At 37.7% G+C, this 144,179-nt stretch overlaps 2 protein-coding genes across 5 annotated transcripts; both read left to right on the top strand.

Moving 5' to 3' along the window:
• Positions 6,225–8,999, top strand: CER1 (cerberus 1, DAN family BMP antagonist). Its single transcript, XM_005683674.2, has 2 exons — positions 6,225–6,772; positions 8,677–8,999. Exons 1-2 carry the CDS (start codon positions 6,266–6,268, stop codon positions 8,989–8,991), a joined length of 822 nt encoding a protein of 273 aa, XP_005683731.1. The 5' UTR covers positions 6,225–6,265; the 3' UTR covers positions 8,992–8,999.
• On the top strand, positions 26,323–95,551 carry ZDHHC21 (zinc finger DHHC-type containing 21). Of its 4 annotated transcripts, XM_018051948.1 has the most exons (10): positions 26,323–26,558; positions 35,060–35,191; positions 38,830–38,978; positions 41,435–41,632; positions 42,478–42,576; positions 49,128–49,239; positions 52,283–52,421; positions 75,324–75,440; positions 90,094–90,137; positions 90,688–95,551. In XM_018051948.1, the coding sequence occupies exons 4-10, from the start codon at positions 41,479–41,481 to the stop codon at positions 90,818–90,820; spliced, it is 798 nt and encodes a 265-aa protein (XP_017907437.1). In that variant the 5' UTR covers positions 26,323–26,558; positions 35,060–35,191; positions 38,830–38,978; positions 41,435–41,478; the 3' UTR covers positions 90,821–95,551. The 4 variants fall into 4 exon arrangements, with proteins under 4 accessions (XP_017907437.1, XP_017907436.1, XP_017907438.1 ...); XM_018051947.1 differs by lacking the exon at positions 38,830–38,978; XM_018051949.1 differs by lacking the exons at positions 35,060–35,191; positions 38,830–38,978.

Raw genomic sequence — 144,179 nt, forward strand, 5'->3', positions numbered from 1 at the left:
ACTTTTCAGATTTATAGGAGCCCTCTCTGCCATCTTGGTAGGTAGCTTATTTGTCAGATTTGGGTATTGTCCGTGACTTGTGCACGGTAATAGATACAGCCCCAGTAGCAAAAAATAAAATGCTTCCTCCATGGTGTGGGAGTGATTTGGACACAGAGCAGTAAGTTCGCTGAAACTGAATAATCTGACCTTAAAAGGCAATACTGGAATTAGTGCCTAAATGTGGGAATAGTGAAGTTTTATAATATGGTACACCATTTGGTATTTGTCCTCTTCTATTGGCTACATTTTTTTTTCTTCAAGTGGTGTCTTAGTTTGCCATTGCTGCCATCACTAAGTACCAGAGGCCTGGTGGCTTAAACGGTACAGATTTGTTTTTTCACAGTTTTGGAGGCGGGAAGTCCAAAGTCATCGTGTTTGTAAGATTGTTTCCTTCTTTCCTTGGCATGTAGACAGCTGTCTTGCTATGGCTTCACGTCGTCTTTCTTCTGCATGTGTCTTTGTCCCAATCTCTCTTTTTAATGAAGACATTGATCTTACTGGTTTAGGACCCACCATAGTGGCCTCACTTTAATTTAATTACCTCTTTAAGGGCCCTATTTTCAAAAACAGTCACATCTGAGGTGCTGGGGGTTATGACTTCAACATATGAATATGGGGCAGGGGGGATACAGGTAACACTTTTTTATAATTTAATCTAATATAATTTAATCTTTTTTCACTGATGCAAAGGTTTTTAATTAAAATTTGACTTAAATTTCCACTTTCTCTGACGTCCATCAGTGGCTCTTTCACATTCAAGTATTTTAACTTAAAATTTTATGTATTTGTTTTATTTTAAAAGATTGACTATAAATAAGTTGACAACAGTGATGGCCACATGGCAGGACAGCAAGCCTGGGAGGTCAGAGGAAGGTTTACCTTTTATCATACAATTTTTTTTTTATGATCTCAATCTTGTTACTATACCTATGTATTACCTAATCAAAAATAAAATAAAATATTTGCATGACATGTACTGTACTACATTGTGCAATCTTTATTTTCAAATATTTATCAAATAAAATGAGCAGAAACACAATCCACTGTGCCTTTGGGATTAGTATCCACCTGAAAGTCCCCCATCAGTACTAGGAATGGTGTCTGCCTTGGTTTTCCTTGTGTAACTCGTTTTGAATAAACTCCCTCTAGATCGCAAACTTCACTAGGCTTGGACAAGGACACTCTTGCTAATTTATCCCCAGGACCTAGCACAAAGTTGGCACTCAGATATATTCTGTGTGAATGAGTGTAGTCATGAGTCCAGTAAGTGAAAGTCCCTCCTTTGGAGAAGAAGGACTTCCTTATGTTTTCTTTCTATAGAAAGTAGCAGGGAGGAGAGTGCAGGGGGAGAATTCTATGTTTTAAATAATTTACTAAACTAATTCATGATGATAAAGGGTTTAAGGAGAAATCACTTACTCTTAAACCTTAAGTTTGCTGCCTTCCTTGTTCTTTGGTAAAGGAAAGATTCTGCCTTCTTCTGAGTTCTTTTTAAATAATCTAAATTCTGATGGTCCTGTTGCTACTCTATGTTTTGAAAAGACAGATAGTTGTGAAGCAACGGCATGTGCTCTAAAAAGATTTCTTCCACAAATCCATCCCCCCAGATTCCCCTTTCTGTCTCTCTGTTTAGCTCTAATGCCTACATCCTGCCCCAATACTGCCTCTCACCTTTTGTTGATTTAGGTCTGGGGTTTTTAGAAAAGAACTGTTTTCCCTTGGAGAGCACTATACTGCTTTTAGCTTCTTTCTGAGAGTCTGGAAGAGGGATGGAAAACATGTCTGTTACTGTTCTCTCACAGACACACTGGGTGCTCCTGAAGACAGCCTAGTGCCCACACAAACAGGCCAAGTAGAATTCAGAGTTCAGGTCATGCCTAGTACAAGTTGAAAATAGTACAATTGCACTCTCTGGCTCACACACAGGCGTGAGGGTGGTCTCAGGAAGCAGACCCAGGCAGGCTTGGGCTCATGAGATCTCAGGCCTGCCTTCTGCTTTGGCATTTGCTACTAAGGACATCAACAAATTGTGGTTCTGTCGCCACACCACAGCTCCCTGCTGTGTCTGGAGACCCCTTCCACACCTACCTCCATTTGGTTTCATCCAAATTGGGAGATCACTATATGCCTATATCACCAAAGATCCACAGAGGCAGCATATTTTTTGCTGAAAACCTCCACAGTGTTTCTGTTTTGGAGAATAAACTGTAATGTATCACATACACAGATTTATCACCAAGGAAAGGGCACAGTGGTGAAAGGTGAATGCCTCCTGCCCTTAGCTGCAAAAGCCAGGGGTTGAAGACAAACTTCCATACTATTGTACTCATCACAGAAGGCTTTACTTCGCTAGGTTTGCCTTCAAGATACTTACACATTTCTCAACAGGAATAACAGAACAGCAAAAGCAAATCCTCCTTGAACAGTCTTTAAGTGACATTTATAAACACCAAAATTAATATCAGAAGAAGAGGAGTTTAGGACTAAATAAAGGTTAAGTATTGATAACTGACATTCCTACAGCTAATATAATAAAGTTATAAAATGAGTGAAACCACAAGACGACTTGAGGGCAGAAACTAAGGCTTCATCATTTTTTATCATCTTCTAGTGTCTAATATCAGAGAAGGCAATGGCACCCCACTCCAGTACTCTTGCCTGGAAGCTCCCATGGACAGAGGAGCGTGTTGGGCTGCAGTCCATGGGGTCGCTGAGAGTTGGACACACCTCACTGACTTCACTTTCATTTTTCACTTTCATGCATTGGAGAAGGAAATGGCAACTCACTCCAGTGTTCTTGCCTGGAGAATCCCAGGGACGGCGGAGCCTGGTGGGCTGCCGGTCTATGGGATCGCACAGAGTCGGACACGACTGAAGCGACTTAGCAGCAGTGTCTAATATGATGCCTGGCCCACCAAGTGACCCTTCTATAAATTTAAACTCAAAAGAAATTATTTTAACTGTATCCTATGTTCAGAGACAGGCAATCTGAGACTCCAAGGAGAATTTCTGGAATAGACGTTAGTCTGGAAGATGCTGGACACTGTGATTGATGGCAGTGGAACTTCAGGCACTGAAGAGTAAAATCTAAAAGGAATTAGGAAGCTAGCGGGATGGGAAGGATACTTAAGGGCAAGGCAGGGAATATGTATACATGTGGCTGACTCACTTTGTTGTACAGCAGAAACTAATGCACCATTGTAAAGCAATTATAGTCCAATAATAAAGATTTTTTTAAAAACTGAAAATAAAATAAAAGGAACCAGGAACATATCATAGTTAGCTCCCATAACATATTTATAATTAAATGGCCAGCTAATATGAATTATATAATTAGAGTGGCCAGTTCTGAGAGGTCTATTGCATTGGATGGCTGAAGGAAATTAAGAAATTCAAGCAGCAGGCAATTTTTAAAAAATACTCTTAAAAATGACAAATATTAACGTTTATTTAGTAGGGATCAACTGTACCTTAATTAATACTAGCACAGGTTCTCTGGGTATTTGGTACAAGTAAAATACATCTCATTAGATTTCTGGAAAAATGGTTCATTTTAAAAAATTCATTATTGTAGGTAAAAGGACTTATTTGAGGCTTTGTCTCTTAGAAAACTGTGGAAAATTCTGAAGGAGATGGGAATACCAGACCACCTGACCTGCCTCTTGAGAAACCAGGTCAGGAAGCAACAGTTAGAACTAGACATGGAACAATAGGCTGGTTCCAAATAGGAAAATGAGTACGTCAAGGCTGCATATTGTCACCCTGCTTATTTAACTTATATGCAGAGTACATCATGAGAAACGCTGGCCTGGAAGAAGCACAAGCTGGAATCAAGATTGCCGGGAGAAATATCAATAACCTCAGATATGCAGATGACACCACCCTTATGGCAGAAAGTGAAGAGGAACTAAAAAGCCTCTTGATGAAAGTGAAAGAGGAGAGTGAAAAAGTTGGCTTAAAGCTCAACATTCAGAAAACTAAGATCATGGGATCTGGTCCCATCATTTCATGGGAAATAGATGGGGAAACAGTGAAAACTGTGGCTGACTTTATTTTGAGGGGCTCCAAAATCACTGCAGGGTGATTGTAGCCATGAAATTAAAAGATGCTTACTCCTTGGAAGGAATGTTATGACCAACCTAGACAGTATATTAAAAAGCAAAAACATTAGTTTGTCAACAAATGTCCATCTAGTCGAGGCTATGGTTTTTCCAATAGTCATGTATGGGTGTGAGAGTTGGACTATAAAGAAAGCTGAGTGCTGAAGAATTGATGCTTTTGAACTGTGTTGTTGGAGAAGACTCTTGAGAGTCCCTTGGACTGCAAGGAGATCCAACCAGCCCATCCTAAAGGAAATCAGTCTTGGGTGTTCATTGGTAGGACTGATGTTGAAGCTGAAACTCCAATCCTTTGGCCACCTGATGCAAAGAGCTGACTCATTTGGAAAGACCCTGATGCTGGGAAAGATTGAGGGCAGGAGGAGAAGGGGATGACAGTGGATGAGATGGCTGGATGGCATCACGGACTCAATGGACATGGGTTTGGGTAGACTCTGGCAGTTGGTGATGGATAGGGAGGGCTGGCGTACTACGTTTCATGGGGTTGCAAAGAGTCAGACACGACTGAGCAACTGAACTGAACTGAACTCTTAGAAATCAGGCATTAAAAAAAAAAAAGAAATCAGGCATAACTATTAAGAAGAACAGTAGTTCTGGAAAAAATGTTCCAATGGGTCACGTCTTAGAAAAAAATTAATCATTACTGAAAAAAGGGGGTTATGTTCCAGGATTATGTGTGTTACTGAAAGCAAGAAACATGATGATTGAATTAAAAGGGGAGAAAGGCAAGCAGGTGTTAGGTTGATTCCCAGTGGACATACTGTTCAAATATTGTAGAGGGTTGTTGGAACTGAATTCTGAGGTTCATTTTTGTGGAAATGTTTCTTTCTTACGCCTTTGTCTGATTTATAATGTTTTAAAATGATAGTCATCTAACAAATTTTCCTTTGATCCCTGAATACTCATGTTTGCCTCCATCTTTATTTAACCTGGTCATCAATTATTGCAGTACAAAGAAAATGATGTGGGCCAGCCAGCTTCATGCCCCAGAGCTATCAAACCTGGTTCATAGAATCCACTTTTTCAAGTCTGGCTCTTTGTTTTGGGGAAAAAAGAAACAGTCAGTAGGGTGGCTTGAGGGAAAGACATTTCCCCCTCCTAACCGGGGGCTAATGAGCTGTCAGTCTATTACTTAGGGTCCTGTTGAGAGATTTGTGTGAACAATTGAGAAAGTTTATCTGATGATTAATCAGTTGTGAAATTTAGCACCAAGTATTTGATTCTTAAGGTGAGGGGATTACTTGGGAATTGTGAGTTTCCATGTGTGGAAAAGGAGACTATACTCCCTTCACTGTTACCGTGCAAAAATCGACAACCACAACCATATCTCAGTAATAGGAGCATCCTTTTCTCAATGAACGTTTAACACCCCTCTAATTCTTCCTTTCTCTTTCTTACAACTTTTATATATTTCTTTGGCTGCTCCTGTGCATGTGTGTGTGTGTGTGTGTAGAGCCTAACGGCCTGAACTTTGGTTAAATGTATACATTAATTTTTACCTGATACACTTCTCTCTTAAAGAGGAGAAGGAGGAGAAGGGGACGACAGAGGATGAGATGGCTGGATGGCATCACTGACTTGACGGACATGAGTTTGAGCAAACTTCGGGAGTTTTGGTGATGGAAAGGGAAGCTGGGTGTGCTGCAGTCCATGGGGTCACAAAGAGCTGGACATGACTGAGCAACTGAACTCTCTCTTAAAAACATGTCGGTTCTATCTCAGCACAAAGCAGATGGACCACAGATGTTAGCTTACTCTGGCCCTAATAACAGTGATGGGAAATCCAGGCAAAGACGTGTTGTTTTCACTAATACTGCTCCTTAAATCTCAGACGATAAAGTGTCAGCTAATTACCCCCTGGGTCCCCGGCTTTCACTGGAGCATTCTAAAATACACAAAACCAAAATGAAGGCAGAACACTATTAGCACTCCATAATTCAAGCAAACAAGAGATGTGTTTACTCTGCCTGGCTACTGACCACCTGCCTTCCCATCCCACAAGGCAGGTATCCATATATAGCATCTCCCTGGTCACAGTCCTGCAGGGAGTGAACCTCTTTCTGGGCCTCACAGTCTGTGAATCTGCAAGAAGCGGGCCCAACAGCATGCCTCTTCTCTTCCTTCAGCTTCTGGTGCTCCTGCCTCTAGGGGAGGCTGTACAGCGCGGTGATGGTCGCCAGAGGCATAGTACTGTCTCTCTCATGCTCCTAGAAAGGAATCGCAGAGAGCTCTCCGTGGGCACTCAGGAGGAAGCAGAGGAGAAGCCAGATCTGTTTGTGGCCGTGCCACACCTGATAGGTGCCAGCCCTGCAGAGGAGGGCCAGAGGCAGAGAGAAAAGATGCTGTCCAGGTTTGGGAGATTCTGGAAGAAGCCCGAGAGAGAGCTGCACCCATCCCAGGGCTTGGTCAGTGAGCAGATCTTCTCTAGGACTTGGGGCCTCACTCAGCCCAAGGATAGGATGCCAATGGAGAAATCTCCTCTCCGGGAAGAAGCCAAGAAATTCTGGCACCACTTCATGTTCAGAATGAGTCCAGCTTCTCAGGGGATCATCCTGCCTATCAAAAGCCACGAAGTACATCAGGAGACCTGTAGGACAGTGCCCTTCAGCCAGGTATTTGTTCTGGGTGGGGCGGGGATCCAGATGTTCAGGAGGGAGTGGACAGCTGGGATGGGTAAAAAGCAGGGGACGAATGTGCCAGGAGTCTGAGTCTCACCTAATTTCCAGATTTGGTGCCTGGACCTTCATCGTGAGATTTGGCAAAGTATGCTCATATTCCCTAAGTTTCTTTCTAACCTTGTAAATGCTGCAAATATGGTATGATGGTACTGCTAATGTTAGAAATCATTCGTATTGATCACACAGAGCTTTTTGTTTGTTTGGTTGGTTTATTTGTTTTTACACTGGTGTGGTTTATCTGGAGAAGTAATTGATTGTACCTCCAGGTACGAAACTGGGAACTTAGAGTGATCACCAAAACTCCCCCTAGCTGCATCTCTACACTCTGTTAGACACGGATGAGCAGGCGGGTTCCATCTGCAGATAAGTGGCATACGCTGGACTCCTCCTCAAACATGCATGTATGATGGTCTTAATCCCTGTATTTCACACCCAGCTACTTCATAGGTCTATCAACTATGTCCAGGTTGTTAGGCAGAAGTTGCCAGATTATTTCTAGTATTACCATAGCAAAAATGATTTAATACAACAGATTTTCTCATAAGCTTTCAAAAAGTAATCTTGATGTGAAATCACATTTCCTCCCCTTAGAAATGCCTGTCTCCCAATTCATGTTGTTTGGCTGATTTGTGGTTAGGATGATTGATTCCACACTATTAAGACCAGAGAGCATTCTACTATCTGCTTCCTCCAGTCAGTCTGGCAAAGCCCACGCTCCAAATGTTAGATTAAAATTGAGAAATTGCATCAGGTCCTTAAACACAGAGATACTGAACCAAAAGCAATGCAGGGCAGAGTAAAATTTTACAGTCCAGTAAAGCTACCCAATTAAGCAGGCAGTATTATAAGGTAATTGACTGTGCAAGGCAGTTAAGTATTCTGAAAAGACAAGGATACATAGCAATGACAAGTCAATGATCAAATAATAATGACTGCTTTGTTGGCCCATGTATAATTAGAAAATTGCTCCTAAGAACCAGGCAATCAAATTTCCTTTGAACTCTTATTTTGAATTCTATTGCTAATCAAATTAAGAGTAAGGTGTTTGGCTCATATATTTTGAAGGGCACATAAAGCTAGGTGTCTGGGGTTATGGGAGAGGCAGAGATGATGTCACACAACATGATTTAGAGGTTTAGGTGCTGCAAATTTAATAAATTTGAATGTACTACAAACACTGCAAAATAGGACAGAATTAAACTCTTGATGTTCTGATCTATTCTGTGAGCTATTGAACAAATATGTATTGAGAATTTATTATGCACAATGCACTGTGAAGAGTAGAAGGGTAAGACACATTACTGACAAGAAGCAAACCATTAGAAATTTTCAGACCAGTAACATCAAACTTAGAGTTTGGCATTCAAGTGTAGAGTAAACGTTTTCATATTACCTTAGGTATTTCCTACAGGTTAATTTATTCATTTACCCAATAAAAGAAATTTAGTTGAGGTAGCTCTATGCTGTTAAGATACCATCACTTGGATATTTAAAATGTATCCAACATTGGAAAGATTTTTAAATTTTAGTTTAAGTTATCCTCAGGCTTGGGAGGGCCTCCATGGTGGCTCAGATGGTAATGAATCTGCCTGTAATAGAGGAGAACCGGGTTCACTCCCTGGAATGGGAAGATCTCCTGGAGAAAGGAATGGCAACCCACTCCAGAATTTTGCCTGGAGAATTCCATGGACAGAGGAGACTGGTGGGCTACATACAGACCATGGGGTTACAGAGTCAGACACGACTGAGCAACTAACATCCTCAGAATTAATAGTCTGCATCACGTATGTTAAAGAAATGACTCAAGATAATTTAATGGAGATGTGTTTGCCTTTTAGACTATCACCCATGAAGACTGTGAGAAAGTGGTTGTACAGAACAACCTCTGCTTTGGAAAATGCGGGTCCCTTCCTTCTCCTGAAGCTGTGCAGCACCCCCACACATTCTGCTCCCACTGCCTGCCTGCCAAGTTCACCACGAGGCACTTAGAGCTCAACTGCACCGGCCTGGCCATGGTGGTCAAGGTGGTGATGCTGGTGGAGGAATGTCAGTGCATGGTGAAGACAGAGCATCAGCATGGCTACCCCGAACAGGCTGGCTTTCGGGCAGAATTTCATGTCCAAGACCCCTTTATCCCAGGATTTTCAACATAAAAAAAAAAAAAAAAGAAAAGCTATTTTACTATTATCAGGAAAATTACTGATTACTCAGTCTGAAATGTTAAGTGGGTATATAATATTTTAAGAGAAAGATGGTTTACAAAATAGTTGTGAAAATGAGTTAGAGGTCATGATATTTATTCATCCATTCATCAGTACACATTTGGGATCTAGTCTCGACTCTGCCACTAACTGGGTATAGCATGTTAACGAGCTGCAAAAGCTTTTTCTTCAAGCTTTTCATCTATAAAGGAGGGACGTGAACTAGACAATTACTAGGATCCTTTCCGCTACTATTATTACATGATCTATTTTCTACAAGTTTTGGTAAGAGGCCTCCATCTGAAGATGGAAAAGAAATAAACTAGACCATAAAATGGGTTTCTTTAATAGCTTGTCAAAGCATCAGCAAATATATGTATATAATTATACATATACATACATAGGCATCTGAGCCACAGTCAGCTCCAGGTCTTGTTTTTGCTGATTGTTTACAGCTTCTTCATCTTCAGCTACAAAGAATGTAACCAATTTGATTTTGGTATTGACCATTTGGTGATGTCCATGTGCAAAGTCATCTCTTGTGTTGTTGAAAAGGGGTATTTGTTATGACCAGTGCTTTCTCTTGGCAGAATTCAGTTAGCCTTGGGAAAGCTGGAGAAGACTGAGGGCAGAAGGAAAAAAGGGCATCAGAGGATGAGATGGCTGGATGGTATCACCAATGTAACAGGCATGAACTTGGGCAAACTCCAGCAGATGGTCAGGGACAGCGAGGCTGCAGTCCATGGGGTCGCAAAGAGTTGGACACGACTGGGTGACTGAGCAACATATGTATGCATGTATGTATACATATCTATGTGGTATTTGTAGACAAGATTCCTGATCCTTGTAGCTGTCTTTGCTCTCACGCCATGTTTTATTTGACTTCTATCAGATGATTAAGTAGGTCCATAGGTAGAAGGAGTTTGGTGTTTGGTTGCCTCATTACTTTTTATACTTCCCATATAAAATCCTTAATGTCAGGTCTCTAGCTTTGAAGAAAGAACACAGATGTTACTTTTAGTGGTTTACATAGGGATAAGGAACAATCAATTATCGGTAAACAAACTAGTACCTAAATTATGGGGAAGGAAAATATATGATCAATATCAGGTTTAAAGTTTAATCCAGAGATGTTGATGCAAATAACTAAGGAATTCCTATAGATGTGAAATAAACTGCAAATGATTTAAAATTTAAAAAACAATTTACAGGTGAAATCCTTTCCCTCGTGCATTTTGGTTTAGGTAGTTTAGTAATGGTTCTGTGTTCGTATGACTGTGTTTGTGCTACTGCATAAAAAAACTCTGTTACAAATTTTATTTTGTAAATGCCACAGTTGCAAACTCTGAAAAGATTCCAAATATTTTAATGTATTAAATTTTCATGTATGACGCATTCTGGGAAATACTATAGCATTCATTTGTCTTATATTTTGCCCTTATTTGTTTTTCCTCTCCCATAATTTAAAGGCACTATTGGAAGATTATCTAGTAAGAGTATTTCCAAAATGGCTTCATAGGCTAATGACACTGGTCCAGGTGTTTCTTTTAACACTGCAAACCACTTTCTGCTAAGGTCCTTCAATCACTGTCTGTCAGTCATTTCTCCTGTGTGTATTTATTTGTATGAAAAGCGTGCAGAACTGACTTTCCTTAACCGTATTTCTTTTTCTAAAATCATTCTTTAAAAATTCATCTTAAAAGTGATGTTATTTGAATCCCTTTACTTTCAGTGTACCCAAGAATGTATATCCTGGAATAATAGTTATTTTTCTAAAAAAGAAATTAATGTCTATTTTAATTCTATTCCTCTTTAGTCACACCATCTAACCTGGTGTTCTGAAGAAACAAATGCATTTATATTTAGTGTATACTCTACAACACATCAATGCAATAGAATATGTGCTGCAGAGATATACATGCAACATTTATATTAGAATATATTATACCCTTCTGTGGTCAAAGACAACCTAATTGGCCAAGATATGGTCATAAGGATAAAACTGTTAAGCATTAATGATATCCCAGCTGGTCAATATATTTTGGTGCCAAAAGCTATAGAGCAGCTGTCTAGTTTGCAATTGCCTCACCCTGATTATGTAAACCTATCTCTGCCAATTGACTATCTTTCTCCTCCTCACACACTTGCAAATCCCTTTTATCTATCCTTGCAAATAGACTCTCCAGCCCAAGCCCCAAACAATCATCAGTTTTATTCAAATTCTGCTCTGCCCTTTGTTCATGTGTGAATTCAAGATGAGATAGCTGATGGTTGTAGCAGAGGTCACATTCAAAGAGTAGCAGCATGAAACGCATGAAATTGCCCACATTCAATGATTTTTATTTACAAAAAAGGCATTCTCTAACTGTTTGACATAATACATGGCAGCATAAGAAACAGAGGAAACACAAATATTGAACAATCTATTAAGTGCCAGATACTGTCCTGAGTCTTTTATATAAATTGTATAATTTAAGTCATGTGTAAATGCATAACTAGTACAATGCTAACAAGAATCGGATGAGGTATGTAAATACCCTATTTTGTAGGAGAGGAAAATAAGCCAAAAAATTTTAAGCAACTTGACTAAGATCACGTGAGGCATATTTTCTACTTGTATTAAAATGTTTGCCTATTTGCTGTTTGTCAATTTAGATTTAACTCCTCTAGGTCTCTTGCCTATAGCTCTCAAAGCTAATTTCTTTTTACCTCTGGTCTACCCTCATGTTTGAAGGACAGTGATGTTATCTCTTGAAAGAGAAATCATCCCTAGCTTAGGTTCTCAGCCAAGCATTGCCTTGACTTAAGAGGTGGTCATGGCAAGCCCCCTTCCTCAATTTTGGTCTCATTTTCCTCCTGTATAAAATAAGGCTGGTAATAATTACTTCAGAATTACTGTGATGATCAGGTTTAGGTAACAGCACATCAGAGAGCTTTAGATCCTATAAAGCTAGGATAAATTCACTCTTCTCTATTCAGACTTAAAAAAAAAAACAAAACTGTTTTGAGACATTTAAAGGACATAGAAAAAGTACACAAAGCAATACAACAGACCCTCAATTTCCCACTACCAGAACACTTAACATTTCGTTGTCTTGTGCTTCTTGTCTATTTTCTTAAAAGTATGAACCACTTCACATATATGTCTTCTCTAACTACCATGCTGATGTATCCCCCAAGTCCCTGAGCACTCAGTACTTACCCCACTCCCAGTCTTGTTTACACTTCCAATACCTTTCATATTTTTGTAAAGGTACATACACATCCATAAATAATGCATACTATTTTTGTGTATATGTTCCTTTACTCAGCAGGTATTTATTTGTCCACCAGTTCTGTGCACGATAGAGCTGTAAGTCTATAGCTGTGTCCACAGCAAGGAAACAAGTCAGACAAGGCCCGTGGTCCTATAAAGTTCATGTTCTAGTGCAGGGAGACAAGCAACTGGAAAATCAATCAATTCATTAATTAATCAACTGAAAAGGAAAAAAATCAGATGGTTATAAGTCATAAAAAATAAAAGAGACACGTGTGCTGAGGTTAATTATGTTAGACTGAACAACCTGTGAAAGTGTGACAATAAAGCTGAGTTTTTAATTACTACGAACATGATATTCTATATAAATTGCTCCATGGTTACTCCTTTCTCCATACAGGATTCCAACTTGTTTTTACAACAGTTTCTAAAGGTGTTTTTGCTATACTATTTTATCTCTATCAGGAAGTATGACATTAAGTATTCCCTACAGGGATTGGTTAACTTAGCTTTGATAATTTATTTTTTTGGTGTGTATAGTCTCCTTAACCTGTCAGTTTAATTCTTAATTAAGAACATTATGTGTTCTCTGAATTTTCACTGATAATTTATGCTATACATGACATTATTCTGAGGACCCTCAGATAAGCAAACATAGATAAAACACATTTTCTCCCACCTTGTAGCTTATAATATAGTAGCAGAGATACTATATGCAAATTATAAAGCAATAATTGTGAGCAAGTCCTGTATATTATATATCTTTGTTAGTCTCCCATTTCTAAAGTTTTATATATTACATTATTTTAATATATTATTAGATATATTTCTTTTTATTTCTTACATAATAGTATTGGCCTTCCCTGGTGGCTCAGAGGTTAAAGTGTCTGCCTCCAATGCGGGAAACCTGGGTTCGATTCCTGGGTCAGGAAAATCCCTTGGAGAAGGAAATGGCAACCCCCTCCAGTATTCTTGCCTGGAGAATCCTATGGATGGAGGAGCTTGGTAGGCTACAGTCCACGGGGTTGCAAAGAGTCGGACATGACTAAGTGACTTCACTTTCACTATAATAGTATTATATATTTACATATTTTAAGATTTTTATATATTTGCATATATTTAGGAACATACACATATGCCTACAAAGTATAACTTTAATATTTTGTAAGGAATAAAAACTCAATACTTGTAAAGGTAAGTGAATGAATTTTGGGAACTACTCTTGAAAAGGTCTGTGGGGTACATAGGGTGGGGAACTTGGAATGGCAGACAACAAGTCTTAAAAATGTATTTGATAGACTGTGGGGAGTTTTTGAAGATTTCTGAGGAGATTAGATTGTATGGATTTACAAAGTAGATTCAGAGGGCCTCATGACCCCCTGAAATGTGCATAATTGTTGTGGTTATGGACACACTTCAGGGGAGATCATCTAGAATCTTCCCGAGCTTCTACAAGATTTCCATGAGCCAAAACTGTTAACAGTGGAGCCAGTCAGTTGGAATGGGGAGAAAGCATGGAGGCCAGAAGAGCTGGAAGAAAACTTGGAAATCATGTTCACAAACCTCTTCCGAGCAAATCTTGGGAAAGTCAAGTTTCCAGTTCAAGAGCGGAGGAGGAGTTTTAAATATACATCAGTGGGTCCTCTTCACCTTGCTTAATGTTCACTTTCAGGAGTTGGCAATGGTGAAATGGGTGAGTAATCATACCTTAAGCAAAGGAATGGACTTTCCTGTAATACGAGTTTTCCAAAGCCAGGCCCTAGTTATCCACCCACGTTTCCGGGAGAGAGCTCAGATTTTCATTTTATTGCCATGCTCCCTCCGTTTTTGTTTCATTCCTCGTCCTTTCCTCCAAAAGAAACAACCAGTGACCCATCTCTGGGTGTGGACTTGGGTTAATGTTTCTCAGGGAAATGGTCATAATTTCCTCTTGTCCACCAGCTAAGGGAGACACGCCTGTTTATGTTCAATATCCCAAGAATAAGAGTTTCCAGTACATGCCTCTTTATGTCACGGTTCCAGTAATCAAGCGAACCTGCATCCTGCCTAAACCCCAGACAAGAAATAGGTAAAAATTTAAATGAATGCACAGATTTCACCTCTTACGGCTGTTCAAATAAAACATGAAAAGGATGCCTCCATCAAGGGCCCTGGGATCCGTTGGATTTAGTAATCTATGAACATTAAAAAAAAATAATGTCCTGGAGCTTCTCAAGGCTATGAGAACACAGGGTGAAACTATCACTGAAGGGGCCTCCTCCCTGTGCAGAGATTGAAAAAAGAGTTTTCATGCCCCTCATTCCCCTGTGCTATGGCCGTGGCTCTGCTAAGTCACTTCAGTCATGCCCAGCTCTGTGCAACCCTATGGACTGTAGCCTGTCAGGCTCTTCTGTCCATGGGATTCTCCAGGCAAGAATACTGGCGTGGGTTACCATGCTCTCCACAAGGGGATCTTCCTGACCCAGGGACTGAACCCATTTCTCTTATGTGTCCTACATTGGCAGGCAAGTCCTTTACCACTAGTGCCACCTGGGAAGCCTCCTAATTCCCCTGGCCGTCTGCAAAGGTGACTATGAGTCCAGGCATAGCTCCAAGGAAAGTAGTTCCAAGCAGGTGGAATTTTCTTTGTGTCTACTTTTCCTCCTTTCTGCTTCACCCTTGAGCTCCCTTCCCTCTCTCACCTTGATTCTAAGATATTCAAATTGTCTACAGTTGCCCAGGGCTCCTAATTCATGTGCATTCATCTGTGTCGCTCATCCAGTTAACATCTATTCAGAATGAATTAAACATCAGGCACTGAGCTGACCCGCCGGGGTACCAAGATGGCTATGACAGCTTCCTGCCCTTGAGGATATAGAATTTACCAACCAGAGAGTTCAGATTTCATGGACAGGTAACTATTCCTTCACCTTGGCTGTGTGTTAGAATGGTCCATGAGCATTTAAAATACAGAAGTTCTGTTCCAATAATTAGAGGTAGGTGTTGGGGACACCAGGCAATTGTCAATATATTTTTAAAGCTCTGCTGGTGATCTTTCCACCAGGGCAGATAATGAGTAGGTGGGAGCTACTGCAGAATTCTGGTCACAGGAATTCTGAACACTTGCTCAGGTTTCTTCTTGAATTAGAATATCATGCTGTTCTCTCAGTCCTTCTTGATCCTCCAGTTTTGTTGTTCTCCAAAACTCTAAGTTCCTCAAATTTCATTTTCAGGCAGCTTATGAATAGCAGTATCCTTGCTCAGTTTTTGCCCAGAGGAAATAGAGGTGTTCAATTGAATTTTTTTCTCCCGCAAATCATTACCTCTTTTTCTTATATACCTATTACACGTACTCCTCTATTAGCATTTAGCCCTATAATTTATTAACTCTCATATTTTAGCATGCCTCAAACTTACTTCAGGTGCTCACAAGCAAGGCTTTTTTTGGGCTCCACACCCAAGGCATCTGATTCACTGGGTTTGAGATATGTTCTGGCATCTAAATTTTTTCCACTTCTTTATCATGAAGATTTTTCAAACATACAAAATAGTTGAGAAAAATTAGATCCCAGAGACTTCCGCAGCCTCCACTTCAGTTGAAGCGACTGTTATGTTTGCCATACTGACTTTATCTTTCCATCTGTGTGACAGTGTGTAGATGTATGTTCACTACATATTTTTATACTGCAGGCCCATTTGAAAGTAAATTGCAGATATCATGCCATTTCACCTTTAATTCTCTAATATGCATCGTCAAAGAATAAGGTTATTTTCCTCTGCAATTAAGGATGATAATATCATTATCACCCCTAAGAAAATTAATAATATTTCCAAAATGTCATTGAGTTATTTGCAGTGTAACAGTCACCATCTGGATCTTGCTCTCTCTCTCTCTCTCTCTCTCAAGTATAGAGCTGGAAATTTCAGACTTTATGATAGGCTCCAGGAGGAGATCTCAGGGGAACAAGCAGGACTTAAGAGACAGCCCCAATAAGTCTTGAGTTTTCTCTGAGTAGATTTCACAAATCAGGACAGAGATTCCCTGGAGTAGGAAATGGCAACCCACTCCAGTATTCTTGCCTGGAAAATTCCGTGGTCAGAGGAGCCTGGTGAGCTACAGTCCATGGGGCTGCAAAAGGTCAGATACAACTGAGCACATATAAACATAATGTCTGGCCAGAAGGCCCATTCCACTTGACACAAGGCCTAAGGGAAGCCAGACAGTCATACAACACCTAGGGTACACTCCCACATACTGGCTTGAGCTAGAAGGAAGGAGAAATGTTCTCTCTGGCCCTGGGAAACTTCAAAGAAAATCCTTCTGCCTTCAGGTTTACAGTAGAAGTCAGGTGACGAGTGCAGAGAAAGGCATCTACAATCATTCACTACATACCTAGTTTAAGGAATAAGATCAGCTTCCATGGAAATGATCAGTTGAATGATTCTTTGCTGTGATTAAAGCTGCTTGACATTGTGGCCCCGCGTCAGGCTTCAGGAGAGCTGTAAGAAACAGAGATGGTGGGAGTTGGAGTTTGATACTTCTGCACACTCTCTAATATTGCCTCCATAAAAATAGCATCAGCTGTTGCTGCACATGGTATAATATTAACATGCTCCTTTAATATCTACAGCATGCCCGTAAAAGACTTTGGTGATGACAGTTGGCGATTTCCATGGCAGTTAATGAATGACAGCACAGCGGTGATCAGAGTGCTTCAGGAAGAGTCTCTCAGAATGCTGGTATGCACAGATCCAGACCGCAGGATGAATCCTGGGTGCAGGACTTTCTAAACCTAAGGCTGACCCATTTCGTTGTTGCCTATATGGTTCTATAGGGTCGTATCTCTAGGTTCTCCCCAAACAGCAGAAGTGGACTGGGAAAAGGTGAAGGGAATAAGGGAGTCACTTGCTAGAATAGGTATGAACTTAGGGCAGACTTTTTGTTTTTGTGATGCAGTTACAGTGAAAGTATTTTTTCCTTGTTATTGTCTAGTTGCTAAGTTGTGTTTGACTCTTTTGTTACCCTGTGGACGGTAGCCTGCCAGGCTCCTGTACCCATGGAATTTTCCAGGGAAGAATATTGGAGTGGGCTGCCATTTCCTTCTCCAGGGGAATCTTCCTGACCCAGGGATCGAATCCTCATCTACATTGACGGGCAGATCCTTTACCATGGAGCCACCAGGGAAGCCCACAAGAAACTTACTGCTTGATTAAAAGAGCAAAGAACAAAGACGTGTGTGCATATGGTATGCATCTCTATCAGTGTGGCAGGCGTTGCTCTCCAAAGCAGCACAGGTATTTAATAAGCTGAAGATGTGGTCAGTGTATTCTAGCTGTTCATTAATCTTTCACCATCTCTTGCACTGAATTCCTCAATTATGCATTTGCTTGCTTCATGCTCTTCTCCATTGTAACACTCTAAACCTGCATTGCCTATGGAATTTTCCCTGGCATCTCTGCTATTCCACCCATGTCAGCTATATTTTTACCACTGAAGGCTGTGGCTCCCTGCTGTGGCATTGCAGGTGTCAAAAGGTGAAATATCAGGTGTCCTCTTTTTTTTTTTAAGCTATTAGATGTAGATTCCATGAACCCAAAGCAGGTCCGTTGAGTTAGTAGGCTTGGAAACCAACAAAAGTTAAGTCTCTAAAGTGTTTTACAGCCATAAATACGATTATGCACAACAGCTGAAAGTACTATTTTCATTACCTCTGGCACCTAGGTTTTCTTTGAAGGACTCAGTAATGATGTTCTTCTCCTAGTCAGCATTCTCGCCACATGAGGCACATGGGCCGTCCCTTTCGGTCTCCTCGTCACCATTCCTGGTGCTAAACAGTCTCATGTTTTCTCTTCCTTTCAGAGAGCCTAGCATCTCCTGGCTCCCTTGTGGCTCAGCTGGTAGAGAATCGCCTGCAATGTGGGAGACCTGGGTTTGATCCCTGGGTTGGGAAGATTCCCTGGAGAAGGGAAAGGCTACCCACTCCAGTATTCTGGCCTGGAGAATTCCGTGGACTGTATAGTCCATGGGGTTGCAAAGAGATGGACACAACTGAGGGACTTCACTTTCAGCACCTCCTGTTCTTGTTTCTACACAAAGATGGAAGCCATTCCGTTTTAACCCTTAGTTTTCCTCCTGTCCCCATCAAAATTTCCCGCTTGGTCATCCTTTGGCTCTTCTTTGCTTCTGACTGAGAATTAAGCAACTGTTTCTTTTCTAGCAAAGATAGCCCTCCTATTTGGACTCTTGATTTTCCTGGTCCTCTTGCCCTTCAATTTGTTCAAGTTTCCAATTCTGACTTGTATTCTGCTTCTCTGTTCTTATGGTCTTGTCAGTTTTCTCCATCTCTTTTTGCTATTTTCTTCACAATAACATCTCTCAAAGAACATCTCACTCAGTCTTTCTCCATCATGCAAAGAGGTCAGCATCATCAAAATTGCCCTATTTTTAATGTGTTCTTTGCATTGAATCAGGGCAGAACTTGCCATCATCTTTCTAGGCCCATTTTATTTCTGTCTTGGAACTCTGTTAATCCTGTTTACTTAGAATAAGCTGTTTTCTGAAATACCACTCACAAAAATAGTTTTTTAAAAGCAATAAAAAGCCTTCTACTTCAATCCATGTTTCTCCAAAGGCTCAGGCCAGGCTCTGCCCAAAGCATCGCTTCCTCCCATGTTGGAAGAATCCACGTAGGAAACCGCTGAGTCTGCTTGCTGAGGATGGCAGCTATTTTGCTGTGTCTTTGACACAAAAAGGGAGACCTCTCTCCTGAAGAATCTTGACTGTTGAGTCCTGACAACATGTGGCTTTCATAATCAAATGGGCTCTTAAAACTTACTCAGCCCAGAACTACCAGGAACAAGTCTGCAGCATAACAAAAGCAGATTTGTTGCCTTGGAAAAGGGAGAACACATCAGAGGAGTGCCTGCCACTAGGCGGGTGGGTGGAAGTAAGCATCTTTGTGAACTGGGCTTTTACTGATGGACTCTGAAGATGGTCTGAGGGAAGCAGCGGTCAGTTTCCCACTGGTGGTTGTTCTGCAGTACGATTTGAAAAAGAGGGAATTTACTAGGAATTGGGTGTTGTCAGCAAGTGAAGGTGTCAAGAAGACTGAGCAATTGGGTATCCCTAGTAAGAAATGAAAAGAGCACGTGGCATTATTGTAATTTCTAACTGCTGCATGACCTTGGCAGAAATAGTGTTTTCTATTAACGTTGCAGCTGCCTTCATCTGTGTCTGTCCTCCCAGCCTGATTAGTGGCAGGGCTTTTTTTTTTTTTTTCCTGTTTTCAATCCAAGTTAATTTTCGCTCTTTCAATTCCAAATAGATTTTAACTCTTTCAGCATCTTAGACTCTAAACTCACCTGATCATTCACTGGGATACATTTCCCCACCTAAACAGTTGTAAGCATTTTAGTTCATCTTGGTTTAAATTTGTAGGCACTTCTAGAGCAAACACCAAGCAACTTAAGAGCTTGAAGCAAAGTCATGTGGCTTCTCTCATAGGTTCCATTTTAGAATATTTAGAGCTTTTCCCAAAACCCCACACCTCCCCACAACTTTTGATAATGCTACTGCCCTCGCAAAAAGTCTTTCCAGAGTACAGCAGGTCTATTATTGTTGTTCAGTTGCTCAATTGTGTCCAACTCTTTGTAACCTCATGGACTGCATCATGCCAGGCTTCCCTGCCCTTCGCCATCTCTTGGAGTTTGCCCAAACGCATGTCCATTGAGTTGGTGATGCCATCCAACCATCTCGCCCTCTGCCGTTCCCTTCTCTTCCTGCCTTCTATCTTCCCCGGCATCAGGGTCTTTTCCAATGAGTCGGCTCTTCGCATCAGGTGGCTAAAGGATTGGAGCTTCAGCTTCAGCATCAGTCCTTCCAATGAATATTCAGGGTTGATTTCCTTTAGGATTGACTAGTTTGATCTCTTTGCAGTCCAAGGGACTCTCAAGAGTGTTCTCCAACAACACAGTTCAAAAACATCAAGTCTTTGGTACCCAGCCTTCTTTATGGTCCAACTCTCACATCCATACACGACTACTGGAAAAATCATAGCTTTGATTATACGGACCCTGTTGGCCGGTCTATTACTCTGGAAGCTTAATGACTCACTGGAAATCTCATTGTCTTTGAAGCTCACCATAATTGGGCTTTTTTCTACCTTTCCATTCTCCTCTCTGTCTTTCTCTGTGTTTTACATTTGAGCCACACCAGAGAAAGCAATGGCAACCCACTCCAGTACTCTTGCCTAGAAAATCCCATGGACAGAGGAGCCTGGAAGGCTGGAGTCCATGGGGTCGCTAAGAGTTGGACATGACTGAGTGACTTCGCTTTCACTTTTCACTTTCATGCATTGGAGAAGGAAATGTCAACCCACTCCAGTGTTCTTGCCTGGAGAATCCCAGGGATGGTGGAGCCTGGTGGGCTGCAGTCCATGGGGTTGCGAAGAGCTGACACAACTGAGCAGCTTCACTTTCACTTTTCACTTTCATGCATTGGAGAAGGAAATGGCAACCCACTCCAGTGTTCTTGCCTGGAGAATCCCAGGGACAGTGGAGCCTGGTGGGCTGCCGTCTATGGGGTCGCATAGAGTCGGACACGACTGAAGTGACTTAGCAGAGGGACCCTTGCACTTCTACACCTCCATACCTTTGCTTACACTTTCCCACATCCTGGAGGGAGCCTCTGTCTAATCAAAATCTTACTCTCACTTATCTGTTGGAAGAACTTTCTCTGTGAACCCACCCCGAATCATCTCGTTGACACTGTTAGCTGCTTCTTTAGCACTTCCCGTAGTAACTTGTCCATACCTCTGGTTAGCATTGCTTTTCTTCTGTCTCCTAAGAATGCAGTGTTTTTTGGAGTTATCATTAATATTTTTGGGGGGGAAAGAGTTATTTTACCTACTCTCTATTTCCTAGGGAAAGTTCTTAATGTGAAACTTATTAATTCTTTGTGGTTCTCTGGGAACACGGAAAGGTAGAGCATTTTGGGAAACTCTAGGTATAAATCTAAAGGTATAAAACATGTATGTACATGTTTATATACTTGTGTATTTTGTTAGGAAGAGAGTCTATGACTTTCTGCAGATGCTCAAAGAGATGCATAACCCCAAAGAGGTTAAGAACAACTATTCAAATATTAGACTGTTGTGGAATGGGCACTCTGCCACTCAAACAGATGGGGGAGATGACTATAAGCAACCAAGAAATCATGAATGTGCATCAAATGTGGGTGCTTAGGGCATGGTACCCAGCTGGGCAGGTGGAGAACGCTATCCATCCCAAGCTGCCAAGGGCTATTAGCCAGTACTGATTAAACTCTGGACTGCACTTGTTCTGACTTTGGGAAATTGCAGTGAAATTCTGTCCTCCCCAGTCAAGGCACAGAAGCACAGTCGTTGGCTGAGTTTATCCACATAAATGCCCTGACTGTGCCTTTGTTGAGAAGCCAAATTGGCAGTGGCAGCAGTGCTACTTGTCCTTTCTACTTTTTTCTATTCCCAGATAAATATTAGTTTGATTAATAATCATGGTTCAGTCAGTCACAGGCACCATGAAAACAAGAATTCTGGAGGGGAAAAAAATAGTGCATGGCATATGTCTTCTCTAAGAGTACGTTGAAAAGCTCCTCAAAAAGATTACATGATGCCATATCTTCCTATCCTCTCTGTATAACATGGTTTCTAAGTGTATATGTTGCAGCACAATATAGTCAATGTTTAGCGTGAATGATAAAATTATGACCTGACTTTCAGTGTAAGGGATAGGTCCTTGATGATACTTCTTAACTGCCCCTGCAAAAAAGAGAGAAAACGTTCATGATTTTGAGAATGTTTTTCCTGCCACTTATCTCCTTCCTTGCCTTCCTTAGAAAATTCTCTGTGGAACTGATTTGACTAATAATATTTTAAAGATGCGTGAATAGCAATACACTCCCATGTCATGTGCATTCACATGCTCATCAACTAAGTCTCATTTTGGCACCTGTTGAGATCATTTGCCACAAATTATTCTCTTTCGCAAGGGTATACTAAGAGACAGCCAAATAATATGCACTTCAGTACCAGGGTTTAAGGGGGGGGGGTAAAATGTCACATGTTTCCTCTTCCTCAAAGTGACTATCACTATGACCTCTTTCTTTTCAAACAAATCCAGTTATAAAAATCCTACTACATCAAAAGCATTATGATAAACAATGATAATTCTTCCAAAAGCAAAAGTGTGACAACCTTCAAACCTAGCTATTTGTGAATGAAGGAGCTTAGTTCTCCATCTGAAAAGCAAAAAACCTTGCATATAGCCAAATCAACTCCTATCAATGAGTTCCTTTGGGATTAACAGGTAATATTCCAACTCATTAATTTTCTATTTATTTACTTATTTATTTTTGGTTGTGCTGAGTCTTCATTTCTGCATGGGCTTGTCTCCAGTTGTGGCAAGCAGGGGCTACTCTCTAGTTGTGGTGTGCAGGCTTCTCATTGTGGTGGCTTCTCTTGTTGCAGAGCATGGGCTCTAGGGCATGCGGTTTCAATAGCTGTGGCTCTTGGCTCTGCAGCACAGGCTCAACAGTTGTGGCACAGTGGCTTTGTTGCTCCTCAGCATGTGCGATCTTCCAGATGAGGGATTGAACCCATGTCTCCTGCACTGCCAGGCAGATTCTTTACCAATGAGCCACCAGGGTAGCACTCCAACTTAGTCCTTTTAAAATGAGCATGCATTCAGTTCAGTTCAGTTCAGTCGCTCAGTTGTGTCCAACTCTGCCACCCCACGAATTGCAGCATGCCAGGGCTCCCTGTCCATCACCAACTCCGAGAGTTTACTCAAACTCATGTCCATTGAGTCGGTGGTGTCATCCAGCCATCTCATCCTCTGTCGTCCCCTTCTCCTCCTGCCCTCAATCCCTCCCAGCATCAGGGTCTTTTCCAGTGAGTTAACTCTTCACATGAGGTGGCCAAAGTATTGGAGTTTCAGCTTTAGCATCAGTCCTTCCAATGAACATGAAGGACTGATCTCCTTTAGAATGGACTGGTTGGATCTCCTTGCAGTCCAAGGGACTCTCAAAAGCCTTCTCCAACACCACAGTTCAAAAGTATCAATTCTTTGGCGCTCAGCTTTCTTCACAGTCCAACTCTCACTTCCATACATCACCACTGGAAAAACCATAGCCTTGACTAGATGGGCCTTTGTTGGCAAAGTAATGTCTCTGCTTTTGAATATGCTATCTAGGTTGGTCATAACTTTCCTTCCAAGGAGTAAGTGTCTTTTAATTTCATGGCTGCAATCACAATCTGCAGTGATTTTGGAGCCCCCAAAATAAAGTCTGACACTGTTTCCACTGTCTCCCCATCTATTTTCCATGAAGTGATTGGACCAGATACCATGATCTTCATTTTCTCAATGTTCAGTTTTAAGCCACCTTTTTCACTCTCCTCTTTCACTTTCATCAAGAGGCTTTTTAGTTCCTCTTCACTTTCTGCCATAAAGGTGGTGTCATCTGCATATCTGAGGTTATTGATATTTCTCCTGGCAATCTTGAGTCCAGCTTGTGGCTCTTCCAGCTGAGCAATTCTCATGATGTACTCTGCATAGAAGTTAAATAAGCAGGGTGACAATATGCAGCCTTGATGTACTCCTTTTCCTATTTGGAACCAGTTTGTTGTTCCATGTCCAGTTCTAACTGTTGCTTCCTGACCTGCATACAGGTTTCACAAGAGGCAGGTCAGGTGGTCTGGTATTCCCATCTCTTTCAGAATTTTCCACAGTGTATTGTGATCCACACACTCAAAGGCTTTGGCATAGTCAATAAAGCAGAAATAGATGTTTTTCTGGAACTCTCTTGCTTTTGCCATGATCCAGTGGATGTTGGCAATTTGATCTCTGGTTCCTCTGCCTTTTCTAAAACCAGCTTGAACATCTGGAAGTTCACGGTTCACGTATTGCTGAAGCCTGGCTTGGAGAATTTTGAGCATTACTTCACTAGCATGTGAGATGAGTGCAATTGTGAGGTAGTTTGAGCATTCTTTGGCATTGCCTTTCTTTGGGATTGGAATGAAATCTGTTCTTTTCCAGTTCTGTGGCCACTGCTGAGTTTTCCAAATTAGCTGGCATATTGAGTGCAGCAGTTTCACAGCATTATCTTTCGGGATTTGAAATAGCTCCACTGGAATTCCATCACCTCCACTAGCTTTGTTTGTAGTGATGCTTTCTAAGGCCTACTTGACTTCACATTCCAGGATGTCTGGCTCTAGGTGAGTGATCACACCATCATGTTTATCTTGATCATGAAGATCTTTTTTGTACAGTTCTTCTGTGTATTCTTGCCACCTCTTCTTAATACCTGCTTCTCTTAGGTCCATACCATTTCTGTCCTTTTTGAGCCCATCTTTGCATGAAATGTTCCCTTGGTATCTCTGATTTTCTTGAAGAGATCTCTAGTCTTTCCCAGATCTATTAAAACACCGATTGTTGGGCTTCTCCCCCAAAGTTTCTATGTCAGTAGGTCTGGGTACAGCTGGAGAACATGAATTTCTCATAAGTTCCAAGGTGATTCTGATGCTGCTGGTATGGGAACCACACTTTGATAACCACCAATGTAAGCCTTTAAGATTGCAAGGTCTTATATTTGTTACTAATTCAGAAAGCAGGACATAACACGTTTGAAAATACCTAGCAAAACAAGGTAACATAAGGGTCCAAACTAAACTACAATGTGTGTGATATTGAGAGAGAGGAACTCTGGGCTGGCAGGATTTGAGCTGAGTCCCAGGTCTGGATAGAATTAAGATCATGAGAGGAAGATGGAGGGCCTTTTAGGAAGGGTAGATTCAGAAGCAAGATAGGTAGAGATAAGACTGGAGGGAAAGGTAGGGACCAGTTTGTGAACAGCGTTCAATGCCATTCTGTAGAGTTCAGATTTTAGAGTTCAGCTGCTGCTGCTACTGCTAAGTTGCTTCAGTCGTGTCTGACTCTCTGCGACCCCATAGATGGCAGCCCACCAGGCTCTGCCTTCCCTGGGATTCTCCAGGCAAGAACACTGGAGTGGGTTGCCATTTCCCTCTCCAATGTATGAAAGTGAAAAGTGAAAGTGAAGTCACTGAGCCCTGTTCAACTCTCAGCGACCCCCTGGACTGCAGGCCACCAGGCTCCTCTGTCCATGGGATTTTCCAGGCAAGAGTACTGGAGTGGGGTGCATTGCCTTCTCCTTAGAGTTCAGCAAGTAGAATTTTTTTCCCCTCATTCCACACATTATTTCTCCTGTGGAAGACAGGCACAAGGATCCAGCATACTGAAAACTTTTTAACCTTCCCAAAGACCTGTTCAGCAGAGGTGAGGGAGAGAGTAAAGGTTTTATCTTTGGTGTTGGGCGAAGATACGAACTGAGATTGAGAGGTGGATTATTTGCAGTGTTGAATCAATGTGTTTTTCGTATGTTGCAGGGATGGGAAAGCCAGTAACTTTTGGATGACAAACACAAAGTAAAGCTTGTTTCACTGCGACTTTTGGTTGCCGACAGGAAAAAGAAAAATCTTGGCTGTCTTGGGCAACTTTGGCTCTTGGTACAGAGGGTCTGAAGTGGGCAAGACCGTTCACTAGAGTCCAGTGCTTTTCAATCTTCAAGGTGCACGTGTAGGCATCACTTGTAACCCTTCTTAAAATGCAGATACTCATTCAGCAGGCCTAAAATGGCGCGTTTCTAACACGTTTCCTGAGCATAATGATGCTGGGTACTGTAATTTGAGGCAAGGTACCAGGGGCCATCCAGTGTGAGGGGTAGAGAGGCACGCAGGACAGCCCTTTCGAAGGAAAGAGGATAAAGGCGATCTTTAAAGAAAGGCCCCTCTCCAGTCACTCAGGAGACTGGGGACGGTGTGTAAGGAGGAGGGCCTGGGCAAAGCTGGGAAGGTGGCAGCCAGGGAGGGCGGCGGCGCCGAGGTGCGTCAGGTGCTAGTGTTGGGTAGCGGCCGTCCGGGGGCACGTGGCCGCGGCGAGTCTCCGCCCGCCCCAAGCGCGATTTCTGGTCTTTGGGCCCTCGGCGGCTCCCATCGCGGCTCCCGGGCGCGCAGTGGGGACCACGGCAGCAACCGCAACCGGTCACTCCACCGCGCGGGCGGGTGCACCTATCCCGCCGGCCCGGCGCTCTGGCTCCGGAAGCGGAAGGGGAGCGCAAGCCCGGCTGGGCGGCGGCGGCGGGACTAGAGGAGAAGGAGGAGGCGGAGGTGAAGGGGGAAGAGCCGCCTGCAGCCGCGAGAGCAGTAGCGGGGAGAGCGAGCCCCCGGCGCCGGTGAGTGTGTGTGCAGGCGCGGGACGCCACGGCAGCCCGGCGCCCGCCCCAGCCCCGCGCCCTGCCCCGCACGCTCTCCCCTGCCCTCACCTGCCCTCACCCCCGCTCAGAGCCCCGGGTCTTCTCCGTGCCCTGCCCCCCTAGGGTCTGGCCTTTCTCCCAGCATCTTCAGCCAGGGAGCTGCAGCCACCCGCCAGCTGCCCCTCCCATTACTGGTTGTTTGGTGGTTTCCTGTTCCAGTCTAGTTGGTTTGGGGTAGTTTTTTGTTTGTGTGGTGTAAAAAATCTGTGCCCTGAGCTTCTCACGTATGAACTCTAGTTTCCCTTCTCTGTACCCACGCCCGGAGACCTGCTAGAGATCTGGGATTTGTTCCTGCCATCGCAGCTCTTCATTCATTCCCAGATCGCTGGGGTGAGGCTTCAGAGGATTTGCGAGAGGAGAAACAACTTGCTCCTTTGCTGACCTTCTTCCTCCCTCCCCCAGATCCAAGAGTGGTTTTGAGAAAATGGCTTATGGATGGCAGCAGTTTGCACTTGTTACCATTCACTATAATAGGCCACTGGATTTTAACCATTTAATGCTGTGGTCTTTTTCAAGCTGTATTTGGGTCATGTATTAAGATCCTTTGTGAGTCAGTGGAGGATGTCTGTACCTCTAGGGCGAAGGGAACCTGACTGGCTATTATTTGAAAATATTTCAGTATAGCCATCTATAAAAGTACAAGAGGAAAAAAAGTCAAGGTCGTTGTGGGCGGGTCATAAACCATAGTGTAAAGTTACACTATAAAATAAAGACCAGTAAGTATAATTAAGCACACAGATTAAAAGTATTTGTCAAATGGATCCAAGATCTGTTATGCTAATATGCGTACTTTAAATATTCACTACCTTCCTTGAAGTAAAAAGTAATAATAATTTTCATTTGATGTCTGTTCAGTACATGCCATTCCTTGACTAAAGGCTGTTGATGTAATGTCTTGTTAAATCCTTCCAACTCCTCAGATTTTTTTTTAAGAATAAAATCCAGAGAGTTGCTTTATTTTGCCATAGGTGTGCTGTGTTGTCATGGCAAAAACTATTTTTGAAAAGATAAGATGAGAAATCAGTTAGAAAGAAAGAACCAAATAATTTGGTGTTGTGGAAAGAAAAACTCGGTCACTATCTAGCTGTGGTTTCATGGGTAGGTCAGTGACCAATGGCATTTTTCATCTGTACAACCAGGTGAAGTGAAGTGAAGTCACTCAGTCGTGTCTGACTCTTTGCGACCCCCATGGACTGTAGCCTACCAGGCTACTCCATCTATTGGATTTTCCAGGCAAGAATACTGGAGTGGGTTGCCATTTCCTTCTCCAGAGAATCTTCCCTACGCAGGGATTGAACCTGGGTCTCCCTCATTACAGGCAGACTCCTTAACATCTGAGCAACCAGGAAGTTGGGCCAAACTCTTTAAGCCTTATTTTAGCTGTCCCATGCTTATTTGGAATATGCTAAGTTTGTAAATAATTTAAGACCCATTAACATGTTAAAGATACCTGAAGAAGTATTAGTAAAATTATATCAAAATAGAACCAAAAATGTATAAATCCATACTTTTAGCATAATATTTGCTGCTGCTGCTAAGTTGTTTCAGTCGTGTCTGACTCTGTGCGACCCCATAGAAGGCAGCCCACCAGGCTCCCCTATCCCTGGGATTCTCCAGGCAAGAACACTGGAGTGGGTTGCCATTTCCTTCTCCAATGCATGAAAGTGAAAAGTGAAAGTGAAGTTGCTCAGTGTCTGACTCTTTGCGACCCCCATGGACTACAGCCTACCAGGCTCCTCCGTCCATGGGATTTTCCAGGCAAGAGTACTGGAGTGGGGTGCCATTGCCTTCTCCAGCATAATATTTGGTGTAGTACTATTCCAGAATTCCTCATTTGGAGATCAAACAATAGGATTATATTAAGTCCTTTTAAACTGTTGTGATTTCTGTTTAATTTAACATACTTTTGAAGCCATAGTTGAAATAAATGAACTAGAGTGTATTTTAAATGAATTAATTACTGTGTCACATTGCCTACCTCTGGGGTGTTTTGCTTAATGAAAGAAATTTAAGCATTTAAAAATGCAAACATGGAACCATCAGCTTAACAGGTAGGTTCTTAAGAAGTAATCAGTGAATCATAAAATTTTGTACTTCTTTTTACTCACTGCCTGATTTCTCTAATTCATAGAGATGGATTCAGAGCCTGTGGAAAAGCACATGGGTAAAATAATGTCATGTATTAGTGAAGAAATGAATTGAGAAGTCTAGTAATGTCTCCATGGAGCTTTTTTTTCAGGAATTGTAATTGAATGTGAGTAAATAAAGTCTTTCTCAGTGTAGAAAACTACATAGTGATGTTATCAGTTCTACCAGACATAACAGGGAAGGCAAAGGAAGAGCTATTTGTATTACCAGCCAGTTGTCCTCTAAGCTCAGTTTTACTTTTGTATTAAGGAATGAAGGCATTTTATTTTACTGTAGTGGAACATTAGGACTCAGTTTCAGTTTCTCAAACACACTAAAAACAATGGCACTTTATCATCGAGAAAAATCAGCGCATTAATACGTCTTATTAAAGTCGAAAATGTTAAAAAATAGAGGTGAATGACAAGAAGCAATGGAAAAACACGTCTTTCTTATTATTAGAATATTGATTGTTTTTGGTTAAGAGTTTTTGGTAATTTTTTTTGGTAAGTAGAGTTTTCTGAATGTTGAGTTTTAAGCCAACTTTTTCACTTTCTTCTTTCACTTTCATTAAGAGGCTCTTTAGTTCTTCACTTTCTGCCATAAGGGTGGTGTCATCTGCATATCTGAGGTTATTGATATTTCTCCCGTTAATCTTGATTCCAGCTTGTGCTTCTTCCAGCCCAGCGTTTCTCATGATGTACTCTGCATATAAGTTAAATAAGCAGGGTGACAATATACAGCCTTGATGTACTCCTTTTCCTATTTGGAACCAGAAGTGAAGAAGAACTAAAGAGGCTCTTGATGAAAGTGAAAGAGGAGAGTGAAAAAGTTGGCATAAAGTTCAACATTCAGAAAACTAAGATCATGGCATCTGGTCCCATCACTTCATGGCAAATAGACGGAGAAACAGTGGAAACAGTGGCAGACTTTATTTTATGGGGCTCCAAAAATCACGCAGATGGTGACTGCAGCCATGAAATTAAAAGACACTTACTCCTTTGAAGGAGATCAGCCCTGGGATTTCTTTGGAAGGAATGATGCTAAAGCTGAAACTCCAATACTTTGGCCACCTCATGCAAAGAGTTGACTCATTGGAAAAGACTCTGATGCTGGGAAGGATTGGGGGCAGGAGGAGAAGGGGACGACAGAGGATGAGATGGCTGGATGGCATCACGGACTCGATGAACGTTGAGTCTGAGTGAACTCTTGGAGTTGGTGATGGACATGGAGGCCTGGTATGCTGCGATTCATGGGGTTGCAAGGGGTTGGACACGACTGAGTGACTGAACTGAACTGAAATTGAGTTAGCCTAGTTTGAAAAGCATATCTTAATAGATACAAAATAGCACTACTTGCATTGGTAGCTACCTGTCCCAACGTAGTTGGTAGTTTATTAGCTTATTTCCCTTTTTTGACGTACTCTGGCGAAAAAATGTGATATTTGTAAAGTTTGTCTTCTGCCTTTTAGACCCCTGTTTCCTGGTGCTTTTTACCCAAGTGGGTTAACTTTGTCTGTTTAAGAACTGAATAAGTTTCTGGTCTCTCTCTGTTGCTACCACTTCCACAAAAGGGCAGGTTAGGTAAAAATTAGTATTTTACTACTCACTGACTCATTTAATTTTAATTTTAACTTAACATGCTCCACTGTGGTTTCAACCTGACTTCTGATTTTAAGCCTTTTATCAGTAATTATGGAATAAATAACTTTTTTTTTTTTTTAACTGTTGTAGTATTTTCAGCTTCAGCAAGCAAGGAGAGTTTTTTTTTTTTTCTTTCAGTATTATTGTTTTTAAATCATGTCTGCTTTGGTAAAGCCTGGTGTGAAGGAAATCTAATTTAGCTTTTTTTTTTTTTTTCCCCCCCAGTCTGTTCTTGGTGCAGTGGATACTTGATAGGGATAAGTAGCTGACTTGCCTTTCCTCCTGGAAGAACATGCCTAATTCACATCCAGGAAATGCCAGAGCCTTACTTCTGGCTTTTCCTGTAGCTGAAGGTTTTCTCCTTGTGCTGTTTTTTGAGCAGAAGTTACCTGTGTTCAAAGGTAGCGAGCTTCTATCCCTACCCCGCATTTAATACCAGTTCTTTCCTGGCTGCCCTGTCCCTTTTCCTAAGTGAAGAGTCCCACATAGGCCGTTTGTACTGACTGAAACAATATTAGGTGGGCTTTAATTCATATCATCCCACACCTTTTGAGTTATTTTTGTTTTTTTGTTAGGAGGTTTGTTTTTTGTTAGAAGTTGCTGTATTGCAATACTTTTAATAATGGTGTTAATTTACTTTTTTTTTTTCACCTATGAAGCATATACACAGAAGAGCCTCAGCTTATGTTCAGTTCTGCCCAGAATATAGAGACTTAAAGACTTGTTCTAGGAAGTGGATTCTTGAAACCATCAGTGGTACAGGTTGGACACTTTGTTCCCCCACATTTTCATGGGGTCTTGCTGGAGACCTTAGCAGATGGGCCAGAATTCCCAACTATAATTCTGTATTTTTCCTTAGGTTTTGAAATCAGGTCCTGATTTTCTCCCATGCTTCATTCCTTAACTCACCAGGCCTTCTACTTTTACCTGAAAATGATTTAGCTCAGTCACTCTATTTTTAGATCAAATCTCTGTTTTTGGTTTTTCGCTTGAAGAGACCTCATGCATGCCTGCCTGGTGGAAATACAACCTCCCTACGTGCTTATAGTATGATGCGAGGGAAAAGGCTGTATACTGTCTGAGGTTTCACATCCCTTGACAAGTAGTTCTCAGATTCTGGTGTTGGAAAAAGTAGATAGCTGGGTATAGTTAAATTGTGCGTGCCTCTAAGTCACTTCAGTCGTGTCCGACTCTTTGCGACCCAATGGACTGTAGTCCGCCAGACTCCTCTGTCCATGGGATTTTCCAGGCAAGAATACTAAAGTGGGTTGCCATGCCCTCCTCCAGGGGATCTTCCCGACCCAGGGATTGAACTTGTGTCTCTTACCTGCCTCTAGCGCCACCTCAAATCACTGCTTTAATGATGGCAACCCAGAAACATTGTTTCATCTTGGAGTTTTTAAGACTAGATGTAAAATTCATCTTTAAGTCCTTCCTTCCCCTTATAAACTCCCATTTAAAATTACCATTGTTGGAGGTGTTTCTTATTTGCCAGGCAATTTCTCCTTTAGGTATGACAGTCACCTTGTGTGTTGATATTTTAATCACCATATTAGAGATGGTTAAACTGAAGCTTAAAAAGAAACTGAAGCTTAAAGAGCTAATAAAAGGCTCTGTCATAATTTGAATGTGACTCTCTTAAACGTTTAAGATTAATTTCCTACTCTGTTAAAATAAACTGAATACCTCTGTGATATTTTAAAAATTGCATGACCTATTTGGCTAATTATTAATGACATCTGTATCCGGATATTTTAGGTAGAATTACTTGACTAGTTTCTCAGAGTTGATAAAATTAGAAGTTAAATAGCTGTATAAATATATACAGTTATATATTTATGTTTTTGAGATTCATTTAAAGCTGCAGTTATAAGGTTTAAATTTTATATATTTGTATAATATGTTAACCATTTTATTTTGACACTGTGGGGGCGGGATTTTTTTTTTTTTTTTTGGTTTGCCCTGTAAATCATCAATTGCAGTCTTTCACACAGAGCGATGTTAAAAATAATTAACTTTTTGTAGTTATAGAACTTTGAGATATTCTTTGCTGTCACAAAATCTCTTGGGTTTTTAAGACTGGGATTGCTTTTGTATCACATGGGTGAGATTTGATTCTACAGTAATGGCCATGCTGAATAGATAAAATGCTTGTCTCATTTTCGGTGCTGTGGCTGTGATGTGTTCTAATAACTGTAAATTCGAAGTAGGATTTTTTTTCCCTTGATTTTAAGCTGGCGAATGCCTAGGATGGTTGACTTGTGCTGTTACCTAATGTTACTGACAGAAACTACTGTTTTGCTGGAAACGTTAAGAAGCCACCCTGAAGTCCTAGCCCGAACAGAATTACTGACTTTGGCCATGTTTCAGAGCACTTCCTTGTACCACACTTAATTCTGTTTGAGGTCTTTTCTAGAAGATGAGTTCATTCATTGCTGTTAGAGTAGCAGCTCCTTCGCTAAGTCATTCTGTATTTTGTCTCTGAAGCAAATGTGCAGGCCACGGAGACCACTTTAAATTAGCTTAGCAAGCTAGAGTAGAAACAAGTTACGTTTCACAATCGAGCAGTCATGATCCATAGAAAAAGTGACCTTGGGAAAAAAATGCGGTTAAAAAAAAGGAGTCTATAAAGGGAATGGAAATGCAGTGATCATAATTTTGATATTTTCTTCCACATCCTCTGTATGTAATAGGTTCCTATTGCTATGGTAAGCAGCATGCATAGCAAACTCACAACTTGGCTTTTATTTCCTTTCTTGGGGAATGGTACCACCATTCACCTAGACCCTAAGCCAAACACTTGGGAGTCATCATAGAATCTGCCCTATGTGTGATTGATCACCATGTCCTGCTAGTTTTACTCCTAAGTTCCTATTCTGCCCTTTTCCAGCATACCTCCTGTCTTGTAAGTTTTCCATCCTCACCCCTACTCCTTCCTACTTCCTTTAGAAACTACTGCTTTTGGGGTACTTACCATATGCCCTCATCTGTCAACTGAATAACCAGTGAAAGTGAAGTCGCTCAGTCATGTCCGACTCTTTGTGACCCCGTGGACTATAGCCCACCAGGCTCCTCCGTCCATGGGATTCTCCAGGCAAGAATACTGGAGTGGGTTGCCATTTCCTTCTCCAGGGGATCTTCCCGACCCAGGGATCGGACCCAGGGATCGAACCCAGGTCTCTCGCATTGCGGGCAGACGCTTTAACCTCTGAGCCAACCAGTAAACCTAGCTTATTTCATATAGTCAGTCTTGGAGCTTTATCCGTCCACCCAAGTTTGTTCTTCAGAGTGTTGCTCTTTCTAAAATGCACATTTCATCATGGCATTCTTTTGCCTATAATCCTTTAGTATTTTCTAAACTACTGTCTTCAGGGTGAAGTCCAAACTCATTGGCATGGTTTAACCGTGTTTTTCACTCTGTCTACTTGTAGGTCATGAAATCAGTGTAGTAGGCTGTGACCAACATTATATATTTTCATTAAAGTGAAATACAATAAAATAGTGAAGTATATATCACATATAGTCTGGATAAATATCACTTCATTAAAGTTTTTCAGTTATATATTTTATAGTTATGAAATATATACTCACATATCTCATGTATTTCTGTATATTTGCTACTAGATGTTCTGAACTGTATTTCTTAAAGATGATTGTTCTCGAAAGGTTTAACATGTTTTATGTGATTCTTGCGTATGAATGACTCATTTCAGTGTACTTAGATTTTCTTTGCCTCCCTTATACCTTTGCCTACTTTGCTGTCTGATTCAGAAGAGCCTCCGTTTGTCATCATTTCAAGGTTTCACTTGCTCCAGAAATCTGTTCTTGGTGGCAACACCAAAAGAAAATTTTCACCGCAGCCTGGTAGACCCATAAATATTCACATGACTGAAAAAAGTCCCATGAACCAGTACCTTTCCTCTACGAGACACATTATTGCCCCATTGCCGTCTATCTTACTTTGTCTTGGTTGGTGTTGATCATGTCTGTTTACGAGTTTGTCTCTGTTGAGAATAGGTCTGGTCTCTCTTTTCTCTTTTAAATCTATACGCAGTGCCAAGGCTTGGTATATAGACAATAAGAAGTGACTGAATTAGTGAAATTCTGGATCAGTATGTTTTCTAGAACTCTTTACAGTAACTCTTAAACTCTTACTGTTTAAGCCTGAACTGTAGAAATTAACTTTAATGATTTCATTATAGGAGGATAACTTTTTCCTTAAAACATTTGAATGAATATGTGCTTCTATTTTTAAGCCCTTTACATTTGTCAGTTGTGATTAGACAGTCCTAGCCTAACATCTTGATAGACATTACATTGCATTGTGTCAGATCAGTGACCTCAGGATCTACTGTTACTTTGTAATTTGTGGTCAGGAAGTTTGGTGAAGCTAAATACTGGACACATAACACTTAATTTGATTTTATGGGAACTGGGTAGTTTCATAAGAGAAAACTTTAATGTATAATGGCAGTCAGATAAAGATTTTTGGGGGCTGGCGGGATTAGATGTGAAGACAGAATTGAGTGGAGTCGGATCATTTTATTTCTAAATTTAAACTTTTGTAATTGGTGATTTTTCAGTTAGAATATTTAGTTGTTTACAGTTTGTATCATTGTTGTGAGATCATTTTTATTAAACCATTAATAGAGTCTCATGGAGAACTGCTATTGAGGAGAGATCCATTTGTTGGGATGCAATAAAAAAAAAAGAATAATCAAGATAAACTGCTAAATCCAAGTACCAGAAAAATTGCAACACATCTCAGTGAATTTGCAAGTGGTAAGTGCATTTAATTTTAATGGGAATATGTTTCTTAGTTCTGTGGCATAGTATCCTTAAAGTGTTACGTTTACATGAATTTTAACAATCTTTCATTTGCAAAAAAATATACTTTATGTAAAGTTTTTCATATTAAAATTTTAACCACATTTTGTTAAACAAGGCTTTTTCCACAGAGGGAAAAAAAAAAGAATAATAAATAAATAATATTGAAACATCTTCCTGAATTATATGTCTTATATGGCTTTATTGCTGATGCTTCTGTGCTGCATTTTTAAAGATACTAATTTGAAAAACATTCCATATAAAGATAATGCATAGTGATAAAGAGAGGCTAAAATGAAAATTTCTGGTGGGCATGGCAACTCGCTCCAGTATTCTTGCCTGAAGTGTCCCGTAGACAGAGGAGCCTGGTGAGCTATAGTCCATAGGGTTGCAAAGAGTTGAACATAGCTGAAGTGACTGAGCGCAAGCACACTTGTTTCTTAATAAGCTTAGACTTATACATAAATATACGTACAAAATGTGATGGCATTCCTTCTCTCCATCCTTTCCTTCCTCAGCCTAGTGATAACCACTGTTAACAGTTTGGTAGGTGTATTTTCTTCCACACATACAGAAATAACTACGCATTATTTTTTTTTCTAACAAAAAAAGAATCACATTGCATAAACGTTTCTGTAACTTTCCCCTCCAGCATTTAATTATGAAAGATTCTAAGCAGAAGAACTGAAAGAATTTCATACTATAATACCTTCATACCCATCACCATAATTCTGCAACTAATGTTTTACTGAACTACATCACATGCTCGTCCATCTCTGAGTCTATCCATTAATCCGTGGTTTTTGGGATCCATTTGAAAGTAAACTGCAGTCATCTGTGCGCTTCCTTCCCCCTCTCCCCAGTACTTCAGTGTACATATCATTAACTAGAGTTAAGCATTGGTTTAAAGAAATTTTTTTTTTAAGGTGAATTGACATACCATGAAATGCACCCATATTAGGTGCACATTTGCTGGGTTTCAACAAATTTATAACCTGTATATCTCAAATTTGTGTCAAGATAGAGATCTTTATCGGCACCCCAGAAAGTTCGCTTATACCTTTTCCTAGTTCACCTCTATGCTGCCCTCCTTTCAGGAAGATATCCACCCCCATAGATTTTGCCATATAACTTCATATAACTTCTTTTCACTCAACACTTATGTGGGTCAGTTCAGTTCAGTTCAGTCGCTCAGCCGTGTCCGACTCTTTGCGACCCCATGAATCTCAGCACGCCAGGCCTCCCTGTCCATCACCAACTCCCGGAGTTCACTCAGACTCACGTCCATCGAGTCAGTGATGCCATCCAGCCATCTCATCCTCTGTTGTCCCCTTCTCCTCCTACCCCCAATAAGCCATATGCACATTTTGATCAACTTGCTATCCTTCTTTAAAAATCGCAATAGCTTGGAAATAGTCTATGTTGTGGATGTATTGTGATTTACACTATATGACCATTTCTCTGTCTCTCTATGGGCATTTGTTGTTGTTTAGTTGCTAAGCTGTGTCCAGTGTTTTGTGACCCCATGGACTATAGTCCACCAGATGCCCAGGCAAGAATACTGGAGAAGGTTGCCATTTTCTCCTCCAGGGGACCTTCCAACTCAGGGATTGAACCCCTCACTTCTGCTTGGCAAGAGGATTCTTTATCACTGAGATCACCTGGGAAGCCCCTACCTGGGTATTTAGGTTGTGCCATATTTTTGTGATTATAAAAAGTGCTATATAGAACATCCTTATATGTAGATATACCTGTACGCTCTGGTGAATGATTTTATAGATATGACTAGAAATAAAACTGCTGGATCAGAGTGTTTGACATTTTAATAGATACTGCCAAATTGCCCTTCAAAGATAATTATATCAGTTTACATGCTTATCAGCAATGAATTGAAAGTGTCCTTTTCTCTGTGCCCTTTCAACATTGGGTGTCATCTGTTTTTCTAAAATTTTGTCAATACAAAGGATGAAAAATACAACTAGTGATTTCACGTTTTTCTAGTCAGCAGTGATTAACCGTTGGATTTTTTTTTGTCCTTTGTGAATTGCTTCTCCATGTATTTACTTTAATAACTCTTACTAGTAATATGATATATTCTATTTTCTAAGGATGCTTTGTCTTTTAATTTTGTTTCTGCTGTGTTTTGAGCTTCAGAAATTTTAATCTTTATGTGATCAAACATGGCTTATGGGGTCTTACTAAAAATCTTTCTCATTCTAAGATTAGAAAATCACTTACTATATATGTTCTTCTGTTAGTTTTTCTTTTTATTTGAAATTTTGAAGAGAAGGAGAAATTCGCTGTGAACTTAGGTGCCAGTAAAAAAAATTCATATGGAGAGTGAGATTCAAATTGACCTTGAAGTATGAGTTGAATTTGAATAGAGCAGACAAAATGGCAGGGACATTTTGGACAGAAGGAATGAGAGAGGTATATATATTCTTATTCATGGAACAATAATAAGACCCCCGGCTGACATGGTGAGTCATATAAAACTGTGAGTTTAGAGATACTCATTTGGCTCAATTTCTTGTTAATTATTTTGGCTCACTTTTATCATTTTCCAAAGTCTGCATTCTGGTGTTATAATTTTCCGTCCTAGTTTTCTGTCCCTTTTCATAGTGACTTCAATATTTTTCCTGAGGAAAATACATAGTAAAATTTAGTTGCCTGAAAAAGGCAGAAAAGGAAAGGTGGTTTCCTACCAGAGTAGGTTAACATTGTTATTATTTACATGGTCTAGTTTATTAGAGTTGAGTTATAATTTATTTGGAAAAAAAAAACACACATTGTGCTGTAGTAATTTATAGTATTAATGACATTGGTCACAGCACCCAAGTATAGTTACCAGACAGCAATCTTCAAAAATGTTGAAGTACCAGTGTGTCCACTCTTTACATCAAAGCGTTATGAGCTCATCACTTAATATACAAATTAATGCGTTGCGTTCTCTACCTGATGAAAGTGTTTACAGATGCCACCCTTAAAACCACGTAGCAACATAGTGTTCAATTTGGTTGTTGCTCAGGATGTGTAATAGTTTCTGTTCGGCCATGAGCCACGCCTGGTAGGTATTAACTGAGAGGCGCGATCCTGCAACCCTACCAGTTACATGTTTCCGGCTGTCGTCTGATTTGGAGCTCTTGGAAGGCTACTGCTTTTGTCTCTACAGTCCAGTTGTAAGGATTAAGTGGCACTAATTTTCACTGATCAGGTATTTTTAAAAAAAATATTCAGTGTCTTACTTGTTCATTCTTTCATATTTCTACCCTTAGCTCACTTTTCCTTGGGGATTCTTGTTCTTTTAGAGCTTATTAGTCTGTGTATGTTTATATCCAGGAAAAACAGACACATTTTGAACTGTGCTTTTCATTAATAGTTTCTGTTGTGAGGAATATGTTGCAATGATAAGAAAAAATTGTTATTCTCTGGTAGAGGAGAATGAAAATAGAGTTTAAAAGTGTTTGATAATTTTGCTACATGTTTTGCTGGGTTTTATGCATCTCTGTTTCTGATACTAATATATTTAGAAGTAAGTAGTGAAATTACTCTGATTTCTATATAATTATTGAAATTCATTGTCTGTTTTTTAGTCCTGAATGGAACTGAAACATTAAAAGAAGATACGTGAAGTTAATGATACTGATCATGTTGAGAGACAGACTTCTGTCATTTCTTTTAGCACTTGATAGTTGGCAAGATTGTAAAAATAAACATTCTTTTTAACGTTTCTCTTTTTTAGGTATGTTGATAGCTTATCATTTGCATTTGAGTTCATTGACTTTTTACCATAATGATGCCTAGAAAATTAAATAGCATGCTTTATCCTCTGTGGCTTTTCTTACTTTGATGATACTGATAGATCTTTTAATTTTCTAGTTAAAAAACGTTCAACCATTACTTTTTGAAAGGTCTAGGCATTATTTCAATTTTAAAATTCATGCATAAATACTGAGAGACCAAATCTGATTTAAAGAGTTGGGTGGTGTTGCATTTGAATTCTTGTCTTTTTTTTTTCCTGCATTTCCAGTGTTTCAGGGTTCTAGGGATAATAGGATAAGAGTGTTCTTTTAGAATTAAGTAATCCTTAATCTTTTTTTTTTCTTTTTCCTGGTAGCTTTGTAACTTTAAAGAACATTGGCAAGGCCTCTAAAGGGTAGTTCTGTGAGGCTCTTCAACTGATGGTAAATTATTCCTAGAATGCAGTAGTCTGATATATGTTAGAAATCTGGGAGATACCCTCCAAAAGCTTACTGGTTTGATTCTACAACTAATTTCTCCAAAACTAGTTTTGACTTTGGTCTTCTCTTAGCCTGAACGAATCGTTGTCTTTAATTTTGTCCTCCACACCAGAGCTTTAATAATTTATTTAAAGTATAAAGCTCACTATGTTACCCTGCCCCCCTGCTTTAGTAGCTTCCCAAGAAATTGTCTTTGAATGGCATCTTTGTCATGATATAGCCCCTTATTTCTTACCGCTTGCTCTCCCCTAAAAGTTTGTAAGTCTTAAATACCTCCAACACGTCCTTCTGTTTGCAGTCCTGTTGTCACTTTTCTTTGGTTGGATGGCTTTTACTCTTCTTTTAAGATTGAAGTCTGCTCCAGGGAGTCTTGTCCTGATTTAATTAGTCCCCATTTGTGCCCATAGTAATATATTGTCCACATCCCTGGAATGTATTATATCATATTAAACCCATTTTATGACTTTTTCGTCCATTAGACTGTTAGTTCCTTCAAGCCAAGATCATGTCCTATTCATCATTGTGTTTACAGTGTCTAGCAAGTGACTGGTGTATGGTGGAGGCTCATTGAATATTTGTTGAACTGAGTTCAACTCATTGCTCTACATCTGAAGTCATAGTGAAGCTCCTGGATTAGTTGTTCCTGGATACCAGTCAACTGTATCAGAGACACCTGGAGACCATTTTATCAGTAGAATATTTTAGTGGTTTTGGGGCATTACTCTGTAAAGTATTATGATTCACTAGATCTAGAATGAGGCCTGGGAATAAGTGTTTTTGATAAGCTCCTCAACTGATTCCTGTTTGCTTACAGGTTTGAGAAATATTGAACTAGTTTATTACTGTATTATTCCATTGTATTTTACGTAAAAACGTTGCCACCTAGACCTTATATGGTCAGTCGCTCAGTTGTGTCTGACTTTGCAACCCTATGGACTGTAGCATGCCAGGCTCCTCTGTCCATGAAATTTTCCAGGCAAAACTACTGGAGTTGGTTGCCATTTCTTACTCCAGGGGATCTTCCTGTTTCAGGGATCAAACCCACGTCTCCTGCATTACAGGCAGGTCTTTATCACTGTGTCACATGGGAAACCGAAGCCTTACATAGTAATTTATTATTGAGGGTTTATAAGTTGTATCTACTAAAGGACATATTTTAAGTCACTTTTTCATACCTGTGTAGAAATATCTTAACTTTAAGCATCTCATTGTGAGACGTATTAGCATTTTGTTAACACCGAACTGAAAAAACCCACATTTAAGCAGGACTCTTCTTGAATTGGTAGTATTAATAATATTAGTTGAGCTTCATTCCATGAACTTAAGTATTTCTGGCAATTTGTATTTACTTTTCATTTTTTATTATGATTTTTCAAAATGATTTTTAAGCATTTTATTATGATTTAAGAATTAAATTGAACAAATCTTAAGTGTATTGCTCAGTCAATTTTTACATATATACATACCATAAAGCAATAGGTTAACATATAGAACATTTCTAGCTCCTCAAAGTTTCCCCTGTGTCCTTTCCAGTCAGTAAACATGCTTCCCACCATGAGATGGGTACTCTTTACTTGGATGACCATCAGCTAGTCTTATGGACAAGATTTTTTTAGTAGTTTTAGTAATATCTTTTGGTGAATATATGCACTTATGTCCCTTGAGCTTATACATGGAATCGCTGAGCTAAAGACAGACTTGTGTTTAACTTCAGAAGGTAATGCCAGTTTACTCTATGATCTCAATCCATAATGGAAATTGAAGTTAAATTATTTGAAGCTTATGGTGAAATTTGAATAGCCTAAAACTTCCCTTTGTTTTCCAAAGGGTTTTATATTGTCAAAAATATATGTACAAAGAAAATTCGTGTCATTTTATAGTTGTCAATAAGGTAGTTTTGTTTCAGTCTGATAATTTTTCCCATGTAAGTAATTGTTTTCTGTTTCCCTTTCCCTAGGTTCGTCTTCGCTGTGGATTGGTAGGCAGTCATAGGGCTGCAGAATGGGTCTCCGGATTCACTTTGTTGTTGACCCACATGGTTGGTGCTGCATGGGTTTGATTGTCTTTGTCTGGTTATACAACTTTTTTTTAATTCCCAAAATTGTCCTCTTTCCTCACTATGAAGAAGGACATATTCCAGGCATATTAATAATAAGTAAGTTTCTAAATCTTTATTTTCTTGTATAATTAAAGATTTTTTCTCATTGTGAATATTTTTGGAATTTAATACCATTATATAGCCTTCCTTTTAATATTATTCAGTGCTATTAATATGAAATTATTTACTCATTTTAAAAGAATGAGCTCTATATATAATTTTGCAGGGTAAGGTAATTGGTATATCTTCATATCTAACTCTAGAAAATCTACAAATACAATTTTGTTTAAAGCTATGGTGGCACAATAGTTCTATTTATGTAGGTGTGTGTGTATTTTTAATGTTTCTGTTATACAATTTAAATTTAGATAATTAAAGTACATGTATAAATGTATATAGTTTAAGGTGTTATTAATTGTAAAATTCAAAAGTTTCTGCATTCTTTATTTTCAAATTAAGAATCTCAAGATCTATTGAAAAGAGCAATTGAACATCACTAATCCAATGTAATTTTGAAGCTAGCCAGTTAGAGTTAATGAAAAAGTTTAATTGTAGAATAGGTTTAAAAATGCTGCTTTGATTCTATCAAATAAAGTATATGTAGTAATTAAAAGGAATTAATTTCTGTTAATTAATATACCATTAATTTCTGTTAATAAAGAATCTCATTTACAACACATTTATCATTGTTATGCAAAATAGCTATTTAAAATTGGTGTATTTTAGAAAGTCCTCTTGGCAATATTATTTGATGAATGAAATGGGTTAATCATTTTTCCATCTTATCTCTGAGAATTTAGGCTGATGCTATTAATTAAAACATACTTTTAGCCTTTAAATATGCTTGTCAAAAAACATTTTGAAGGGTAAATACTGATTTTATTTATTTGTTTATTTTCAAGTATTCTATGGCATTGCCATGTTCTGTCTGGTTGCTTTAGTGAGGGCCTCAATAACTGATCCAGGAAGACTCCCTGAGAACCCAAAGATCCCACATGGAGGTAGGGTGCTCTTCAGATTCATCGGTTTTACTATGTCAGAACTATCACCTGTATTAATGTATGTTATTGCCTTTAGTATATTAATTACAGATGTCATCTAAGCCACTTCCGTGTCTCTTCTCAAGTGCCTTCTTTCCATATTTCTCAGTTTACAACCACAAATCCCAGCTTACTCCTCGGATCTGCCGTCTCTGGCTCCTTTTCAGTTTAGTTGCTTATTTGTCCCTCACTCCTCCCACTCTAGATCTGTATAACCTCTGTGAGGGTGTAGAGTTTTTGTTTTGTTTTCTTATTTGTTCAGTACTGTATCCTTAGGGCCTAAACAGTCTCTGTCACTTAGTAATAATTGCTGGGTAAATATTTGTTGAATGATATTATCTGAAAAATTACATTTTTATTTAGTAGAGGAGTTTTTGATGGTGCCACTTACCTCATGATGTATTTTAAGTATAATATTGCTTACAATGTATTTACAAATATTTACAAAATAAATATCTATTATATTATAATGCTATTGCTTGTATTTCTCCAAGTTGAAACAATTCAGTGAAAAATTTGAAAGCCTTTTGTTCTAGTGTCAATGGAAGTAATTTTTGGTCACATTATTGCATAGTAACCATTTAGATCACAGAAATAAATTAAAAATGTATTGCTTACCAGATACAGTAAACCTCCCTTATCCTCTTTCCTGAGTTTTGCTTTTGAACATTTGCTCTGTAATCTTTGAGAACCCTGTACTTTCTTCTAGGAAGAAATTTATATGTCTTTTTTATACATTATAGAGCCAGATAATTTTTATAGTAATTCAGTAGTTTCTGAACTTGCTATACATTAGAATCACCTAGGGAGCTTTAAAAAAACCTCAATGTCCAAATCACATCCCATATTAATTAAATCAGAATGTCTGGGGGTAAGAGCCCGGTATCCATGCTTTTGAAAGATCCCAGGTGAATCTAATGTGTAGAAGTTTGGAAAGCAATGTAGTCGTTCTTTCCAAAATTAGATTTAAGTGGCAAGTCACTTAGCCTCCTTTGAGTTTGTGATTGTTTTTTGAGATCCGTGATTTTGGGGCTTAATGGGCCTTGCACATTTAATGATTAAGTGGGAATGACACTGATATTTATGTAACTGTAGAAATTTCTGAAAATAATCTTGAGTATTTAGTTTTTATTAATTTGTAGAACAGTATCACTGTCACTTAACGGTTATTGTGTGTGTGTGTACGCCTGTGTTTGGGCAGGGAGGATGGCAGTCTGTAATTTGTATAGAATCTCTCTTCTCAACTAACCTAAAACAAATGACTGTCTAAAATATTGATACATGTATTTTTCTACTTCAACTCTGAAACCTGATGTTCCCAGAAAATCAAGGAAGCAGGGTTTTCCTAACTCAGGACTCATTTCTGATGAAAACTTCAGTTTGCTGTGGTCAAATATTCAAATGCCTACATCTGTCAGATAGTACAAATCAGTGAAAGGGGCCAGGGAGGAACTATTTCATCTTGAAAATCTATCTTATCGAAAGGAAGTGGCACTAATCAGCTACACTGAATTGTCATGCAGGACGGGTATTTTTGAAGAGAAAACATGAAATCTCAATTTTTATGAGACATTTTATGATTTTAAAAAATATTAGCAACTAATTCAAAGTTTTAAAAGCATTGTTTTTAAATGAATACCGAACAGATTATACCTGAGGGCCAGATTGAATCCACCTGAAGCTGCTGTGTTACCTTTAATTTATAGGTTCCAGTGATGAGGACACCATGGCATCTTGCCAACCTTTTGGTTATCTGCATTATATCTCTTCTCATTGACATTTGGGCTGTTTTTCTTCAGTGGAAAGTTCCCCTTTGCCCAACCAAAAAAAAAAATCCACGCACTCATTTATCACATCTGAATGCTTCCAGAGTCTTTTGGTATCTCCTGTCGTATGACCCTCATGGTGGTGGTATGAGGTGGGTAGACTGGGTAAATCAGGGGCGTAGATTGCCCTTCACAGGTCATACAGTAGGCTGTTACAGAGTTGCTGTGAAGCCCAGATTCTTGTCCCCATCCTCTTTTTTACCATGAATCCTCTTACAGAAGAATTATCTTACCTCTTTATTCATCTTTGCTTTGGTTTGAAGGAAATTAATTAAAGCTGTCGTGTGCTTTTTGCTCAGGTACTTGATGATTGTGTAGATATAGTTTTAACTTAGTTAAAAAAATAAAAAATTGTGAAAAATAATGACTAAAGTGTTGGGGTCTACAAAATAGTGACGTTTATTCAGCATTGTTTTAAGAGTGAGCAGTTTTATATAATTGAGCTCCTTAGAAAAGGAAACCTAAACCTTAAGACTTTTATTATTTTAGCTACTTTAAAAAATTTTTACATGCCCTTCTGAAATATTTTACATGCCTTTCTGTTTTTTTAAACATAGTAACTTTAGTTTCTATATGACCCACCAAGTATGAGGCAATTTGAGTATAGGAGAATGCTTCTGTGTGAAGATCCCAAGAATTCGATTTTATAAACTTTGGGGCATGTAGATGAAATAGTCAAATGAAACTATTAAATGTCTATTTAAACTACATGCATGTTTGAAATACAGAAATATTACTTTTTGTCATTTTTGAATTTTATGAAATGATTTTATTTAGTCTCAACTTTTAAAAAACAACTTTGAGTGTAATTCACACATCATATAATTCACCTATTTAAAGTGTACAATTTAGTGTCTTTTATATATACACAGATTTGTACAACCATTAGCACAGTCAGTCTTAGAACATTTTCATCATTAAGCTCTTAACTTGCATGTTAGAGTTCTGTTTTTGTCCTCACTAGTGCCACTTTGCTTTTATTTTTTTTGTTGTTGTATATGCCCCCTGTTGTACCTTGCATCCCTGTGGCTTATTTATTTTATGGCTGAAAATTTGTACTTCTTAGTCCCCTTCTCATATTTTGCCCCACTCCCACCCCTCTCCCTCTGGCAACCACTAGTTTGTTTTCTGTTTCTTGAGTCTGTTTCTGTTTTGTTTGTTCATTTATTTCTTGCATTGCCAACCAGTTCTGCCAGGAAACCTCGATTAAGACCCAATCCTTGTATTGATTTTCGTTAGTTTCAAGTTATATTTTTCTCCCCAAAACATTACTTTGTGATCTGAAATATAGTCATTGAAAAAAGTTCCCCTAATATGTGAATCTTTCAAAAGACTCAAATGGAAAGGTGATTTGTTCCTTTTTGAGGGATGAATGAAACCAAACCGTATCTGTCTTTATAGTCTTTCATGCAATTACAGCATTAAAAAGTTTCCCTGTTAAACAATATGATACTGTTTACCTTATATTAAAGAGGATCATTTATAGATTTTACCTTTTTTCTTTTGTTTTATGTGTTGATTTTTCTTTCCTTTAAAAAATGTTATCTTAATTTTTAACTTTCTGTATAGCTGCCATAAATTAGCAGGTAGATTCTGTCTCCCATAGGCTTTTATTTTATTTTGTTAGATGGGTAGTGCAAAAGTCTTATAGGTAATCATCAGACACCAGAATGTATCAGTCACCAAGATCCTGTTGCTACTGCTGCTGCTAAGTCTCTTCAGTCGTGTCCGACTCTGTGCGACCCCATAGACGGCAGCCCACCAGGCTCCCCCGTCCCTGGGGTTCTCCAGGCAAGAGCACTGGAGTGGGTTGCCATTTCCTTCTCCAATGCATGAAAGTGAAAAGTGAAAGTGAAGTCGCTCAGTCGTGCCTGACTCTCAGCGACCCCATGGACTGCAGTCTACCAGGCCCCTCCGTCCATGGGATTTTCTAGGCAAGAGTACTGGAGTGGGGTGCCATTGCCTTCTCCAAAATCCTATTAGGACCTGAATAAATCCTGAAGAAGAAAAAAGGGAGAAGACTAAGAAATGGTTTCTGGATACATAGGATAGGTTAAGATGGATGGCTTTTTTTCTTGTTTTGCAAAGCAAAAACATAGATGGTTTTAAATTTCTGAATTTTAAAAATAGTGATTTTTTTTTTCCTTTCTAAAAACAAATGTGTGTGTGCTTGTGTGTGCAAAATGTGCATCTTCATTTTAGATTTTTGTATCTTAAATTGAGCATTAAGTGACTCACACTCTTTGTTTGAAAAAATTTGTGGTCCAGACCATAGATCAGCAAATTCTACTGTAGCGTTGGTGCCAAATAGATGTTTTTAGCCTTATGAACCATATAGTCTCTGTCACAAGTCCTCCTCTCTGTCATGGTAGCCCCAAAGCCGACATACACAGCATGTAAATGAATGGGCATGGCTGTGTTTAAGTAGAGCTTTCTTTATGGACGTGGAATTTAAATTCCAAGATTTTTACTTACCACAAATTGTTATTATTATTTTCAATCATTTAAAATTGTTAAAAATACTTTTAGCTCACACGTGCATGCTAAGTCGCTTCAGTTGTGTCCGACTCTTTGTAGACTGTAGCCCTCCAGGCTGCTCTGTCCGTGGATTCTCTAGGCAAGAAGCTGGAGTGGGTTGTCATACCCTTCTCCAGGGGATCTTTCTGACCCAGTCATCTCTTACCTCTCTTACATTAGGCAGGTGGGTTCTTTACTACTAACGCCACCTGGGAAGCGCATGGATCACCCCCAAACAGGTGATGGCCTGGGTTTGCCTGTGGGCTGTAGTTTGCCAACCGTAGTTTACACCACAGAATGGATTACAGTCTTTCGCTGACTATAGCCAAATTCTCTCTTTTTTCCTGAGGGTACAGCATTTTAAGTATGAAATAAATGATTTATTCTTTGGAATATTTTATGCTGAAATTGCCAATAGTGAATACCCCATATTTATTTTTTTAAGGAGCTGGTTTAAGAACATAGTTTTCATGTTGTCTTTCAGTGAAAATGGGCTCACCTTCATGTATTCCTTGAAATATGTGAATTTAGAGTTTTAATATTGGGATATTTGGGAACATCTAGTTAAGTGGGGGAAAAAAGTGATATGTATGTGACATTGTATTATGCTACATATGAAATGAGTTTCTATTTCGCCAACAGTTAAATAACAGTAGTTTAATTGTACCTAAATTAAGCTTCAGTATTGTTGCTCTCTCATGTAATGTTTTCATTAAAATAAGACTTGTAAGTAAGAAATAGAAGAGAATTTTATTTTAAAATGAAATATTTTAAATATAAAAGATAATTTTTCAACTTTCATCAAGAGCAATTAATTTGTTACAGCTGTTATTCATGCTTTATTGATTTCTCCAGAGACGTTTGTAGCAGAATGTTTTTCCAACACTTTACTATGAAATTCCAGTATATTGATCTTCTGGTCATTATGGGGAGGGAGGTGGGAGGGGGGTTCATGTTTGGGAACGCATGTACACCCGTGGTGGATTCATGTCAATGTATGGCAAAACCAATACAGAATTGTACAGTAAAATAAAGTTAAAAAAATAATAAACTAGAAATAGTGGAATTAAAATCGGGTATCTTTTTAAAAAATTGAAAACTACCTACTCTTCTCTTTTGTTACTTATGTTTAGAATCTTTCATTAAAAAAAGATTAAACTTGTCATGTTTTAGCAAGGATTTAGTGACTATCTATGGTTTGCTCAGTCACACTTGGCATATACTAATGTTCACTTGGAGTATTGAAGTTAGGTTAATTTTACTATACCCATAATTTTAGTGAGATTAGGGTATAGTTTTCCATAAGTGATAAAAGTTTAAAAATTGTTATAAAACTCCATGTCAAGAAATATTAAGATTATATATTCTATATAACAGTTGTCTTGGTAGATAACAGTCCCGTAGAGTTTTTAATGGCTCTAGCTAGAGCAGTTCTTAATGGAAATAAATTACTTTTTCCTTAATTCCTGTAAACTTCATGTTTTTAGCACAAAGCCTAGTTGTGTGCTCATTCACAGCAGACTAGAGGAAACTTACTTGGTGGTAGGATAGAGTTTCGTAAAAGACTCCTTTATTTCCATTAAAGAGTAATTTTCTTGTAATCTTCTTCACTTCTGAAACTATTTTAGTATTTCTTAAATGCATCTGAACTGTTTCTCCATCCCTCTGTCATAAATATTCCCAAATAAATCCATTCAAAAAACGGTTTTGTGTGGGAAGATTGGGGAGATGCCGTCTCTGTTTATGCAGTTAATTTTGACTTACTAATCTATGAAACCAGTACTCAGCATTATCTCTTCTGTAGAACCATTAGATAATAAATTTCTAGAAATTAACTTGTTTCAATAAAATTCTGTTTTAATGTAATAATTTGATTCTAAATAAGAGTTTTGTCACTAAATTTTGCTTACAGCAATATACTTAAACCCAAATACACTGTTTTTTTATCCCTTAGTTTGACTATTAACAGTCTTATTTATAGTGTTTAAAATTAGAAATGTACAAAATAAAACATGCAGAGAATAGAGAAGCAACGTTTACGGCAAACATTTACAGTAGAGACTTAGGCACATATCTCAAAGAATTCCTATAACTCTTCTAAACACTTGTTTCTAAATTTCAACATTACTCATGTTCCTTTACTAAATGAATTTTAATTTCCTTCTCTAGAAAGGGAGTTCTGGGAATTGTGTAACAAGTGTAATTTGATGAGACCGAAGCGTTCCCATCACTGCAGCCGCTGCGGCCACTGTGTTAGGAGAATGGATCATCACTGTCCATGGTAAGAAATGAATAATTCACTTTTGGAAAAAAAATGTAGTAAAAAATAGATCTTGGTACTTAGCCAGTTTAAACAAAGGTTATATCAGAGTTATACAGTTTAAGAAAGCCTTTTTATAAGGAGACCTTTAATTGATCATATGCTTCTATCAGCTCCCAGGGTCATTTTTTCAGAGATCATAGATTTTTCTAACAAGGAGATATTTGAGCAGAAAACTAAAAATTAACATGCACCCAAATATACAAAAGAACTAAAGTGGTTTTATTAAATGAAGCAGTGTAGGTAAAGCATTTAGTATAGTATAAGACATATAGAGAGTACTTACATTTAAATATAGTAGCTGTTACTATTTCTAACTGTAATGTAAACCATATACATCTCATTGTTTGTATTTCCCTCCAATTTAATTAAAGAGTGACATTTCATATACCTTATACCTCATTTCACTTCCTTTCAGCCTTTTTTTTCAGTGTTATGTGTTGGATATAGCGTTTAATATTACATGCTAGCTAGAAGTGGAAAAAAAAAAGTGATAGTTGATTCTGCTGACTGCCAACATTTTTGGTCAGTAGGGGGCTCTCTTGTAATATTTAAAGAAAATGTTCAGTTGAGAAACAATTTTTGAAAACAAATGCTGTGAGAGTTCTGCATTGTATCTCATTTCAAAGCTGTCACAAAAATCTGTGAAAAGATATTGTATTTAATTCTGTTTTTCTAGCATGGGATCTCTGCATAAATATTTAAACTGGTATGGTGTAGCACTTTATAAATATATCTATGTACATATATATTTATGTTTATACACACATTGTATACAAAGTTAGCTACATAATAATCTTCATAAATTTATAACTGCATTTATCTGAGGTTGCCTCAAGGGTAGATTTTAGTTTTGTCTAGTAATGCTAATCATTTAGAGCTTCCTTTATTTTTGGTAGCACAAGTTATCAGCAAGCTTTTAGTGGGAATTTGGTTTTCACTATGAAATGATTATTTGACTAGAAGATAATTTCCTGAGATTCAGAAAAAATAAGAATACTGTGTTACTATGTAGAAAGTTTTAAAATTCTATCACAGAATAGTTTAGTATATAACATACAGTTGGTGTTTTAAAAATGTGCCTGGAATTTATTCAGATTAATTCTCAAATGATTTCATAAACCTCAGTGATCTGTTTACAGTTACAATAGTAATAGGGTTTGCTTTTTAAAACTGAAGCATGTATTCAGGTAAGTGATAATCACACTGAAAAACTCAATTTTGTATAATTTTTTGAGTAATATTTCTGATTAAAAATATAATAAATGTTCATGATGGTTGGATATCGATATTTCCTTTTAAGTGAATGCAGTAATTTAAGCTTAAAAAATCAACTATTTTATAACTTCTATATAGATTATATATAGATTAGTATATATAGATTATATAGATTAGTGATAGTATTTATTTATTTTCAAGGAATTAAGACTGACTTGGTGACCAAATAAAGTTCTTTTTAACCAAAATTCTAGGATTGGGGTGATCTCTCTGTTCCTAAGCCTTCTGTTTCCAGTTTTAGTCACCTTCTCAGAGCCCTGGTGAGAAGAAGAGTGGAAGTACAAAGAGCTGTAGATAGGAAAAGAGGGTAGATCAGGGGCGTGAATAGATATAGGGACTTATGTGCTTGAATTCCCTAATAAAGCATTGCTGAGCTCTTCAGAGAGTGAGGGAAATGTACAGTGTGCAGCAGAAGCAAGGAGAATTTTTGGTATTTTCAGAAACTGCATTATCTGAACTGCTTAACAGCTTTAGATTTAGCGGTCAGTTCTTTTGATGACCTCAAGATTTACTCTATTTGTGACTCTGATCACTCTTTCTAAGGAATTTGTTACCAAAACAGTTTCTACATGTAGATGATAGTAGTGTTTCTTACAGTTCTATTCTTAAGAAGAATGCAGTGTTCATAGCAGTTATATCTCAGATTTTGGGGGGACAGAAAGGGTGGGGCAAGGATAAAGCATCTTTTAAGCAGTAGCTATTGGAGAGTGTTTTTGAGTGCACACAGAAGTACTCTTCTCTGGTAGCCCCGCTTACAGATAACAAAACACAGAAGGTTTTCTTGTTTATTCAGCATGAATTTTTCAGTCTAAGAAATGCCTCTTTCAGGTTTTCTGTTCAGTTACATATCTGCTTTTAAAAAATTGACAGCACATCTTTAATACAATTTAAGTTAGGAATTTGGCCCTATTTATTATTTTTTTCAAACAGTGGCAGTATAATGCTATAGTATGTTGAAAATAAAACATTGTGAAAGATAATTTGTAGTTTTGAACTAGGATTTTCTGCTGGAATTGTGTTTAGAAAATTTAGATACAATAACTTTGGAACAATAAAATATTCAGCTTGCATTAATCTTGAATTTTTGGATTTCTAACATTAATCCTTTTTCCTAGTTTTGGTTCATTGTTGTATTGGTGGAAATGTAGCTCTAAGAATTTATACATACTTTTGAATATATGTTTATTTTCAGCCACCAAGGGTTAGACTGTAAAAGTAAGGAAAATTGTGAATGCTTTGCACTGTGTCAGAATGGCGGGTTTAAGTTACTTTGCTTCATATCATTCAGCTTGATCTCCACAGCTTGAATGCTGCAGTGAAAGAGCAGTGTACAGAAGAGGGTTCTTGTTCTCTTGACCACGGTCTCTCCTAACTGTACATCCTCTGGCAATTGTCCTAACCCCTCTGTTCCTTTTTTGTATCAGTGAAGCAAGGAGATTGCCATCTGTTCTTCCTGCCTCACTGGCTTGTTGTTGAGTTGAATGGGGAATCATATACAGGACTTCTTTGACAAGTAGAATGTGCTTTACAAATGTGAGGTGGCGTGTTTATGTCATATCTTTTCTTATATACTCTTTGCTTTTAGGTTTGAGTGGGTTGGGCTTATCTCTATGAACTGAAACACTTAAGAAGTTGTTTGTGCTTATTTCTAGTTTTACCATTCTAAAATTAACATCTTACTAAAGTTTGAAATATTTTTTCTTTTTCCTTTTTTTTTTTCCTTCAGGATTAACAATTGTGTTGGTGAAGATAACCATTGGCTTTTTCTGCAGTTGTGTTTCTACACTGAACTTCTTACTTGCTACGCACTGATGTTTTCTTTCTGCCACTATTATTACTTTCTTCCGCTAAAAAAGCGTAATTTGGTAAGAAATGTTTATATCCACTAATGCTAGAACAGCTGTAGTATATAGTTATTAACATGTGGTGCTTTTAAAAGTGTAGAAAATTGAAAACAAAAGTAATGAACATAAACCCTCAAATTGGTGCGTTTTAAAATGTATTGGAATTGAGAAAACGGACCTATTCTGATATTGGCTTTTAACCACGTCTATTTACGATTACTTGTTAGTGTCGAGTTCTTTAAAAAGTGACCTATCGCTCAATGTATACATATTTTCGTTTTAAATCTACAGTAATGAAAAGCAAAGTGAAAAAGGTTAGCTTCTTACTTCTTTTCAGGAGTAAAAATAGACTTGTTTAATTCTTAAAAGTTCTCAAAGGAACATTAAGTTCTTGAGAAAAGGATTCGTTCCCAAGAACCCCAACTCCCAACTTTTAACATTGGTGATAAGATGAATTTGCAGATGCTTTAAAAAGTTGTTGTTATATATCCATTTGAGGCAATGCTTTTCCCACTCTGTAGAGGAACTACAATATATGTTAATAAGATTTACCCAGAACCGTGGTGTTAAAGGTAGTAGTAGTAATAACATCAACCAGGAGTTTTAAGCCTTGACTATAATATCAGCAGTGTGCTATGGACATGTGATTTTAATTCTCACTTAAATGCACACCACAATCACATGAGGTGGGTATGATTTTTCCTCCATTTTTTTATAGATGAGGAAATAGACTAATAGAGGTTAAATAAATAGTTACTGAAGGCACAAAGCTAGGAAGTGATTATTCAACTGGTTTTAGTTGTAGACTGGGATTTGAACCTGGGTTTGTGTTTTCTGAATTGTATCTTTTGTGCTTTGTTTGTAGAATTTATATTTCAGCCTGATCCTGTGTGCCATTTTGACTTAGATTGTGTTTTTAGAATGCTCTGTGTATGTGTGTGTGTGAGAGAGAGAGAGAGAGAGAGAGAGAGGGTATGTGTACTTACAGGAAGCAAGATAGGGAAGGAGACAGGGAAGAGGAATAGAATTTCTGATGAAGAAGGGTGTTTTTTAATTCCCTATTTAAGTCCTTTTATACACTTTAAATCTTTTCTGTTAAAAATAACAAGCTTAGTGATGGCACATACAACTAAATTTTGTAATAATGGAACAGTTGAGAGAAGGTCTTTGAGTTCTGTGTATTTAGATCTTTTTGTACACGATCATTTTGTGTAATTAAAAGAGGGTATTTACTGTTGTTGCTTGGTTGCATATATTAGTGGGCCTTGTCAAGGTAATTCTACGTATTAAATGCAGAATGAGCAATTAAATTAGACGCAAACAACTCAAAAAAATTCAAGGGGGAGAACTGTAAATGTAGGTGTTCAACATTTATCACACTGAGAATTTAGTGCATCCTGATACTACAGTCTTAGAAATGTTTTATCTTACAGATGAATTTCTTTTTTATGCTTTCTTATATTTTGATTTTACTTTCTGATAAAACCAGGTACAAAAGAATGGTCACCCAAAGCATCCAGATCAGAAGCGCTGAAACAACAGCAGTTAATATTTAAAGAGTCATTTAGGGTCAGCAAAGTACTTTCTGCACATGTCATTTATTTTAATTCCCACACCATGTGAAGTGGCCTAGATGTGAGTGTGACTTTAAAGGCAGACTCCTTGGGTTTGAATCTCAACAATAGATTAATTTCTGATATATTTGGTATTGTAGTTAGAACATGTAAAAGGTTATATGTATTTTCCAAGTAACCTGTTTCAAATATGCAATAGATTGAGCCTAATTAGAAGAGCTTTAAAATAAAAATGTACCTGTAAGATTAAGATCAGAATATTTTTTAAGAATGGAGAGAGAGGTAGAATCTAGTGGTATTAATGAAAGGCTAGTAGAGTTTCTCTAGGAGGGAATGCACCGTGGCACTGTGGAGGGGTTGGTACACTAGGGGTGTTGGGATAAATTTGACCCGCTACCTGTTTTTATTAATAAAGTTTTGTTTGAAACATAGCTACTCTCATTTGTTAAGTTTTGTTTGCAGTTGCCTTTGTAATACAACAGTAAAATTAAGTAGCTGTGACAGAGGCCTATGTGCTGAAAAGCCTAAAAGATTCGGTATCGGGCTCTTTATCTTGCATTCACCAGCTTCTGGTAGTGGAAAGATCTTGATTTTATAAATAGACACACCTAGAATTAAGCCTGGCTTTTCTTGTTGTGAGTATAAGCTTTGACACATCCTTTAACCTTTCTGAATTGTAATATCCACTTGAAAAATGTGAATAGTAATGAGATTTAATGAGATAACGCATGTAAAAGTTCTTGGTAGATAAGAGATTTTCAATTTATGTTACATTTGATTTTGGTGAAAGCTCTCAGAAGGGAACAGTTTTTCTTTGCCCCTTCAATTTTTATGAACGTTTAACAGACTGTTTAACAATATTACTAGGAGATCAATGACAGAATAAAAAAGTTCCAACACTCAAATAAGAATATAATGGTGATAGTTAAATGAAGGATTAAGACATTACAAATTACAAACTGATTTGTCTCTCCAAACGAAAGGTAGAAACTCTGGAAAAATTACTATCACTTAGAGGAAAGAGCACTTTTTTAAATGGAAAAACTGATTACAGATGATACTAATATACTTAGAAACATATATATAGACGTGTATTTACATGCATACTGACAAAAGACTAGCAGCGTAGTAAAGGTTTATTAAGAAATGTAAAGTCCAGGATGAAAATATAAAAAGGCAGTACAGTTGGGTTTTAAAAATTCAAACCTGAGTTTCTTTAGAGCAATCACTTGTAGAAACAATACAGGTAATTCTAAAATTCTTAAAAATCATAATTATTGTTAGTAGGATTACCAGATGAAAATCAAATAATTAGCTCTATCATATTGGTTGTAATAAAGCTACTTTGGTAATAGCAGTAAATTACAGATAGTTCTAGGGACCTGACAGAGTTTTAGCTAGTAGTGCTGAGCAGGAATTGTTCAAGGTTTATAGTATCTTTGTTGTAGTAAGTAGGATGTTTTTATAATTACCTTCATGTTAGAGGTAATGAAATTGAAACCCAAAGGGTTTATGTTATGATATTTCTGAGAGCATTTGGCATCCTATTGAAAAATCCTTTGTGTTTTAACCCTGTTAATGGTGTATTTTCTGAATGAAGTGATTCATAATATTTTTAAGTTAGGTATATGGACAGGAGAATTTTACCATAGTGTTATCCAGTATAAGAAAAGACTATTATGTTTGACTAATACTGTTTTTATATAGTATGTTTATTACTGGTGTCTTTAACCTACTTAAACTTACTGGTGTGTTAGTTACTCAGTCGTCTCCGACTCTTTGCAATCCCATGGACTGTAGCCCACCATGCTGCTCTGTCCATGGGATTTCCTATGCAAGGATACTGGAGTGAGTTGCCATTTCTTTCTCCAGGGTATCTTCCTGACCCAGGGATTGAACTTTCCTTTAGATCCTTGAAATATATAGCCCTAAATATTCCAAGGATCTGAAGGAAAATGAATGTTCAATAGTACTTAGCATTCACTGAAATGAATTCTAATCATTTCATTGATTAAGATGTTGGTAATTTAAAGCTATGTTTCCAGGTACATAGGGCTTCCCAGGTGGCACTAGTGGTAAAGAACCTACCTGCAGGAGACCTAAAAGACTCAGGTTTGATCCCTGGGTCAGGAAGATCCCCTGGAGAAGGGTGTGGCAACCCACTCCAGTATTCTTGCCTGGAGAATCCCACAGGCAGAGGAAACTGGTGGGCTACAGTCCTTTGGGTTGCAACATGACTGAAGTGACACACTAGGTACATACAATCTTGGAATTCTAATACTGTTCTAATGAGTTTACTCTGGTATCATAAATTATACCTTTTCATCTGCAGTAATTATCTTGCCTTGTGTTTTCTGTTACTAATTTGGCTATATTATTCTTTTGGTTAGTATTTTCAACTTTTTACTTATAACCTTTATCAGTTGTCTTTGTGTCTTATAGACACCAAATATTTCTCTCGTTTTTGAAGTCTAGTTTGATAATCTTTGTCTTCTAATTGAAATGGTCTATTTCATTTATTTTGACTGATATTAATCCTATCATTCTACTAGTTATTTTTTACTTCACCCCTCTGTTCTTTGTTTCCATTTTTCTCCTTTTCTTATCTGCTTTGAAATTTTCAACTGAAAGAAATTTCCAACATATCCCTTCTGAGGCTTTTTCTCTTTTACTCTTTTAAAAATGGTTTTCCCAGAGATCAAAACATTCTTCCTTGGTTTTCTGAAATTTAATATAAATTGATACTTTAAACATTACCAAGATAATAAATGGAGTAGCCTTAGAACCCCTCCTATCATCATCATTTTTGGTATTGTAGGGGCATAAAATAGATGTAGAAATAAAACTCATAATGATAAGATTTAATTTTATAAATTATGCGTTATAATGTATATGTTATATAAAGTCAGTATTTGTTTAGAGTTACCCACATATTGATGCTTTATTGATCCTTCATGATTTCATAAGTTTCTAAGCTGCTTTCTGAGAATATTTTTTCCTGCCTTTTGGTGGAAGTGTACTGAAACAAATTTTGCCAGTTTTTGGTTCACCTGAAAATGTCTTTATTTCTCTTTTATTTTTGAATGATTTATTTGCTTGGCGTAGAATTATAGGTTTAGAGTTATTTTCAGATTTTAAAAGATATTATTTCCTTGTCTCCTGGTTTCCATGATTTCTGCTGTAAAGTCAGTTGTTAGTTTTATAGTTCATTCATTGAAGTAATGTGTCTTTCTCTCTAACTGCTTTTATGATTTAGTTATTTATATTATTTGGCTTTGTTGAGGCATAATTAATGAATAAATTTATAAGATAAATTGTGCATTATGATAATTTGATGTATGTATACAGTTTGAAGGGCTTCTCTGGTGGCTCAGCCAGTAAAGAATCTGCCTGCAATGCGGGAGACCTGGGTTTGATCCCTGGGTCGGGAAGATCCCCTGGAGGAGGGCATGGCAACCCACTCCAGTATTCTTGCCTGGAGAATCCCATGGACAGAGGAGCCTGGCAGGCTACTGTCCATGGGGTCGCCAAGAGTTGGACACGACTAAAGCAGCTTAGCACAGCACATATACTTTAAAAGGATTCCTGCATCTAGTTAACACAAATGTCGCCTTACATATTAATCTTTTTTATGAGAACATTTAAGTCTTCTCTCTCAGTTAATTTCAGTTGTGCAATATGGTGATAAAACAGTAGTTACCATGTTTTATATTAGGTCCTTTAGACCTTGTTCATCTTACACCTAAAATTTGTACCCTTTTACCTATCTCTCCCTTTTACCCCAACTCCAGCCCCTGGGAACTCTCCTACTTTCAGTTTCTAGAGTTAACTTATCCACAGGTAAGTGATACCATTTGGCTTATTTCACTTAGTGTAATGCCACCAAGGTATATCCATGTTATCAGAAATAGCAGGATCTCCTCCTTTCTCATGGCTGAATAGTATTCCATCGTGTGTGTGTGTGTGTGTGTGTGTGTGTGTGTGTGTGTGTAAAACATCTTTTTTATTCATTTGTCCATTAATGGATGCCTCGGTTGCTTCCATATCTTGGCTATTGTGAATAATGCTGCAGTGAACATGGGAGTGCAGATATCTCTTTGATATCCTGTTTTTATTTCCTTTGCATATATACCCAGAAGTAAAGTTGCAGGGTCATATGGTAGTTCTGGTTTTAATTTTTTGAGAGGTCTGCATACTGCTTTCCTTAGTGGCTATAGCTGTTTACATTCCCACCAACAGTGCAAAAGGGGTTCCCTTTCTCCACATCCTTGTTAACACTTACCTTTTACTTTTTGATGATAGCCATTCTAATCTAACAGGTGTGAGGTGATAATCTCATGGTTTTGATTTGGATTTCCCAGATGATTAGTGATATTGAGTACCTTTTCATTTCCCTGTTGGCTATCAGTATATTTTTGGAAAAGTGGCTATTCAGGTACTCGGCCATTTTTTTAATCATTTTTTTTTCTGTTGAGTTATATGAGTTTTTTATGTATTTTGAATATTAACCCCATATTAGAGAGATGATTTGCAAATAATTTTACACATCACATAGGTTGCCTTTTCATTTCGTTGGTGGTTTCCTATGCTGTGCAAAAGGTTTTTAGTTTGATGTAGCCACACACTAGTTTATTTTGCTTTGGTAACTTTGTTTTTGGTATCAAATCCAAAAAAATCATTGCCAAGACCAGTTTAATGGAGCTTACCCCAAACCCTTTCTTCTATGAGTTTTATGGTTTCAGGTTTTACATTCAAGTCTTTGAATCATTTTGAGCTGATTTTTGTGTATAGTATAAAGTAGGGATCCAGTTTCATTCTTTTGCATGTTACTGTCCAGTTTCTTGAGAACCGTTTATTGAAGGGACTGTCCTTTCCCCATTGACTCTTCCTGGCTTCTTCGTCATAAGTTAATTGACCACGTAAGAGTGTTTTTTGTTTTCTTTTTCTGAGCTGTCTGTTCAGTTCTATTGATCTCAGTGTCTTTTTATGTCAGTATCATACCGTTTTGATTGCCATAGCTTTGTAATGTATTTTCAAATCAGGAAATGAGATGCCTCCAGCTTGGATTTTCTTAAGATCACTTTGGTCATTTGAGATATTTTGTGGTTCTATACACAGAATTATTTGTTCTATTTCTGTGAAAAAATGAAGTCAAAATTGTGATAGGGATTGCGTTGAATCTGTAAACTGCTTGAGTACTATGGCCATTTTAAGAATATTTAATTTTTCCAACCTGTGAGCCTTGAAGAGCTTTCCATTTGTTAGTTGTCTTCAATTCAATTTCTTTCATAAGTTTCTTCACTGAACAGATCTTTCACCTTGTTGTTTAAATTTATTCCTAGGTATTTTATTCTTTTTGATACAGTTATCAATAGCATTATTTTCTTAACTTTCTGATAGTTTATTATTAGTTTATGGAAATGTGAATGATATTTGTATATTAATTTTGTATTCTGCAGGTTTATGGATTTATTTATTAGTTCTAACACTTTTTTTGGTGGTCTCTAGGTTTTCTATATGTAATACTATGTAATCTGCCAGTAATGTCAGTTTTACTTCTTCCTTTCTAAATGAATATCTTATTTCTTTTGCTTGCCTAATTGTTTTGATATCCAGTGTTGAATATTCATGATGAGAATGGTGGTTCTTGTCTCATTCTTGATCTTAGAGGAAAACCTTTCAGCTTTTTATTGAGCGTGATGTTTCTGTGGGCTTGTCATATATGGCCTTTATTATATTGAAATATGTTCACCCCTATACCTGGTTTGTTGAGTTTTTATCATGAATGGATGTTGAATTTTGTCAAGTACTTTTCTGTGTCCTTGGAGAAGATCATATATTTATCCTTCAGTTTATTAATGTAGTGTATTGATACAATCAATCACTGATTGATTTGCAGATGTTGAAGCATCTTTACATCCCTGGAATTAAATCCCACTTGATCATGGTGTGTGATCCTGTTAACGTATTGTTGAATCTGGCTTGCTAATATTTTGTTGGGGAATTTTACATCTTTGTTTGTCAGTATATGGTGTCTATACTTTTAGTGTTATTTGGTTTTTATATCTGGTTAATACTGGCTTTGTACAATATTTCTCACTGTTAGAATTTCCATTTTTTCATAGATCACTTCTCTGGTGAAATTCTTCATTTGTCATTAAATTTTGAACATTTTAATGCAAGTTCTTTTAATGTTTATGTCTGATATCTTCAGTGTTGAGATCCACTTGTGAATCTGTTTCTGCTGACTTTTTTCTTTTCTCTTTTAGTTTCAGATATTTGTTCTTTCTTCTGTTACATCTGATAAGTTTTGTTAGATACTAGGCATTTTATATGACAAATTTTAGAAGACCTGGTTGATGCTTTCTTTTTCAAGATACAATTTACTTGTCTTTGTGGACAGTCGATAAGAGAGGACTCATCTTGATCCAGCCAAAAATTTGTGTAATAAATATTTCTAAGGCTAAATAACAGAACATTGGTCTTAGTACAGCAGTTCTTTTGAAGATGAAATTTACTACGTTTGTTGAGACTTTGTAAGGGCTTACAATTTGGGTTTTGTCTTCGTGAAGAACTAGTTTCCGTTTCTCCTTTCTCTTATGTTGCAGCCCTTGCAGGGTTTTTCAGCTGGAAACTTCAGTGTGTACAGTGGCTTCGGCTGTGTTGTTTCCCCAGCTCTGGGGGACTGTAGAAGGCTCTGGGCCTCCACTTCTACTTGACCTTTCATGCAGTACTGTTTATGAGTTGACAGTTACCTCCAGGTGAAAAACAGTGTGGAATGTAGGACTCACCTTAGTGCATTTCTACCTTTCCTGGGATGTTGGTCATCTTTGGCCGCTTCTCAGTGTCTTCAGTCAGCTGCTTATTTACCAATTAATTGAGTTTTATCTGATTTTTAGTAGTGTTCTTATTGGTAGGGTTATTCTCATACAATCTCCTCTTTCATAAGTATCATTGGCATATAGTTTTGTTTAAAAATTTCTTCCCAGGTGATTTTTATCATTGCTTCCTAACTGCACAACTCCAGGAGACAGCACTCATATCTTAATCTATATAAACAGTATCCTTTGGAGTTGTACAGAAGAATGCTCCTGTAACTGTAAGGTTTGAGAGCTGTTGTCGTGCTGTAGAGAATTAAACTGGTGGTGGACTTTATAGTATCAATAGAGTTAAACCAGATGGAGAAACGAAGGAAATCGTTGCTGGACAATAGAATAACAAAAGGCTGAAAGGCTTGAGGCAGTTAATTGGAAATTGGTTTTAAGGTCACATTTGTTCTAAGATACTAATAAACTCTATAGAAAATTTTCTTAAGTCTAAATAATAGAAAACTCTCCTTACTATAGCAGGTTATTATTATTATTTTTTTTTTGGTAATGACATTTATCATATTTTCGATAAAGGCAGAAAATTGCCAGTAATTTCAGTACAAAAATCACTATTAGTGTTTTTTATACAGTAGTGTTTTATAGTGGAATATTCTTCAAACAATCCTACCCCATCCATTTTTTCCTAAGCCCTTGCGTGTCTCTCATTTTTCTCTAAAACAAAGAAAAAAAGTATATCCAGCTCTTTGTTTTGTATGTAAAGTTGTTTTGATAGTATCAGAAACCTTCATAAAACTTGCTGTTCTTTTCTGTTATTTGGGCTATGGTATAAAGATCCCCAGATATCCCTAATTATCTTTGGAGATTGTGTTACTGGTTACTGTCCTTCTTTCTTGTGGAGAAAAAGTACAATCAAAGTATGCTGTGGTCTCTGACCCTGTATTCTGTCAGCCAGAGGAAGTGAAAGCTTTAGTGTGTATTTCCTTTATGCCCCTTCAGGTAGGTAGATGGCAGCATATATCTTTTCTAGACCATCTTCAGTTCTAAAGCTGAGTGCTTATTCTCTAGGTGGGAAAAGAAAGTGTTAACAACTCTTGCTTAGGTTTTTGTTTCTTTTTTTCTTTTTCTTAAATTGTGAAAGTGTTCATTAAACAAGAGAAAAAGACTGACTTTTAAACTTGTGGTTATGTTACTTAACCAGTATTTAGGAGAAAACTGGTAGATTATTGGTTAAATGCACAAGAAACAAAGAATTGAGAGAAAGCAGGCCGGTTCACAAACTCTGGGAAGTAAAGGGTTTGGAACCTGATTTTCTTCCATTTCTCTCTTCTCTTGGCTTTGCCTTTTCAGGAAAGTACATTCTCTGCTGGATTGTTTTAATAGCTTTGTAATAACCCCTTTGTTTTTGAGAGTAACTTAATGCTTTTTAGATTTCTTCTTAATCTTTACTTTTAAAATATCCACCTATCATGGGCTTCCAAGGATTTATGTGTTTTTACTATGTGAAGTTTTAAGGAAATGCTTTAATATATCCCTTAGTTAGAGAAAGGGGTAATAAGAAGAAAGGAAGACAAGGAATTTATTCACCATGAATCAGTGCCCCAAATCAGGATTTATTTTTGTGTTGTAAATATTGATTTATAGCCTAAGTCTTATACTAAAGAAGGTATACAAACCCAAGAAGAATTAATATTACCATCTTCTTTGTGAATAGTAATTTTAAAAAATCTCTATAAATTCTCAGGTAATATTGAGACAAAAATTCATATTTAGAAAATTGCAGGAACATAAGTAATAGGTATCTTTCTAAATAAATGGGGATAAATAAAACATTTTCAGTTAGAATCACAGAATCCAAAATTAATAAAAATTATAAACTTGGATATATTTGTAGGAGTTTTTCAAATATTAGATGTCAGATTAATTCAACCATCATTTGTATTTATCATGCCACTATAATGTTATTTTTTATTTAAAATACTCTTGAAAATAATGTCTTCCTTTAAGCATGATTAGGATGAAAATCATCTTAAAAGATTTCAAAACTTGTAGGTTGGGGAGCAATTTGGCATTTTAAATTAATAAAACGGATAGATATTAAAGAAAATAAATTTTCTTTGGTCAGAGTCTCTGTTTGACTATTTTTTACATTTTAAATAAATTTTAAATGTTTATAAGCAAATATCTGGTCATTTGGCATCTTGTTAAATTGTAAAAATATAGTTTAATAATTAACAGAATAAGTTATAAAAATGTAGTTGATCTTATTGTATGCTAATTGTTTACCAAAACCATTATTAGAAAATTATAACATTTTAATTAAATATGAGGGAAGGTATCATTATAATTAGGGAGTATGCTTTCTATAGTTCACTATTTATTGATCCATGAATATTTCATTCATTTATTTCAGGAATTTTGCTTTATATTTTTCTTGATTTGTAATAGTTGAATTAGTGGAAAATGTCAACTCTCTTAAAATACCATGAGAGGATAAGTAGTGTGGTTCCCATTGCACAGAAAAGGTACTGAGATTTAGAGAGGTCCAGTAACTTGTCTAAGCAGAGAATTATCCCACCTGCCAGAGGTGTGTTTGGGTCCATTTCTGTCTATGCCTGAGTCAGTATGCTTTCTGTACTTATCAAGTTACTATTTGACTGTTTGCACTTTACCCTGAGGAAGATTTTTCAGCAGTTTAAAAAACAGTCAAACATCCACAAAATCTCCAGAGAAATCTTATTGGATCTCCTGATTGGTAAATTCATACTTGGCTGTTTTCATTTTTAATTGAATCAGCACATTTTTAGTAGTTAATCTAATGTAAAGATTGTCAAAATACATGTTATAAAAGCATCATAGAAAGTTAGAAATATTTTAGAAAGTATATACCTGCTGGCAATCACACACTGTAGGCAGTACTATCTCTACATTGTTTCTATGTGAGAAAATGAGAGATTATTTTCTTTCTTAAATAATCTGTAACTATTAGCATAGAGTTTATGCAACTAATCATTTGTGGCACAGTTCTGAAGTTACATCTTTTAAATTGTTTTTAGATGAAGTAGATTCAGGTAATTTTTAGTTGATTCTTTTGTATCTATTTTTATATGAAGGGGGAAAACTAATATATTAATTGCATTTAAGGCTACGGGGTAAGTTACAGAAGTGGGAAAGGATGGGAGAGAATTTCAATAAAGGACATATTGCCAGTATTCAGGAGAGGGAAATAAATAGTGTTTAGCAGTCCAGCCAACTCTTCTGCTAGGAAGATGCATTATTATTATTCCAATTAGCTCCTATCTAATAGTGTTGCTAGGGATTGATGTCAGATAGAACCTTGCCATGGAGTTATTTGCATAGATTTTTGGCTAACAAAGAATAGAAGTAGCTAGAGGACTTGGTTGCAGGTAGCTTTGAGTATTAATAAATCTCTTTATAGTTTAGTTTAATCTTCTTATATAATCAATCTTAAAGTATACTGAGTACTTCAATTATTTATTGCTATTTTAAAAAATGATTTAGGCTTTACGCTATATTTATATAGAGTCATTTATTGTGGACATTTTAGAATGAATAAAATTTCTGGCAATATGTATTTAGCTTATTTTTGGCAAGAATAGCCAAAAATAGTGTGAAATTGAGATAAATATGAAATGAAAGTTATTTCATTAATAAGTATAGAGATAATTTGTTTTGTCTCTTTCCTGAAATGCTGGTCGAAGTAGCATCTCTTGGTAAATTTTTCTTTCCTTTTTCTTTTTTTGCTTGAAAGGTATAGTGTCAGATGTATAATTAGTTAATATGTGTAAAAAAAAACTATATAAGAATACCCTACTGTTCTAACAATTGTCAGTTCTATATGTCGTATATCCTTGTGCTTTTACTGAGGTGGAACAAAGAAACTTTATACTAAATCTTGACCTTGCTTTGCAGTACCATGTCTCCTGAATGTATGTCCTCATTAAATTCTATATAGCTAATTATTTATGAATATTATTACACTTAGTGTAAAAACTTAGCATTTTAATTTCTCTGTGAGAATCTTTTAGTCACTGTGAGTTTAAGTGGTTAAATGCAATTTTATAATCTCACTCATCTCTCATTTTTTATCAGATGCATATAGCAAGAAAGTATAGTATCCTGCTTTCTTACCAATTTGCTCTAACTTTTCTAGAGTTTTTCCTGGTAAAAGATAGGAAGGCAGACAAAATTATTTTTCTGAGATATTTTACCTTCAGCCATGAACCTGGCAGTCAGGTGCCAGTGAAATTTGCTCCCTGAGAAAGCTGCATTTATATCTGTATCCAAATTTAATGTATAATTCTGATCACTCAGCAAGAGCCTTGAGTCAGGTATGAAGAGTGATTTTTTTTTCCATTCAGATATTAATTTCCACTAGGATTTAACAAAACTGAAAAGTACATTTTACTTGGAGACTGGAGGTGAGAGTACAATACAGTATAATCCTTTTTTTTTATATACAGTATAATCCTATAACTTCTTTTGTGATTCGATTGTAATAAAATTGAAGCTGAAGCCCATCCCAGAAAGTGCTGCTAACTGTACATATATGGTAGGATTTTACTTTATGCAAAAGCAAGTGCCACATGAACCTAACCTCAGCATGTGAAGTTGGTTATTTAGCCATTTTCAAAATTCAAATCTGTATATTTTAGATATCTTAGTTGTGATCTTAGCTATTTTCATTTTTGAAAAACAGAAAACAAACCCCTGCCAGGAGTACAGTGGGGGAAGAAGGCAGAGTTTGGTAAGGATATCTGGAGATACTTGTGATGGTCACAACTGGGAGAGTGCTGCGGGCATTTAGCAGGGCTGCTGCTAAATGTGCTGCAATGCATAGTGCCATCCCTTACAAAAGAGGATGGATTGGCACAAAGCGCAGTGATGTGGAGGCTGACAAACCCCTTCACAGTAGCAGAAAGATCACAAATACCTCTCATGTTAATTTTCAGGCTAGTCTCATAAAAACACAGAAAACGGGGACTTCTGTGGTGGTCCAGTGGTTAAGACTACGTGCTTCCACTGCAGGGGGCACAGGTTTGATCCTTGGTTGGGAAGCTAAGATCCCGCATCCCGGGCCAGCAAAAAAAAAAAAAGCCAGAAAGTAACTTAGAAATAATAGTTATGAATAAAATTGCTTTCTACTGATTAAGACTATTACCACTTTGGATGTAAAATTTTCTTTGTAAAACAGTTGTTTATTTTCAAAAATTTTGAAGAACACTCATGAATCAGTTAAAAAATAATTTGTCAAGCGTCTTCTCTGTGCACGGTGCCTCTTCTAGGCTCTGAAGATGCAGCAGAGACCACAGTAAAGTTCATGAATTAAGGAGCCTACATCCTAATTGGAGGAGCCAGGTGATAAGCAAATATATGGTATAAGGTTAGTATTATGAAATGTATAACAAAAGTGGGTAAGGGATAGAAAGTAATGCTGATACAGTCACAGGAGGCCTTTCTCATATTGACACTAGAGCAGAGATCTGAAACTCAAGCATGTCACTGATACTGGGAGGAAGAGCCTTCCAGAGAGAGGAAAGATCCCATGCCAAGAATGTGAGGTGGGAGCGTGCTTGATATTTTCAAGGTACAGTAAGGAGGCCAGTGTATCTTGAGTGGAAAGAGGTAGGGCAGCAGTAATAGGAGATAACTGAGAGCAGTGAGAGCTGGGATTGGAGGCGAGACTTTGTTTTGTCAGGAGGTTTAATTTAAAGATTGAGACTTTGGAATCTATTGAAGGATTTCTAGCAAAATTACACAAACTCATTTACATTTTTGAAGGAAAACTGATTGCTAGGAAGAATAAATTTAGGGACAATGATGGCAACAAAAAGATCAGTTACTAGACTATTAAAATACAGTCCCAACAAGATGGCAGTGGATAGGGGATAGTGGCCGTGTTGAAAAGTGGTGCCTTATAGTTTGAGAGCTAACAGGATTTGGAGATGATTTGGATGTGGGATATGAGATAGAAAGTGACAAGCTAAGTATGACTGCAAGGTTTTATATCCTGAACTGGAAGAATAGAGATACCATTTACTGAGAGGGAGGAACCTGGAGGAAGACTTAATTTTAGGAAAAAGTTAAAAAATTTTGTATCTGTTGAGGTACCAATTCAGTATCCAAGAACAGATGTTAAGTAGACATATAGATGTTAAGATATAGAAGTCTGGATTTCAATAGAGTGGTGTGAGCTAGGTATATTAGTTTGGGGCCTTTAGTATAAAGATGGCACTTAAAGCCATGGAACCTGATAGGAGATAATCTCGGGAGTGAGTATAGATGGACAAGAAAACAGATCTTAAGAGAAAGCCCTGTATGTGTTGGTTGCTCAGTCATGTCCGACTCCTTGCAGCCCCATGGACTGCAGCACGCCAGGCTTCCCCATCCTACACTAGCTCCTGCAGTTTGCTCAAACTCATGTCCATTAAGTCTGTGATGCCATCCAACCATCTCATCCTCTGTCATCCTTTTCTCTTCCTACCTTCAATCTTTTCAGTGAGGTGGCTCTTCACGTCAGGTGGCCATAGTATTGGAGCTTCAGCATCAGTCCTTCCAGCCAATATTCAGGGTTGATTTCCTTTAGTATTGACTGGTTTGATCTCCTTGCTGTCCAAGGGACTCTCGGAGAGTGTTTTGCGTTATGTTCTCCTCTAGGAGTTTTATAGTTTCTGGTCTTAAACGTTTAGATCTTTAATCCAGTTTGAGTTTATTTTTGTGTATGGTGTTAGAAAGTGCTCTAGTTTCAGTCTTCTCCAGCACCACAGTTTGAAAGCATCAATTCTTTAGCACTCGGCCTTCTTTATGGTCCAACTGTCACAGCCATATGTGACTACTGGAAGAACCGTAGCTTTGACTATACAGACCTTTGGCCAAGGGATAGCTCTGCTTTTTAATACACTGTCTAGTTTTGTCATAACTTTTCCTTCAAGGAGTGACCATCTTTTAATTTAGTGGTTGTAGTCATCAACAGTGATTTTGGAGCCCAAGAAAATAAAATTTGTCACTGTTTCCACTTTTTCCCCTTCTGTTTGCCATGAAGTGATGGGACTGGATGCCATGATCTTGTTTTTTTTTTAATATTGAGCCAGCTTTTTCACTCTCCTCTTTCACCCTCATCAAGAAACTCTTTAGTTCTTTGCTTTCTGCCTTTGGAGTGGTGTCATCTGCATATCTGAGATTGTTGATAGTTCTCCCTGCAATCTTGATTCTAGTTTGTGAGTCATCCAGCCCGGTCAAGTGATGTACTCTGCATGTAAATTAAATAAGCAGGGTGACAATATACAGCCTTGATGTACTCCTTTCCCAGTTTTCATCCAGTCCATTCATTGTTCCACGTCTGGTTCTAACTGTTGCTTCTTGACCTGCATACAGGTTTCTCAGGAGACAGGTAAGATGGTCTGGTATTCCCATCTCTTCAAGAATTTTGCACAGTTTGTTGTGATCCATGCAGTTAGAGGCTTTCACATAGTTAGTGAAGCCAAGCTAGATGTTTTCTTGGAATTACCTTGCTTTTTTCCTATGATCCAGTAGATGTTGGCAATTTGATCTCTGGTTCCTCTGCCTTTTCAAAATCCAGCTTGTACATCTGGAATTTCTCAGTTCATGTAATGTTAAAGCCTAGTTTGAAGGGTTTTGAGCATTCATTACCTTGCTAGCATGTGAAATGAGTACAATTGTATGATAGTTTTAACATTCTTTGGCATTGCCCTTCTTTGGGATTGGAATGAAAACTGACGTTTTCCAGCCCTGTGGACACTGCTGAGTTTTTCAAATTTGGTGGCATATTGAGTGCAGCACTTAACAGCATCATCTTTTAGGATTTGCAATAGCTCAGCTGGAATTCCATTACCTCCACTAGCTTTGTACTGATGTTTCCTAAGGCCCACTTAACTTCACAGTCTAGGATGTTTGGCTCTAGGTGAGTGATCAACCATCGTGGTTATCCAGGTCATTAAGATCTTTTTTGTAAAGTTCTTCTGTGTATTCTTGCCCCCTCTTGTTAATATCTTCTGCTTCTGTTGCTTCCATACTGTTTGTATCCTTTATTGTGCCCATCCTTGAATGAAAGGTTCTCTTGGTATCTGCAATTTTCTGGAAGAGATCTCTAGTCTTTCCCATTCTGTAGTTTTCCTCTATTTCTTTGCATTGTTCACTTGAGAAGGCTTTCTTTTCTCTCCTTGATTTCTCTAGAAGTCTTCATTCAGGGGGGTATATCTTTCCCTCTCTCCTTTGCCTTTCACTTCTCTTTTCTCAGCCATTTGTAAGGCCTCCTCAGAGAACCCCTTTGCCTTCTTGCATTTCTTTTTCTTGGGGATGGTTTTGGTCACCACCTCATGTACAATATCATGTGTTACAACTGTTTTTTTTTAGGGCTTTTTAAAATGCAAAGTAATCATTAATTTTCGGCTGCACCGGGTCTCTGTGGTTGTGCACAGGCTCCCTCTACTTGCGGTGAGCAGGGCACTCCTGCTGCTGGGTGTGGGCTTTTCGCCGCAGTGGCTTACCTTGTTGCAGAGCACAGGCTCCAAGAGCATGGCTTCAGTGGCAGTGGCTGTGGGCCCCGAGCAGGGCCTCTGGTGGTGGCACATTGGGCAGGTGCTCCCTGGCACATGGAGTCTTCCTGGGCCAGGGATGGAATCTGTGCCACCCGCTTTGGCAGGTGGATTCTTATCCAGTGCGCTACCAGGAAAATCCACAACTGTTGTTTTATAAGAAATCTTGTCATATAGTGTAGGAGTGTTTCTCAGCCTTTTTATTTCCATTATTTCTGTTCCCCTCAGGAGCCTTTTTAGACACTTGCTCCTCTTCTCTCTGTGAAGTTAAATACTAAAGGAATAAGATTTTATCAGGTAGGACTGATTTTGGACAGCCACAAATCACTGTAATAGCTAAGATTTTTTATCCTCCAGGAACCAATTTTCTCTCTTCTGGGGGCAGTACTGCCCCTACTGAGAAAGCATGCAGGAGAACAAATCCTCCCCTTGTGCTTTTTATATAGGAGTGCTGTGCTATCCTTTGCCTTTATTTTTCCAGTGAAATTTAGAAACCGCTTACTTGGCAGTTTACAAATCAAAAGAAAGTGAAAAACTCCTACCAGTAGGACTCTACTGGTGAGGGAATTTTATTGGGATTGTATTAATTCTATACATCAGTTTGGATAATTGACATCTCTGCATTACTGAGTTTCCTGATCCTAAACATAGTATAGCAGCAGGAAGAATCTGGAAACATGGGTAATATAATGATGATGAGTGAGTAGTTAAAACTTTTTCTGAAAAGAATATTCACATATTTACCAGTGAGTTCTAACTCTGTCATGTGTGAAAGGGAACAATAATTCCAGTCTTATGCAAACTTATTAAAATAATAGGTAAAGAGAAAACTCTTCCCAACTTATTTTATGTGTATAACATATGTTGGATATATAACCTATCAAAGATAATAAGAAAAAGAAGGAAAATGAGACTAGTCTGATTATGAACATAGATAAACAACCCCTAAACAAAATTTTAGCCAACTGTATCTGGTTATATATAACCAGCCTGGACAAGTTAAGTTTATCTTAGGAATGAAAGGTTATTTTTACACTAGAAAATCAATCAGTATACTTTATCACACTAACAGATTAGGGAAGATCCCCAGGTGTATGAAGACTACATATATCAATGTATGAAGACGAAGATACAATTCAACCTCCATTTATGTATAAACTCTTAGCAAACTAGAACTAGAGAGCTTTTTGAGTGAGATAAATGGTTCCAAAACAAACCAACAACCAAAAACCACACACAGAACACAACACAGCAGCTGTAGCTTGTTTAATGATAAAATGTTGACCTCCAAGTTGCGGGACAAGGTATTGATGCCTCTGTGCCCCCGTAACCATTGTTATGAAACACAGTGCTAGAAATTCTAGTCTATACAGTGAGGCAAGAAGGAGGAGGAAACAGTAAAACTGCTGAAATAAATAAGCCCATCATTACTCTTGTGTAAATATGTAAAAGTCATGATGTCATGATTGTGTAAATAATTTATTCAAAGATTCTTTGGGGTTTTAAAAGAAAGTTTAAGAAGTGTGACTCTAATAAAATATTTTTAAAAATCAGTTTTACTTCTAAATGGCAGCAAGCAATGCTTTAGACAGTGAAATTAATGGCAGAACTATTTATAACTGAATCAAGAAATAGGAAGTTCCTGAAGGAAATCTGACTAGAAGAAGCACAAGACCTCTAGGGGAAAATTGTGACTCTTAGTGGAGAGAATATGTCAGGTGTGTTTATGTCTGAGTGTGTATGTCATAACTTGAAATCTGATTTTAAAGTTATTATGGAAATATAAATTACAGTTGACCATTGAACAACACAGATTGGAACTATGCAGGACTGCTTACCTATGTGTATTTTCAGTAGTAACTACTCCAGCGGTTGGTTGAATCTCCTGATGCTGAGGAGCTGTGGGTATTGATTGCCTACTATGAATTATATACAGATTAACCCCTGTGTTGTTCAACGGTCAGCTGTATTTAGAATAACCAATAATTCCTTTTTTATTTATTTTTTTTTAATTAAATTTTTTTTTTAGTTTTTTATTTTTAAAATTTTAAAATCTTTAATTCTTACATGCGTTCCCAAACTCATTTACCATAATATCTTATTTTCAGATGTAACACACTAGTGATTCAATATGTTATAGATTATACTCCATTTAAATTTATAACAATACAAAGGCTGAATTTCCCTGTCCTGAACAATATATCCTTGTTGCTTATCTATTTAATACTTAGTAGTTTGTGTCTCTTAACGCCATAACAAGATATTCTTGAAAAAGAACAAGTTGGGATAATTTGGCCACCTAGATATGGAGAGTTAGTACAAAGCCATGGTAACAAAGATGTGCTCACTAGTATTGGGATAAACATATAAACCAAGAAAGCTGAATAGAAGAGCCCACATCAGACTCATTCATGTATGGAGACTTGACCTCTGATTACTGAGGAAAGGCCAGCTTTTTAAATAAACCATCCTGGGACTATTGAATATCCATACAATAAAAGTAAATTCAGAACTGTGTATTTCTCTGTGTACAAAAATGAGTTCCACGTGGACGAGTGACCCACATATGACAGGCAAAATTATAAAGCTTTTAAAAGCTTTAGGAGATGATATAGGAGAATGTCATTATTACCTCAGGATTGGGAAAGATTTCCGAAATACAAAACAAAAAAGCACTAAAAGAAAAGATTGATGAATTGGACTGCATTAAGAATGTGGGGTTATCAAAAGTTGCCGTAAAGAGAATGAAAAAGTAGACTCGGAGTATGAAAAGACATTGTAATAAGCAACAGAAGCGTAGCATCAGGAATGTCTGAAGGGCCAGTCAGCGACCTTTCCCTTAAGTCAGGGGTGAGGGGTTGGATGAGGGGAGAGATGCGCTGAGGGCGTCTGTGTGTGTTCTCAGATGCCCACGTTCTTTTCTCTAAGCTGAACCTGTGTTTTCTGTGCTCATCTATGTATAAACACATTTCTTAACAAAAATGGGAAGAAATGAAAACTATAAGCACAGTTACGTGTTATTAGTTTCCTAGGTTATAGTTCACCACAGACTGGGGGACACGAAGGACAGAAAGACGTTTTCTCATAGTTCCGGAGCCTGGGAGTCCAGGACTGGGACGTCTGCAGTTCTGGCTCCGCTGGAGGCCTTTCTGCAGGCGGCCCCTTGTTGCTGTACCCTCGCGTGGTCTCGCCTCTGCTGCAGCACGCACGGTGTCTCCCTGGGTTTCTCAGTTCCCTCTTAATAAGGGTACTCGTCAGGTTGGATTAGTGCCTGCCCTGAGCGTCCCATTTTAACTTCATCTGCTCTCTAAAGGCTTTTTCTCCAAATACAGTCACATTCTGAAGTACTGAAGATGAGGTGGGATGAGGACTTCAACATACAAGTTTTTGGAGAGCCATAATTCAGCCTTAACAGTGATTATGTAGTAAAGCTTTAAATAGCAAATGGGTACTTGTGATTTAGATAAAATTTCCCAAGCCAATTTTTGGATTCAAAAGTACTGTATCTAAAAAAAAAAAAAAAAAAAAGAAAAATCGAAGACAGAAGGAAAGATGTTGTGCTCTGGAGATGTGTGTTAAATGCCTCAAAGTATGGATTTAGTACTTATGTTAATTATGTGTGTATAAGATTGAAATACATTTTTTGAAAAAGAGTGATAAAAAGCAATTTCTGAATTATTTTACTATTTTACACAAATACTCTTAATAATAAATGTATATCTAAGTGGATAAATATAATTTTAAATAGATCTTTTATAGTCTCGTCTTCATCCCTAAGAGGTATAAATTCTAGTTGGCAGAGAATTTTTTAATCTTTTCACTGGGGAAAAAGAGGATGAATTTTATTTGGTTACATGTGTCACAGATTTTCCTTGACTTACAGTGGGATACATCATGATAAACCCATCCTAAATTAAAAATATCCGAAGTTGCACTATCTTAAAGTCAAAAAGTCATAAGGTGAACCATTGTAAATTGGGGACCGTATGTTTTTTTATTAGGGTGAGCTCTACATAGCACAATGTGTGAATTCCTAAAATTTGCCCCACTATGCAAAATCATTCAAAGAAAACCATAAGGGTTATGCAGAGAAATGAAAATATTCATAAACTTTGTCAGTGACACTTAAAAAGGACACCTAATAAAAACAGCAGCATGGTCTTACATGTTAACTAGTTAAGATATGCTGCAAGGAACATTGCGTTTTACCTTAGAAGAGACCTAAAATTTTCTCGTGGAAGTGAGTATCCAGAAGGGTTGCCTTATGTGAGTTATTACAAGTGATGGGAGGAGAGTCACGTGAAATTGGAGGGAAAATTTAATACCAGTTGTGGATGAATGTGACTTATAACACTTATGACAAGTTGAGGTAGCTGGTAGATGTTTGACAGTGTGTATTTTGTGTATTCCAGTATGGCTTGGGTAAAGGTTTTATTGTTCATCTTGGGTTTCTTGCAGATAAAATCACATATAAACAAACACAAGAGCCTTGCTATGGTCAAATTGTTGCTTAATGTATCAGTCATATTGGAGCATATTTGTGCTTTGAAAAAGCATTGTAGAAGAGCTTACTGTACTGAATTCGTGGTGTCATTTATAGCCCCATCTTTTCCTCTTTACATGTGTTGTAGGGATTCTCTGTTCTCTTTTTACTGAAGTTTTGAAATGACTGCCTAATATGTGACTATTACGTAACCTCTTAAGTGTCTTGGTGAATTTTAATTTCTTCCCGGCTAATAAACTGGGTGGTTTGAGTGTGGACTCAGAGTTGTGCTTGAGCCTGGCGGATGATCCCTATGGTACATAGAAGAGCATCAGTTCTTTTGTTTCAAACAAGATCATTATGTTCAGTGACCTCCCTGTTTCTGGTATTGCCACCAGAGTACTGTTAAGTCCTAACCTGAATCAGTATTGAAAAAGCATGTGGATGGTTATGTTTTGGGGTCCTTCCCCTTCCTTTGTTGCTTTTTATCCACCGTGACTTTTTCATTCCAAAGCTTCGCAGCAACAGGCTTCCAGAAGTCTTTGTTCTTTCATCTCCCTTGACTGGACTAGTCTATCCAGAGGAGGGAGAGAGAAGGAAAGAACTCTGAGGGTAAATGAAATGGCTTCTCCTTGTTCTCCTGACCTCCTGCCACAGCTTCTTTGGATCACCTTCAAGACTCTCTTCTTCATGCCCTGGGCTGGAAAATCAGTTTTCCCTCACAGCTTTTCTCTTTCTAACCTTTCAGTCTAGGCATCCCCCTTTGTTTCTCCTGTCCTCTGTGCACACATTCCTGTTAAAACATGTATCTCATTGTTCTGGGGTTTTGCAAAGTCGGCTTCTCTCTGTGAATAAATTACATACTTCTTGAGGGCACAGACCATACCTTTATCATTTTTACATAGCTCAGTGCTTGGCAGTGGTAGGTGGATGAGTGAATGAATGAATGGATGAATGAGGGGAGATTGAGGAGAGCTGTTCATGTGATCCTATTGTTTGTGTGTTCCTCTCATTTTGACTAAAATACATAATCTCTAGGTATCTTGGCCACTTGAACTTTAATATTATGAATCAGACTTGTGCATTCAAGCTTTTTACCAGTGCCATAATAAAATTTTTGTTTGTTGAACCAGAGATTCTGCACCATCTGTTTTTTTTCTTGATTTTTGAAGAATGTTTTGTTTTTTGCTGCAAATGAGCATGGGTAATTTGCAACTTTAGGATTGAGTTTTTATCTGATAATAGAGTAGTAAAATCCTGTTTTTCAGCTTGCTACTGTGAACTACAAACAATTAGTTTTGACAATTTCAGATATTTATATATTTATAAAGTGGAATAAACTCATAAAAGGGGAGTATAGTTCTTTTAAGATAATAAGGGAAATTGTTATGGCTCAGTTCTTGATTATTATTGCAATTGTAAGTAATTTTTGAATTACTTTTAAGACTTTCTTTTTCTTACAGGACCTCTTTGTTGTTAGACATGAATTGGCCATCATGAGACTAGCTGCCTTTATGGGCATTACAATGTTAGTTGGAATAACTGGACTGTTTTATACTCAACTAATTGGCATCATCACAGTAAGTATGTTTTTAATGTAATGTATTTATGAACATATGTCCTAATTAATTCTAAAAAGTTACAAAAAGTTTAGAAATTAAAGAGAAACTTACTCATAGTCATTTATATAGTACCATTTTTGTATGCCTGTGTAATTATAGTTATAATCAGTGTACAGAATGTACATATAATTTTGTATCCTGCTTTTAAAAATTAGCTTAGTTTTATATGGCTACAAACTTCATGTTTATAGTTTTTAATAGTTTGGTACACTGTTTAGTGACTACATCATATTTTAATTAATCATTTTTCTGTTGATCAGTATCTACTATGCAGTTTTTTCTATATATTACAAATAGCTCTTTGAACATCTCTATTTTTCTCTTTTAACTACTAATTTAAGGTAAGTTCCAAAAAATAGAGTTGCAGGTATAAACATTTTATTAGTAAGTAAAGGGCTTTTTTTTTTGCATGTGTGTATTAGCCAAAGTGGACTTGTCACAATAGAAAAGATTTTTTTTAATTTTTTATTTATTTTTTATTTTTTTAATATTTTTATTTTTACTTTATTTTACTTTACAATACTGTATTGGTTTTGCCATACATTGACATGAATCCACCACGGGTGTACATGCTATCCCAAACATGAACCCCCCCTCCCACCTCCCTCCCCATAACATCTCTCTGGGTCATCCCCGTGCACCAGCCCCAAGCATGCTGTATCCTGCATCGGACATAGACTGGCGATTTGATTCTTACATGATAGTATACATGTTTCAATGCCATTCTCCCAAATCATCCCACCCTCTGCCTCTCCCTCTGAGTCCAAAAGTCCGCTATACACATCTGTGTCTTTTTTGCTGTCTTGCACACAGGGTCATCATTGCCATCTTTCTAAAGTCCATATATATGTGTTAGTATACTGTGTTGGTGCTTTTCTTTCTGGCTAATCAGCTCCAGTTTCATCCATCTCATCAGAACGGATTCAAATGTATTCTTTTTAACGGCTGAGTAATACTCCATTGTGTATATGTACCACAGCTTTCTTATCCATTCGTCTGCCGATGGACATCTAGGTTGTTTCCATGTCCTGGCTATTATAAACAGCGCTGCGATGAACATTGGGGTACATGTGTCTCTTTCAATTCTGGTTTCCTCGGTGTGTATGCCCAGCAGTGGGATTGCTGGGTCATAAGGCAGTTCTATTTGCAATTTTTTAAGGAATCTCCACACTGTTCTCCAAAGTGGCTGTACTAGTTTGCATTCCCACCAACAGTGTAGGAGGGTTCCCTTTTCTCCACACCCTCTCCAGCATTTATTGCTTGCAGATTTTTGGATCGCAGACATTCTGACTGATGTGAAGTGGTACCTCATTGTGGTTTTGATTTGCATTTCTCTAATAATGAGTGATGTTGAGCATCTTTTCATGTGTTTGAAAGCCCAGAGATAAATCCACACACATATGGACACCTTATCTTTGACAAAGGAGGCAAGAATATACAATGGAGTAAAGACAATCTCTTTAACAAGTGGTGCTGGGAAAACTGGTCAACCACTTGTAAAAGAATGAAACTATATCACTTTCTAACACTGCACACAAAAATAAACTCAAAATGGATTAAATATCTAAATGTAAGACCAGAAACTATAGAACTCCTAGAGGAGAACATAGGCAAAACACTTTCCGACATAAATCACAGCAGGATCCTCTATGATCCACCTCCAGAATTCTGGAAATAAAAATAAATAAATGGGATCTAATTAAGATTAAAAGCTTCTGTACAACAAAGGAAAATATAAGCAAGGTGAAAAGACAGCCTTCTGAATGGGAGAAAATAATAGCAAATGAAGCAACCGACAAACAACTAATCTCAAAAATATACAAGCAACTTATGCAGTTCAATTCCAGAAAAATAAACGACCCAATCAAAAAATGGGCCAAAGAACTAAACAGACATTTCTCCAGAAAAGATTTTTAAAATGTGAAAAATAACACTGAGAAAAACAAAACAAGAAAAAAAAAAAAAACTTCCCAAAAATGTTTGGAAATACACTGCATTTCAGATGTAAATAGGCTTTCTCATTTGTTATTGGTGGGGGTATAAATTAGTATAAAGTTTTTGAAGGTCAGATTGTCAGTGTCTATCAGAATTTAAAATGCACAACCCTTTTGGCCAACCTACAGATAGTATTTTCTTCACATGTGTGTATATTACTTGTGAAACATGTATGTTAAAAAAGATTCTCATTATTATATATAACATAATATGTATAAAAGCTTAAGTGTTTACCAGAATATATTCAGTGAAGAAGATGCGTCAGAACTTAACATAAAGCAGCAGTAATTGAGAAAGTGTATTGCCGGCATAAGGATAGATGAAGCAGAATCGAGAGTCCAGACATATAAACATATATCTATATGGTCAATCAATTTTCAACAAGAGTAGCAAGATTACTCAATGGTGGAAAGAAAAAAGTCTTTTCAACAAATCCTGCTGTAACAACTCGGTACCCACATGCAAAGGAATGAAGTTGGGCCCTTATTTCCATTATATGTAATTACTGTATATGTAAATTAACTCAAAATGGATCAGAGACCTAAATGGAAGGTCTAACATTATGTAACTCTTAGAAGAAAATGTAGGATTAGGCAGTGGTAAATCTTAGAGTAGGAAATAATATCCTAGATATGATACCAAAAGTGCAAACAGGGAAAAATAAGACTAATTTGGACTTAAAACTGTAAACTTTTGAACTTCAAAGGACTCTATCAAGAAAATGAAAGGACAGCTCACATAATGGGAGAAAGTGTTTGCACATCACATATCTGATAAAGGACTTGTATCTAGAATAGATTAAAAAAAAACAACTCAGTAATCAAAAGATAACCTAATTAAAGCATGAGGAAGGGATGTGAATGGCATTTCTTGAGAGAAGGTACAAATGGACAATAAATACACGAAAAGATGTTCAAAATCTTAAGTCATCAGGGAGATGAAAATGAAAACCATAATTAGGTTATCACTTCTCATGCATCCTTGATGTTCTTTAGTTGCTAAGTCTTATTCGACTCTGCAATCCCATGGACTGCAACCTGCCAGGGCCCTCTGTTCATGGGATTTTCCAGGCAAGAATACTGGAGTGGGTTGCCATTTCCTTCTCCAGGGGATCTTCCTGACCCAGGGATTAAACCTGCATCTCCTATATTGGCAGGTGGATTCTTTACCACTGAGCCACCTGGGAAGTTCTCTCACACCCACGAGGAGGGTATAATAAAGATAATATCAGAGGTGAGGATGCAGAGGCATCAGAACCCTCATACACTGCTAGTGGGAATGTAAAATGGGGCGTATACTTTAGAAAATAGTCTAACAGTTCTTTAAAAAGTTAAATTATCTTTTATTCAGCAATTCCACTCCTAGGTATATACCCAAGAAAATTGAAACATATGTTCACACAAAAATTTGTATATGAATATTTATAGCAGCATTAGTCATAATAGGCCAAAAGTGAAAGCAGTCCACATATCTATCTGCTGATGAGTGGATACATGAAATGTGGTGTGTCCATAAAATGGAATATTATTTGGCTTTGAAAAGAGGTGAAGTATGATGCATGCAACAATATGGATGAATCCAGAGAGCCTTATGCTTAGTGAAGGAAACTAGTCACAAAAGGTTACACATTTGTATGATTCCGTTTATATGAGTACTGATACAGGACTTGTATCTAGAACAGAAATTCATTGGGGGGAGGAAAAGTCAACAAATGCTGCTGAGACAACTAGGTGTCCACATGCAAAAGAATGAAGTTGAGCCCTTAACTCATACCATTTATGTAAATTTACTCAAAATGTACCATAGACAAGATTTACATACAATGGCATAAATGCATACATGCGCATCCCTAACCTCTTTCACAATAGAGCTGCTACCGTTACCCTAGAACGTTCTTTTATGCCTCTTATCAGTAGATCAATGTGCTGTGAAGAAGCAGCATTGATCTGGTTATTTTTCCATCATAGATTAGAATTCGTTATAGAACTTGACTCGTATCCATTTATCTATGTCTTCTTTCTTTCAGCATAATGTTTTTTGATTCATCCATGTTTTACATGTACTGATAATTTCTTTTTATTACCGAGTATATTCCATTATATGACTGTACCACAATTTGTTTATACATTCTATTAATAGACAACTAACTGGTCTGGTTCCATAATTTGGTTAACTATCAATAAAAATGCTATGAATGTTCTTGTTCAAGTATTTTTGTGGAAACACGTTTTCATATCCTTGGGTATATATCTAGGAGAAGAATTGCTGGTCACTTAAGATAGGTTTATCTTTTATTTCATAAGAAACTGCCAGGCCTCTTCCCCAAGTGATTGTACCATTTTGCAATCTCACCAACAGTGTATGAGAATTCTGGTTACTTTCATACTCATCAATATTTATTGTTGCCAGTCTTTTTAATTGCACCTGTTCAGTTCAGTTCAGTTGCTCAGTCGTGTCCGACTCTTTGCGACCCCATGAACCACAGCATGCCAGGCCTCCCTGTCCATCACCAACTCGCAGAGTCCACCCAAACCCATGTCCATCGAGTCAGTGATGCCATCCAACCGTCTCATCCTCTGTCATCCCCTTCTCCTCCTGCCCTCAATCTTTCCCAGCATCACAGTCTTTTCAAATGAGTCAGCACTTCTCATCAGGTGGCCAAAGTATTGTAGTTTCAGCTTCAACATCAGTCCCTCCAATGACCACCCTGGACTGACCTCCTTTAGGATGGACTGGTTGGATCTCCCTGCAGTCCAAGGGACTCTCAAGAGTCTTCTGCAACACCACAGTTCAAAAGCATCAATTCTTTGGTGCTCAGGCTTCTTTATAGTCCAACTCTCACATCCATACATGACCACTGGAAAAACCATAGCCTTGACTATACAGACCTTTGTTGGCAAAGTAATGTCTCTGCTTTTCAATATGCTGTCTATGTTGGTCATAACTTTCCTTCCAAGGAGCAAATGTCTTTTAATTTCATGGATGCAATCACCATCTGCAGTGATTTTGGAGCCCAGAAAAATAAAGTCAGCCACTGTGTCCACTGTTTCCCCATCTATTTGCCATGAAGGGATGGGACCAGATGCCATGATTTTAGTTTTCTGAATGTTGAGCTTTAAGCCAACTTTTTCACTCTCCTCTTTGACTTTGACTGTTCTATATATAGGTTTTAATAATAAACAGTTGTTTTAAATTACATTTCCTTGATGACTGATGATATTTAACACTTCTTCATGTGCTTATTGGTCATTCATGGATTGGATGATGTCTGTTTAGATATACCTTTGTTATTATTCAGTCGCTTGATATATTTTCTAATATCTCTTGTGATTTATCTAATGATGTTGATAAGTAACGTGAAATTAATCATATTCCTGTGGACGAGAATAAATCTTCCCCTAAAATCTTTTTTCTCTGCCTTTATACTCATTCATAATTATTACTTTATAGTCCATTCATAAGTTGAGTCTAAATTGCCAGATTATGCTTGCATTTTTAAATTTCTACTTTTGAGTTTTTCCAAATCATATTTATATTTCCTGAAATGAAGTTTCTCTGATTTCCCTAATTTCCTGTGGTTAATGACTGGAAATGGACATTTGATAGCATTGCTGTTAAGACTACAAGTTACTTCTGAGAGTCATCAGGCTTATAGCTGACAGTAACAATTTCCTTCTCACCTAAGCAGTCCTAGTAGCTTCAGAAAATGGGGTTTGGCAGCATAGGCTTCAAGATCATTTAAGAATTTCTGCTCTCAAGCTTTTGTATCACTTCTGAGTTGGACATAAAACTATTTATCATATCTGATTCACTTCTGAGTTGGACCTAAAGTTATTTATATATGTATATATATATATATAGTTATTTATGCTTTTTCAAGGATATACGGTATTAGGTTCCCTTCTGTGTTTCAGACTACCAGTACATTAATATTAATTTTCAAATTGTATGTTCTCTTTTGCTATAATATTGAACCTCATTTCATTGTCTTTCTTAAGATAGGGATATTGGTTTTAAGGTTGTGGCATTTCTAAAACTGAGTGTGTGTTTGTTGCTCAGTCATGCCAGACTCTTTGCAACCCCGTAGACTGCAGCCTGCCTGGCTCTTCTGTCCATGGTATTTTCCAGGCAAGGATACTGGAGTGGGTTGCCATTTCCTTCTCCAGGGGATCTTCCCAACCTAGGGATCGAACCCGGGTCTCCTGCTCTACAGGCAGATTCTTTATCGGCTGAGCTACCTGGGAAGCCTCTGAGTAGAAATTCTATTTGTTAAATAAAGCTCTCTCCCAAAGTTTCATCTCTTTCTGTATACATATAGTATAGTAAACAGGTCTCATGTGTACAGAAATTAAATATATGTGAAACATTTGAAAAAGAATGCAATTATTAAGAGACAGAATACATTCATTTGCTAGTTTAGCCTTTAGTCACTGCACTTCCTCTTGAATCTAAATCCCGAAAAAAAAAAAAAAAAAAGTAAATTTCAATTGCATTTACCTGGGCTTTCATGGTGTACTTCAAGTACCACTATTTGAAGAAAAAAATTTTTTTTCGTTTCTAGAATGCACAACTAGCCACACTGATATAAGATTCTTTAGGGCTTAATTATATAAAATTGTTATGCATTAATTGTTTAATTTTAAATCTAATGAATTGATTAGTATTTAAAATAGTATTTAGTGTTAAAATTAAAGTTTAAAATGAAGATTTTTGCTTCCTTTCTTTATAAAATTTGCTTGCTGTTTATATATTCCATTTGCTAGTCCAACCTTTAGTTACTGTACTTCCTCTTGAATCTAAATTCTTAAAAATTATAGTAAATTTCAATTGCATTTACCTGGATTCTCATAAGGTACTTCAAGTACCACTCTTTTTAATGAAAAAGTTTTTTTTTTTTTAAATTTCCAGAATGCACTACTTCCCGCATTGATTTAAGGTTCTTTAGGGCTTAATTATATAAAGTTGTTAATGCATTCAATATTTAATTTTAAATCTAGTGAATTATTCGTATTTAAAATAAATTTAATGTTAAAATTAAAGTTTAAAATATAGATTTTGCTTCCTTTCTTTATAACATATGCCTCCTGTTTAATTTAATGAAAAAAATTGACACTACCTATAGGATATTTCACATCTGGACATCTTTTTGTCACTGTCAGAATACATGGATCTCTCTTTAGAATGTGAAAGTAGTGACGAAAATTTGTCAGGTAGCATAAAAAAGAAAAGGAGGGGAAGGAATCTTGGTGAATTCAGTCCTTCCATTGATGTGTTTCTCCTTCCCCTACTCCTGCACCCCAAAGACCAAGATACATTTTTGGAAAACATTGGTAGGAGTATCAATTTCTATCAATTTCTGCCAATTTCTATCATTATAGAAATTATGTAATTACATAGTTTGAAATACACAACAAACAAGCAGAACAAATGCTATTTCTACTTAGGTTTAGATTGAAGTTTTGAGGAAGCTACATGTTAATTTTTGGTAATTTTTTCCCATTATCTGCCCTTACTTGGAAAAATAAAACATTTCCTTCCTGTATAAGAGGAAAAGTCCCATCTTTTTACTGATAGTAAAAGGTAACAGGTTAATCATAGTTAATGATAATCCAGTGTCATTTTAGACCTAGTAAGACAAATTATGTTACCCAGATAAAATAATTAGAAATTACTTAAATTTAAAAATATTGGATTTGTGATCCCATTTCCAAGGTTAAAAGATTTCAACCCAGCCAGATGTTTCTATGAAATAGACTAATCTTAAACCCAATTTTCAAGGATTACCTTTGATTATTTTAGACTTAATTTTAAAAAAACAAGGTTTAAATATATATTCTTGCTCCTTTTGACTAAAATTAATATTGAGGGTAAAAGTGTTTTCAAAGTTTGCTTTGAAACATTCTTTATTTAGGGAACAGATTATTCTAATTATTCCTCACTTAGACTATTTAGCCTTTTTGTTTGTTTCTGAATGAAATGGATAGTGATGTTATTAGTGTAATTGCTGTTGTCAGTATTTCTTACCATGCAGTGGTTCACACACAGCCAAGAATAATGTCCATTCTGATGAGCACCAGTACTAATAGTGCTGGATGATTGTATTAGCCGTGTTTTCAGTCACTGGGCTTGGAGAGAGTTAATCAAGAAGCCGGTAACAGCTGGTACAGCGCCTTCTGGTGAGGGTCTGACAGTGAGCTATTGTACACCATGACACTGTTCTGACAGTTTATCTCAATTTTGTATACACGCATTTTTATTTTCAGGGCACCGTGGAGTTTGTGTAAAAGCTGAAGCTTTTGATGGTGTCTCTGGAGCTTAGTGCTTTTCTCAGTTGTGGTGAGGTTGAGGGTAGGCTGGGGAAGATATATTTAGTTGCAGTTTTGTAAAAGGCTTTAAGTTCCCAAAGAAAAAATTTTGAGCTTTTTATATTTGGTCTCACAGGTACTATTTTTGGACCACTACTTAAACTCCTGAGGCTAGCTTAGAGCAAAGCTTTTCAGAATAAAAGGAGAATATGTTTTCCTTCCTAAATTCTCACTCATGATTACCTAAATAAACATAGACAGACTCACAGATGCAGGAGTGACTTTAATTTTAACTTGATTATGTTTTACAGTGAAAAGTATCTTATGTTCAAAATGTTAAATTAGCTTAAATGAGATTATCTATTAGGATAGAGTTAGTGAACTTACCTGCCTTTTAGACATGTACCCAAAAATGTAGTCCTAAGACTTATAATGAAATTTTGCGAAGTATCCCCTGAATCAATGCGATGAATTAAGTGTTCAGTACAATCTCTGTACAAATTATGTTTGGTTTACTCAGCTCTAAATCAGCATTGCAAATATGGATATCATTGCCAATTATGCTGAACCTAGCTCACTTACATTTCTATAAAGGGAGTTCTGTGCAACATTCTGTTTTCCTTCTAAATTATATTTTCATTTAATAAAAACGAAGTATGTTTCTAATACAGCATTTCTAATTATAATATTACAGGAAGTATCTGTGTAGCTTTTTAAAACCTAGAAAAATCATTAAAATTTAAAATGTTACTTCTTATATGCTTTCAGTATCATATTCTAATATTGGCTATAATATTTCTTTGAATTTTGGATACAGTAGAGACCTGTGTGGAAACTAGGTTCACTCTAGCAAAAGAATTAGTTTAAATACATACTAAGTTACATTGCCTAGTAATAGAAAAGCTTTCTTTCTAAAAATGCCTCCTAGCATCATGATTATTATGTGTGGAATTGGATTGCTCTTTAGTATAAAACTGTTCTGTGTGTAAATGTATTTATATTACATCCTCTCTCTTTAGTCAGTGTAATTAATTAACTTTCTGATAAGATTAAAAGTCATTTAAAACAACTTAGATCTATTTCTGTACTTTTAAAAATAGGAATAGCACCTTTTAATTTTCTTTAGGCATGACTAATTGCTTCAGTGATTAAGTAGATGGCTTTTTTTTTTGGTAAGGAAGCTAAACATTTATGAGTTTCCCTTTTAATTGTGATTTTTCCCACTTTATTGTTTCATGTTCTGAATCCACATGAATTTTTACTCTGACTTTACAACTTACAGAATTGGAAAAAACAGTGAACTTTATAGTTAACTTGGTATATCTTTTTCCACAGTGATTCTTATGTTTTTCTCTGTCACATTCTGTCGCTATATTACTTACTCCTCAAATCCAAGCCAAAGGGGCACATTAGCCCATCTTCTACTGATAAAAAATCTTCTTAAAAGTATAATTTTGTATTAAAAATGTAAGGGTAATTGACCTTGAGTTGATTGTTGATTTCAAACATAAGTTTTCAGCTGTTTTAACCCTTGGTGGATTCATGTCAATGTATGGCAAAACCGATACAGTATTGTAAAGTAAAATAAAGTAAAAATAAAAATTAAAAAAAATAAAAAAATAAAATAAAATAAAATAGTATTTGGCTTACTTATATGTTGTTATATATGATCGTCCTCTCTGATATCTTCTGTATATTTCTGTATAATTATTTCTTATATATTTAACTGTCACTAGCCTGTAAGCTCTTTGTTACTGTATAATATGTACTTACTAAATTTTTGATAGAGGAATAAATGAGTAAATGAATCATGGTTTATGTATAATACTTACTACCTATTTTTTCAACCAGATTATAAGTCCCTTTTGGACATTGTATTTTATTTGTGTAGTCTTCCATAGTCCATGTCATTTTAATTATGAAAATTGCTTTTGTTTAAAGATAATTTTGTCTAGTTACAATCTAATATAACTGAGATATCTCCAAGTCCTACAGTAAAAACTTAGGTTTGCCATTTATTGAGTTATTAAGGGCTCTAACATATTAATTCATTTGATTCCTACAAAAACCTAGTAGTAGTATTTGAACAGCCAGAAAAAGGCTGATTAAAAACCTGAGTAGCTCAGCTGGTAAGGAATCCACCTGCAGTGCAGGAGACCCTGGTTCAATTCCTGGGTTGGGAAGTCCCCCTGAAGAAGGAATAGGCTACTGACTCCAGTATTCTTGGATTTCCCTGGTGGCTCAGATGGTAAAGAATCCACCTGCAATGCAGGAGACCTGGGTTTGGTCCCTGGGTTGGGGAGATCCCCTGGAGAAGGACATGGCTACCCACTCCAGTATTCTTGCCTGGAGAATACATATGGACAGAAGAGCCTGGCAGGCTGCAGCCCATGGGGTACAAAGAGTCGGACTCAACTGAGCGACTAAGTGCACACAGAACAGGAGTATAGAAATTCTTTTGGAAAGAAATTTTCAGTGGCTATAAATGTAAGATCTACGGCCTTCTCAGTTTGGTTTCATGATTGATTAAATGTTTATATGAACTTAAGATCTCTAATAAAAGATATAGCTGATCCTTTGTGAAAGGTGGATTTTTAAAAAAATATCTCTTCAAGTGAGTAAGGTAGTGAGTTCGACCTCAAAGAATAAGAGAGGTCTAAGGTTAGGAGGAAGTTTTTCTCTCTCTGGATTGAAATAAAATAAAGATAAGAAATAATGTTATTTCTGCCCATGTTTGATTAGTTTAGTGCTACAAACATATGTTGAGTACCCACTTTCTGTGTGGTTTGGTGCTATGAAAGATACAAAGTGAAATGAGTTGCTCTCTGTATGTTGATCAGAAATTATAGGAAGTCAACTAACATCTGTTTTAGAATTACAAAATTTATTAGTAGACACAAGAGGTATATCATCTCTAGTTGAAATAGACTTTCCTTAATAGTGTTTTTTACTCCAGGTTAAATCAGCAGAGTTGTTGAGTCAGGTATGTGCAGAGAGTAAAAACTATCAAGAAGACCTATCCTGAGACGAATGAGAGCGGGCAGCTAGGTTGAACTGTCTTCTTTCTGACAGAATGTTCTTATTTTCCTCAGACCTTTGTTTTGATAGATCTGGAAACTCCATTTTGAAAATGTTTCCAGGGTTAATCAGGCCCAGAAGTAGTAACTCTTACTTCTAGATGCAAAAGTGATAGTCATATAAACCAGGCTGACTATTTATTCCCTTATGTACGGCTGTCAGGTACCAAAGGACCCTGCAGTACACTCTCCTGTACAGCTGTGTGCACAGCCAAGTGTTGCTTGGTGAGGATGAACTCAAGTTAGTTGGATGAATTGTGTCATCAAGCAGTCTATCCCAAGAGGACTAGATTCTCAGATCTGTTAACCAGGAAATGTTTGGTGATAAATTCTTGCTCTTCGCCTCTCTCACCCCCAATTTTTCCCATAGGCAATAATACCTCCTTCTCCCTTCCTATTAGAAACTTTTTTTTCATTCCAGTTATAATCTTATTAGTTGAGGGATACATCGTTCTTTTATAGTCAAACATATTTCCTTAGACTGAACCTGAAAAATCATTTCTTAGAGTAGGGTCAGCCATCGGGAGAAGATAAAGTATATTTGATAAAATACATGAGGGCTATGTTTCTGTAAGTTTTGCTTGTTTCTAGTTTATTCTTTTTTTTTTTTTTAGAAAATAAACTTCTGGTTTTTAAACTAGGAAAGGATTTTCGTATATCTCACTTATGCAGACTGACACAAGTCTTGGCTATTTTGATCATAAGACCATAATCAAGACATAAATATTTCATTGGAAATAAGGTATTTTGATTGTAGACAACACACAATAAAAATGGGTTTCTTATCATTCCTTGAGGAATTTGATTTTTTTCTAGATAGCTGTCCTACATATAGCAGGAATTTAAAAGATTGTATTATTACTCCTTGAAGATAGTAATTATCTTATTGGTCCTTTTGTGATAGTCACTAAAGGTATTGAGTCTTTTATGTTCAATAGAATTATTTGCAACAAAATCTGTTTATTTTTAGTTTTTCTGTGAAATATTCCACAATTCCCTGCCTAAATAAAACGAAACTAAAAGTATATTGAATGTAGTTTGGCACTTGAAAATAACTTGTGACTGTCAACGTTCCTTCACTAGTAACCTCTCCTCTAGTTTACTGTTTCTATTGTGTGTATGAATGTGATAGCTGATAACTTTTGTTGCCCTGAGTATGTTGTATAAAGGCCAGTGCAAAAACTTTGTGACATGTTTGGCCATTTATTGTTCTTATAATAGTATTTTGGATAGCTGAGAGCTAGGCATTTGCCATTTCTAGAGGGGGAAAAAAAATGGTCCTTTATAGGTTGCCCCACAAGTCCTGTTCATAAAGTCATGGTAAACCACTCCATCCTTTGATAGAATAACTGTTTATGATGACTTGAAAGGTAGTATTCCTGCTATTTCTTGAACCAGATTCTAGAAAGATATCATCAAAAGCACTTGAGAGTAAGAGCTTTCCCCTTAGGAAGTCTAAATACAAAGCCTTTCAAGTCGGTCTTTTACTGTCACAAACACATTCCTCAGAATTATAATCAAGTTGTGAGTTTAGGCATGGTAAACCATTTCCTGTACTATCAGCTAGTTATGATAGTTTACCCTTATAGTTGCCTTCCTTATCCTGAAATAGTTTCTAGTTTCAAATATTATCTACACCTGCGATTCAGGGCCATTTATACACCTTTCCTCATAACAGTTTTAAATTTCTTTTCTGTTTCTTCCTTCATATTTTTGTGCAAGCTGTCTTAATTGTTTCATAATAACCTGTCACCATCAATTCTAAGAAACCATTTAAATTACTTCCTTCACTTTTTTGTCAGATATAGAACCAGAGCTCCAACTTTCCTCTAAGTCTCTAATCAATGTTTACATGTATTTGCAGACTATGTTTTCACAAAGTAAAACATTATTTTGAGCAAATTACGTATGTAATAGAACTAGGAAAGGTTAATTATGAGTCGAATTGTCATTGGATATCATGAATTTCAGAAAATGCTAGGGAAATTAGTGAATATAGAGTAACTAATCTACAACCTCCTCACACATTCCTGACAAATCTGGAAGTGAAACTCTGTTACTGGTTGCTAGTCATCTAAAAAAAAACATAGATTTGTTTTCCTTTGTGTGGGCCAACTGAAGTTAGACAGCTGTTCATACATAAGAATTTAATATTATGAGCCATTCATGTAGCTTCTTTTAAAGAATTTTTTGAAGCAAAGGTATTTTTTAGTAGTAGTGTTGGAAGACAATCACATCTAAAGAAATTTTTGGAACTGGAGTTGCAGTTAGAAATATTTGCATGAGTAGTACTGCTTAATAATAGTACAGTCCACCTGCTGTATATGAAGAAGCTAATAAATAGGGTAAAAGGAAAACTCTTAACTTTTTTGTATATTTAAAAAGAATGTATTTCTTTTGTACTATTTAAAAGTATTTTTAAAATATAAATTAAAAAAATGTAAATATGTATATAAAATAAGATTATGTTACTTGTGTTTTTAATTATTTCTATATTCCTTATCCATCCCAGTTTCTCAGTCTAATGATGTCTTCCATTAACATGAATTAGACTAGTATGTCTAGAAACTTTATTCTCTTTATTGAGTTCTTTTTCTTACATATTTGTCTTAACAGCCTTTTAGAAAACACATAATGAGAAATTGCATTATTATGAAGGGACTGTTTTTTCTTTTGAAGCAGTCTTTACTAAATACTAATCAGTTAGCTTTACTTTTCAAGTAATAGTGTGGTAGCATGGTAAATGCATAGACTGTGTCATTGAATTTGTGTTGGTTTACAGAAATCCATAACCAGTAGAAACTGTTGACTCTTCAAAGTTTTCTGTTCACTAGTGTCTTTAATATTTTGGTATTTAATTTTGAATGCATGTGACAGTTGAATTAACTATAGGCTTTTAAAAGAATTATCCGGAAGGGAATTGTAATAAAAGGTATTTTTTAATGAAGTGAGACTCCTACAATTTGGGGAATGGGGTTTGTAATTGAATTTTTTTTTTTTTTTTAGCACAAGGTAATATTGATTCTGTTTTTCCAAGGGAATTTCAGCAATGTACATGGATAATTTAGAGTTCTTCGTACCTATATGTAGACTGTTTATATCTTCAGAATATTCTCTTAATATGATTAAAAAGTAAATGATCATAAAGTATCAAATAAAGCCCATAAAATAGATATAAAATAAAGCCTTGAAAACTTCGTTATACCTGAGTATAATTTTTTAAATTTTTAATAGGATACAACATCTATTGAAAAGATGTCAAACTGTTGTGAAGAAATGTAAGTATAAAAGTGAACTCTGTAGTGTTCTTGTTTTAAAATGTGAACAACTGGTTACATTTGAAAAATGTGTGCATGTAGTGAAAAGATAGATAATATAATGATGGCTTTTTCTCGGTACCTTGTCTAAGGTCTGAGCTAGACAAGCATGACCCAGTCTTACAGTAGGGGTCTTCTAGCCGTGATAGTTTTCAAACAAAATAAGTACTGATCATTCTTGTCCCTTGTCTAACTAAAGTAAGTTAAATTATTTGTCCTGAAAGTACATCAAAAGAGATTTGCTACTGTGTTGTTGACACACATTCTGTTAATCCTGAGATTCTCCTCTGCTTCAAAAGTTGCCTAGGTTGATTGACGACACAGATACAATATCTGCTATCCAGAGTTAAAACTCAGCTGCATGCCATAATGAAAGAAAAGCTGTATTTGTGATGCTGGGACACAATTCATCAGAGTCCAGTAATGGATCCCCAGCCAACCTGTATTGTTTTAGCTGACTGAAGTGCACCATGGGAGAGCTGTCTTTCACTAATAATGCTGTCTTCTGTAGATCGAGGCCCCGAAAGCCATGGCAGCAGACCTTCTCAGAAGTTTTTGGCACTCGTTGGAAGATCCTGTGGTTTATTCCTTTCAGGCGGAGGCAACCACTGCGAGTTCCCTACCACTTTGCCAATCACGTCTAAACAGATGGATGGTGGGCACAGATGGGTCCTCCATGCTGGAAATGCGTTACAGGTTTTCTGATAATAGAACTATGACAGTCTTCAAGTCAATTAAAATCCACCCACCAATCTTAAGCATCATAATGTGCCCCAGGCTTTATTTTAATAGTGATCTTGATCCTGTTGTGGGACTAATAAAAGATCTATATTTAAGTTTTAAAGCATGTTTACTTTCAAATTAGCTTTCCACAGGGATTTCTTTAAATGCTTTTGTTATTAAACTCAAAAGGCACTGATTGGGATGAAATAATTGTACATAATTTCTTTTAGTACTAACAGTGTTACAGATTTGTGTGTGTGTATTTAAAATTTTCACTCTTAAGCGGTACTAACCAAATCTGAATTTAATCCTTCAAATTTTACAAAAGTTGATGTACCTTTTATGTAAATTTTGTTTTTCAAATACAGTTTAAAATATGATATACTCCCTTTTATATGTGCTGCAAGATTTTTTTTAAATGCAGCATGTAAGATTGAACAGCAACAAAAACCAAAAGCAGCAACACAAAAAAAGGACGGTGTTTTCTTAGAAGTAGCTTTCTGATTTTTTTCTCTTCACCAAAAACTAAATAAAAACACCACTAAAGTAAAATACCAACTACCTGCTTTATTTTAAAGGAAAAATTAATTTTTCCCATGTTAACTTTCCCATTTCTTCTCTCTCTACTGTTGTAATTATTGGTTTTTGTTGAGATATTTGCTCCGGGGAAGAATTTTTGACTAAACAGACGTGTTCCTATTTTACCCTAAGATTTTGATGAGCAAAAGGGTAAAGAACTTGCAATAATTCCACTGATACCTTTTTTTGTGTCGTTATATTAGAATGTGTTATGTTTTTTAAATGCTAGTGAACTAGATAATATGTAATGTATAGTATAAAGAGGAGTATTGTGCTTTTGAAAAAATGTATACTTTTTACTTTTACCTATTAGATCTAAAATGACACGTTAAGATTTTTATGTAATAAATATTGGCCAACTAATATTGAAATTTTATTTATAGAAAGTTACTAGTAAAAGTAAGTAACTTTTGTGTACCTGTAATCACCCAAATTGAAATTAAATTTTAATTGCCCACATGTAATCTGGATGGAGAGACCTTTCGTTGTAGCTATTGTTAGGAAATGACCTTAAAATAAGAAAATATAGTGATCTGTATTCATGATTATAAAAATTTGAATTGTTGATAGTGATGGTCTCTTGGAAAGTACAGAACATTTGTGTGAAAAAAATATTTAGTATGTTTTGGGAAAAAATTCAGTTAAAAATTTTTTTTCCATTAGAATACTGCAAAATCCATATATCTTTTCTAAAGAAATTATGTACTCAGTCTTTCTCTTGAAGAGAAGATTGAAGGGGTGTCTAGTGTTCTTGGAGCATAGCAATATTTTCTTTTTAGTTAATTTTGATAGTAAGGAGTCATACCTGAGAAATCATGGGACAGAAGGTTAACCATTGTCAGCTAGTTAACTCTACTGTGTTTAGTTTTTAGAAACTGTAAATAGTCTTCTAAAGTAATAGAATAAGGTCTTCTCAGAGATTTAAGTGCCATGTCTCTCCTGTTCTGATTACAATGCTTTATTATTTAAAAACTTAGATGTGGCAGGTAAAAATATTTATTGGTGCTGATAAGTTGCATAGTAAATTTAATATAAGAAATATATTTATAGAGCTTAATGAACCACAAAATTAGTATATTCATGCCAGGCAAATAAATGGGTAGGGTTTTGTGCAAGCTAACATATTGACCAAATTTGGCCTGGTGACAGAAGTTATAAGGAGTATAGATAATGTAGATAGATATCAGTCAAATGCCTTATGCTGTATACATTCCTTTCAAATGAGGACCTTGAGAACACAGCGTAGCCAAGTGAGGACTCCTTAAGAGCTTTATGGATGTATTTATACTTCATGTAGTAGCAGTAGCTACCTTGAAAGGTACTGGGGAGGTCAGTGCCAACCTCTGCCTCAGTGATGAGAACCAGAGGTGGTCTCTTTCCTACTCTAAGGATCTCTGTTTCTGGCTTTCTTAGATTTCCCAATTTTAGGGCACAATCTTTTCACTTCTTTCTCTTTACTTTCCCTGATCCTGATCCCATTGTAGCTGATTCTTCTAAGTTACTGAAATGCAAACTAATACACTAGGCAAGGCATATATTTATTTTTCTTTGAATGGCAGAAATGCTACATATCAATATATTTATATAAGAATCTATATAAAGTGTAGCTGTGTATACTTATGCTGTAACTTTAAGTGTTTTCAAGTTAGCACACATGACTGGGTTTTGTGATTCTTGGTAGACCACGTGAGAGAAGCCACCTGGCACTTTCCCAGGGAGTGCATAAACTCTAGTGTTCTCTCTGCGCCCTCTTTTGGCTAATTGATGTAATTATACTGGCTTTAGAGATTTATTGCCCCACAAGTGAATTGTATAGTCAAATTCTGAATACTTCAAAGGTACAAATTTAAGGGAAGTCTGTGTAAAAAATGTAAGGTTTTATGAAAATGAATGTGTTCCTGTTTATGATTTTGATGTCTAGTTCATACAGGTATGACCTTTTTTCTTCATTTATGTGTATTCATATTGTATATTTTTTACTGTCAGATTTATATCAGATGAGGATAAATACATATGAAACCATTTCATCAATTTTATTTTGAGCCTTATTTTGGCAAATTAAGCCTCAGAATTGAAAAAACCATTACCTTAAAATTACCAATTTACTACAAAACAAATTTATTGTAGTTACAATAGCAAGCAAGTGTCTAGTTAGTGTTTTACTGAATATATAAAAAAATACATTTGGTTTTTAATCCCAGTTTTGGAATGAGTTTTTTTTTTACTGATTCAGTTGTATTAAAATAATGAGATTACTAATTCTTTCTATAATTTTCTTCATTCCTTTTAATTATCCTACTGTGAGTTAGAACTGTACCTTTAGTAGCTGATTTATTATGTATTCTGGATAACCATGAAAATAACTAATGATGTTGAACATTAGAAAATAATTATGAGCAGTGAGATTATTGATGTAATCTATATATTGAATGAAGTATTTCCTTATAAACATTCCATTTCATTTTAAGTGAAATGTATGTTAAAGGATGTTTTATGTCAGCAAAGTCATTAATTGGGCTTCTGGAAATGAAAGATTTTTAAGTGGTTGTTAGAATTTACCCCTCTTGAACAATTATGTTAGCTGCTATTTATTTCTGCAAACAAAAATATTTTATAGGCTCAAGATTGTGGGCAAAAGTTGACTGAGTTCAAAATTTTAAAAATATTAAATCAGCTGATGTTCCACTGTAAGAAAAATAACTATTTTGCTTAAGAATTGTATTAAAAATATTTGTGGTTAACTTAAGAAATAGGTATATTTAAAATAGTAATATATTAATCTCTTTGAGCAGAAGAAAGCATAGTTTTAAATAATAGAAATAGAAAACATAAGCATAGATAAAGTTTAGTATAACAGCTAAGTTAAAATTTCTGTCAGAATGGGCATTAGTGATTGTTTGCTAAAGCTTAGGGGTATTTTTCTCCAGGCTGGTGGCTAATTTTAACTACTCTTCATCAGGCTTTTTCAGGCCACTTTTGTACAAATAATAAATTGAAGGTATGTTTCACCCCAAAGGGTGTTTTGATGCTAATCATGAAGACTTGAGTTAGGAGAACACCTCCACACAAGACGTATGAAATAATTTTGATTTTTAAGCATGTAGCTTTCTATGTGTTAGGTAATGGAGTGGTTTGAATGTTCTCACTTATGTTGGTATAAAATCACAATATATGCAGCTGTAGTTTACAAAAGCATTAATATTAACAGAGCTGCTAGTCTTTCCCTGGACTTTTCTCCAGTGTCTACTTCCCTTAGTGCTTCCTGTATGAACAGAGTACTTAGCTCAAGTTTACTAAACTGTTGCTGCTTTATTAAATAAGTTTTTGACATGACCTCTATATATGTAGATATATCTAGAATTTATTTGGTACAGTTTATACTTAAAAACATTAAATAATTTATTATTAGATATGGGATTTTTTTTACCCAATTCTCCTACTGTTGCTTTAAAAAAAATAAGTATTAGCAAATGTAGTTAGTAAGTCATACACATTTAGTATGTTCTACTTGCTAGTATTAGTAGCCATATAACTAGTAAATGAATGTAGTATTTAATGTCCACATTTATTACTTTAGATCCTAAGAATGCTTTGAATTTCTCTGTAAATCACTAATTTCATTGAACTCTGAATTTAGCCATTCTCAGTTGAATCCTAGAATATTCTTCAGTAGAACATGAAAAAGTAATAGAACCAACTTGCTTGAAGTATTGTGAACCAATGCTGTTGTTCTATATATCAGTCAGTATTTAACATTTCTGCTGTGTTTGGGATGGTGATGGTTTAACTCCAGGAAAGTTTTCTCTTATGTCTCCTTTCATTATCATTGTGCAGTTTTTGACAACTAAATTTAGTGTATTTTTGTCTGTTCTTCAGATGTTATAGTATGCTGCTTGCTATGCTAATTTGAAACAGAAATAATAGTGATCTTTATTCTTATGTTATTGGTATTTTGGGTATTTTCTATTATTATTAATTTTTTTTGCTATATTATTTCCTTTTTCCTTTTTCTACCATAGAGTACAGGTATAAATGAGGAGTGAGTAGCCAAAACTGGATAAAGAGAGTAGGGGAACATAATGAGATAGAGAGAAGGCTACACAGACTATGTATAATCAGCATCTTAACAGCAGGGTTTACTGGGCACAGAATTTCCCTGCTACAATCACTTTAGCCTTATCTCTTGTTGATACCGTTTTACTGTAGGAGTTGTTAATGCATGTAAGCATTTAGTTTGAGTTATTTTACCTAAGGAGTTTATATTGCTGATTCTTGTCAGCTAGTCAGATGCCTTTGAGAAATTCTTTTTAATTTTAAACATCATAATTGTATAGTGTCTGCTGTCAGGAAGTTTCAAGAATTATGTGGTAGTACAGCTATTTAATGCCAAGGAGAAGTGAATAGGTTGCCTAAAGTTTGACTGAAAAAACTAGGACCTTATTATAAGTCTCCTATTATGGAGAAAGGATACTGTGTATTAAAGTAGAATTTGTCAACAGAGAGAAAATCAACTGTTTGTATATGAAGGGTGATTTTTCACTTTCAATTTTGGACTATTTCAGATACTTTGAGATCTTGAGGGTCTCCATAGCTATTGGTATTGTGAATTCCTGTAACATGTAATATGGTGCCTACCACAGTCGTGCAGCACTCTGATCTTTTTGGTATTGATAGCTTTATATATAAACAGAGATGTGGACAAAACAGTAGCAACAAAAGGTGTGTTTCTTTTTGTGGCTTTGCTTGTCTGTTGACTAAGTACAGGGTTTAATTGCGTAGGCTGTTAACTAAAGGGAAAGCTTGCCTGCATATTGCAAGCTCATTCTTGCCAGTGTGTGTTGGGTGATATTTGCACTACTGGTGCCTGAAGTTAGTGTTTTACAACCTCAATAACTAAAACATCCTGGTGCTACTCACTTTAGCCTTGAGTGACATTTTTATCTCCCGTACCAAAGAGTTATTTTTCTTTTCAGTTCCCTGAGGGTTCTCTTCTCATGTCCTTGTGTTTATAAAGGAGAATTTGATGTTACTAAGAACAATTCTGATTAATAGATGTTAGTTTTTGCACACTGCTGCCTCAATTTAGTTGGCTTTAAATGTCTCTCATTTGGACTTTATGTTTTTTAGTTAGGAAGATTAGTATGATGTTTAATTTTGTATTTTCATATAGATTGGCCACTTTAAAATGTAGTATGGTAGGTTGAACTTGCAAAAGTTAATTGAAACACTTTTCACAAGATTTTTTTTTTGTCTTAATCTGCAGGAATAAATGAGAAATAATAATAACTCTACTATTCCTACAAATGAACTGTATGGCTTGTTGGGCTCTTCTAATAAATTCAGAAGCAAAATGCTAAAAGGAAAAGTTAAGGGCCCATTCTGATAACAGATGAAGGTTTCTGCATCTGTGTGTGTGTATTAGTGGTATTAAAGAATGATATTGCCATTTTTCTATTTTGCAAATAAAGATAATTTTAAAGGAAATGTTAAAATATACACATATGTATGTGTGTACACACACATACCACATGCGCACACACACACATATGCTTGTCTAAGAGGAAATGCAAAACTTTGATTTAAACAAAACTAATAAGAAATTGAACTTTACATCCCCCCCAAAATCTAGATGTTGTTACTCACTTCATGTAAGTTGTAGTTGAGTATTTTAAAAACTAATTCTGCTTAGTGATTCATTTTGTAAAAAATGAAAGAAAACATCCTTTAGAAGTAGTTGTAATAGTCCAAATGTAATACTGTTATGTTTACTATCCTGTTTCCCTGTTTTTTCCCCCACAAAACTTTAAAGCATTCATTTAATGCCCCTAAAAAATGTAGCTGAATTGATTAAAAATTCTGGCAAGAAGATAACTGAGTGTGCATATTGGGAAAGTAGACAATCACATTTGAGAATGTTCCGCATAGTTTTCAATCAACCAAAATCAGTCTGTGTTTGAATGTAGATATAATATGTGGTTTTGCAGTGAATTCTGAATGGAAAAAAATCATGCCTGAAACTAATGTGAAATGTGACTTAGGATCACATGAATGATATATTGAAATACAGATGTATATATTATTAGAGGGAAAGATAAAATTTAAAAGCAAACTGGGAAGAAACAACATTGTCTCTAATTATCCAAATATATTTTCTAGATCTTGTTGCTGCAGTATCAGTTCTGAGTTACTCAGATTGTTTATGTGTTACTTAATTTAATGTGGCTAGATAGATAGATAGATAGATAGTGAAGTCACTCAGTCATCTCTGACTCTTTGCGACCCCATGGACAGTAGCCAACCAGGCTCCTCCATCCATGGGATTTTCCCAGGCAAGAATACTGGAGTGGGTTGCCATTTCCTTCAACAGGGGATCTTCCCGACCCAGGGATTGAACCCGGGTCTCCCACATTGTAGGCAGATGCTTTACCGTCTGAGCCACCAGGGAAGTCACGTTTAATGTGGCTAAATGCAGTCATTTATTTAAGTTATTGAGTAGTAGAAGATTCACAGCTGTTGTCCTCTAGAGTATTAGAAAGAAATGTCTGCTTTAGCATAGGTAGAATAAAGTGACTAAATGATATCATAGGAAGAATTTTCTCTACAACTGGAGATACTCAGGCAAGTGAGTTGCAAGTTTAACCTGAGGGAATAAAATAGACTTTTGCAGGAACTGAGTGTAGATGATCTTGCTTGTATGGGCCTTGTGTCCCTAGAATTAGTCTTTTAAAATGTGACTGGCAAGTTTAACGAATAGGCAAAATTTGTGATATTTTGTAATTTTGTGTCAACACAAAATGATGTTTAATATTATATCCTCCCTAAAATGAAAGACTTTTGTTTTGATAGTGGTGTGTTCCAAGTGCCATGTGAAGATTCTGTTCTTAAATTTGTTGGGCATTTTTACATTCAGTGCATCTGTTTAAATCTGAGTGTTACTTTGCTGCATGTCTACCGTGTTACCTTGTCAGTTCCCCGAATAGCATTTAAAGAAAAATTGTCACTGATGTTTCTTGCGCTAAAGGGAATAAAGAAAACAGTAGTTGAGGGATATGAAATTAGATTGAGAAGAGGGAGGAAAATGATAAGTGGGAGCCATGTATCCGAGATACACTTGTTGAAATGAAAAGTCTACACTGGTTTTTGAATGAAAAACAAACCATGTATCTATCTACCTTAAGAACGATGTTTTATTTTGTTTTTAATTTATTTTACTTAGTTTTATTCATGTAATATTTCTATTTTCTTTGCAGATTGTTTTTTAATTTAAATTGTGAAGTTTTTACTTCTCTCAAAATGTATTATGTACTGTATTTTTAGATATCTTATTTTTAAATAAATATTTTTTAAAAACATAGGACTATTTTTCTTTTGCACCTCTGTTTTATTAAAATAAACCCCAAATTCTGGAATTGAGGACTGTCAGTATGTCTGGCCACTTTGTTTGCTGCTGCTGCTGCTGCTAAGTCGCTTCAGTCGTGTCCGACTCTGTGCGACCCCATAGACGGCGGCCCACCAGGCTCCCCCGTCCCTGGGATTCTCCAGGCAAGAGCACTGGAGTGGGTTGCCATTTCCTTCTCCAATGCATGAAAGTGAAAAGTGAAAGTGAATTCGCTCAGTTGTGTCTGACTCTTAGCGACCCCCTAGACTGCAGCCATTTTATATAATTTGGATAATTATTCGTACTTAGTACCCTTAAGATTTTGTTCTGTCATAATCTCAGAATTGTTTACATATTCAAGAAAAACTCAGTGTACATAATAGAGTTGAAATTGATAGAGTATTTCTAGTTAGGCATATTTGTGTAGAGATGACCCAGTTGACTATATTCAGTCACCCCTTTAGCATTTATTGTGCCAGACATTATTCTATGGAAATAGTTTCTCTTTGTGGAGTAATCTATGCGAGGTAAAATGCAAAGAGTACATGTCTAGGCATTGTTTATTTTCTAGGGGTATTACTTAGAGCTTTTGCTCTTACTGAGTTATGTTCTAAAAATACCTTCCTAAGTCTCGACTAATTACTTTACATGTATATGCAAGAAATCAGAACAGAGACATATATTTGTGAGTATAAATGTGTCAAAAATATAATCTGAAAAGACAAATCAATGTATGTTAGGAAGAATGAAGAAGTAGAAACTGCCCTGAGATTGAGAGATAGGGCTTAACTCTTATTTTTAAAACCCCCTTCTTAAATTTTTATTACCAGAAAAATAACTTGATAAATACTCTGAATTAATAGGTAAATAAGTTGGTAGGATTTCATATGAAACTATAAACTTTGCTGCACTGGTAATTCAAAGCAAATTGTTGCCTGCTGACAAGTCTTAAAGGATTGTAAAACTTTACTCTTGTTCCTTCTTCAGTTTCCTTTGCTCTGATTCTAAGCAGCATATACGATAATTGTGCTTTCTCAGTGATGATAAATTGTAATTCTCAAGTTTTTGGTCTCAGAACTTCTTTATTTTCATAAAAATTATTACATGCCCCAAAGAGTCTTTGCTTATATAGAATGTCTTTATCAATATTGACTATATTAGAAATTAAAACTGAGAAGTATTTTAAATGCTTATTTATTCATTAAACATATAATAAACCTATTGCTTGTTAACATAAATAATGTTTTTTACTTAGAGAGTCATGATTCTAAATTTTTTTCCAAAGCTCTAATATCTGGCTTTAAAAAAGAAATTTGGATTTTCATAGAACACTCAATCCATTACATTGTTATTTTGGCTGAAGTATCTGGAAAAAATCTCATCTCATTCAAATAATGGAATTGGAACAAGGAAGAATATTTAAATAGTTTTTTCAATTGTCTGTGGACACTCTTTGATAATATAAAAGTCTGAACAAGTTATGGTTCCTTAAAATTTAGTTACATTGTAGAACCAGAAACAATACCAAGGACTTTTCCAACCCTGTTACATTAAAAGCCACTGTCTCTTTTTCACTTTGAAAAGTTCTCTTAACCCATACATGATTCTGTGACATCGTTCATTAGTCATTTGGAAATTATTGGAGTAACACAGATCTTTCAAGTGTTGACACTTTCATTCTATAAAAATAAAAATTAGATTAAAATTTAAAACTATTATCACCACTGATCTTGTTCAGGAAAAGTAAGTATTAGAACACTGTTCAGCTCATGCATTACATTTTGCAAAATCCTAATTTTCATGTGAAAACTTGAGTTTTATTATCAGTAACCACAGATTCAGTGATTTCCCTTAATGTGGCAGGTTCATTTCATCTTGAGAAAATATTTGCCATATATCCCTGTCTGAAAAATGAAAGTTTGTCAGTTATTCTTTCAAGTAAAAAATGCTATCCATGAAAAATGTGGTTAGTTCAGCTTGCAACTCAAAAGTTACACCAGTGCTTATTTCCCTCAAGAATGAAGAGTCATACTTTGGAATACAGGTCAGAGTGCCTCATGTTTACTTCCTGTGCTGTCAAAGAAAATATTGAAAATGTACTCAAAGGCTGAGATTTAGTAAAATTATTCTTTTTACTGATTCATCAAGGGCGTATTAAGTGAAACTGGCTTGTCATTTTCTTCTTTAAGCTGAAGTTTGTTTGAATCTACTTAATTTAAGATCCCCTGGAGAAGGGCATGGCTATCCACTCCAGTTTTCTTGCCTGGAAAATCCCATGGACAGAGGAGCCTGGCAGGCTTTTGTACATAGGGTTGCACAGCCGGACATAACTGAAGCAACTGAGCACACATACACAGGGAGGAAGCAATGAGGGAAGGTAAGAGAACATTATCCATTTGAGACTCTAGTTCATTTACTTTTCATTTGATAAGTGAAAACGAACATGAGCTGCTTAAAAAGAGAATTTGTATTTCTATATGCCTGCTTTTGAAACACTTAAAATATAGCATACTTAAGGATTCACCTCTATTTAGCTAGTTATAAAGAGACAAAAACTAAAAACACATGACAGTATTATAATACTGCAAAATCATTTGAGAAGCTGCCAGATACTGTAAGTGAACAAATGCATACAAATGCTGCTCTAGGCTGACCAATTACCCATATGAGCAGCAATTATATTAGCGTGCAAGGGCAATTGGAGGGAAAATTGGACCCTGTGGACATCCAGCTGAGCAAACAGGACTGAGAAAGGATAGAGGATGTGTGTTGCTTTGAAAAAAAAAAATACATCTAAGCTTACTTAAAAAAATACTTGTGTCAGTCACAGCACATTCTTTATATGTCCTCTGGTTGCCTAGTATTTTTCAAATTAGTCTTTTTCTCCAAACAAAAATGTGCCTCTGCTTAAAGATCAAACACCCAAATAGTAATGTGTTTTGCATGTAAAAAAGCCAGAAGAATTCAAGAAATAGAGAAACTTGAAATATACAAATCCAAACATTCAGATGGTACTGTGCATAAGTGCTTACGTGTGTTGTTAGTGGTAAATTGTGGAATGGTTCAGATGAAACTTATCCTTCTTAATACTGAAATGTATTATTTTTATAACTAGAAGTGGCCCCTCTAGCTGGTGCTCGTTCTTGGCATACATTGAATGATTGAGGATCTAATACAATGTGGAGTTTTTATAGTTCAACCTTGAAAATACGGGTGAGTAATCTTGATGAATAAGGAATGACCATCAAGTTAATAAATTTCATTCTGTAAGTTATGTAAGCTGTGTAGCAGTTGGGCCAAATAACCCTCATTCCATTTAATAGGATCATATTTAAATGGTAGCTAAAAATAAGAAATATCAAAATTTTGGAGTGATCTATCTACACTATAACTTGATGTCTGATTTAGAGAGTTCTTAAGTGTTTGAAAGCATTTCAAATCTTCTCAATACGGAAAACCTACCCACAATATGGAAAATACCAATCCATACAAAGTGCTATAATTTATACCATTCATTTTCCATATGTATTTTTGGATATTTGAAAATAATTTCAGTAATTTGGGTATCTCTGTGGTAGATAATCTCTAAGAGGGCCTCAGGTATCCACATTTCCTGGTTTTCAAACTCTTGATTTTCCGCTTTCCTCTCCATTGAAGTAAACACTCTTCTAAATTTGGCATGTATTATTTCCAAAGATGTTCTTGTAATTTCATGTATGTAAAGATGAGAAATATATTTTATTTGATTATTTACATAAACCTCCTCACTAGCATTTCTTTTTCCACTTTTTTTTTTAATTGAAGGGTATTTGCTTTACAGAATTTTGTGTTTTTCTGTCATACCTCAACAACAATCAGCCATATGTGAACCCATGTCCCCTCCTTCCTGAACCTCCCTTCCGTCTTCCTCCCCACCCTTCTAGATGGTCACAGAGCCCCTGTTTGACTTCTCTGAGTCATACAGCAAATTCCCATTGGCTATTTTACATATGGTACTGTAAGTTCCATGTTACTCTCTCCATACATCTCACTCTCTCCCTCCTCCCCTCCAGCCATGTCCATAAGTCTGTTCTCTATGTCTGTTTCTCCATTGCTGCCCTGAAAATAAATTCATCAGTACAATCTTTCTAGACTCCATATATGTGCATCAGTATCCAATATTTATATTGCTCTTTCTGACTTACTTCACTCTGTGTAATAGGCTCTAGGTTTGTCCACTTCATTAGAACTGACTCAGATGCGTTCCTTATATTTATGTACCACAGCTTCTTTATCTGTTCATCTGTTGATGGACAGCTAGGTTGCTTCCGTGTTTTAGCTTTTGTAAATAGTGCTGCAATGAACATTGGGGTACATGTGTCTTTTTGAGTTTTGATACCAGTGTTTATCTTTTGTTCCTGCTGTTTTTTTTTTTTTTCTCCATACCACTTATCACCATTTAGAACAAAATGTGAAAAATCCCCACTTCTACTGCTCACCAGAGGCAGCTACTGACAGTAGCTTCAGTTCAGTTCAGTTCAGTTCAGTCGTCCAGTCAGGTACGACTCTTTGTGACCCGATGAATTGCAGTACGCCAGGCCTCCCTGGCCATCACCAACTCCCGGAGTTTACTCAAACTCATGTCCATCAAGTCGGTGATGCCATCCAGCCGTCTCATCCTCTGTCGTCCCCTTCTCCTTCTGCCCCCAATCCCTCCCAGCATCAGAGTCTTTTCCAATGAGTCAACTCTTCGCATGAGGTGGCCAATGTATTGGAGTTTCAGCTTCAGCATCAGTCCTTCCAATGAACACCCAGGACTGATCTCCTTTAGAATGGACTGGTTGGATCTCCTTGCAGTCCAAAGGACTCTCAAGAGTTCTCCCAACACCACAGTTCAAAAGCATCAATTCTTCGGTGCTCAGCTTTCTTCACAGTCCAACTCTCACATCCATACATGACCACTGGAAAAACCATAGCCTTGACTAGATGGACCTTTGTTGGCAAAGTAATGTCTCAGCTTTTTAATATGCTATCTAGGTTGGTTATAACTTTTCTTCCAAGGAGTAAGCGTCTTTTAATTTCATGGCTGCAATCACCATCTGCAGTGATTTTGGAGCCCCTCAAAATAAAGTCTGACACTGTTTCCACTGTTTCCCCATCTATTTCCCATGAAGTGATGGGACCAGATGCCATGATCTTTGTTTTCTGAATGTTGAGCTTTAAGCCAACTTTTTCACTCTCCTCTTTTACTTTCATCAAGAGGCTTTTTAGTTCCTCTTCACTTTCTGCCATAAGGGTGGTGTCATCTGCATATCTGAGGTTATTGATATTTCTCCTGGCAATCTTGATTCCAGCTTGTGTTTCTTCCAGTCCAGCGTTTCTCATGATGTATTCTGCATAGAAGTTAAATAAGCAGGGGGACAATTTACAGCCCTGACGTACTCCTTTTCCTATTTGGAACCAGTCTGTTGTTCCATGTCCAGTTCTAACTGTTGCTTCCTGACCTGCATATAGGTTTCTCAAGAGGCAGGTCAGGTGTTTTGGTATTCCCATCTCTTTCAGAATTTTCCACAGTTTATTGTGATCCACACAGACAGTAGCTTAGTATCCATCATTTCTCTTCCTTATCTTCACATATCTCATACCTACCTACCTACCCAACAATCTAACTGTGTTCACATGCACAGTTGTTTGGTTTTCATGGAAGACCAAACTAACTTTTCTGTCGTTTTCATTGTTAACAATGTATTTTGATGATCATCCGTATCAAGGCATAATAGTCTCCCCCTTTCTTTCTACCTTTACTGTAGATTTCATCATATCAGTATCCTATAATATATTTAACTATGCCTCTACAATGAACACCAAATATAGTCTTTTTTTTTTTTGCAATTAGAAGCAATGTTACAGTAAACACTTGTACAAAAATCTTTACATTCATTTGCTAGTATTCCTGTAAGTAGATTTCTAGAAGTGAAACTGACAAGTCAAAGGATGTGCATATTTTACATTTTGATAGGAAATACCAAATTGCCTTCCAAACTTCTTTAGTTTACACACAGCCTCACTTGGTACTATTAATCTTTAAAATTTGTGTCAGTCTAATAGAGGTGAGCATCTCATTTTTTTCTTCTCCAAGTTCCTTGTGTATGGCATTTGAATATTTGACTAGACTCTTTGCTTTTCCTTATTGAGTGTTAGTAACTCTTCATATTTTCTGGACATTATTTGTTAACTTATTCAACATGTTTATATATTTTAGCCCAGCCTTTTTTTCTCTATGGTTTTTCTTTACGGCTGTGTAACAAATAACCCCAAGCTTAGTGGTACAAACCAAACAACCATTTTCTTATGGTCACAGATTCTGTGGGTCAGGAATTCAGAAAGGGCACAGCAGTTTTTCTCTGTTCCATAGTGTCTCAGGCCTCAGCTAGAAAGTTTTGAAGACCGTGAAGGAATGTATTACTGGAAACTACAGTCAGCCAAAGCCTCATTTGCTCACATGTCTGATGGTTGATGCTGGCTCTCAGCTGGGACTGCAACTGGGCTGTCATTGAGGACATCCACATGGTTCTTTCCATAAATCTGTTTGGGCATCCTCACTTCATTATGGCTGAGTTCCAAAAGAGAGAGTGGCCCAAGAGAACCAGGTAAGAGCTGTATCACCTTCTATGACCTAGTTTCAGAAGTCAGAAGCCTACCCAGATTCAGTGAAAGAGAATTTGACACTCTTCTTGGGAAGAGTGTCAAGTTCACATATAATAGGAAAATCATTTTAAAAGGAAGATATTGTTGAGGACAAATATGGATAATAAAATTTGCCACAATCATTATGGTTTATGGAAGTATTAAACTATCTTGAAATTTAAGCATTGTAAGATGTCTGGGGTTTTATATTATTAAAAAACCCTTCCTAAATCAACATTATGTATTTTCCTTTATTTCTCAGAAAACTTTGATAGTGTTACTCATTTGTATTAGGCTGCTGAATCTGTTTACTATTACAAACTCCAATGTAACTTTAATTTTTTAAAACTTCAGTGTTTTTGTGTATTTCTATAAGCCTTTATTTTTGTAATAAGTATATATTAGAAAGGTGGCGCTAGTGGTGAAGAGTTTGCCTGCAATGCAGGAGATGGCAGGTTTGATCCCTGGGTCGGGAAGATCCCTTGGAGGAGGGCATGGCTACCCACTCCGGTATTCTTGCCTGGAAAATCCCATGGACAGAGGAGCCTGGCGGGATACAGTTTATGGGGCCACAGAAAGTCAGACATGACTGAGTGCCGGAGCACACATACACGCACAGAAGACTAACTTTAAATTTGTTTACATATACAGAATATCACAACACAATTTTTTGCACAGTTCACTTTTTCATATATGATGTATAATATTAATTATATTCTTGAAGATATGTAGTATGCATTTAATGTTTCTAACAATTATTGATTAAATTTCAGAAGCATTCACCTGTATTTTCCTCACTGTGATCTTCATTTAAAAAATAGTATTTTTAACACCTCTACCCATTTGAAGCAAGGAATTTATTTTTTCATTCCATATTTCCACTTATTTTAAAATGAATATAATTAAAAATTTTAAAGTCAGATAATATTTGATATCTTTCATTTTAAAATCAGTTTTACTGAGGTAGGTTGTGTGAAATATAAAGTAACCATTTTACAGGTACATTTTAGTTGTGTGTGTGTGTGTGTGAAAGTGTTAGTCACTTGTTTGTATCCGACTGTGTATGGCCCTATGGACTGTAGGCAGCCTTTCCCTCCTGCAGGGGATCTTCCTGACCCGGGAATCAAATCTGGGCATCCTGCATTGCAGGTGGATTCTTTACTGTCTGAGCCTCCAGGGAAGCCCATGTTTCAGTTAGTGTCATACCTTGTGACGACCAGCACAATCAAGATACAGAATATTCAGTCACCACAGAAAGTTCCTTGGGGAAGCTCACTGCCAATACCAGAAAACACTGGTCAGCTTTCCCTCACTATAGGTTAGCTCTGCCTCTTCTAAAACTTCGTATAGATGGAGGTACATAGTCTGTCCTTTTTTTGGACAGGTTTCTGGTCAGCATTATATTTTTGAGATTCATTCATGGTGTCAGTATCAATTTGTTTCCTTTTCTTACAGTGGCATGTTGTTTTATAAATAATCCTAATTTTTAATATAATATAGTTGCTGAAATAGTTAGGAAGGATTGGTATTATTTATTCAAATATTTCATAGATTTCACCAGTGAAACTAACTGGACCTAAGATTTACTCTGCTAGACAAATTTTAGTTACTTATTCAATTTGTTACTTTGTTACAGATCTACTCAGGTTTTCTATTTCTTCTTTATTTTTTTGAAATTTTAACCATTTTTAATTGAAATAGTTAATTTACAATGTTGTTAGTTTCAGTTATACAGCAAAAGCAAAATTATTCAGTAACATATATATACATATTATATAGTATATAAATATATATATTTTTTCATATGCTTTTCCATTATATATATTATTATAAGCTATTGAATATAGTTCCCTGTGCTATATAGTACATCCTTGCTGTTTATATATTTTATGTATAGTAGTGTCTTTATGTTAATCCCAAATTCCTAATTTACTTCTTCCTGGGCTCCCCTCCTCTTCTTTGGTAAATATGTTTGTTTTCTATATTTGTGAGTCTATTTCTGTTATGTAAATAAGTTCACTTGTATCATTTTTTTCAGATTCCACATATAAGTTATATCACATGATATTTGCCTTTTTCTTTCTGACTCATTTCACTTGTATGATAATCTCTAGGTCCACCCTTGTTGCTGCAAGTGGCACTATTTCATTATTTTTTATGGCTGAATGATATCCAGCTGTATATACCTACCACATCTTCTTTATCCATTCTTCTGTTGATGGACATTTAGACTGCTTCCATGTCTTAACTATTGTAAACACTACTGCAGTGAACATTGGGGTGCATATATCTTTTCAAATTATGGTTTTCTCCAGATGTATGCCCAAGAGTGGAACTGCAGGATCATATGATAACTCTGTTTTTAGATTTTTAAGGAACTGTTCTCCATAGTGGCTATGCCAATTCAGATTGCCACCAACAGCATGGGAGGGTTCCTTTTTCTCCACACTCTCTCCAGCATTTATTATTTGGAGACATTTTAATGATGGCTATTCTGACTGGTGTGAGGTGACACCTCATTGTAGTTTTGATTTGCCTTTCTCTGATAATTAGTGATAGGGCTTCCTTCATGGCTCAGTGGTAAAGAATCCACCTGCAATGCAGGAGATGTTGGTTCAATCCCTGGGTTGGGAAGATCCCCTGGAGAAGGAAATGGCAACCTACTCCAGTAATCTTGCCTGGGAAATCCCATGGACAGAGCAGCCTGGCAGGCTACAGTCCATGGGGTTGCAAAAGAGTCAGACACAGCTTAGTGACTATACAACAATAATTAATGTTAGCAGGCATCTTTTCATGTGACTGTTGGCCATCTATTTGTCTTTGGAGAGATGTCTGGTTAAGTCTTCTGCTCATTTTTGATTGTGTTGTCTGGATTTTTTGTATTAAACTATATGAGCTGTTTACATATTTTGAAAATAAATCCCTTGTCAATAGCATCATTTACAAATATGTTTTCCCAGTCCATAGGTTATCTTTTCAATTTGTTTATGGCTTCTTTTGCTATGCAAAAGTGGAAGAAATTGAAAACATAAACAGACCAGTTGCTGCTGCTGCTGCTAAGTCACTTTAGTCATGTCTGACTCTGTGTGACCCCATAGACGGCAGCTTGTCAGACTCCCCTGTCCCTGGGATTCTCCAGGCAAGAACACTGGAGTGGGTTGCCATTTCCTTCTCCAATGCATGAAAGTGAAAAGTAAAAGTGAAGTCACTCAGTCGTGTCTAACTCTTAGTGACCCCATGGACCGCAGCCTCCCAGGCTCCTCCATCCATGGGATTTTCCAGGCAAGAGTACTGGAGTGAGGTGCCATTGCCTTCTCCGAACAGACCAGTTACCAGTAATAAAATGAAATCATTAATTTAAAACTGCCAACAAACAAAAGCCCAAGACCAGAGAGCTTCACAGGTGAATTCTGCTGCACAGTTAGAGAGGAGTTAACACCTGTCATTCTGAAAGTATTCCAAAAAATCTGCAGAGGAAGTAACATTTCTGAACTTATTCTATGAGGCCAGCATCACTCTGATACCAAAACCAAAGATATCACAAGAAAAGAAAATTATAAGGGCAATATCACTGATGAACATATATGCAAAATTCCTCAAGATACTAGCAAACCAACTTTAACAATACATTTGTTTTGGCTCTTTGGGGTCTTTTGTGTTTCCATATGAATTTAAAATTTTTGTCTTAGTTCATCATAATGCCATTGGTAATTTGATAGGGATTGCATTGAATCTGTAGATTGCCTTGAGTAGTATGAGATTTATTTCTGTGAAGCAGGGAATTTTCAAAATCTTGCAAATGAGTTTGATACACCACATTGAATAACTGAAGAATAGAAATCATATGATCATCTCAAAAGATGCAGAAAAAGCTTTTGATAAAATTCAATATCCATTTATGATAAAAACTCTTAAGAAAGTGTGCATAGAGGGAAAATATCTCAACATAATAATGGCCATATATGACAAACTCACAGCTAACATCATACTCAATGGTGAAAAGCTGAAAGCATTTCCTCTAAGGTCAGGAATAAGACAAGGATGCTCACTCTTACTAATTTTATTCAACATAGTTTTGGAAGTCCTAGCCCCAGCAATTGGAGAAGAAAAAGAAAGAGAATATAAATTGGAGAAGAAGAGAAGAACAATTGTCATTGTTCACATATGAGATCATAATATACCTGTGTGTGTGTTAGTCAGTTAGTCGTGTCCGACTCTTTGTGACTCTGGACTTGTAGCCCATTAGATTTCTCTGTCCATGGATTTCTCCAGGCAAGAATAGTGGAGTGGGTTGCCATTTCCTTCTCCAGGGGATAATGTACATAGAAAATCTTAAATATGCTTCCAAATTAGAGTCCACCAGTGAATTTCATAAGATTGCTGGAATTAATATACAGAAATCTGTTGTATTTCTATATACTAACAATGACTGTCTTAAAGAGAAATTAAGGAAACAATTTCATATACCATTGCATCAAAAAGAATAAAGTATCTAGGAATAAATCTACCTAAGGGGCAAAAGAGCTGTACTCAAAAAACTAAGCTGTACTCAAAAATAAGACATTGAAAAACAAAATTGAAGGTGACACAAATAGATGGAAAGATATATGTTTCTTGGATTGGAAGAATCAATATTGTTAAAAATGACCATACTATTCAAGGCAATCTACAGATTCAATGCAATTCCTATCAAATTAGCAATGGCATTTTTCATGAACTAACACAAAAAATTTTAAATTTATATGGAAAAACAAAAGACCCCAAATAGCCAAAACAATCTTAAGAAAGAAGAACAGAGCTGGAGGAATTACACTTCCTGACTTCTAACTATACAACAAAACTACAGTAGTCAAAATAGTGTGGAATTGGCAAAAAACAGATGTTTACTGTATAGTACAAGCAAGCCTGACTCATTATTATGTAACAATGTAAATGGGAAAATAATTTGAACAAGAATAGATCCATTATATGTATAATTGAATCCTTTTGCTGTACATCCAAAACTAACACATTGTCAACAAGCATACTCCAATATAAAATTAAAAGTTAAAACAATAAACAAACAAAATGCAGACTTCTAGATCAATGGATCAGAATAGAAAGCCCAGAAATAAACCCACACAATTACGGTCAATCAGTCTACAACAAAGGAGGCAAGAATATATAATGGAGACAAGATAAGTCTCTTGAATTAGTGGTGCTGGGAAAACTGGACAGATGTTTGTAAAAGAATCAAATTAGAACATTCTCTAATACCATATATAAAAATAAACTCAAAATGGATTAAAGACCTAAATGTAATACCCAACACTGTAAAACTCCTGAAGGGAAACAGGCAGAACACTCTAGATATGAGTTGCAGAAGTATTTGTTTTTAATCTCCTAGAGTAATGAAAAAAACAAACAAACCAAAAACACAAATGGAATCTGTTTCTTCTTATGTCTGTTTTGGGAATTTCTATCTTTCTAGAAATTTGTCTTTTTCATCCAACTTGTCTAATTTGTGACACAAAGTTGTTGATAGTATTCCCTTAGATGTCTTTTCATTTCAGTAGTTTAAATAGCAATGTCCCCTCTTTTATTCTTAATTTTGAAAACCTATTTTTCTTTTTTGTCAATTTTGTGAGTTTTTTTATAAAAGACATATTTCTTCAAAATTTTCTCTTTTTTCTATTTCTTTGATTTGTACTATAATTTCTTATTTCAACTCTGTTTCTTTTCTTCCTACCTTGAGTTTAGTTTGCTTTTCTTTTTCTAGTTTCTTAAGGTGAAAGCTTAAATTGCTGATTTGAAACGGTTATTCTTTTTTAACATGGATTTTTCAAAGCTATGAATTGCCTTCTTAGTATTGTTTAGCTATATCCCATAATTTTGATACGCTATAGTTTTTCATTCAATTTTAAATACTTTAATTTCCCTCATAACATATTTCTGACCAAAGATTATTGAGAAGTGTATTGTTTAATTTGAAGAATTTAGGAATTTCTCAAATTTATTTCAACTATTGATTTCTAATTTAATTTCATTATGGTTGAAAAGTACACTTTTTCAACTTTTATAAAAATTTTTGAGATTTATTTTATGGTCTAGCATATCGTACCTCTTGAAAAATGTTCCAAGTATGTTTGAAAAGCATGTATATTCTGCTGGTTTTGGATGCAGTGGTCTACAAGTGTCAGTTATAAAATGTTGATTAATATGTTTGTTCAAGTCTCTATCCCTGATGACTTTTTTTTTAGTTACTTTGCCAGTTATTGAGAGTACACTATTGAAATGATCAAATATATTGTTGAACTGTGTGTTCTCCTTTCAGTTCTTTTAGTTTTTGCATCATTTTATTTTAAGGTTTTGTTGTTAGATGAGAATGGACTTATAATTGCTATATCTTCCTAACTGTAAATATAACCATATCAATTACTATTTTATTATAAATTGAATAACAACTATCAGTAGGCACAGATGGTCAGACTGGATTAAAAAAAAGCAAGATCCAACTATTTGCTGTCTACAAGAGACAAAATTTATGTCCAAAAATATGAATAGATTAAAAATAAAAGGATTACACAAGATATACCATGCAGGCAGTGATCATAAGAAAAATAAAATAGCTATAATGATATCAGACAAGATAGATTTTATGCCATGAAATAATACAAAAGACAAAGAGGAGGGAATATTTTATAAAAGAGGTACTTAATGGTCATGATTTAATAATGTCAATAATTTGTACTGCTACATGAAGCATTTTCTTAAGTGAGACTGACTCTTTTCTCTGTGCAATTAATGATAATGAACAGTACAGTGATTGCCAGTACAGTTTGATGTTCTATGTTGATTTCTGTTAAGGGACCAGTAGACCACAGTTTTAGAGCTACGCATTTAGATCATTTACACTTAATGTAATTACCTTTATGAGTGAAAGTAAGTGAATCACGCAGTTGTGCCCACCTCTTTGAGACCTCATGGACTGTAGCCCACCAGGCTGTTCTGTCCATGGAATTCTCCAGGCAAGAATACTGGAGTTGGTTACCATGCCCTTCTCCAGGGGATCTTCCCAACCTAGAGGTCAAACCAGGCCTCCCACATTGCTGGCAGATTCTTTACCATTTGAGCTACCCAGGGAGCCCTTTTATAGTTTTTTTTTTTTTAATATAAATTGGTTTTGCCATACATCAACATGAATCCTCCACAGGTATACATGTGTTCCCCATACTGAACCCCTCTCCACCTCCCTCCCCGTACCATCCCTCTGGGTCATCCGAGTGCACCAGCCCCAAGCATCCTGTATCATGCATTGAACCTGGACTGGCGATTCATTTCATATATGGTATTATACATGTTTCAATGCCATTCTCCCAAATTATCCTGCCCTCTCCCTCGCCCACAGAGTCCAAAAGCCTGTTCTATACATCTGTGTCTCTTTTGCAGTCTCATATACAGGGTTATCATTACCATCTTTCTAAATTCCATATATATGTGTTAGTATACTGTATTGATGTTTTTCTTTCTGGCTTACTTCACTCTGTAAAATCAGCTCCAGTTTCATCTACCTCATTAGAACTGATTCAAATGCATTCTTTTTAATGGCTGAGTAATATTCCATTGTGTATATGTATCACAGCTTTCTTATCCATTCATCTGCTGGTGGATATCTAGGTTGTTTCCATGTCCTGGCTATTATAAACAGTGCTGTGATGAACACTGGGATACATGTGTCTCTTTCAATTCTGCTTTCCTCGGTATGTATGCCCAGAAGTGGGATTGCTGGGTCATAAGGCAGTTCAATTTCCAGTTTTTTAAGGAATCTCCACACTGTTCTCCATAATGGCTGTACTAGTTTGCATTCCCACCAACAGTGTAAGAGGGTTCCCTTTTCTCCACACCATCTCTAGCTTTTATTGCTTGTAGACTTTTTGATCGCAGCCATTCTGACTGGCGTGAAATGGCACCTCATTGTGGTTTTGATTTGCATTTCTCTGATAATGAATGATGTTGAGCATCTTTTCATATGTTTGTTAGCCATCTGTATGTCTTCTTTGGAGAAATGTCTATTTAGTTCTTTGGCCCATTTTTTGATTGGGTCGTTTATTTTTCTGGAATTGAGCTGCAGGAGTTGTTTGTATGTTTTTGAGATTACTTATTTGTCAGTTGCTTCATTTGCTATTATTTTCTCATATTCTGAAGGCTGTCTTTTCAGTTTTCTTCTAGTTTCCTTTGTTGTACAGAAGCATTTAATTTAATTAGGTCCCATTTTTTTATTTTTGCTTTTATTTCCAATATTCTGGGAGGTGGATCATAGAGAATCCTGCTGTGATTTATGTCGGAGAGTGTTTTGCCTATGTTCTCCTCTAGGAGTTTTATAGTTTCTGGTCTTATGTTTAGATCTTCAATCCATTTTGAGTTTATTTTTATGTATGGTGTTAGAAAGTGTTCTAGTTTCATTCTTTTATAAGCAGTTGACCAGTTTTCCTAGCACCACTTGTTAAAGAGGTTGTCTTTTCTCCATTGTATATTCTTGCCTCCTTTGTCAAAGATAAGGTGTCCGTAGGTGCATGGGTTTATCTCTGGGCTTTCTATTTTGTACCATTGATGTATGTTTCTGTCTTTGTGCCAGTACCATACTGTCTTGATGACTGTGGCTTTGTAGTAGAGCCTGAAGTCAGGCAGGTTGATTCCTCCAGTTCCTTTCTTCTTTCTCAAGATTGCTTTGGCTATTCAAGGTTTTTTGTCTTTCCATACAAATTGTGAAATTATTTGTTCTAGCTCTGTGAAAAATACTGTTGGTAGCTTGATAGGGCTTGCATTGAATCTATAAATTGCTTTGGGTAGTACACTCATGTTCACTATATTGATTCTTCCAATCCATCAACATGGTATATTTCTCCATCTGTTAGTGTCCTCTTTGATTTCTTTCACCAATGTTTTATAGTTTTCTATATATAGGTCTTTAGTTTCTTTAGGTAGATATATTCCTAAGTATTTTATTCTTTTTGTTGCAATGGTGAATGGAATTATTTCCTTAATTTCTCTTTCTATTTTCTCGTTATTAGTATATAGGAATGCAAGGAATTTCTGTGTGTTGATTTTATATCCTGCAACTTTACTATATTCATTGATTAGCTCTAGTAATTTTCTGATGGAGTCTTTAGGGTTTTCCATGTAGAGGATCATGTCATCTGCAAACAGTGAGAGTTTTACTTCTTTTCCAATTTGGATTCCTTTTATTTCTTTTTCTTCTCTGATTGCTGTGGCCACAACTTCCAAAACTATGTTGAATAGTAGTGGTGAAAGTGGGCACCGTTGTCTTGTTCCTGACTTTAGGGGAAATGCTTTCAATTTTTCACCATTGAGGATAATGTTTGCTGTGGGTTTGTCATATATAGCTTTTATTATGTTGAGGTATGTTCCTTCTATTCCTGCTTTCTGGAGAGTTTTTATCATAAATGGATGTTGAATTTTATCAAAGGCTTTCTCTGCATCTATTGAGATAATCGTATGGCTTTTATTTTTCAATTTGTTAATGTGGTGTTTTACATTGATTGATTTGTGGATATTGAAGAATCCTTGCATCCCTGGGATAAAGCCCACTTGGTCATGGTGTATGATCTTTTTAATGTGTGGTTGGATTCTGATTGCTAGAATTTTGTTAAGGATTTTTGCATCTATGTTCATCAGTGATATTGGCCTGCAGTTTTCTTTTTTGGTGGCATCTTTGTCAGGTTTTGGTATTAGGGTGATGGTGGCCTCATAGAATGAGTTTGGAAGTTTACCTTCCTCTGCAATTTTCTGGAAGAGTTTGAGTAGGATAGGTGTTAGCTCTTCTCTAAATTTTTGGTAGAATTCAGCTGTGAAGCCATCTGGACCTGGGCTTTTGTTTGCTGGAAGATTTCTGATTACAGTTTCCATTTCTGTGCCGGTGATGGGTCTGTTAAGATTTTCTATTTCTTCCTGGTTCAGTTTTGGAAAGTTGTACTTTTCTAAGAATTTGTCCATTTCTTCCACGTTGTCCATTTTATTGGCATATAATTGCTGATAGTAGTCTCTTATGATCCTTTGTATTTCTGTGTTGTCTGTTGTGATCTCTCCATTTTCATTTCTAATATTATTGATTTGATTTTTCTCCCTTTGTTTCTTGATGAGTCTGGCTAATGGTTTGTCAACTTTATTTATCCTTTCAAAGAACCAGCTTTTGGCTTTGTTGATTTTTGCTATGGTCTCTTTTGTTTCTTTTGCATTTATTTCTGCCCTAATTTTTAAGATTTCTTTCCTTCTACTAACCCTAGGGTTCGTCATTTCTTCTTTTTCTAGATGCTTTACATGTAGAGTTAGGTTATTTATTTGACTTTTTTCTTGTTTCTTGAGGTATACCTGTATTGCTATGAACCTTCCCCTTAGCACTGCTTTTACAATGTCCCACAGGTTTTGGGTTGTTGTGTTTTCATTTTCATTCATTTCTATGCATATTTTGATTTCTTTTTTGATTTCTTCTGTGATTTGTTGGTTATTCAGCAGCGTGTTGTTCAGCCTCCATATGTTGGAATTTTTAATAGTTTTTCTCCTGTAATTGAGATCTAATCTTACTGCATAGTAGTCAGAAAAGATGCTTGGAATGATTTCAATTTTTTTGAATTTACCAAGGCTTGATTTATGATCCAGGATGTGATCTATCCTGGAGAAGGTTCCGTGTGCACTTGAGAAAAAGGTGAAATTCATTGTTTTGGGGTGAAATGTCCTATAGATATCAATTAGGTCAAACTGGTCTATTGTATCATTTAAAGTTTGTGTTTCCTTGTTGATTTTCTTTTTAGTGGATCTATCCATAGGTGTGAGTGGGGTATTAAAGTCTCCCACTATTATTGTGTTATTGTTAATTTCCCCTTTCATACTTGTTAGCATTTGTCTTACATATTGCGGTGCTCCTATATTGGGTGCATATATATTTATAATTGTTATATTTTCTTCTTGGATTGATCCTTTGATCATTATGTAGTGATCTTCTTTGTCTCTTTTCACAGCCTTTGTTTTGTCTATTTTATCTGATATGAGTATTGCTACTCCTGCTTTCTTTTGGTCTCTATTTGCATGTTATAACTTTTTCCAGCCCTTCACTTTCAGTCTGTATGTGTCCCCTGTTTTGAGGTGGGTCTCTTGTAAACAACATGTATAGGGGTCTTATTTTGTATCCATTCAGCCAGTCTTTGTCTTTTGGTTGGGGCATTCAACCCATTTACATTTAAGGTAATTATTGATAAGTATGATCCCATTGCCATTTACTTTATTGTTTTGGGTTTGAGTTTATACACCCTTTTTGTGTTTCCTGTCTAGAGAATATCCTTTAGCATTTGTTGGAGAGCTGGTTTGGTGGTGCTGAATTTTTTCAGCTTTTGCTTGTCTGTAAAGGTTTTGATTTTTCCTTCATATTTGAATGAGATCCTTGCTGGGTACAGTAATCTGGGCTGTAGTTTATTTTCTTTTATCACTTTAAGTATGTCCTGCATTCCCTTCTTGCCTGAAGAGTTTCTATTGAAAGATCAGCTGTTATCCTTATGGGAATCCCCTTGTGTGTTATTTGTTGTTTTTCCCTTGCTGCTTTTAATATTTGTTCTTTGTGTTTGGTCTTTGTTAACTTGATTAATATGTGTCTTGGTGTGTTTCACCTTGGGTTTATCCTGTTTGGGACTCGCTGGGTTTCTTGGACTTGGGTGATTATTTCCTTCCCCATTTTAGGGAATTTTTCAACTATTATCTCCTCAAGTATTTTCTCATGGTTTTTCTTTTTGTCTTCTTCTTCTGGGACTCCTATGATTAGAATGTTGGGGCATTTAACACTGTCCTGGAGGTCTCTGAGATTGTCCTCATTTCTTTTAATTCATTTTTCTTTTTTCCTCTCTGATTCATTTATTTCTACTATTCTATCTTCTATTTCACTAATCCTATATTCTGCCTCTGTTATTCTACTATTTTTCCCTCCAGAGTGTTTCTGATCTCATTTATTGCGTTATTCATTATATATTGACTCTTTTTTATTTCTTCTAGGTCCTTGTTAAACCTTTCTTGCATCTTCTCAATCCTTGTCTCTAGGCTATTTATCTGTGATTCCATTTTGATTTAAAGATTTTGGGTCATTTTCACTATCATTATTTGGAATTCTTTATCAGGTAGATTCCCTGTCTCTTCCTCTTTTGTTTGGTTTGGTGGGCATTTATCCTGTTCCTTTACCTGCTGGGTATTCCTCTGTCTCTTCATCCTGTTTATATTGCTGAGTTTGGGGTGGCCTTTCTGTATTCTGGCAGTTTGTGGAGTTCTCTTTATTGTGGAGTTTCCTTGCTGTGGGTGGGGTTGTAAGGGTGGTTTCCTGGTTAGGGAAGCTTGTGTCGGTGTTCTGGTGGGTGGAGCTGGATTTCTTCTCTCTGGAGTGCAATGAAGTGTCTAATAATGAGTTATGAGATCTCACTGGGTTTGGAGTGACTTTGGGCAGCCTGTATATTGAAGCTCAGGGGTGTGTTCCTGTGTTGCCGGAGAATTTGCGTGGTATGTCTTACTCTGGAACTTGTTGGCCCTTGGGTGGAGCTTGGTTTCAGTGTAGGTATGGAAGCATTTGATGAGCTCCTGTCAATTAATGTTCCCTGGAGTCAGGAGTTCTCTGGTGTTCTCAGGATTTGGACTTAAGTCTCCTGCTTCTGGTTTTACAGTAGCATCAAGACTTCTCCATCTATACAGCACTGTTGATAAAACATCTAGGTTAAAGATGAAAAGTTTCTCCGCAGTGAGGGACACCCAGAGAGGTTCCCAGAGTTACATGGAGAAGAGAAGAGGGAAGAGGGAGTTAGAGGTGATTTAAATGAGAGGAGGTGGAATCCAAAGAGGAGAGAGCAAGCTAGCCAGTAATCACTTCCTTATGTGCGCTTCACAGTCTGGACCACTCAGAGATGTTCACGGAGTTATACAGAGAAGAAGGAGGAAGGAGACAGTGGTGGCCAGGAATATAAAAGAAGGGAATGAAAAGGAGAGAGACAGATCCAGCCAGTAATCAGTTCCCTAAGTGTTCTCCACCATCTGGAACACACAGATTCACAGAGTTGGGTAGAGAAGAGAAGGGGGAGGGAGGAGATAGAGGTGACCTGGTGGAGAAAAAGGAGAGTCCAAAGGGGGAGAGAGCAGTCAAGGCAGTAATCTCGCTCCCAAGTAAAAATGGGTACTGAAGATCAGGTTCTTAAAGGTACAAAATTGATAACGAATACCAAAAAGCAAAGATTAAAAATCTAGAGTAGAGGTTGGATTTTCAAAAATACAATGTTACAGAAAAGAAAAGAAAAAAAAGTCACAAAAATTATAAAAATATAAATATATGAAGTTTGCTTTAAAAAATAGGGTCTCTTTTTTTTTTTTTCAAAGTACTAGTAGGTTATAAAAATGAAAATTAAAGGAGTAATAGAGGACTTTAAAAATTTAAAAAAATGATAGTAAAAATAGTAAAAATATATCTAGGACTTTCTCTGGCATTGTTGTGGGCAGTGTGGGGTCAGTTCATTTTCAGCTAGTTCCTTGGTCCGGCTTATATTTCTCAAGATCTGTAGGCTCCTTCCTATGTAGTCGGTACTAACTACAGGGTTTCAATCTCTTGCATCTGTTACTTCCAAGACGGTTCCCTCTGTTTTAGCTTCTTCTGTTTGCTGGTCTCTTCAGTGTCTGATTTCCACCCTGACACAAGAGGGCGGTGGGGGACACTTTTTTAGGCTCACTTGTTCAGTCACGCTGTGGGGAGGGAGGGACGCTGCAAACAAGTAACACTGGTGTGTGCTCGCAGTGTCTCAGCCACACTGGGCCTGCCCCCGCTCACGGTGTGTGTGCCCTCCCTGCCCAGACTGCTCAGGCTCTAGGTTGCCCTGCTGGGAACCATCCGAGGCCGGCCCTGGGTTGCATGCATCTCCCAGGTCTAAGCCGCTCAGGCTCAGGCACTCGGTAGTTCTCAGAGGCACAGGCTCGGTTGGGCCTGCATTTTGTGCCCTTCCCAGGTCCGAGCAACTCAGGTGATGAGGTGTTTGGTGAGCGCCGTTGCTGCGACTTATCGCCTCCTCTGTCCCTGCCGCTCGGGTTTTCTGGGTGTACAACTGGCGCACCTTCTCAGGTGGATGTTGACCTTCCAGAACCCCAAGAAGTCTTAGTTAGCAAAGAAGCCTGCTTGCAGTTTGGTAGATAATGCCTCTCTGGGGCTGCAATTGCCCCCTTCCGGCTCTGGCTGCCTGTCACTGGAGGGCGATGGTCTGCAGCCGGCTAGCTCTGCTCAGTCCTTTGTTCTGTGAGTGGGCCTGACGGTGTCTTAGGTTAGGGCTTTTCGCATGGTAGCTCTCCCACAGTCTGGTTTGCTAGCTCAAGTTAGTTGCCTCAGATTGCCCTTGGGGCATTCAGGCCTGGTCCTTACTCTAAGCAATGCAGCCCGCGCCTCCCTGCCCAGCCCCAACTTGGTAGTGGCGGGTGCAGGCGTCTGCGCTGCTTCTCCGCTGGGGGAGTTCCCGTTGGGCACGTAATCTGTGGGTTTTAATTATTTATTTATTTTTCCTCACTGTTGCGTTGCCCTCTGAGGTTCCAAGGCTCGCCACAGACTCGCCAGTGAGAGTGTTTCCTGGTGTTTGGAAACTTCTCTTTTTAAGACTCCCTTCCCGGGAGGGAGCTCCGTCCCTACCTCTTTTGTCTCTCTTTTTGTCTTTTGTATTTTTCCTACCTCCTTTCGAAGACAATGGGCTGCTTTTCTGGGTGCCTGATGTCCTCTGCCGGCATTCAGAAGTTGTTTTGTGGAATTTACTCAGCGTTCAAATGTTCTTTTGATAAATTTGTGGGGAAGAAAGTGGTCTCCCCATCCTATTCCTCTGCCATCTTAGGACTGCCTTGCCCTTTCATAGTTTTATAGTTGTGTTTAAATCTGTCATCTTGCTATTTATTTACTGTTTGTCCTATCCTTTTTTCTGTTTGCTTACCTTTTTGGATTAATTTAGTGTTTTCTTAATATTTCATTTTATCCGCACTATTGGTTTACTAACTGCACCTCTTTTAATTTTAATGGTTTCTTTCAAAATTATAATATGCCTTTTAAATTTATTAGTCTAATTTTAAATATTATTCTGTTTCATGTATAATATAAAAAGTGTATATTGTTTTGCTTCCAGTTCCTTTTTCTCCCCTTTTGGATCTCGTTGGCATATATTCTACTGCTACATGTGTTATAAACCTCACTATGTTGTTACTGCCTTCCTTTTACTAGTCAATAGTCTTTAAAAAATTTTTAAAGTAGGAAAAATATTTCAAAGATTTGCCCATCTCTTTACCATTTCTGGTGCTTTTCTTTTTTTCATTTATAGGTCTTGGTATAAGTAAATCTTTTTCCTTCTGCTTGAGAATTTCTTTTCATATTTATTATGATTCAGGCCTACTGGTAATGAATTTACTGAACTTTTGTTTGTCTGGTTAAGTTTTATTTCACTTTAATTTTTGAAGGATGTTATTGTTGAATATAGAATTCTAAGTATAGGGTTTCTGTGTCCCCCACCTCACCCCACGAGACACACATTCAGCCCCTTCCATTCCATTATTTTCTGGCATGTCTATTTTCTGGTGAGAATTGTGTTATAATTATTTTACCTGTTTATTTGTAGTTTGCAGCAGTTTAATTACAGTGTGTCTTGGTGTGGTTTTCTTTGTGTTTATGCTGCTTAAGTTTATTAAATACCACAAATCTATGGGTTTATTATTTTTATCAAATTTGGAAACTTTGGCCATTATATCTTCAAAGATTTTGTCTGCCCCATCACTTTTAAACATACACTGTAACACTTTGTGTTGTTTCATAGGTTACTAAGACTTTTTCCAATCTTCCTCTGTCTTTCTGTTTGAATAGTTTCTATTTTGATGTTTCAAGTTCAGCACTTTTTCTTGTGCAGTGTCTAATCTGCTAATCCCATACAGTGAATTTTTCATTTTAGATATTATGTTTTTCATTTAGAGAAGCTTTGACCTAGTGACCCTCTGCGCTCAACAGATGCTTCTTTTCCTGTGTGATTCTCTGGTATTCTGAGCCAAGAAAAGGAATGGAGAAGTATAGTGATCAGGGTACACTGTCGAGGCTCCCTCCATGTACCAGTGCTTTGTGATGCAGGCTCTAGATTTCAGACAGCACCACGGTTTGTCCTTAAATTTCTGAGCAAGGTCTTTTGTGTGTGTGTGTTACTTGCTTGGTTACAAGAAGACGCTGATGAGGACTACTGCAGGAAAAAACATTTTCACAGAGCATTCCTAGTGCATAGAGAGGGGTAGTAGCCCCGTTTTCTGGTTTGTGTCAGCTTGATCATCTGGGTCAGTGGGCTCATGGTAGAATGATTGGCATCTTTTATGCCTTTTCTCAGACAATTTCTGTCTCATGATTTAAAGCCAGCATTGGTTGTGAAGTGAAGCCTCTTTATACAATTCTCTTTTTAAATCTTGCCCCATCAGCCTTATAACTAATAGTAATAATAACATATACTTTATTGAGAAATCTCACAAATGAATCAAAAATATGAATTTTTTTCTAAATAATTATGCTCTGTTAACTGCCATTTCCACCACTGGGTGATGGTTCCCATGTTGGTGTTTTGCTCAGATTCTGCAGTGTTTTCAGTCACTTTTGATTATTAGAACAGATTAATAAGCCTCGCTCAGAATGAGTTTTAAGTGTCAGTCTTACATGCAATTCAAAGCTCTTTCTGCATTCCTACTGCAAATCGGAAAGATGGTACTTCAGAGCTGTCTCCTCTCAAGGGATTTAAGTGGGAAAGAAGGACAGGACAGAGGACAAGAGGCAGGCCTTTCACTGTTCATTGTCTCCTCTGACTGCAACTTCTGTGTGGCCAGTTTCCCCTTGCTGGCTCTGGCTCTCTGATGGTCTCCTTGGAAGAGCTGGGACACAAAGGATACTGAACTCTGTAGAGCCCTTGATTTGAGGGATCGGGTTTCTCTCCCTGCTTTTGATTCCAGCAGCCTCGGTGACTGACTTGCTTTTACATAGTAGATGGGGCTCCTTGTTGAGACATAGGTGAAATGAAAAAAAGGCCAGCCATCTCAAGGTAGTGTCCACCCAACCATGGAACATTCTTTTTGCCTTGCCGTGAATGCAGTGGAAACCTAAGCCACCTCTCAGTCACTTCTTCCCTCAACTCTACCATCTCTTACCTGTCTTTTCTTCAAGACCAAGGAACACATTGGCTACTCAGCAGACCTGTTGCCTCACCAACCTTCAGGAGAAGGATGGTCATTAAGTCTTTTAGTTAATGAAAAATGGGGGTGTTGGAAACCCCAAAACTCAGAATTTTTCTTAGGATCTCCCTCTCTTAACCTCTTAGAGAAGAAACACCAGTTGTCTTCCCCCATGGGGAAGGGGAGGTTATTATAGTCTCTTTTTCCAAATATTCATCCAGAGGACACACTTCTCTGCCAGTTTCTCCTTTATATTAGTTGCAGATAGGACTGGGACTAGGAATAGGAGATATACTAAAATGAGCACCTCTCAGTAAATCTAGAACATTCTTTGCCATTACTTCCTCCATTTGCTACAATTTCAGAATGACAGAGGAAATCCTGTTTTATAATGACATTAATAACCATGAAGCTATGCTACTCATGCTAACATTTACTAAGTATTTACTTGGTGAAGACTTTACAGGCATATCTTCTCCAATCCTCATAACCAGCCTATGAAAATGTCCCCATCATCTCTACGCTGTGGGTGAGAAAAAGTTACTCAGCTATTAAATAGGAGAGCCAAAGTTCAGAACGTATCTGCATTTTTAGCCATTTTCCCCATATTGTGCGTTGGACTCATCTGATGCTATTGAAAGTCTCTATCTTTGGGTTTATCTTTATAGGTGTGGACTGGAGAAATTGCAAGGGAAGCGGTACTCCTGTTAGAAGCCATTCTCAACCAGAAGTCTCCTTTTTCCCTTTTATAACTTTAGGATTCTGTGATTCAGACATAAATAATAAACATGGCTTGGCAAAGGTTAATAAAATACTCATTGACTTCCTGCCAACTTCACTCCAGGTTCCAGTTTTTTTGTTTGTTTGTTTGTTTTTAGTTTAGTTTTTTTTTTTTTTTTTTTTTAGGGAATAACTACCTCTTTGGCAATTAATTTTCCCATGTGGGTTTGAATGAATTCCCTCAGGCCATAGCACTGTAATCTGGAAGAGTTCATTTAGCAAATGGCACCCAGCTTATCTCACCCTGGTTTGCCAAAGACACTGGGAGGCTTTGTGTGAACACAGGCAACAGTACTGGACGGCAGATGTTTGCAAATACCGTTTGTTTAATTGCTCAGGCACTTTATAATGTATTTTTCTCCTAAGCTGAAACACAACCTTTTATCAGCTTTGAAACAGAGTGCAACTTTTCAGAGCCATTCTGTCTGCCCTTTTCCCTTGTGCTTTGGTCCAAACAGATCAAGTGAACAAAAAGAAGAGAAAGGAGTAGCCTCTGGCAGTTGCCTTCAACTTTGCCTTTTAGTAGCCATTGGGAGTTGGACACAACTGAGCGACTCCACTTTCACTTTTCACTTTCATGCCTTGGAGAAGGAAATGGCAACCCACTCCAGTGTTCTTGCCTGGAGAATCCCAGGGATGGGGGAGCCTGGTGGGCTGCCGTCTATGGGGTCACACAGAGTCGGACACGACTGAAGCAACTTAGCAGCAGCAGCAGCAGCCGCAACAGTATAGAAATGAGTAGCTTTTCCCATCATGCTCCCCATCCCCTAAAACATACAAAAACAACCAACAGAAAAGAACTCCTGACTATCAAGCTGAAAGGGTGAACATAGTCAAGGAGAAGGAGGTTCACGTGGCAATAGTCCTTCCTAGCAGCCCATCTGACAGCGTCTATAGTTAGTGTCTGAATTCTGGCAACTTCATAGGGATCTGGCCCTGCCTCACGGCTGGGGCGTGTGTGCTAATGAGAGGTTCTCATGGGCTCAGTGAGTGCCCAGCCTGCCCTGTCAATCTAAACGCCCTCACTTCAGTCTCTTAAGCATGCAAAAGAGCCCCTGACAGTTGTACCTTAGAGGACGTGGGTATGTGTTGAGTTTATCTAGGTTTTAAGAGATTTGGAGAAAAAATTAGGACTCAACATGAAGGAGACCTCTAAGGCAGTTATTCTAAAGAAAATGGATAAAAAATACAATACCTCAGGCTGGCAATGAACTTGTAACCTAATAAAAGATCACAACTTTAGCCTTTATATCACATTCCACTAATAATTAGAAAACCAAAGCCTCTGGGGGAAGAGATACTCAAGTCATTTCCAACCCAGACACCAAGTTTCTGGAAAGAGTTAGCAATGCACCTGGCAACACATGGCTCTTATCTTGTAGATAAACAAGACTGCTTCCTCCTAGTGACACAGTATTCAGTGTTCTCCTGTTAAATGCTTCATTTCAAAGTGTTCGTCACCTCTCTTCCAATGGATTACAATAAAAGGACAACATTCTTTTGTTTTCCTTTGATACTTTTTTTGCATGCTGCTGTCTCAGTAACACATTATAGTGATGGTCAGGTTTAAATGGGCCCTTTCAGAAAGGTCAGTGTCCCCCAGTTAACACTGGCATATTTGAAGAGGATTCACAAACTTCCAGTTCATAAGCTGTGTGGATGTGGTAATACCATTGTGTGCTCTGAAATCAAACCAGGTTATGCAAAGAAGAGACTCATCCCAGATGGTCCAGACTTACCTCTAACCTTGAAAGACACACACACGCAAACACACACACACACACACAAAAATAGCACAGTTAGCAGATCAATCCTCACTTCTCTCATTGAGATAGCAAGATCTCTCCTTCTTGGGGGATATGGGAATCTCAGTTTTTTATGCTTTTGGCATATGGCTTCCTTTAGATGGGTTTGTCTTCTCTCTTCCTGTACTTAGCCAGGAAAGAATCAGGAAACCAACAAAATGCTCATTGCTTACTTATTCAGCCTCCCTGCTTCAGGCCCCTACAGCTAAAGAGACCCCTGTTTGCCCTATTTGTCAGTGTTCTTTTATTTACAATATTGTAGGATGTGAAAGAGTTAACTCATTTTTAGTGTTATTTTTTAAAAATTATTTATTTTTAATTGAAGGGTAATTGCTTTATAATGTTTATTGGTTTCTGCCATACATGAACATGAACCAGCCATAGGTATACACCTGGTCCCTCCCTGTTGAACCTCCCTCCCCATTTTTAATAAAACTGCTTATAGAAAATCCAAAAACAAGAAAAAAATATCTGTAACTACATTCTAAGAGAGACTACAGCCTTTATTTTGATGTATTCCCATCCAGTCTTTTTATGCTATGCGTATTTATTACTTAATTGTACTCACTGTCTAATACAGTTTTATATTGTTTTTCATTTTAGTTCTATGTCTGAAGCACCCATTCGCTCTCCTCATCCTAAGGAGTGACACAAAGGTTTCATACATTGTCATGTAAAGTTGTTGGGAATTGGGTATTTACCAACTCTTCTCTCTTGAGGGAAATGCATTGATTAGTTAGGTCTTATTTATTTATTTGGGCTATACTGGATCTTCATTATTGTTTGCGGGCTTTCTCTAGTTGCAGCGAGTGGGGGCTACTCTCTAGTTGAGGTGCTTGGGCTTCTTGTTGCAGTGACTCCTTGTTGTCAAATTGCCAACCTCCACTGGATCATAGAAAAAGACAATTTCAGAAAATCATCTTCTTCTGCTTCTTTGACTACATGAAAGCCTTTCACTGTGTCGATCACAACAAACTATGGAAAATTCTTAAAGAGATGGGAACACCAGACCACCTTACCTGCCTCCTGCAAAACCTGTATGCAGGTCAAGAAGCAACAGTTAGAACTGGACACGGAACAACGGACTGGTTCCAAACTGGAAAAGGACTACATCAAAGCTGTGTATTGAACACCCTGCTTATTTAACTTATATGCAGAGTACATCATGCAAAATACCAGGCTGAATGAAGCACAAGCTGGAATCAGGATTGTCAGGAGAAATATCAATAATCTCAGATATGCAGATGACACTACCCTTATGGCAGAAACCAAAGAGATATTAAAGAGCCTCTTGATGAAGGTGAAAGAGGAGAGTGAAAAAGCTGGCTCAAAACTCAACTTTCAAAAAACAAAGATCATGGCATTTGGTCCCATCACTTCATAGCAAATACATGGGGAAACAATGGAAACAGTGACAGACTTTATTTTCTTGGGGTCCAAAATCACTGCGGATGGTGACTACAGCCATGAAATGTAAAGATACTTGCTCTGTGAAAGAAAAGCAATGACAAACCTACACAGTGTATTAAAAAGCAGAGACATTACTTTGCCTACAAAGGTCCATATAGCCAAAGCTATGGTTTTTCCAGGAATCATATATGGATGTGAGAGCCAGACAGTAAAAAAGGCTGAGCACTGAAGAATTGATGCCTTTGAACTGCGGTGCTGGAAGAGACTTTTGAGAGTCCCTTGGACAGCAAGGAGACCAAACCAGTCAATCCTAAATGAAATCAACCCTGAATATTCATTGGAAGGACAGGTGCTGAAGCCGAAGCTCCAATACTTTGGCCACCTGATGCGAAGAGCTGACTCATTGGAGTCAGCTGGGAAGGACTGGGTGCTGGGAAGGATTGAAGGCAGGAGGAGAAGGGGACAACAGCGGATGAAATGTCTGGATGGCATCACTGACTCAATGGATCTGAGTTTAAGCAAACTCTGGGATACAGTGAGGGACAGGGAAGCCTGGTGTGCTGCAGTCCATGGGGTTGCAAAGAGTCAGACATGACTGACTAACTGAACAACAGCAACTCTTGTTGTAGAGCATGCTCTAGGGCATTCGAGCTTCAGTAGTTGTGGCTCATTGGTTTACTTGCCCCATGGCATGTGGAATCTCCCTGGAGCAGAGATCGAACCCATGTCCCCTGCATTGGCACCAACCACTGGACCACCAGGGAAGTCCAGTATGTTACATTTCTTCTGGTTTCTTAGAATCAGAGACTGCATTACCATCCAGAAGGACTTCTTGCCTCTCCTTCCATAGTGTGATAGTTCTTGCATCTTCAGGAAATCTGAAGAGAAGTTATGTTCTCATTTTCTATACCATCTAATGCAAGCTGACTAGACTTGCTATCCTATACTGGTTAAAATCTAGTTTGGAATTGGGATCATCACTCGCTTCAGCCTTAGCCTACACTCACATCCTAAGCTGCATGATATGTACTGAGGGTGACAAATAAGATGTGTGTTTCCATTTCTCTTCAGTTGATGGTGGCTGAATAGCAGCTTAGGTCTGTTTTATGTCAGTGGGTGCACGCAGCATGCATGCTAAGTCTCTTCAGTTGTGTCTGGCTCTTTGTGACCCTATGAACTGCAGCCCGTCAGGTCCATGGGATTTTCAAGGCAAGAAGACTGGAGTTGCTACACCCTCCCCCAGGGGATCTTCCTGACCCAGGGATCTAACCCATATCTCCTGCTGCAGCTCCTGCACTGCAGGCGTTTTCTCTACCACTGAGCCACCGGGGAAACCTGGTGGTTTAGGTCAATATAGTGAAGTATGAATGTTTAGCAATGTTTGCCGCAGATACAAGGGGAAGAAGTTACATGCCTAAAGTTCGCCATACCTTGAGAGAAACACTTATTGTAAGTCTAAAATGTGCTATGTATGTGAAGCGAAGTCACTCAGTCGTGTCCGACTCTGCGACCCCATGGACTAGTAGCCTACCAGACTCCTCCCTCCATGGGATTCTCCAGGCAAGAGTACTGTAGTGGGTTGCCGTTTCCTTCTCCAGGGGATCTTCCTGACCCAGGGATCGAACCCAGTCTCCCGCATTCCAGGCAGACGCTTTAACCTCTGAGCCACCAGGGACTGTCATATGAATATACTATATGCTATTTTCCTCATAGTGATACAGGAAATGGTTTCATTTTCCCATATGAGCAGTGCAGTAGAGCAAAAATTTCATTTGAACTCAAAAATTACTCAAGAGTTAATCTACAAAATCAACACAAAATGAAATACAGAGAAAAGATTTACAGCTTTATGCTAAACAAACTGGTCAGAATGGCTCCCAGGATAGTAATATTCAGTTCCTAAGTTGTGTCCAACTCTTTGCAACCCCATGAACTGCAGCATGCCAGCTTTCCCTGTCCTTCACCATCTCCAAGAGTCTGCTTAAACTCATGTCAGTTAAGTCAGGGATGCCATCCAGCCATCTCATCCTCTGTCGTCCTCTTCTCCTCCTGCCCTCAATCTTTCCCAGCATCAGGGTCTTTTCCAGTGAGTCACTCTTCACATTAGGTGGCCAAAGTATTGGAGCTTCAGCATTTGTTCAATGAATAGTGGACAATCCAATGAATATTCAGGGTTGATTTTGTTTAGGATTGAATGGTTTGATCTCCTTGACGTCCAAAGGACTCTCAAGAATCTTGAGAGCACAATCAACAACACAATTTGAAAGCATCAATTCTTTGGCAGTCACCTTTAATGGTACAACTCTCACATCCATACATGACTACTGGAAAAGTCATAGCTTTGACTATACAGATTTTTGTTGGCAAAGCAATGTCTCTACTTTTTAATACACTGTCTAGTTTGTCATTGCTTTTCTTCCAAGGAGAAAGCGTCTTTTAATTTCATGGCTGCAGTCACCATCTGCAGTGATTTTGGAAGTCTGTCACTGTTTCCATTGTTTCCCTATGTATTTGCCATGAAGTAATTTTAGAAAAGGCAGAGAAACCAGAGATAAAATTGCCAATATCTGCTGGATCATGGAAAAAGCAAGAGAGTTCCAGAAAAACATCTATTTCTGCTTTATTGACTATGCCAAAGCCTTTGACTGTGTGGATCACAATAAACTGTGGAAAATCCTGAAAGAGATGGGAATACCAGACCACCTAACCTGCCTCTTGAGAAACCTATATGCAGGTCAGGAAGCAACAGTTAGAAGTGGACATGGAACAACAGACTGGTTCCAAATAGGAAAAGGAGTACGTCAAGGCTGTATATTGTCACCCTGCTTATCTAACTTGTATGCAAAGTACATCATGAGAAACACTGGGCTGGAAGAAGCACAAGCTGGACTCAAGATTGTCAGGAGAAATATCAGTAACCTCAGATATGCAGATGACACCACCCTTATGGCAGAAAGTGAAGAGGAACTAAAAAGCCTCTTGATGAGAGTGAAAGAGGAGAGTGAAAAAGTTGGGTTAAAGCTCAACATTCAGAAAATGAAGATCATGGAATCTGGTCCCATCACTTCATGGAAATAGATGGGGAAACAGTGGAAACAGTGTCAGACTTTATTTTTGGGGGCTCCCAAATCACTACAGATGGTGACTGCAGCCATGAAATTAAAAGACACTTACTCCTTGGAAGGAAAGTTATGACCAACCTAGACAGCATATTCAAAAGCAGCGACATTACTTTGCCAACAAAGGTCCGTCTAGTCAAGGCTATGGTTTTTCCAGTAGTCATGTGTGGATGCGAGAGTTGGACTGTGAAGAAAGCTGAGCATCGAAGAACTGATGCTTTTGAACTGTGTTGCTGGAAAAGACTCTTGAGAGTCCCTTGGACTGCAAGGAGATCCAACCAGTCCATTCTAAAGGAGACCAGTCCTGTGTGTCTTTGGAAGGACTGATGCTAAAGCTGAAACTCCAGTACTTTGGCCACCTCATGCGAAGAGTTGACTCATTGGAAAAGACCCTGATGCTGGGAGGGATTGGGGGCCAGGAGGAGAAGGGGATGACAGAGGATGAGATGGCTGGATGGCATCACCGACTCGATGGACATGAGTTTGAGTGAACTCTGGGAGTTGGTGATGGACAGGGAGGCCTGGTGTGCTGTAATTCATGAGGTCGCAAAGAGTTAGACACGACTGAGTGACTGAACTGAACTGAACTGAATGGGACCAGATGCCATGATTTTTGTTTTTTGAAAGTTGAGTTTTACAGCAACGTTTTCACTCGCCTCTTTCACCTTCATCAAGAGGCTCTTTTATTCCTCTTCCCTTTCTGCCATTAGGGTGGTGTCATCTGCATTGTTGATACTGCTACCCGCAATCTTGATTCCAGCTTATGAATCATCCAGCTCAGTATTTCACATGATGTATTCTAAATTGAAAAAGCTGGGTGATACTACACATCCTTGGCATACTTCTTTCCCAGTCCATTGTTCAATGTCCAGTTCTAACTGTTGCTTGACCTGCATACAGCTTTTGCAGGAGGCAGGTAAGGTGGTCTGGTATTCCCATCTGTTTAAGAATTTTCCACAGTTTATTGTAATCCACACAGTCAAAGGCTTTAGCATAGTCAATTAAGCAGAAGTAGATGTTTTTGGAATTCTCTTTTTCTATTATTCAACAGATGTTGGGAATTTGATCTCTGATTCTTCTGCCTTTTCTAAATCCAGCTTGTACATCTGGAAGTTCTTGGTTCACATACTGATGGAGCCTTGCTTGAAGGATTTTGAGTTCTATCTTGCTAGCACGTGAAATGAGTTGTTTGAAAGTTTGAACATTCTTTGGTATTGCCCTTCTTTGGGATTGAAATGAAAACTCCTTTTCCAGTCCTGTGGCCACTGCTGAGTTTTCCAGTGTGCAACACTTTAACAGTAACATCTTTTAGGATTTGAAATAGCTCACTGGAATTCCATCACCTCCACTAGCTTTGTTTATAGTAATGCTTCCCAAGGGCCACTTGACTTCACACTCCAGGATGTCTGTCTCTAGGTGAGTAACCTTACCATGGTGGTTATCCAGGTCATTAAGACCTTTTTTGTACAGTTCTTCTATATACTCGAACCATCTTCTTAAACTCTTCTGCTTCTATTAGGTCCTTACTGTTTCTGTCTTTTATTGTGCTCATCTTTGCATGAAATGTTACCGTGGTATCTCCAATTTTCTTGAAGAGATATCTAGTCTTTCCTGTTGTGTTGTTTTCCTCTGTTTCTTTGCATTGCTCACTTAAGAAGGCTTTCTTATCTTTTTCTTCTATTCTTTGGAGCTCTGCATTCAGTGTGATATATCTTTCCCTTTCTCCTTTCTTTTTCATTTCTCTCCTTTTCTCAGCTATTTGTAAGTCCTTCTCAGACAACAGTTTTGCCTTCTTGCATTTCTTTTTCTTTTGGGTGGTGTTGGTCACTGGCTCCTATACAGTGTTATTAATCTCGACCCATAGTTCTTCAGGCAGTTTGCCTATTAGATCTAATCTAATAGCTGTGTCTAATAATTAAACATATTTTAAAGAAAGATTGTCAATCAGAAGATGATTTGATTAATAATGGAAACTTAGATAAGCAGGTACTACATAATCCCATATTGGCTGTGTATACCCAAGCAAGACTGCTCAGTTTCTTATATTTGGCAAACATTTATGAAACATGTGCTGTGGGCTTTGTCCTTGATGCAAAGATAATTAAGATATAGTGATATAGTGCTTGCCCTCAAGAAGCTCACAGTTGTTGGAGGAAACAGTTACAAATGGATACTTGAACTGCACAAAGTCAGAAATTTTCTTGGCTTTCTGGAAGTATAGCCAAGGAGAAGCACCCTCCCCGAACGTGAGAGAAAATAGAAAGGCTTCCTGGAGGAGGTGATATCTGAAAGGAGTCTTAAAGTAGCTTTTCAAACTATACTAAAGTGCTAATGCTTTTCTTTTTTTAATTTTCAGTCTACCTTGCAGATACAATAAAATGACTAGGAAAGTAAAGTTTTTAAAAAATCAAGCCCAATTTTGTTATCAGAGTACAAATATATGATATTACTCTAATATATTATAACATATCTAAATGCTCTCTTTCAACTTGCAGACTTACCTCGGTTAAGTGGTTTAAAATAGCTAATGGGAAGCTTCTGTACATAGCACAGGAAGTTCAGCTTGGTGCTCTGTGATAACAGATGGTTGGAATAGGGGGTCGAAGGGAAGTACAAGAGGGAGGGAATATATGTGTACATACAGCTGATTCACTTCATTGTACAGCAGAAACTAGCACAACATTGTAAAGCAATTATACCCCAATTTTCTAAAAAATGCAGAAAACAGACAGGTACACATCCACGGACTACACCTTGACTGGCTTGGTCTTATAGGATGAGTCGGTACCAGCCATTGGCCAATGGAAAGGACTGGTTAGCATGAAGGACAGACTGCCTGAGCAAAGAGCTGGCTGTGAAATTTCCAGAGTGGATGGTGGGGTAGATATGAAGTGCAGTTCAGTTCAGTTCAGTTCAGTAGCTCAGTCATATCCAACTCTTTGCAACCCCATGAATTGCAGCACACCAGGCCTCCCTGACCATCACCAACTCCCGTAGTTCACTCAAACTCACATCCATCGAGTCAGTGATGCCATCCAGCCATCTCATCCTCTATCTTCCCCTTCTCTTCTTGTCCCTAGTCCCTCCCAGCATCAGAGTCTTTTCCAATGAGTCAACTCTTCACATGAGGTGGCCAAAGTACTGGAGTTTCAGCTTTAGCATCATTCCTTCCAAAGAAATCCCAGGGCTGATCTCCTTCAAAATGGACTGGTTGGATCTCCTTGCAGTCCAAGGGACTCTCAAGCGTCTTCTCCAACACCACAGTTTAAAAGCATCAATTCTTCGGTGCTCAGCCTTCTTCACAGTCCAACTCTCACATCCATACATGACTGCTGGAAAAACCATAGCCTTAACTAGATGGACTTTTGTTGGCAAAGTAATGTCTCTGCTTTTCAGGAGGGGTGGCGGTGAGGAGATACCCCTTGTCCAAGGTAAGGAGCAGCAGCTGCGCTTTGCTGGAGCAGCCATGAATAGATACCCCACATCCAAGGTAAGAGAAACCCAAGTAAGACGGTAGGTGTTGCAAGAGGGCCTCAGAGGGCAGACACACTGAAACCATAATCACAGAAAACTAGTCAGTCTAATCACATGGACCACAGCCTTGTCTAACTCAGTGAAACCAAGCCATGCCCTGTGGCCACCCAAGGGCACCCAAGATGGGCAGGTCATGGTGGAGAGATCTGACAGAATGTGGTCCACTGGAGAAGGGAATGGCAAACCACTTCAGTATTCTTGCCTTGAGAACCCCATGAACAGTATGAAAAGTCAAAATGATAGGATACTGAAAGAGGAACTCCCCAGGTCAGTAGGTGCCCAATATGCTACTGGAGATCAGTGGAGAAAGAAGTCCAGAAAGAATGAAGGGATGGAGCCAAAACAAGAACAATAGCCAGTTGTGGATGTGACTGGTGATAGAAGCAAGGTCTGATGGTATAAAGAGCAATATGAAGTGCAAGCATTGGGCAAATTCTTTTGGCCATTTGAGTGACTTAATTGTGCTCCCTTCCTGCTGTCCTGCTTGTGTTTCTCATCCCTCCCTCCCCAGTCCTTCCTTCTTTCTTGTTTTAAATAGTATGTTGGTGTGACTTTTTAAAGACAGGCTTCCCATGTGCCCTGATTTCTTCACTTTTTTTTTTTTTAACCTGGATGTTTTTTAACAAGTCCACATAGATTCCTTTTAGAAAGAAGACTAATTACAAATTGGTAAATTAAAAATAAAATAGAAAATGAATTAAAGGGAGAAAATTTTGCCATATGAAGTGTCTGTAATTTAATCTCCATTCCCTACCCCTCATATGTAGGGAACATCTTCTGAATGCCCAATGCTAAATTAAAGCTTAGCTCTGACTTCAAAAAGCATAAAGCCTAGTAAAAAGGTAAGCAGTCAAACAGATATATTACAGATAAAACATGGTTAAATGTATGACTGTATTTTCCTCAGTGTATTCATTCATGACTTTCAATCAACTATGAACATAGTCCTTTGAATGTAGTCACAGGAAAACATATAAAATATAGCCATGTACTTGCTTGGGAGACTGAGAAGTCTTTTCAGAAGAGAGGATGTTTAAGTAGGTGTTGTTTATTTAAAAAAAAACAATAATTTTTTCTCCTGACAAAGTAATGCATGTACAGAGTTGAGTCCATCTAATAGTTTTATAAGACTTTTCATGAAATCAGCCAAGCCCTCTTTTTCCTTCTTAAAAACCATTATTTCCAGCACTTTCCAGTTTTAATTCTGCTACCAATATATTTCTAACTAATATGCTTATGATGCTACTGCTTAATATTTTCAGAGGTAAATAGTGTATATTGACTTTTGTTTGTATAAACTTAGACTTGCCTTTCTTATTACCTGACTTCTGCCACCCACCTCCCCATCTCTGGTGGTTGTTGGTTTTATTGCTGTCTGTCATAGTAGAGGCTTTGTTCGAATGTCTCTTGACCTTGGCAAATAGTTCCAGTTTCAAGCTGCCTGGAACAACCTGTATGGAAGAGCTAGCTAGGCCTGTACCTGGAGGCTTCCCTATGGGGGAATCAGGCAGCTATCTTGATATTTTATCGAGCAGCTCACAAATGTCAGTATTTTTACATTTTCTTTTTGAGTTGGTCCGTTTCCCTAAAGAGGAATCTTTTGGGCTCTTGCTCAGGATGTATAAAGCTGGTTGCCAACTTTTCCAGAGCCAGGCTGGGCATGCAGCTAAAAGTTTCACCCTCTCGTGCATAGACATCCCCTTAATCCCTCTTTTCAGAATGGCGCCATGAGCTATGCCTACTGTTCTCAACTCCAGAGTTCCTCAGGCTAAGCCTCTTCAGGATGAAACCTATGAGCCTCTGGGTGAAGAAGGCTATTCACCTGCCTGTGTGGGGAGGATGGGACGATCCAGGGATCAGTGGCTTCCTGTACGTTCAACAAATGCACAGTTCAGCACCTCCTACCCCACCTTGCGGGCACCCGGCCCCTGGTTCCTGGATGCTCGGGTTCTGCAGGAGATTGATCGCTGTTAGGCACCATGCATCTGATTTCCACATCCCTGCATTTTGTTGAAACACTTTACCAGCTGTCAGTTTCTCTTCTCTTTGCCTTTGTGGGTTTATGCATTTTTTATAAAAAGTCCCCTTTATATCCTTTTCCTAGGTTTTCAAGAGGGAGCAGAGGAGTATACATCTTCAATCAGCTCCTTTAAATCTGGATTTGTAAGTTACCCTTTCAAAGACAGTTTAAGTAAGGGTGAAGGCATGAGGGGATGAAAAAGGCAGTTTAGGTCAAAGAAACAACAAGTCCAAGCAAGAACAGAGATGTCTGAAAGTGTTTGGCATCGTGTTTGGGAAGTAAGGATTCCAGTTTGGCTGGAGTCTAGGCTATGATGGACAAGGGATAACTGAGGGAAGTAGACAGCCTCTGTAATAGATTGGTTTTTAAAAATGGACCGACTTGTTTTCCTCCCTTGAGGCATACATAGTTCTTACCATATGACTCTGAAGCTTCCTCCATCAGGAAGGAGAGTCTTTTCCTCAGCCCCTGGAATCTGGACTGGCCTGGTGATGCTCTGGTCGACAGAATGTGGCAGAAGAGACAGTGCATGGCTCTGACTAGACCACAAGGGGCCTTGCACCTTCTACTTGCCATTTTGGAACCTGTCCACATGCCATGAGCTCAAGTATGCTGCTGGAGAATGAGAGACATGCAACCCAGTCTTCTCTGTACCCCTCACTAATAGCCTGTCAGTCCCCAGAAGCAGCCAGTGGGGTCACTTACAGATGACCACACACACAGGGAGCTTAATTGAGACCAGACAAGATACCCCTTCCTAGGACAAACCCAGGGGCCTCTCCATGCCAGGCTGGGTGCTGGGACCACAGTGTGAATCAGACATGAGGGACACAACCACAAAGAGGGAGACAGGCTGCTTTGGTGCTCTAGGAATGAGCTTCATCAAATCAGGAGCTGCAGGACTCGGGATCATAAGCACATTCTTCTCTCGATGTGTCCCTGCCTCTTAATCTCTCCTTTATCCAATACCCAAAAGAAAATTAGTTCAGAATGTCAGAGCCATTCTGGCTGAGCATTCTGCAAGGTAGCACAGCCCAAAGGAAATATAATATGAACCATATATGCCATTTAAAATTTTCTAGCAGTCACCATAATAAAAAGTAAAAAGATGCAGGTAAATCAATCATATGTTTTATTTAACTCGGTATATCCTCTCATAACAATTCAAAAGCTCAAAACCAACTGTAACATTATTGAGACATTTCACAGCTCCTTATTTTGAGCTCACTTTCTTGGAATTGCCTTTAAATTTTCAGCACACCTCATTTCAGAGCAGCCACTTTTTCAGTCCTCATTAGGGGCCTTTGGCCAGTGGTTGCGTGATGGACAGTGTGGTCTGCTGCGCTCGGAAGTGCCTCAGAGAACAGACTGCCAAGCAGAAGAGCTTGTCTCTCGTCGCCTGCATCTCCCTGCTGGGCACCCAGACCTGAGGAGGCCTGCACAGGGACCTGCTGAACTCCTGCCTTCTCCGATTATGTTTTCAGGAGAGGCTGCGTCGCCCCTGGGCCATGGGGAAACCTTTGCCTCCCTTAGGCCTGGCTCCCTGCAGGCCTCCTCTCCTTACGATGAAACACGACCGCTGGCCCAGCTGGGCCTGCAGGCACACCTCAGAGCCAGGTCCTGTGTGCGGCTCTTGTGAATTGCTCTTTCTTTTCTTGGGCACACAAAAAACATTCCCTGACTCCTTTCCTCCCCTTGCAGCTTGAGAACCACCTGTGGAGGGAGCTACACAAGGCGCCCTTTGTCTCTCAGCTTGGGTTGAACAGTGTACCTGCTTTTGATAAAAGTCTTACCCCGAAAAGCCACATTTTTGTCCCTTTTCTTCCTTTTCCATTTTTGTGGAGCCAATGATCAAATCTACTTTCAACATTTAACCTTATAAAACAGGGGCAGGTCTTGGCTTTGGAAATGGATTTTAGAGTTCCCCACGCCCGATCCGGGTCTGACTTTCTGAGAGCAAGGCTAAGAACTGGGCATTAGTTCTGAAGGCTCCAGAAATCCTTTATGATACTCCTTGATAATGTGATTCTGTGTCGTCTCCTTTCTCAGTAAAATCTTTTCCAAACTTGAGGGGAGGTGTCCTTTAAAGAAATGGGTCTGACAGAACAACTGTGCCGATAGTAGTTCAGAGAGATTGGGGAAGTGTAGGCATAAGTGGAGGACATGAATGCTGTCCCTGAGGGTGACAGCTTCCAGGGTTTATGTATGAGGAAACCAAGCCACCCCCTCATCACCCATTGACCCCCTCAGGTAACATGGCGCCAAGAGAATGCATATGATGTAGGTTTTCAGGCCACTGGTGATAACTTTGTTCTCTTATTTTAAACCTAGATATTTGCATTCCCTGGTGGCTCAGAGGTTAAAGCATCTGCCTCTAATGCGGGAGACCTGGGTTTGATCCCTGGGTTGGGAAGATCCCCTGGGGAAGGAAATGGCAACCACTCCAGTATTCTTGCCTGGAGAATCCCATGGACGGAGGAACCTGGTGGGCTACAGTCCACGGGGTAACAAAGAGTCAGACACGACTGCGCAGCTTAACTTTCACTTTTACCTAGCATTTACAGTACAGCAGGAGAGCTGGAAATCCTCCCAAAAGATTTGCTGACATGGCCTTCATCAGTTCAGTAACTCAGTCATGTCCAACTCTTTGCAACCTCATGAATTGCAGCACGCCGGGCCTCCCTGTCCATCACCAACTCCCGGAGTTCACTCAAACTCACGTCCATCAAATCGGTGATGCCATCCAGCCATCTCATCCTCTGTTGTCCCCTCTTCCTCCTGCCCCCAATCCCTCCCAGCATCAGAGTCTTTTCCAATGAGTCAACTCTTCGCATAAGGTGGCCAAGTATTGGAGTTTCAGCTTTAGCATCAGTCCTTCCAAAGACACCCAGGACTGATCTCCTTTAGAATGGACTGGTTGGATCTCCTTGCAGTCCAAGGGACTCTCAAGAGTCTTCTCCAACACCACAGTTCAAAAGCATCAATTCTTCGGCGCTCAGCTTTCTTCACAGTCCAACTCTCGCATCCATACATGACCACTGGAAAAACCATAGCCTTGACTAGACAGACCTTTGTTGGCAAAGTAATGTCTCTGCTTTTCAATATGCTATCTAGGTTGGTCATAACATTACTTCCAAGGGGTAAGTGTCTTTTAATTTCAAGGATGTTTTCACCATCTGCAGTGATTTTGGAGCCCCCCAAAATAAAGTCTGACACTGTTTCCACTGTTTCCCCATCTATTTCCCATGGAGTGATGGGACCAGATGCCATGATCTTCGTTTTCTGAATGTTGAGCCTTTAAGCTAACTCTTTAATTCTCCTCTTTCACGCTCATCAAGAGGCTTTTTAGCTCCTCTTCACTTTCTGCCATAAGGGTGGTGTCATCTGCATATCTGAGGTTATTGATATTTCTCCTGGCAATCTTGAGTCCAGATTGTGCTTCTTCCAGCCCAGTGTTTCTCATGATGTACTCTGCATGCAAGTTAAATAAGCAGGGTGACACTATACAGCCTTGACGTACTCCTTTTCCTATTTGTAACCAGTCTATTGTTCCATGTCAAGTTCTAACTGTTGCTTCCTGACCTGCATATAGGTTTCTCAAGAGGCAGGTCAGGTGGTCTGGTATTCCCATCTCTTTCAGAATTTTCCACAGTTTATTGTGATTCACACAATCAAAGGCTTTGGCATAGTCAATAAAGCAGAAATAGATGTTTTTCTGGAACTCTCTTGCTTTTTCCATGATCCAGCGGATGTTGGCAATTTGACCTCTGGTTCCTCTGTCTTTTCTAAAACCAGCTTGAACATCTGGAAGTTCACAGTTCACGTATTGCTGAAGCCTGGCTTGGAGAATTTTGAGCATTACTTTACTAGCGTGTGAGATGAGTGCAATTGTGCGGTAGTTTGATCATTCTTTGGCATTGCCTTTCTTTGGGATTGGAATTAAAACGGACCTTTTCCCGTCCTCTGGCCACTGCTGAGTTTTCCAAATTAGCTGGCATATTGAGTGCAGCAGTTTCACAGCATCATCTTTCAGGATTTGAAATAGCTCAACTGGAATGCCATCACCTCCACTAGCTTTGTTCGTAGTGATGCTTTCTAATGCCCACCTGACTTCACATTCCAGGATGTCTGGCTCTAGATGAGTGATCTCACCATCATGATTATCTGGGTCATAAAGCTCTTCTTTGTACAGTTCTTCCATGTATTCTTGCCACCTTTTCTTAATATCTTCTGCTTCTGTTAGGTCCATACCATTTCTGTCCTTTATTGAGCCCATCTTTGCATGAAATGTTCCCTTGGTATCTCTAATTTTCTTGAAGAGATCTCTAGTCTTTCCCTTTCTGTTGTTTTCCTCTATTTCTTTGCATTGATCACTGAGGAAGGCTTTCTTATCTCTTCTAGCTATTCTTTGGAACTCTGCATTCAGATTCTTATATCTTTTCTTTTCTCCTTGGCTTTTCACTTCTCTTCTTTTCACAGCTATTCATAAGGCCTCCCGAGACAGCCATTTTGCTTTTTTGCATTTCTTTTCCATGGGGATGGTGTTGATCCCTGTCTCCTGTACAAGGTCATGAACCTCAGTCCATAGTTCATCAGGCACTCTGTCTATCAGATCTAGTCCCTTAAATCTATTTCTCTCCTCCACTGTATAATCATAGGGATTTGATTTAGGTCATACCTGAATGGTCTAGTGGTTTTCCCTACTTTCTTCAATTTAAATCTGAATTTGGCAATAAGGAGTTCATGATCTGAGCCACAGTTGGCTCTGGTCTTGTTTTTGCTGACTGTATAGAGCTCCATCTCTGGCTGCAAAGAATATAATCAATCTGATTTTGGTGTTGACCATCTGGTGATGTCCATGTGTAGAGTCTTCTCTTGTGTTGTTGGAAGAGGGTGTTTGCTATGACCAGTGCGTTCTATTTGGCAAAACTCTGTTAGCCTTTGCTCTGCTTTATTCCGTATTCCAAGGCCAAATTTGCCTGTTACTCCAGGTGTTTCTTGACTTCCTACTTTTGCATTTCAGTCCCCTATAATGAAAAGGACATCTTTTTGGGGGGTTAGTTTTAAAAGGTTTTGTAGGTCTTCATAGAACCGTTCAACTTTAGCTTCTTCAGTGTTAGTGGTTGGGGCATAGACTTGGATTACTGTGATATTGAATGGTTTGCCTTGGAAATGAACAGAGATCATTCTGTCATTTTTGAGATTGCATCCAAGTATTGCATTTCGGACTCTTTTGTTGACCATGATGGCTACTCCATTTATTCTGAGGGATTCCTGCCTGCAGTAGTAGATATAATGGTCATCTGAGTTAAATTCACCCATTCCAGTCCATCTTAGTTCACTTATTCCTAGAATGTCAACATTCACTATTGCCATCTCCTGTTTGACCACTTCCAATTTGCCTTGATTCATGGACCTAACATTCCAGGTTCCTATGCAATATTGCTCTTTACAGCATCGGACCTTGCTTCTATCACCAGTCACATCCACAACTGGCTATTGTTTTTGCTTTGGCTCCATCCCTTCATTCTTTCTGGACTTATTCCTCCAGTGATCTCCAGTAGCACATTGGGCACCTACTGACCTGGGGAGTTCCTCTTTCAGTATCCTATCATTTTGCCTTTTCATACTGTTCATAGGGTTCTCAAGGCAAGAATACTGAAGTGGTTTGCCATTCCCTTCTCCAGTGGACCACATTCTGTCAGACCTCTCCACCATGACCCGCCTGTCTTGGGTGGCCCCACAAGGCATGGCTTAGTTTCATTGAGTTAGACAAGGCTGTGGTCTGTGTGATTAGATTGGCTAGTTTTCTGTGATTATGGTTTCAGTCTGTCTGCCCTCTGATGCCCTCTTGCAACACCTACCATCTTACTTGGGTTTCTCTTACCTTGGACGTGGGGTATTTCTTCACGGCTGCTCCAGCAAAGTGCAGCTGCTGTTCCTTACCTTGGACAAGGGGTATCTCCTCACCACTGCCCCTCCTGACCTTGAACGTGGAGTAGCTCCTCTCAGCCCTCCTGTGCCCGCACAGTGAACACTGAAAAGAAAGCAGCTCTGTAGAGGAGACAAACGTGGTGGCTTTTCAGAGGCTTATTGCAGGATCCCTGGACATAGGATACCTTCAAGGTGGGTGACTGGAACTTTTACTTTTGGGGGAAAGCCTCAGTGTTACTGAAACCACTTTTCCTCCAATGGAAATGATGTTTGTTACTCCTTCCCTTCTTTCCCTCCCTGTTTGATTCACTCCAGACTCAACCCTCTCCACGAGTTTGCTGTTCAGGGACTATAGTTCATTCATCAGATGTGTGCTGAGCGTCTGTGATTGACCACTCACACAGCCAAGTCTCAGAGATTCAGAGAGGCCTCCAAAATGCCCTGCGTCCACAGTGCTCACCAAGGCTTAATGCAAAAGTTTTCTTTCTATTCTTTGATTATCATCACCCCCAACCTCAGACCGGGGGTTGGCAAACTATGGCCCAAATTGGCATAAGTTTGGCCACTGACCTGTTTGCTTGCTTTAAAAGCATTCTTTTTAATTGTGGCAAAATATTTGTAACATATAGTGTATCATCTTGCCTATTTCTGAGTGTACAGAGAGCAGCCCCAGAACAGGAGCAGTGGGCGCAGGTGGTTTCTTCCCCGAGGAGCGGCACGGGTCTTCCATGGAGCACAGATCTGATGTGCCTGTAACAATGGCGCCAGTTTCTCCACTGCTTATAACTTGCCAGGTGCCAACTGAGTGGTGTGCTTGGCTCCTCACACTTCATCTACACAACAGCCCTGTGAGTCTGAACCACGAGGGTTCCAGTTTGGCAGAGGAGGAAACCCGGTGGCTTGCCTCAAGTCACACGACTAGATTAGTATTTGTGGAACTCCAGAGTTGAGCTTAGGAAGTCCAGCGCTAGAGCCCCACACCTCCCACACACCTCTCAAGGTGCCATCCTGCCCTTGACCTTAGAAGCGATGCACATCATGTGGGACCCACTGATGGAGCAACGAATGGCTGAAGTGAATACTGGGAGCATGCGGAAGGACACTGCGCCACTGCGCTGCAAACGCTGGACCATGGAAGTCTCTTTATGTTCATCTCCATGTCCTCAGGATAGCCCTGGGCATATTTGCTTAATTGATTGAGTGGAACACACCATTTCCACAGATATGTCAGCATGCCCCTCTCTGAAGAAGGGAGAAAGGACGCTCACATTTAGCAAGCCCTACAAGGTGCTGTGAAATGAGAGCTAGCGTCTTGTTCTGGTCTCACCTCTAGACATAACGTGGTTCCAAGTCATTAAACCTTGCTATTTGCTCACGTGTCCTTGCCTTTCTCACCACCGTGCTTCTATTGCTGTTCCACCACCACGAATCCCTTCCTGTTTATCTCCACCTAGAAAACACTCATCCCTGTGACAGTTTGGATGTCACCTCCTGAAGAGACACTCTCTATGAACCTTGGAGGATTTCCTTCTCTGTGTCCTGCAGGGACACACTTTACCTGGCCTTCAGGAGACCACACCTTCTACATCAGTATCTAGCCCAGCACTTGGCTCTCTGAAGGAATGCAGTAAAAGTTGACTTCATGAGCAAATGAACGTATGGGTGAATGTTCTTAAGAAGTTCTTCATGCACAAAGAACCTTTTAAATTCTCCAGAACCACTTTCCCTGAATAAGAAAAATTTCCCAAGCTGTTTCTCCTTCGCGATGTACCTCCTTCTATCTTTATTTTTTATTTATTAAAAATATTACTTAATGGAAAGTGACTGACCCTTAATTTCCGACTGTTTTTATTATGCCCAACTGAGTGCAAATAATCCCTTTCACTACTTTGTTACTTTTTTTTCAATATTCAACACACATATTACTCATAAAAATGTGACTTCCTGCTTTATTTCCAGGGTAACACATGAGGGTTCCATAAAATCTACTGGAGAAAATGAAATGTAGTGCAGACAGGAGATTTTATCTATTCACTGTGGCTCCCCACTGTCGACTCGTATCGTGTAATTCTACTTAGCACTTCTGGGCCCATTTCCTCCAAAGTACTTTCCAAGCATTACCTAAGTGATGTGGTGAATGTGAGCGGATGGGATGCCAGGAACTTGAGCTGTAAATGTTGAACTGTTAAACACAGTTCTGAGGAAATTAGATTTTAGAGTTGGAAAAGAAATATGGTCCTGACACTTACACCCTGTCTCAATTCAAATGACCAAACTTCCACCTTCCTCCAACATCTCCTCTGTGGGGACAAGGGGATATTATACTAAATGCAAGGGTAACCGCGAAGTGGTGTTCCAAAGATTATGGAAAGCTATAATCCCCAATGGGCAGCCACATGAAAAGACAATTTTTTTCCAGGATTGTTGGAAAAAGAACTGCCATCACTCCATAATCAGGGCATAGAACACTATACTTGGAAGAGCCGGTTCATTTTAAGAACTACCAATATTTTAAATGATAATAATGGCAGTCAACATTTATTAAGTGTCTACTGTATGTCAGGTGTTTTGTATACAGTATCTTTAATTCTTTTCACGAATCTTAAAACAAGGTAATGATTCTACAAAATTGAAGAGTTTTGGCCAATCTCTATGATTCCTTCTAGCTTCAATCTAGGAAGATTCTCTCACAGAAGAAGGAATCCTTTTAGAAAATGTCACTGAGGGGAGAAAGCTAGAGACTAAGGAATTCTTTACACAATCAATTTGTTCATTGCTTTCTGATCTCATGGAAAAGTCTGGAAGTTAGCACAGTTGTGACTCTTGAGG

The sequence above is a fragment of the Capra hircus genome, chromosome 8 (assembly GCF_001704415.2).
Source record: "Capra hircus breed San Clemente chromosome 8, ASM170441v1, whole genome shotgun sequence".
NCBI lineage: Eukaryota > Metazoa > Chordata > Mammalia > Artiodactyla > Bovidae > Capra > Capra hircus.

What these genes read in the sequence shown, in the direction of transcription:
- CER1 (XM_005683674.2), top strand. Translation starts at nt 6,266, where the DNA reads ATGCCTCTTCTCTTCCTTCAGCTTCTGGTGCTCCTGCCTCTAGGGGAG. An exon ending in GGACAGTGCCCTTCAGCCAG is followed by an intron (nt 6,773 to 8,676) that starts GTATTTGTTCTG and finishes TTTGCCTTTTAG; the next exon opens with ACTATCACCCATGAAGACTG.
- ZDHHC21 (XM_018051948.1), top strand. Translation starts at nt 41,479, where the DNA reads ATGGGTCTCCGGATTCACTTTGTTGTTGACCCACATGGTTGGTGCTGC. An exon ending in ATGGATCATCACTGTCCATG is followed by an intron (nt 49,240 to 52,282) that starts GTAAGAAATGAA and finishes TTTTTCCTTCAG; the next exon opens with GATTAACAATTGTGTTGGTG. An exon ending in TCAAACTGTTGTGAAGAAAT is followed by an intron (nt 90,138 to 90,687) that starts GTAAGTATAAAA and finishes TGTCTTCTGTAG; the next exon opens with ATCGAGGCCCCGAAAGCCAT.